This window comes from Chelonia mydas, chromosome 24 (genome assembly GCF_015237465.2).
Source record: "Chelonia mydas isolate rCheMyd1 chromosome 24, rCheMyd1.pri.v2, whole genome shotgun sequence".
NCBI lineage: Eukaryota > Metazoa > Chordata > Testudines > Cheloniidae > Chelonia > Chelonia mydas.
In genome coordinates this window covers 8197507-8319402 of record NC_051264.2, presented here as the reverse complement: position 1 = coordinate 8319402, position 121896 = coordinate 8197507, and the positions used below count along the sequence as shown (strand labels likewise).

General features: G+C 56.5%; 3 protein-coding genes across 9 annotated transcripts; all 3 read right to left on the bottom strand.

The window, feature by feature from the left end:
- Positions 1–3428: 3428 nt before the first annotated feature.
- Positions 3429–21701, bottom strand: LINGO4 (leucine rich repeat and Ig domain containing 4). The gene is made up of 3 exons (XM_007068111.4): positions 21507–21701; positions 8401–8533; positions 3429–6200 (listed from the first exon to the last, which is right to left on the bottom strand). The coding sequence occupies exon 3, from the start codon at positions 6186–6188 to the stop codon at positions 4377–4379; it is 1812 nt and encodes a 603-aa protein (XP_007068173.2). The 5' UTR covers positions 6189–6200; positions 8401–8533; positions 21507–21701; the 3' UTR covers positions 3429–4376.
- Positions 10637–97943, bottom strand: RORC (RAR related orphan receptor C). Of its 7 annotated transcripts, XR_006287364.1 has the most exons (12): positions 51397–51734; positions 43907–43992; positions 43287–43428; positions 40078–40602; positions 39409–39530; positions 36469–36601; positions 35531–35638; positions 34117–34227; positions 32439–32548; positions 29154–31631; positions 26345–26348; positions 10637–10650 (listed from the first exon to the last, which is right to left on the bottom strand). XR_006287364.1 is itself a non-coding variant. In XM_037883064.2 (11 exons), the coding sequence occupies exons 1-11, from the start codon at positions 97806–97808 to the stop codon at positions 31470–31472; spliced, it is 1575 nt and encodes a 524-aa protein (XP_037738992.1). In that variant the 5' UTR covers positions 97809–97943; the 3' UTR covers positions 27167–31469. The 7 variants fall into 7 exon arrangements, 6 of the variants coding, with proteins under 6 accessions (XP_037738992.1, XP_043391216.1, XP_043391218.1 ...); XM_037883064.2 differs by lacking the exons at positions 10637–10650; positions 26345–26348; positions 51397–51734 and adding exons at positions 74436–74465; positions 97763–97943 and having other exon boundaries at positions 27167–31631; XM_043535281.1 differs by lacking the exons at positions 10637–10650; positions 26345–26348; positions 51397–51734 and adding exons at positions 74436–74465; positions 80627–80799 and having other exon boundaries at positions 27167–31631.
- An 8860-nt stretch (positions 97944–106803) lies between these two features.
- On the bottom strand, positions 106804–113579 carry C2CD4D (C2 calcium dependent domain containing 4D). Its single transcript, XM_027830298.3, has 2 exons — positions 113247–113579; positions 106804–111623 (listed from the first exon to the last, which is right to left on the bottom strand). The coding sequence occupies exon 2, from the start codon at positions 111505–111507 to the stop codon at positions 110350–110352; it is 1158 nt and encodes a 385-aa protein (XP_027686099.2). The 5' UTR covers positions 111508–111623; positions 113247–113579; the 3' UTR covers positions 106804–110349.
- Positions 113580–121896: the final 8317 nt, after the last annotated feature.

Sequence of the window (121896 nt, the reverse complement as noted above, 5' to 3'; positions counted from 1 at the left end):
AATAACACGCGGACTGTATGGCGCTCTTCAATGCATTTTCAGCGAGCTAATTAAATATATCGGGGTTAAAACTGGCTTTCCGAGTCCTTGGCCTACTACGGCCCGTGGGCTGGATCCGGCCCGTCAGGGCTTTGGATCCGGCCTGCGGAATTGCCAGCCCTGTGGTGAAGTGGGGCTAATACAAGTTCCCTGTCTGCCCTGGCCCCGCGCCGCTCCCGGAAGCGGCCGGCACCACGTCCCTGTGGCCCCTGGGGGAGGGGGCCTGAGCCCCCTCTCGCACTCTGCACCCCAACCCCCTGCCCTGAGCCCCCAGCCCCCTCTCGCACTCTGCACCCCAGCCTGCCCCAGGGAAATGCTGGGAACAATGCAGGCCCTGAGGGAATCAGCCCAATTGTTCCTGGGCTGGGTATGGCTGCTACAGCATATTGGGGGGCAGAGGTGAGAGCAGGGAGGAGGAAGGCAAATCAAGATTCCCAGGTTCAATTCCCAGCTCTGGGAGGGGAGTTGGGCCTAGTGGTCAGAGCAGGGGGGACTGGGAGTCAGGACTCCTGGGTTCAATTCCCAGCTGTGGAAGAGGGGTAGAGATTAAAGCAGGGCCTGGGACTCGGGCATGTCCTGTGCTCTAGCCCAGTTTGAATGACTTACAGTATAACTTGGAAGCAAATCTCTGTGCCTCAGTTTTCCCCTCGCAGGGGGAGTGTGGAGAGGGTTAACACCTCTGACAAGCCTTGAGCTCCTGAGAGACGGCCAAGAACAGTCGTCACACTCCGCCTCTGAACACCCTGTCCCCAGTCCAAGGGCTTGTGGATTTGGGCCTGCTGAAGAGAGAGAATCCAGCTGGGGAGTTTCAAGCTGGAGGATGAGGGCTGTTTGCAGACATGTCCAGTGAGCCAAGCTGGCCTCCATCCCTGGTGCAGGGAGCATGTCAGAGGGGGAGCTGGAGTGCTCTGGGCTGTGGCTATTCTCTGTGTTGTATGCCCCCGCAGGGAAGCAGCGTATGTTAGAGCAGCCCTGAGGCTGCTCTAACTGACCCCAGGGATCGGGCAGGGCACAGCTCCAGGATACAGGGAGCAGAAAGATGGCTTAAAGTTCACAGCTACCGTCGTGCCTCCTCTCCCCACTCCCGGCCTTTCATCCCTGTCCCTGGTGTGGGAATGGAGCAACTGAGAATCATGGTCTGAGGGCTTCTGCTGTGTGCTGGCACCCAGGCCCGGGAGTCAATTTCCCCCTTAGACAATTAGCCTCCCACCCAAGCACACAAGTGACAGAATTCTCCTGGGATGCAATTAGGGCTAAATTCAAATCTCGGCCAAGCCGGTATAAAATGCAGGGGACAAAATCCCCCAGGGGGCCCCAGCCAGGCTCCAACTTCTCCAAGGAGGTAGCGGAAAACTGCAGTTGAGGAAAAATGACTCAGGAGATGCACGCGTTTCACAAGCCGGGCCGAGGGCCAGGAGCAGCGTGATGGACCAAGCCTGTGGCTTGTAGCTGGGCTACCAGGAGGAGAAAGGGACCGTGTGCATACAGCACCTAGCCCCGGGACCGGGGGGACTACGGGACTCCTTCAGGACCCACATTGCTCATGCAAAGCACTGGGCTAGTTGTAGGCAGGAGGGATCAAACCTGGGCTGTCTGCTAAAATAGACCCCTTTAGCGCAAGTCCAGGAGCTGACTCATCAACCTCGCTGTGTGACCAGTGCTGCCCCTCGAGGGACCCTGAACGCCACCCCTGAGCGAGCGTGGCTCCCAGCGTCGTGCCCGGTAACTTGCCACAAAAATATCGTCCATGCCCGAAATTCCTTTGCCCCCTGGATTCCTGGAGCGGTTTCGGTTTACTGCACCAAGGAGGGAAAGCGATTTGGAAGGGACAGACGGACCATAAACATCCCCGGCTCGGATTGTGCCAGGGGGCCTGGAGATCTGCCATTGCAACGCAGGTGCTGTTTGCCCAAGGAGGGATGCTCTTGACCTGGCTGCGCAGCCCTGCAGAGAACGCGGTCGTACGTGGGGCTCTAGGGCAAAGCGGCCATCGTGTAGCAGAGACGCCGGCGCTTTAGCTGCTACGAGCCAATATCTTTGGAAATGATTCCAACAAAACCCAGGGCAAAGGAATGAAAGTTCAATTCCTGCGTCTTTGTGTCAGCCCTGGTTCCCTAGGCTGTGAGGCCAGGTCTGGAGTTACAGGGAGGCCACCTGGTAAAGTTGGTGGGGAATATAAATTATTCCCTGGCCCATGTATCTTGGGGAGGGTTGTCTAGTGCAGGGGTTCTCAGGACAATTTTTTTGGTGGCCTCAGAGTGTGGCCACCAACTCTTGCTGGTGGCCGCCCCCACACTTTCCCCTAAAATACTTAATTAGCTTTAGCAAAAACAAATAAATATGCATATATACACGGCCAACTTGTCGTAATTTATTTGGTGCTATCTAGTAAGTCTGTTGTGAAAAGTGATATTAACTAACATACAAGTATCACTTTTCATAGCAGACTTACTCAGCCCTGGATGGGGGGTCAGGGGAGGCAGGAGCCCAAAGCCCTGCAGCTGGAGCCTGGACCCTGCCACTGCACAGCCAGAGCCCGAGGCCCCCGGGCAGAGTCTGCTGCCCCGCCACCCCATTGCTGTAGCCCAAAGCTTAAGCCCCAGTGCCCCGGGAAGGTGGGAAATTCACTGGCTGCCTTCTCCTCCAGCATTGTACCCCAGGTGTCTCCAGAGGAGGGCAGGGTCCAACCCCTGCTGGCGGCCCCAGCAGTCAACACCAAGGCAGTGCATCCGGGAGCAACAGGGAGTCGGAGGGGCTGCTAGATTCCTCCCCCAAGTCACAGCCCAGGAGGCCGTGGCCGCAAGACAAGACCCTGGTGGCCGCATGCAGCCACGGTGGCCACATTTGAGAAACAGACTCTAGTGTTTAGAGCAGAGATGCACGTCAGAATTCCTGGAGGCTGCATGGTCTAGTCTATTCCCAGCTCCACTGTGTGATCTCAAGGCAAATCATGTCCCCTCTCAGTGCCTCAGTTTCCCCAATTAGGTGTTAATACTATAGCTTGTGAGCCCTCTAGTGGCACTCACAGTGTACTATGTTCTGAGAAGCTTTCGGAAACCAGCCAGAGCCACCTGCTCTGTGTAACTAGGCCTGGCCCATTCCTGTATAGTGACTGAACGCGGTTATTTAGGCCCCAGCTCTGCCTGGGTAGCTTGTTCATAGTGTTGTAGCATAAAGAGCAAAGGACACAACGCCGCCCTGCTCCGTGCCTCGGTTTCCCCATCTGTAGCATGGGGATTGTGCTATTTACCTGCGTCAACGGGTTGTCATGAGGTGTAACCCCGTAATGACTGTGATGGGCTTTGAGCTCTTTGGCTCGCGGTTGCTATAGAAGTGCGGAGTGTTATGTATTGCTCTTGACGATCTGGTTAAGCATTAGACAAGACTTTCAACCACAGTGGTTTTAATAGATTGCATTTAGCAGCACGCTTGGTTTTTGCCTGACATGAATAATTCACTGCAGATTGAGAGGTTGTAAAAGGGTCGCGGGAAGAGGGGAAAGATGAACATTTTGTCTCCCCTCTGGGAGCCCATTAAGGATCTGGGTGATTTCAGGGACAAAGATGACTCCAGGCCTGGCAAAGACGCTTCCAATTATTAACCCTCCCCAGTTTACCCCCATCATTTTATAGCAGAACTGCCAAAACCCCTGATAAATTGCCCCGCTCGGACAGTTCTATTATTTTCTGCCATGTTGTGAGAGCTGTTCTACTCCAGGGGAAGGAGCCATGATTTTACAATGTCCCACAAGATCCTTCCTTCTTTACCTCGCTGCTTTAGGACACATCCTCTCTCCACAGCTCTGGGACATTTACATTTTCCCCCCATGCTTCCCAGCCAACACACCTCAAACCTGACCGCTTCCTGGAGTAAGGACCATGGCTCATCCAGTTATTGAGATGTGACAGCTGCCCCCTGGGAACTTCACCACGCCCCACTAACCTCATTCCCCAGAGGTCCCCACCTCTCCAGCCCCTGCCAACCTAGGCGGGGTTAGAACCAGGGACCTAGAGATGAAAGGCTTCATAGTCCAGGCCCAACTCCCCACGCCACCAAGTCCATAGTCTCTAGCTTCTGCCTTAACATGTTATCTTTACACCAAACCTGCACCAGGATCATTGCCAGGTCCCTGAGAGTCGGCCAAAAAGGTCAACTATAAACGATCTCTGCTTCATGCTGACCACAAGACTCCCCGGCCCCCCGCGCTGCTACACAGGTGGAGCGTGGTGCTGGCATCGGCAGCTCACAAAGATGAACCACTTTTGTAAGTTCTCTGCATTTTTCGTTTCCCGGTTTACAAAGCTATGGGGGCCTGAGGTGAGAAAATGGCCCCCCCATCACATGAGTTTCGTGGCAAACTTGCCACCGCCACTGCTGCGCGGCTTGTTCCAGGCCGCATGGGGATAATGAGGGATGAACTCGAAGGTGGCGTGATGCTTGACCTTCCCTTTGCTCTTGCTCCAGAAGAAGATGAAGATGAAGCAGACGGTGACCGAGCTGAGGAATGGCAGGATGCCCATGGCCAAGACTCCCACCAGCGTGCCCACGTCGATGAGGGACGTCTGGAAGGCCTCCGAGCGGTTGGAGAACAGGAAGGAGTCGTTGCCCAACTGGGCGGAGGGCTTGCTCACGAGAAGGTGCGCCAGCAAAGTGTCGTTCCCTGCTACGTTGCTGGCAACGCAGTGGTAGGTGCCGCTGTCCTGGGCTAGGGCATAGTCGACCTCCAAGGTGCCATCTGCAAAGACCCTCATCCGCCCCTTGTGGTTGGAGTCCAGGCGGATGTTATGAGGCGAGACCCAGTAGACGGTTGGATGTGGATCCCCTTCGCCCTTGCAGCTCAAGGTTGCTTTGCCCCCCTCTTCCACACTCACCTGCTGAGGGGTCTTGTCTGGGATCTTAGACTTCCTGCAGGTGAAGTGACTGGGCAGGAGGACGTCGGAGAAGTCCTTGAAGACTTTCCCTTTGACCGTTGTGGGGCTCGCGCAGGCGGGCTGCTGCCCTCCGAAGTTAAGCCTGCGTCGCCTTCGGATAATCCATAGGAGCCGGCAGTCACAGGCCAGGGGGTTCCTGTCTAACCGCAGGATTTCTAGGTTCCCCACCGAGTGGAAGACCCCTTCTTCCAAGGTCCTCAGGGCGTTACCAGAGACATTGAGCAGCCGGAAGTAGTTGAGTCCTTGGAAGGCACTGGTGGCGATGGTGGCCAGCTTGCCTCCGGAGAGGTGGAATTCCTGAAGGCGCGAAAGGTCGCTCAGCCTCTTCCCATGGATCACCGAGATGGGGTTGTGGGAGAGATCCAGGTACCGGAGATAAACCAAATGCCTGAACGCCTCGTAAGGAACGGCGCTGAGGTTGCACTTGGTGATGGACAAGGAGGTCAAGTTCAGTCCCGAGAGGCTGCGGGGCTCCAGCGTCGCCAGGAAAGGCCAGCGGTCGATCTCCAGCACGTTCAAACGGTGCAGCCTCCGGAAGGAGTAGTTGTGGAGGACACTGATGTTGAGCACCTTGAACCGGAGCTCCACCAGGTGGGGAAGCTGGGAGAGGGCGAGCTGGGGCACGCCCGTCAAGTTGCACTTCTCCAGGGTGAGCTGCTGCAGACGGAGGAGCCCGCTGAAGGCTTCCGGTGAGATGAAGACCAGGTGGTTGTCCCCGGCCTCCAGCTTCCTAAGGTTGAACAGGTCTTTGAAGGAGTGGTCCAGGAAGATGACGATCTTGTTCTCGCTGATGTCAAGGATGGTGAGGTTAGGGAGGCCGGTGAAGATTCCAGGCGGGACGATTTTCAGCTGGTTACTCTTCAGCCGCAGGGTCATCAGCTTCTGCAGGCTGTTAAAGGCTCCAGGCTCGATGTTGGAGATGATGTTCTCGCTCAGGTCCAGCTCCTTCAAGGGCTGCAGGCGGGAGAACATGCCCTGGTGCAAGGTCCTGATCCGGTTCTTGCTCAGGTCCAGGAGCTCAGACTCTGGGGGGATCCCGCCCGGCACGGTGGTCAGGCGCCGGCGGTTGCAGAAGACAGACCTGTCCTGGGAAGAGCAGTGGCACCTGGAAGGGCAGCTCCAGCTGGATCCTGTCAGGAGGGCCTCCAGGGCAAGGAAGAACAGGGGATGCCAACAAGCCCAAGAGAAGGGAGAGTCTAGGAAAGGCCCAGCCACCATCTTACCTGCTTCCTGCAAAACAAGAACATCCCATAGTTAGAGAACCAAAGCAGATCTACACCTAGACAGCAGCTGGCCACGGGTGCCTTGGGAGAGCCATGCAGCAGGCCCATCTATCTAAGAGCCAGACAGCACAGCGTCTTGAACCTAACACTGGTGCAGGGCTGGCTCTTTGTTTTTTCACCATCACCATGGCGTCTGGCCAGGGCAAGTCACTGTGCTATCTCCCAAGGACCAAATCTGGGCCCCAATTTGCCTCCTGACCTGGTAGCAGGAGAGGGTCGGCGTTTGACTCTCTCTCCCTGCAAGGATGCGCCTAAACTCACAATTCCTCCACAGCACCTGATACGCTTGCAATCCGTTGACCTCAGAAACACTTAAAGGAGGAGAGTCCCCCGTGGGCCCAGGAGGAGAAAGGGACTTGTCGAAGGTCACGCAGCACATCAGTAGCAGAAGCCAGGACTAGAACCCAGGTTCCTGAGTCTCTGTCCGGCCTTCCACCCGCTGGATCGCACCACCGCTGATAAAACCTTTGTCTTCTGGAGAATGTCAGCTAACCCACAGCAGAGCTGGCACTATCAATGTGATTTAAATGCCTCTCCGTGCTGACATGCACACCCAAGGCTGTATTTTATCCTCCCCCCCCCCCCCCCCCCCCCCCCCGCCATGTTGGAAGTCCCAGTTAGCATTGCAGGTGAAGGACAATGGATCTCGCTCAGCACTGAAATTCAGTGGCCCTGGGATATGATGTATTATTTTTAAAGCAGAGGTCGGTGCCGGGAACTTTTCCAGCCTCGAATGATTTATTAAAATGCAAGTTCCCCTCTAACGAATGCCCAAGGGGTAGAAAACCATGTTCTCCACAGCTGCCGTTCGACAAGTTTGGAAGGCTTCAGAGCATAAATTCCTGCAGCACTGATGGGGGAGGCTACGATTTAGTCCCAGAGGTCGCAGAAGTCAAAGAATCCGTGACTTCCAGGGACCTCCGTGACTTCATCCCGTGGCAGTCAGGAGCTGCAGGGTCCCCGCTGCCAGTGGTTTTTTTAAATGCAGCCAGGTACCCCCGCAGCTCCCAGCTTCTGCGGGCGGGGGGACCCTGCAGCTCCGAGCCAGGGCCCCCGCAGCTGCCCAGCCACCCTGGGGACCCCGCAGCTCCTCATGTTGTCATGCATATTTTTAGAAAAAGTCACAGACAGGTCACGGGCGTCCGTGAAATTTTCTTTATTGACCGTAACCTGTCCGTGACTTTTACTAAAAATATCTGTGACAAAATCTTAGCCTTACTGATGGGTTTTATCCACTGTCGGTGTCGTACCAAGCATCGTGAAAGGACCCGGTGTTGGCAAAGAGGCCGCCATCACCCATCCTCGTCACTTGCCGCAAGATGCCTTTCGATGGTGCGGAGCCGTATCTGTCTGATCCCAGGGAGGGAGCTGTCTCCAGGGACCGGTGATCCAGCTTCTTTCATTTTTGGCCAAGGCTACATGGGATCTTGTCGGGCAAGTGAGTGACCTGAGACTGAATCCCAGCTGGGAGGGCCGGGGAACTGGGCTGGAATGTCTGCCCAAGCTGGAAGTTACCCCTGCTGCTGCCGTGGAGATGCCCCCAGGGATTAGAGCTGTTGCTAGCCTGTGCCTGGATCTGGTGGGAATGAAAAACCGGGCACTCGCTTTTCCCAGATGGGCGAAAAACCCTGCCCCTCTCTCGGACGTGGCCCTCGACCAGGGGCACTGCTGCTCCTGGGGGAATGCAGAAATAGCCTCTCTTGGACCAGTGCCCCATCTAGTGTCTGCCACAGGGCGGTGCAACAAACCCTGTAGTGCCGGGATAATCTGCCCCCTCCCCTTCCCCAACAAAGGGTTGGCATTAAGCCCTGAACAAGGGGTTTCTATCCACAGCATTGAGAGGGATGCTCTGTCCCAGCGCACACACCCCATTCCCATGGCAGGGGGTTTGGCTGCTGGGCGTGGCAAAGGGTCTCCTCCAGCTGGTAGCTGGCTTTCTCCCAGCCCTTCACAGCAAGGTTAGGTGCCACCAGGCAGCTGTGCAAGAGTGCAGACTTGAACCCAGGTCTCTCCCATGCCAGCCCAGCGCGTCAGACACATGCCCCTGCCACGTTGCATGCCATTTCCCAGAGATGGGCAGCTTTTGTCATTTAATTCCAACCCGCCTTTCCAGCCACCATCCGGTGTGCTCCGGGAAGACACCTTACCTTTAATCATGACCCTGGCGGGGTGTCTGTGTGCACGGCCAGCTCAGATCGCAGCAAAGAGATTCCGGTTTGACTCCCCCGCTTCCCCAGGGCTCCCGCTGGCCACGCTGTCCTTCTCACAGGTCATGGCCCACTGGGGAGAGAGAATCAAAATGGTCGGTGACTTGTCACCCCACCGATGGAGACGCCCGTCAGTAAGAACTATCTGCAAGGGAACTGGCTGGTTCTGTAGGACGGGGGCAAAGATACGCTCAGGCCCCTGTGAGTGTTTGTCACCTGCGCCCCGGGAGGCTGAGCCCCTGGAAACAAAGCAGGCAGGGATCTGATGCTGCAGCCTTAAAAACCCCAGGCTTTAAGGGCTGCTACCATAGCCGCAAGCAGGAGGGTGCATTGCAGAAACACAGCTACTACAGAGGCAGCATGGCCCAGTGGTTAGAGCCCAAGCCTAGGCCTGTGGAGATGTGGGTTCATCTCCCTGCTCTGCCACCGACCGCCTGTGTGACCTTGCACAAGTCACTTAGCCTCCGTGCCCCCCTCTGTACATGGGGATAACAGTACGACCTAGCTCTTCCCCCCTAGATCGCCAAGTGTGTTACAAAGGAGGTCAGTATCATTATCCCCATTGTACTGATGGGGAAACTGAGGCACAGAGAGGTTAAGGGACTTGCCCACGGTCCCCCAGTGGCAGAGCTGAGACTCAAACACAGGTCTCCTGAGTCCCAGTCCAGTGCTCTATCCCCTGAAACATCCTGTCTTCCCCTGTGATCAGAGAACCCAACTGAGATCCAGACCCCATTGTGCTAGGCGCTGCACTGCCACAGGGAGGGACAGTCCCTGCCCCTGGCACTTGCTGTCCGAACAGACAAGACAGGCCAAGAGTGAAGGAAATGGGGGGACTGTAAGAAAACAAAAAGTTGAGGCTCAGAGAGACTAAATGACTTGTCCAAGGTCACACTTGGGATCTGTAGCGGAGCTGGGAAGGGAACTCAAATCTCTTGGCTGGTCGCTTGGCGGGTTAGACACAAGACCCTGATTTCGCTCTAATGCCAGGTCATGGTGCCTAGTGCCCATTCTCTGCCCCATGGTATATTCACCAGCTGTATCTACCACTGGCCCCCAGGGGATGATTGCCTCCCTAACCCATATCTTCATCTTCCTGGCTATTCAGCTTAAATTTACCTCTCCCTAACTTCATCCCGTTACTCTTCCTCCCCTGGGCCATCCCAAGCAACTGCCTCCCCTTCTGCCGATACTTCCCAGCCACTTTGCCCTCTGCTAGCACCTTCCACAAAGCACGTTAGAAGTGTACCTAGACCTGCTGACAAGCAGCCTCTTCTGGGGTGAGGTACGGCAGCCTATAACAGCACGCAGCAACAGCCTGACAGGCAGGAGAAGGAGACCGTCTATAGCAGTGGTCCCCAAACTTTTCAGGGTCACGCCCCGCCCCTTACCTCTATCCAGCCTCCCCTCACCTCCCAAAGCCAGGGCTGGGAGCAGGGCCCCAGCTCCGGGGGGAGGGGAATGCAGACAGGGGCAAGGGGGCCGAGGCTGGGGCCTCAACTGGGGGTGAGACTGGGAGCGGGAGCAGGGCCAGGGCCGAGAACGGAGCCGCAGCTGGGCCACAGTCGGGGGTGGGTATGGGCATGGGCCGGGAGCCGTGGCTTGTGAGCAGGGCCGGAGCAGAGCTGGGAGCAGAGCAGGGCTGGGTGGTGCTCCCTCCCCACCTCCCATGGGGCTGGGGCTGGCCTGGATCCTGCCATGCCCCCCCACCCCCCCCGCGAACATTCCTCCGCTCCGTGCCCCCCTAGGGGAGCGCGCCCCACATTTGGGAACCTCTGCTCTCTAGGCAGGGCACTATTATTCAGGCTGGAAGCTAGATTTTAGCGCTCCTTGTCTAACAGTGGCCAGGGCAATGCGGAGACGGTAGTTATGTGCTCACGCTTGTACGAGAGCTAAGAGATAGTCGCATCTCCAACCCAGAGGCCTGGCTGGCTTCCTCCTAGCCTGCCGGCTGGCAATTCTCTGTTTGCAAAGGCCGGGACGCTGTGGCTCTCAAGTCAGGCCAAGGAAAGCAATCTCCTTTGAGTGCCCCTGTGGCATCTTGCCAGCACATGCATTAAAACGCAGCCATCAAAGCAAGGGATGATTGAAAAGGGGGAGAACATTCATCATAGAGGTGGGGGGGAGGCTTGGAAGGGGTGGGAGGACAAGAATTCATTGGAATGGGAGCTGTTGCCTTTCCCTACTCGACTAGGATGTCATTGGTGAAATGAGGTCTGGCACGCATGGCGCTTCCTAATGTTGTCTTTCTTTACCGGCTAGAGGACAGAGACAGATCCTGACCTCCGTGACGCTGGTGTAAACTCAGAGTCACTCCAGCAGGGCTACTCCGGGTAGATCCTGGCACACCAGAGGAGCAGGACTGGGCTGTAGGCATAATTGAAAGGTGTCAGTTTTGTCCCCTATTTTCAGAGAGGAACAAGGACTGCAAATCCCCTGTACAGCTTGGCTGGAGTTTAGCATCTCTCCACAAGATGTTCTCAGAGAGCAGAGGCGGCCTCCCTTTAAAAAACACTATGTTCAGTTCTCTTAGATTCCCAGGGCTCAATAATCTTCTACCAATCCAATTTCCACGTACAGAATCCCCTTTGCAACGGGATCCGAGTTCCACTCAATGCTGGTGAAGTCTTCCAGCCATGGAGCAACGACAATGCCCTCGAACTGCAGCTGCTGGAAGAGAAAGGGCATCTCTCCTGATGTCGTGGCCAAATGCTTGCCCATTCTGTCTGCTGAGAACGCTGGCGGGGGCTTTATTCCGATCTAGTCTCAGTCTCTTTCCAATCCTCACTTGTTGTGGTGTCAAGTTGAGTTTAGATTGTACAGACGGTAGGAATGGGACAGTGTCTCTCCTTGGTTTTAGGATAAAGAAATATATATATGTGTGTGTGACAAATAAAATATGTTGCATTGTTGTGTGCTGCCGTGTTCCACCCCAGAACAGACTGCATTTTGGTGCCAGGCAAAGTGCATTTTTATTCTTGGACAAAACTTCCGGAGACTTGAATGGTAGAATTGCCTAAGTAAGGACTGCAGGATTTGGTCATCGTTTGCAAAGCTATTTTGGATCCTTCAGGGGGAAAGAAACCCTGGGGAATTATTATCCCTTACGGCAGCTAACTCAGTGGCGCAGAGGAAACTGGCGATGGAGCAACAGGAGGGGGTGAAGGCTAAGTGAGAGAGATCCTGCATCTTTTCTTAGCAATTAACTCCCAAGGTACGACAAACCCACCCAACCCTGGGGGAAGGACGCTTAAGCTACATCTGTCCTACGCAGCGCATGCCCACATAGCCTCCCAGTGTATAAATGCAGCGTGCACCGACAGAGGGAGTTTTTCTGCCGGCGTAGGAACACTACCTCCCTGAACGACATTAACTAGGCCGACCGAAGCCGTTTTGTGTGGGTATAGTTGTGTCTACACCGGCACAGGGTGTCACCGTAGCAGGTGACTATTTCACATCCCTGCCCGACACACCTGTGCTGCTGTAAATTCTAAGTGTAGACCAAGTGTACAGAACGGAAGAGATTTTCCAGTCGAAACCCCCCCAAGAGAAGCCGTCAATTTCTCGCCTACTCGTTTTGCCACAGGGAAGGCCAGTGCTGACGGGCTGAGAACAACCGCTGCAAACACGATCTGGCCCAGGGATCATTTTGTGCTGGCAACACAGGTTTAATTAGTGTTTTTTTAAAAGGCCTTTTTCAGTAAAAACACAGCCCGAGTGTCCAAGCTCAGAGCTGCCAACTCCTAAGTAGCCCCAGGAGGCAGATGGATGGTGATTAGATTCAGAGATCTGAGCAGAGGGAGCTTTAATCAGGCTAATGCAGGTGTGTTGGCCAAAGAGAAAAGCGGGTGAGGGGCGGACGGGGGCAGAAACTGCAGCGCAAAGGAAGAAATGAGAACTTGGTACTGGCTTAGACCCAGCGGGCCGACTCTGCCCGGGGATTCTGCAATGGGCCCGATTCTGCCCGGGGATTCCGCAACGGGCCTGATTCTGCCCTCCATTAGGCTTTGCACCCATGTCGCTGAGCTACCTCTTGGGTTGGGAACAGAGAGAATTTGCCCAGCAGTGGGTTTAAGCCGCACCGCCAGTATCGACGTGGGGCTGACCTGCCAGGCGGAGCCCATTTGCTGCTGGTGTTTAAAACCATAAATGAAGGATAGAGAGCTGCTCGCTCTCCATTGACTCAGCGGGGTGAGAGCCTGGCTGGTGAGGGGTGTGTGAGGCGTTCATGATACGTCTTCGCTGGAGGCTAAGTCGGGCGGTGCCCTTCCCCCCTCTCCTGTCCACACACAAAACCATCTCCCCCAAGTTTGGTGCTTCCAACCCCAGGCTAGCTGGCCTGGCCGGGGCTATAAATTAGAGCTCGGGTCCCCCTTTCACTTGGGCTGGGACCCTGCTCCCTTGGCAGTGAGGATGCAGGTTACAGCCCTCCTGTGCCTCCCCACAATTGCCCTCCGTGTGCCTAGAAGCACAGACAAGTTCTCCCCCAATTGACCAGGGAAGAATCACAGGGCAGCTCCACTCAGAGCAGCCCAAAGCACCATGGGATGCACCCCCAGAAGTCCACAGGGGAACGCAGCACCGGGGAGGACACAGTAACTTGGGCAGGGCTTTGCCGTGCGGCTGCTCATGCCTGGTCTGGGCTAATCCAGGTGCCCAGGATAACACTGCAGGGGTCTATGGTGAACCTCTGTTTGCCTTACCCAGGCAAGGAGCCTTCTTCAAGGGGAGGGTGGAATTCATCTCTGTGACGAAGGCCCTGCAATGCTGTGGTCCTATTTGTGGGCGTCAGCATGTCCGGAGTGGTGCTCCACCTTGGATTTCATCTTGAGTAACGAGAGCTCTGCAAAGACCTCCTGCGCTCTGAATCAATCCAGGTAACCTTTAGCTTTCACGGACCTTATCCAGCGCTCAGGAACGGCTGGCACGCACCCATTCACCCTCCCACCACCGCTCTGAGCCCACAGCCTTGTTCTCCAGAGTCTCCGCTTTCATTTTTTAAGAGGTCAGGCACGACTGGGAAGAAACGCTTTGTTCGCTTTTTTGGAGGTTCACCGATGGTCTGCGGGGAACTTGGGACAATCCCTCGGCGAGGTCTGAATTGCCCTGGTCACCTCGGGGAGGAGCAAACTGTGATGCCCAGTGATGAGAATTTAAACATCAGCCCAGTCAGCCCTTCCATTCCTGGCGTGAGAGCAGGGCGAGGGACATAGATCGGGACCATCTAGTGTGCGCGGCGTCTCGTTTTGTGCCCCAATTGGGTAAGGTGCAGGAGGGGCCACCACTTATTTCCCCCCCCCAACATGGGAGGAGCTGGGCCCAAGGAGACACTGTCAAGCCCCACCAAGCATGAGCCAAGCCCAGCCTGGTCGGTGGCAACACAACCATATTTTGAATATCTGCATAGACTCTGTTATGAGTGGGGTCTCATTTTGGTGACTTGTATGGGTGGAGCTTATTTAGTGGGTGGAGCCTGGAAAGAGTACCGCCCCCACCCACCTGATTTTACATAGCCGCTCCAGTCATCTAATACAACTCCTGATTGTCGCCTAGTAGAAAGATACCCCTTCCCTATCAAATAACTACTCCCTGTCTGATCTAGGCTGAGCAGATATCCCGATGTTATCAAAACTGTCCCGATTATTAGGGGCTTTGCCTTATATAGGACCCTATTACCCCCTCCCCCACTTTATTCCCTCCCCCGGTCCTGATCTTTCCGACTTGCTATCTGGTGACCCTAGTCTGATCCCATGTACACTGAGCTTTGCCTGGGGGCAGTCATGCCTTAGAAGTTCTGGGGATTTATGAATATGGCCCCAACCCATAATTCTCTGAATAACCCCATTAACCCCTTGATGAGCACTATACTACAATACCAGAGAAGCTGATAGATGGACATGTTGGGGTGTCACGGAGTCCCCGGGTGATGCTCTGGAACTGCTCCCTATGAAGCCAGTCAGGACTATGGGGAAGTCTCCTTTCTGTGAGCAGGCTGTCTTCAGGACACACAGCTCACACAACTTCCACCTTCCTGGGTCTGACCTCGGAGCATTCAGCATCCTCTGCCCCTCCGTGCGCTTCCCACAGCGAGTCCGCCCAGGCTGGGTCCTGGGGAAGCCAGAGGGTCCTGCCCCCCAGCTCCGCAGTCAGATGTGACTCTCAGCCAGCCAGTAAAACAGAAGGTTTATTAGACGACAGGAATATGCTCTAAAATAGAGCTTGTAGGTGCAGAGAACAGGACCCCTCAGCCGGGTCCATTTTGAGGGGCAGTGAGCCAGACAACCACATCTGCACTTCACTCCATGTCCCCAGCCAGCCCCAAACTGAAACTCTCTCCAGCCCCCCCCTCCTCTGGGCTTTGTCCCTTTCCGGGCCAGGAGGTCACCTGATTCCTTTGTTCTCTAACCCTTTAGCTCTCACCTGGCAGGGGGAAGGGCCCAGGCCATCAGTTGCCAGGAAACAGGGTGTTGGGCATTCTCTGTGTCCAGACCCCTGCACACACCTGCCCTCTAGGGCTCTGCAAGGATCATACACCCTTATCCCACCACCTAAATACTTAAGAACTGCATAGGGGAAACTGAGGCACCCCCACAATATTCAGAGGAAACATTAAGAACAGTCCCGCTTCGTCACATGGGGTCCCACTGAAAACCCCACTATTGCCACCCGCCGTATTCAGAAAGCATGAATCAGGCCCTTAAACAAAATCAAAAGAAAAGGAGGACTTGTGGCACCTTAGAGACAAACCAATTTATTTGAGCATAAGCTTTCGTGAGCTACAGCTCACTTCATCGGATGCATACTGTGGAAAGAGTGGCTCAAAAAGCACGAGTTGTTTTTGTTTTTTTTTTAATAAATGTCGAATGCTTTTGATTTGCGGTCTGCTTCGTGGGCCTTTTGGGGGCAGGTGTTCAAGCTTTTCTCCCTAGTCAGGGGGCTGGAAACTTGCTTTTAAAAAAAGTTTAAATAAAAGCTCCCAAAAATCACAGCTCCAGGAGCTGGGGCTATCAAACCTCAGAACATTGTGCAACTCATGGCATGTGCCACGTACACCCCCCCCTTGTGGCCAGATGAGGTACTGCACATTATTCCTGCCATCTGGGTCGTCAATAAGTAAAGGATCCAGGCAAGGGGAAGCCAAAACAAACTAACAAAATAAGAACAGGAGGACTTGTGGCACCTTAGAGACTAACCAATTTGAGCATAAGCTTTCGTGAGCTACAGCTCACTTCATCGGATGCATTTTCCACTGACTGCATCCGATGAAGTGAGCTGTAGCTCACGAAAGCTTATGCTCAAATAAATTGGTTAGTCTCTAAGGTGCCACAAGTCCTCCTTTTCTTTTCGCAAATACAGACTAACATGGCTGCTACTCTGAAACCTAACAAAGTAAGTACGTCCTCTTTACGATCTCAGGGCAGGGCCTTAGCTCAGGATTCTGGTGCAGAGCTCCCAAGCTTAAAGTCCACAAAGTCTTTGTGTCTGGTCTGAGCCAGAGCCCAGTCCCTGAAGTCAGCACGGGTTCCATAGTCCTCTCTCTTGTTCAGCTGCTTGTTCATATAGCCCAGTCCAGCCTGTTTTGGCTCCAAGCCACAGCCTGTATCTTAAAAGGGCAGATCATAGAATATCAGAGTTGGAAGGGACCTTAGGAGGTCATCTAGTCCAACCCCCTGCTCAAAGCAGGACCAATCCCCAATTTTTGCCCCAGATCCCTAAATGGCCCCCTCAAGGATTGAACTCACAACCCTGGGTTTAGCAGGCCAATGCTCAAACCACTGAGCTACCCCCCCCCCCTTCACATGGGGGTGTTTTCTGGAGGAGCCAGAAGGTACGGCCTACCCCAGTTAACTAGTTTTTTGTCACTAGGGGTATTTGAATGGGAAAATAAGCAAGAAGCTGGGGAAGGGTCAGTCCTGTCAGGTATCAATTCAGGGTGATTCCCACCAAGTCAGTGGCGTTCCTACAGCTTTACTCCTTCTCCACCGACAGTCCCACGCAACACATTCACTCAGAAACAGGAGTGACTGTTTAAGGATGGAATTAGTCAATTAATTAGATACGCTCAAATTAATTAGAATTAATAACGGAACGAGGCTAGAGTCAGGATCTGAACTCTGTATCCCAGACTCTCCCACTCCTCACCCAGTCACCTCGTTAACGTCCAAGGGTCTGATCTTACAGCTGGGGATCCTCAGACCCTCACAGATCCCCCTGCACAGGGGGTCTCATTCACCCCGTTTTACAGACAGGGCACATTTCAACCCATTAAGAACGACTCACCATTGTTTGAAGAGCAAAGCTGGGGAAAAGAACCCAGGAATCCTGACCCTACAACCTTGCCTCCCTCATTAAAATACCATAAGATACATTACGTCATTGGAAGACCGCTCAACAGCTCGCCTGTGTCGATATCACTTATAATTAGCACCTCTCGGCCAGTCACTGAGTTGCCAATAGTGACTTCACAAGTTCTGGAAGGTTATTAATGTTCTTTCATTTCCCAGAACTTCGGGAACACCCCTCAAATACCCGCCTCTGTCTCACACAAGAGGATCTGACGCACTGCGTCCATGCCAGCAGCTCCCCGGGGCTGTACGATCCTCCTGCCATAACACAACTGTTGTCTGAATGGTCGGTCCAGCCGCGGGGTTGGAAAGCCGCCCCCTGCCGGCTGGCCTTTTGAATCTGGCCAGTCGGCCACCCAGGGGTGGCCGGTGCGATGTGAATGAGGCTTTGTTATTTAGTATCGGCATCGCAGCCGTACCACCCCCTGAGCCAGCCCTCAGCAGCCACCGCCTCGTCCCAACCGATGGGAATTCTCAAACCGCGCCCGGCCTGGTGCCGCTAGAGCAAACTGCCTCCTCCGACTGACCCGGTCACTACAGTTCCAAGATGTTCGCTCATTAAGCAGGAGCAGTAAGTGTTTGATCCAATAATTCCCGCGGAGGCTAGTCGAAGGCCCTTATCTGGCCCCCCTCACTGTAGTATCCGAGTGCCTCGCCGTCTTTGTTGTATTTATCCTCATGCACCCCTGTGAGGTTGGGAGGTGCTGTTATCCCCATTGTACAGATGGGGAAACTGAGGCACAGAGCACAGGCGGGCCAGATACACAAAGGGATTTAGGCATCACCGACACGCTCCTCACTGTGGCTTAACTTCGTACGTGCCTGTAGACGATCTGACTTGTGCGCCCCCTCGTGGCTGGGCTTAGCATAGCAGCGCTGTCCTCTCGAGCACCCCCTGGCAATGGCTGCTCCAGCGCTGCAGAGGTCCCATCTGGTGACTCAGCCCACCGGCCAGGTCACGGTTTGGTGCCACCCCTTTTGGGGGTCCAGGAAGCCCAAGAGAAAGATGCAACAACCTGAGTTCTGCTCCTCGGTCCCACGGGCCTCACAGCCCTTCCCTCTGGGTTTTCCGCCGTCCTTATCCCCTGCTCACAGGCCTCACGCCACCTTCCCCAGCGGCTGGTGGGGGAAGCCCAGCCCAGGCTCTATACTGGGGTCCGGACCAGGGACTCTATAACCGGCAGCTGATGTCTGCCCCGTCAGACCCCCTGCTGCTGCCTCCCTGCCGTAGCCTGTCAGCTGGCCTCTCCCACAGCCTCTCTAGGTTCACCCTTCTCTCCGGGCCAGAACCCACAGGGCTCCCCTTGGGAACCCCCGAAGTACAAACTTAACGCAGCTACTGCCCTCCTGGGGCTTGACCTTCGGCCTGACCCTCAATGAAGCCCACTGGAAGCCCAGATCCTGGAGGGCCCGGCCAGCTCCCCGGCCAGCCTGTGCGCCCTCCAAGGCCGAGAAAGGGATTGTGGAATTCCTTCCCTGCAGCACCTCCTGGTCCCTGCTGCTTCTCCCCGGCTCAGCCCCTTCCCCAGCCTCCTGGTGCAGCCAGGGAGCAGAACCGGCCTCTCAGGCCCCCATTAACCCGTTCATTGCTAGAGCGGGGGTCCCCTCTCCCCAAGATTTCTTCAGTCAGGCCTGGGCCAAGCCGAGTCCTGACCCCGCCCCTCAACTAACGAACTGCTCAGCCCCCGGGGTGATTTTCAAATGAGGCGATTCCCCACCTGTCTGCCCTGCGGGGCGCGATCCAGTCGGCGAGCGCTGGGCACCCCTCGCCCGAACACAAACCACTGAGGGGGGCGATCAGACAATGAGACATGTCTCTCCCCCCGAGCTGGTGGAGGAATTCAGCTTCAGATCTCTGCTCCGTCTGATTTGGAGCAGGGGCTTGGACCCAGCGTCTCCTACATGCTAAAGGTGTACCCCTAACCACGGGGCTGTTGCGTATTCTCACAGCTCCTCCGCCCCCCATACCTCTGCTTTGCACTGCTTCCTAGCTTATGCAGTTCCCCAGTGCCTGGGGATGCCTTTCCTCGGCGCCTAACTCTCCCCATGCAATGCACGGAGACGGAAGTCCCCTGTGTGAATCTGGCCCGAAGTGACTTGCTCAAGGTCACCCCGGAAACCTGTAGCAGAGCTAGGAATTGTACCTGGTTCTCCGAAGACCTTAGCTAGCGCCCTAACCACTAATGCATCCTTTTCATCTCCGGGGGGGTCCCAGATCCCAGCAGAAGGAGCCAGCTGGGAAATGACCCCCTGGAACTGGCGACCTGCAGTTTATGACAGCGCACGAGAGGGACGCATTTCTCCCAGAAATCCAGGGACAGCACAGAGCCACCAAGGATTATTGACCGAGACAGGATTGCACATTAGCGACTGCTTTAAATAGCCAACCTTGGCACGACGCTGCATTTACATCATGAAGTTTGATCGGTGCTAATTATAGCCCAAGCGAAGCGAGTTTGCTGCTTTTTATGATGCCGCTCTCCATATGACAGTTCCTGGCTTTGCCTTGAAACCAGCTAACACCTTGTTATTTGCACTCAGCCCTCAACAAGCTGCGGCAGCGCCCAGAGAAACTGGCTGAACTCCTTTAAAGGGCCCCGTGGCCAAAGACTTGTAGCGCTCCCACAGATCTCTGCCCCGTTGAAGATTTCCGGACACTAGTTACCCTCCAGCTGCCCAGATTTTGGTCTCTCTGTGTCCCAATGCAGGGACAAGGGGATGCCTAATGAAATGAAAAGAAGGAAAGATCTTTTCACCCAATGTGTGACAAGCCTGTGGAACTCACCGCCACAGGAAGTGGCTGAAGCCAAGAACTTAGCAAGATACACAGAGGGACTGGACATTGATATGGATAACTAGAAGATCCAGGGTTAGTGTAGTTATTGCTAACAATCCCTTTGGCAGAGATATTACCCCTTGTGCTTCAGAGCTTAAGCCAATCTCTAAGGCACGGCTGATAGCAGCTGGTGCTGGCCAGCGTTAGAGACAGGGCACTGGACTCGATGGCCCTACCCATCCTTACTCACACCTTACTCCATGAATAGTCTGGTTCAAATCAATTGGATGAGGCTGTAGGAGATAACTGGGTTTATTTAACACATCAGAACCAAATATCTTAACTCAATGCACCCGCCTTTCCTTCTGCACAGCTGAATTTGTGGCTGATCAACATGTAAATGCCGGTTATTTTTAAAACCCGCCGAGCCAGCCCCTCAGCTGAGGTACACTGGCAAGTCAGACTAGTAGGTGAGTGGAGCCGTGCTGGTTTGCAAAGATTGAGGGTCTATCCCAATGTGTTAGGTTTATCATCCTCTGGATTAACACTAAAGACTTATATATTCTTCCAGCCGGCAATGACATTTAGCTCAGAAATGTGCATTAGAAATTAGGATATTCACACACGGTCTTAGCCTGTGCCCTTACAAAAAAGAAAAAGATTGATTAACAAGAGGCTAAAGAAAAATCACCCGGCTTCTCATCCGGAAAGGCATTTGATTAAAAGCAGTAGCACATGGAAGTGTTTGTGAAGTCTCTGTGCTATACTGTAGCAGGCAAAACAACCCATTCTTTGCAGAGTTGCTGCTAAGCATTTTAACTCAGGTCGAACTTGATAACATCCTTGCCCTGGATATTAAAAACGTATTGAAAAAGTGATCAGTCTGCAAAGCGCCAGACGAAAACATCGACCAAGCCTCCCGGGAGAATTTAGCCAGCATGCAGTTTGGCGACAGGCAACTGGAACCAGCGTCTGCTCTCTGTTTTAAGGTAAGCCCTTTTGTGTTGGAAAAGCTGGACCGGAAAGGGCAGAATTGAAAAATCGGGCTGCACGAGTGAAATGAACCAGCTGCATTGAAGGAACAAGATTGCATCGCTTTTCCTCATGGCAAGCTGCCCCATTTCAGGATCTCAATTTCTACAAAATATTGACCCGGCCGGCATCTCTCTCCTAAGCCATTGGAGTTCCACTCACTGATGTTTTTCAGAAGGGACGGCTGTGATCTCTGAGTCTGACATGCCGGTGACAGGTGGGTCCCAGGTCATGGAACAAGCTGGGTTCTGTGTTTTCTAACCCTCTCCATAATTTTCAGCGATGCTCTGACTGATACCAGTCTTTTTGGCTCTGCAAGGGATCTTGCAATGCAAGTATCCCCCCTTCCCCCGACCCCTCCGTGCCTCCACCTAGGAGCCGGAGAGACATGCCGGTTGCTTCTGGGAGCCGTGTGGTGCCGGGTAGGGAGCCTGCCATCTCTGCCCCAACCGGACTTTTAACAGTCCGGTCAGCGCTACTGACCGGAGCTGCCAGCGTCCCTTTTCGACTGGGCATTCCGGTCGAAAAACGGACACCTAGCAACCCTACTTAGTAGTCCCTTTACCAAGTCTTCCCTGAGATCTGCGGTACTCAGCATCTCGCAGGATCGGGCCATCCGCTCCAAGGACCAATCTCCCCAAAGTCTGGGCTTTTCCAGAGAGAAGGACACCCCCGAACCCACCCCCACGCCCTGCCACCGTAGGCTTCGCAGCGACATGCTGCTGCCCCCATTCCCAAGGCAAAACCCGACCAGGAGGCGAAAGAACCGTTTTGCAAATCAGTTGCCTTCCTCCCATTGCTAGCAGGGTCAGCTCGGGGCGGCTCAGAACGCAGCGCCTTCAAGCCTCTGTCCATCACGAACCGGTAGCAGAGGGCACCCGGCAGCCTCTTACCTGGAGCATCTGGTGCCTGCAGGAGCGAGGATGCTTCTGGGTTGCATGATGACAGTCGTCAGCGGGTGTCTTATCCCTGCTTTGCTCTGCTGCTGCCTTTCAACCACGTGGCTCTCACTTTTCCCAGGCAATGTGCCACGCCAGGCGAGCTCGCTTGTCTCATGGCTGCTGCCTGCAGGGAAGATTTCTTCATACAGAAACTCACTCAGACAGAGATCAGCCCCCGCCCCTGCCCCTATATCAATGGAAAGGGTGCCAAAAAACGGAAGGAGGGACAGGGAGGGAGGCTGCAACGGGCCTGCTGCTCTGGGGCTTGCCTGCAGCATGCACAGGGCAGAGAACCCACCACTCTCATTGACTTCTGTAGGTAAGGTCATCAAGGGTTCACTGGGTTACGCAGAGTATTATGGGTGGGAGGCATGCTCCACACACACCCACTTAGTTCCTGTTTGGTTAGTTGCATAAGGATTCCCCCAATCCCCTCTCCCCGCAACTCTCTGTTGTGGTGCAGTTAAATAAAGCAGCAAGTTCCCAGCCTGCAGTCCTGGGAGTAGACTTTCCCCCCGCCCCCTTTTTTTTGCCCTTATTGGTTGGGTTGCCAACTTTCTAATCGCACAAAACCGAACACCCTTGCCCAGCCCCCTGTCCTGCCTCTTCCCCGAGCCCCCACCCCTGCTCACTCCATTCCCCCCTCCCTCGGTTGTTCACTCTCCCCCACCCTCATTTACTCACTCATTTTCAGGGGGCTGGGGCAGAGTGCAGGGGGGGAGGTGAGGGCTCTGGCTGGGGGTGCTGGCTATGGAGTGGGGCTGGGGAGGAGGGGTTTGGGCTGCAGGAGGGGGCTCCGGGCTGGGGCCAAGGGGTTCGGAGTGTGGGAGGGGATTCTGAGCTGGGGCAGGGGTGCAGGAAGGAGTGTAGGGTCCGGGAGGGGACTTAGGGCTGGGGCAGGAGGTTGGGGTACAGGGTGCGGGCTCTGGGAGGGAGTTTGGGTATGGGAGGGAGCTCATGGCTGGGGCAGGGGGTTGGGCTGTGGGAGGGGGTGCAGGATCCAGGTGGCGCAGATCTCAGGCAGCTCCCAGAAGCAGCGATGTGTCCCTTCGACTCACGGAAGCATGACCAGGCAGCTCTGCGCACACTGCCCCCGTCCACAGGCACCACCCCTACAGCTCCCATTGGCCAATCGGAGATGCAGAGCCGGCGCTCAGGGTGGGGGCAGCGTGCGTGGAGCCCCCTGGCCGTGCCTCCACCTAGGAGCCGGAGAGACATGCCGGTTGCTTCTGGGAGCCATGTGGTGCCAGATAGGGAGCCTGCCATCTCCGCGCCAACCGGACTTTTAACAGTCCGGTCAGCGGTACTGACCGGAGCTGCTAGCATCCCTTTTCGACTGGGCATTCCGGTCGAAAAACGGACACCTAGCAGCCCTACTTAGTAGTCCCGTTACTAAGTCTTCTCTGAGATCTGTGGTACTCAGCATCTCACAGGATTGGGCCTCAGTGAGCCAGCAATTCTTTTTTAAACCCTAAGACGGCCGCTTGTCAGCCAGGGGGATTCCCTTGTAGCAAAAGAGAACGTGACTGTCACCTTTTCCTTGTTCCCACTGCAGCTCTGTTGTTGCTGGCCTGGCATGAAATATCAGCAGTGCCAGGGCTGAGCCCCGACACCTCTGGGCTTGGCAGTTCACAGCCCCGGCACCTCTGGGCTTGGCAGTTCGTAGCCCCAGCACCTCTGGGTTTGCTGCATCCATTCTGAATGTAAAAAAAATTGCTTGGGGCCTGGCACCTCTTTCATAGCAAATTAAGCACTGAATCTCAGCGCAGCTAAAGCCTATGAACACTGCATTGACTCATGTTGCAGTTGCCAGGGTATGAAGAGAGGGATTGGAAGGGTCAACATCTACCAGATTGGGAGTTGGTGCCCCATAGAAAGGGTGACGTTAAAAATACGTGACTAATACGATCATGATTCTGTAGGGCCTTTCAGCCTAGAGTGCTTTCTGCCCAAGAATCACTTCCACGGGAATGCAGCCACCTCGGGGGTGGAACGCAGCTGCTAACAGCACACAGCAACGCTGTGCCAAAGTTCAGGACAGAGCAAGACAAATGCCTTGGTGTGTATAGCAGCTTCATGCTAGGGACTGAAGCTCTGAATGAGAAGGGATCCCAACTGTAAACCTTTAAAACATGATAATCAAAAATACCCTCTAGGCTGTTCTCGCTCCAAAGTGGGGTTGTGTGGCAAATATTGATTTCTATTTGACTTCCTGGGCGCAGAGAGGGAAAAGATGGTTAAACCAGAGGAGTAGGGCGCAGAAAACCTGGCTTCAGCCCTTTGCTCTGCCATCGACTCACCGGATGGTGCTGGGGAAGTCGCTGCATCTCGGCGTGCCGCAATTCCCCATCTGTAAAATGGGGATAATGTATGTTTCTTCCACCGCTGATCGCAAGCTTTGGAAACAGTCTCCTATGGTATGTGTATGTATCGCACCTAGCGCAACAGCACCCTGATCTCGGTGGAAGCTAAGTGATGCCATAAGCTACTCCGGTACCTTGTGCTAGGCACTGTATAAGAACCCGAGGAGAATAGTAATAAAAATATAGGACTAAAATGGTGCTTTTCTCCCCATAAGACACTTCGGAACTGTTGTTTTCCTCCTTAATCTTTGATATCTCAGGGATGTATTTTCCTTGTAGAATATATCCCAGCCCTTTAGTCCTTAACGAGCACAAGGGCCTTGGACAGAGCTGAAGATGCTCAGTGCAGAGCTCACAAAACTGGTTTGAACCCCCCGGGCTACAATGTTTCCTACCACGAAGTCGGCAGTGTACTAAAGTGCAGAGCTGAGCGTGGCTGGACATGGGGTCTAAGGCTGCCACAATGACGCTGCTGTGGCAGGCGCCACCAGGTGGCGCTGGGATGCATGGTCTTCCAAGTTCATTGTTCTTGGCGCGCAAGCAAGGTTTTAGTCTTGGGATTTGAATTTTCCAAATGGCAGGTGTTTCAATTCTCAACCAGGATGGTGCATTAAGTTAGCTTTTGTTACTACTCCATTGCATTCACCTATGTTGCATACATACACACGGGGGGAGTTGGTAGTGCACCCTATATTTACATTGTCTAACGTTTACCATTATAATGACTTCTTGCTATGTTTTCTTTGAGAGGCTCGTACACCTCCATTGTTTGCAATACACCTTTGCTACTCAGCAGGGTGAATGCCCTCAGGCAGCCTGGCAAAATAACTAAATATTCTCATGCTGTACTGAGAACTCCTCGGAGGTGCAGCATGCCCTTCTCTGGGGGCACCACATGGGGCAGGAAGCAGGCCAGACTCCCCAGTAAATATTTTCCCCACATCTAGCATGTGACCCCAGCTTTCCCAAGTATGAGGCGAATGCTCTAACCACTGGACTATCCTTCCTCACCAGAAAAGCCACCCCAGCACACTGTGGCCACCCCAGCACACTGTGGCTTGTTTTAAGGCAGATTTGGGAGGAAAGATGCCCCCTTCCTCGGTAGGATGCCAACAATTTGAACTGGCCAAACCTTGCTTGGCTGGTGGGATCTGGCAATATCATGCCCCTAGGCAATGCTGTGAGGAACCCACACACTGCAGGGGCAGAGCCCCAAGCCTGGCAGGACAAAGACAGACCCACCATTAGTCGAGAGGCCTTGCTGCTCGGTGACGCTGCATTAGCTCTTAGCTCCTCCACTGGACTCCAGTGAGGGACTCTCCCGCCTATGCCATCTGCCTCCCCACCTGGGGGCTGCCCACAGATCACTGGCTGCCTCTCACCCTGGTGGGGTTCCCTGCCCTGGGCCTGTTTGACCCCCCCTATAGTGGCAAACCAGGAGGATCTGTAGCGAGGAATTTATGGGATTGCAGGTCGGGTCAGGGGGAAGCCTGTGGCCATCCCCATGATGGAACAGCCTGACACAAGGGGGGGCCCTACTGTAGCAGAGACTCTGGTTTTTGCAATGTGACTAGACAGTTCCCTAGAGTGCAGCCAGGACAATGGGACCAGCCTGACAGATGGGTCTGATGGGCCAGTGCTCCCCAGCCCCAGCCCTTCCGAGGCGTGAGCAGATTGTAACTCGCCTCTCTATTTTTTGTTAGCTCCTCGGTGTTTGGGCAGCGTCTGTGCGTGCAGTGCCTGGCGCAGCGGGGCACCAATCCAGGCCACCACGTGCTACAGCACCACAAATGTCACACAAAAGCCCGTGCCCTTTTGCCCCGGTCACTGAGTCCCCTCGCCGCGGGACACACCCTGCAGATGGCTGCTGAGGCTCTGTGCTGGTTTCCCACCCGGGGGCACAGTCCTCAGGCCATTTCTTTGGGAGTCACCAACTAAAAAGTCCCCAGAAATGTCTGAACACAAATGAGACCCTTCTGTCCTCTCTCTGGGGCTGTTGTCTTCGAGGGTCAGCCTGCAGCCCCCTTTGCTGGGGCTGGTAGGGAAACCCAGCTCCCCCCTCACAGCAGGGCTCTGTGGCCCTGCCCTGAACAGCTAGCTCCACTCCGCCCCTTTACCAGGGCTGCGGTTTTACCTGGGCTATTTCCCACCTTGTGGTTTCTTGTTGCCCCTCTGGGTCTCCCAGTCTCTCCCGTTTAGTCAGGGTCTCTCCTGTCCCAGGCCCCCTTGTCCCTGCTCTCAGCTTCCTTTCCTACCCTAGCTCACCATCCAGCTCTGTCCCCAGCTGCCCTGCGTCAGGGCTTTAGCCTGGCTCTTTATGGGCAATTCCCTGATTTCACTCAGATGCGGCTTGTTCTGTGATGAGGGTGGCTTAGCTCCAGCCATCCCAGCCTAAGGGGCAAACCACCGCGTTACCCTCCACCCCACCGCTCTAGTTCTGTCCAGCTGTCCCCCCTTGTCATTAACCCTGACTGGGAGCTCTCTGGGGCAGGGACTGTCCCCTTTTTATTACTGTATACGGCACCTAGTGCAAACAGGCCCCGAGCCCGCCTGGGGAGCCCCCACTATCGCCAGCCCCAAGCGTTTGGAAAATCACGGGCGCGGCTTAATAATCCCGAGAATTTTAAAAGTAATCATTGGGGGGAGGCTGTTCCTGAGCCTTCCAAACCTTCCTCTGCACACACAAGGGCGAGCAGCTTTGTTTAATGAAATCTCCGGTCATCCCATGACTCTAGAAGCTGGGGCTTTAATAAAACACTTTGATGATCAGCTCTTTGGGGCAGGGGGCTGGCCATGTCTGTACTGCGCCTAGCACAGTGGGGCTCTGATCTGCGGCCATGACTCCTAGGTCCTACCATAGTACAAGCAGATTTCATAAGAGTTTAAGGCCAGCCAGGACCATTAGCTTGGCTTCTTGTGTACCACAGGCCGATAAATGTTCCTTCAAACAGCCCTATATAAGCCCCAAAATTCTAGTTAGACTAAAGCATTTTGGTCCTCGGGAGACTGAAGCATTGTGCAGCACAGACAGAGACCAGGAAGGGACCGAAGTGTCATCCATGCCCAACACGCTTGCAGTTGCAGGGAACTGGCTTGGTGAGATATGCCCAGCAGGCAAACCAAGCTCCGTCCCCCAGAGGACGGTGAAATTTAGTAAATAACAAAAACAGCCCTAGACTCAGGATAAAACCACAAGAGTTTGCAACCCTATGAATAACCGCAGAGCCACAAATAAGCAGCCGGGCTCCATTTCTTGGCAACCTAGTTTATTGAAAATAGCAGAGAAAACTGGACACTTTTCAATAAATTTTTCATTACAATGTGCATTCTGAATAATATATTTTTTAAACCCTTGCAAGTAAACATATAACCCTGGGCGACAAACGAACGAACAAACAAACAAAAATGCACCATAAGTTTAATTAATTTAAACGAAAACTAAAACCCTTTTTTTTTTTGTTTAAAGAATGATTGCTCTATTAAAAAAAATTACAACTTTCACATATTTACAAACCTGTCATGACAAAATATTTAAATATTTTAAACAATTTTACAAAATGACACTATTGCAGGTTAGATGTATTGAATTATTATTATTATTTTACACTAAAAGAATGCAACCAAAAAGCAACAGTAAACTAGACATGAATGGAAAGAGGTTAACGGATCGGTGAAGCAGATCCCCTGGGTTGCAGGGTTAAGAGTTGGCTCTGGATCAAGCTAGCAGATGTTCAGAAAGGACCTCAGGCCAGAGAGGGTCTGATTGTCTTTTATTATGCTGAAAACAGGACTGTCCGAGTGACGCTCTTAAAGAGGCAGATGGTTTCGAGGGTCAATGAATTTAATTCCTCTGGAATCCAGACAGTGCAAGCTTCAAACGTGCTTAGGAAGTTGGGTGTTTGTTACAAATCTGGGGTGAACTGCCCTTAAAGACCCAGGTTCTGATCTCCCTTACACCAGTTTCGCATAGGGGTTTCTCCATGGCCTTCAACAGAATTGACTCCTGATTCACACCAGCGGGACAGAAGGATGTTTACCCAGTTCCCCAATGGTATTTAGGTGCCGAGCTCTCTTTGAGATGCTGGGCCTAAGTGCCCAAGTCCCTTTTGAAAATGGGACTTAGGCTCCTACGTCCCTGAGGCCCTGGTTTTTAAAGGTATTTAGGCACCTAACTCCTGTTGGTTTCAAAGGGAGTTAGGTGCCTACACACCTTTAAAAATCAAGCCCTTGGGCACTTGTGAAAGACAAAATATTCCCTGAGTGTCCCCATGTGTGTATACCGGTGTCCCAACAGATTTTCAGGGATGGTGGAGCCCTTTCTGCTCCCACTGACTTCCAGTGACTTCCGGAAATCAGGGCTTCTACAGCATGGCTACACCTCGGGTCCAATCCAGCACCAAAGAACCTGCCCGCCGCAACAGGGAACCGGCCAACCCACCCCTGCTTTGCTGCCGAGAGGCCGCCCAGCCATAGCAGACGGGCAGGCTCCACCCCAGCAGGTGTGCAATGACTGTGAGTGTGGTAGAGGCAGGATTCGAACCCAGGGCTCCTCAGTTCTGTGTTCTAGCCACTGCAGAAGACTTCCCCTGGCAGCGGACGGGGCTGTGTCTTCTAGGTTGTATTCGCTGTGTCAGCAGCGTGCGGCGAATGCTGAAATTATCAAATGAATCCAGGAGTCGACTCAAAACCAAACCCTCTTGGCAAAAAGGTCGTGTTAGATGGTAGCTCTGCAGCTGGCTGAGTCTGCACCCGGAGCTGGCTTCGCTTAGAACCAGGCCAATGGTTTTAATTAAAAAAATGGCTTTTGACCAAGATTTTGGTCAAAAAATTCTAGTGTTTTTGTCTAAAAAGTCAAAATTTCCCCTTTCCCTGTTGTTGATCATTTTGAACCAGAATATCTGTGTGGGTTTGTTTTTAAGTTGGGGTGGGGGCTGGTTTTTCTACAAAAAACTGGAAACATTTTGATCAGAAACTTCAGGAGAGGGGGGTGGGAAATGATTCCCTGCCACAGCCACAGATTTCCTACGATAAATAACTTGCACTTCGCAGGCGGCTCTAATTTGGCTATTACCGCATCGCTAGCTGGGCCGTCTCCTCCATGAATTCTGTACTTCTGACCCGTCCAAGCCCAGCACCCACCCGGCAAGACAAAAAGCCTGGAGTCCATGCACGTTTCCCATCATTAATTAGGCCTCTGTTAAACTCGCACCCTGTCTGGTGACAACCTACGTGCAACCTTCCTTTCTGTAAAGCTCTTGCTGAATAATCTTAAAAGTGTAAGTTGAGAGGAGACGGCTCATCAAGCCGATTGTTTTGGGACTGACGACCCGCAAAGAATTCTGCTCCCCTGCCAGCTATCGCTGTGTCCTCATCCCTGGATTTTCATACAAGCAAAGTGCTTCCAGCAGGACGAAGGATTCACATGGGCAGGACAGATGCTGAGGAGGCAAACAGGACACTAAGGTAGGCAAGTTAGAGGCAGGTATGCAGGGACTAACTGAGGGTAGTACCTTGGTCTGTGCTGATGCCTCTCCCCACAGCTGCCCTTTACCCCCCTAGCCACAGCTGGGCATCTGGAACTCAGACACTTTGGGTGTGTCTGCCCTGCAATCCCAGGGTGTGGAGGCGGGAGGGATAGCTCAGTGGTTTGAGCACTGGCCTGCTAAACCCAGGCTTGTGAGTTCAATCCTTGAGGGGGCCATTTAGGGGATCTGGGGCAAAAATTGGGGATCAGTCCTGCTTTGAGCAGGGGGTTGGACTAGATGACCTCCTGAGGTCCCTTCCAACCCTGAGATTGTATGTATGATATGTGATGGCAGCGTGTGCAGATACACCTTTGATCGAGCTCACTGGGGTACCGGAGCAGCAGAGGCAAAATGAGCCCGCCCAGAACTGTGGGTCACTGCTTTGCCTTGGCTGCTATGGGTGCGCAAGCTAGCTCAGGTATGTCCACACAAGCTGCAATCACCCCCCATCCTTGCAGCGTAGTCCGGCCCTGACGTCACCGTAGCCCTCTCAGTGAAATACCTCGGCTGCTGGGCTCTCCCTTGCAGCCCCTGGCGGTCGTGTCCCATCGTCAGACGCGTGTGCGAGCGTGGTGAGCATTAGCGGGCAGGACTTGGCTGGGAGGGGCCAAACACCAAGGTCCTTCCTTGCGCTTTGCTCCACGGTGCTCGTGCGCAAGGGAAGAGCCTAGACAAGGAACGTGGGGTTTGATTCTGCAAACCCTCCGCAGTGCTTAATTTTACCAAGCAGTCCCCTCACAGCGATGTCACGCAGCGTCTATGGGGCAGTGGCCCGTGAAATCAGCAGGACCGACTGTGGCCTTGAAGTTAAGATTGTGCCTTCATGATCTACTGGCTTGATCCAAAGCCGGCTGAGGTCCACGGACGGACTCCTGTAGCGGTGGCTGTCCTTCCGAATCCCAGCTGTACAAACCCCCAGCTATTTTCAATCCGAATCGTTTTACACACACTGGGTTACAAAAGCTCTTTTAGAAAAAGGCAATTTCGAAAATCATTCCCCTTGTAAACAACCATCAGCTCTCGCTCCGTGACAGCCCCATACTTAAGAAAATTAGAATTTGTTGCTTTTCAAAAATAGCCTTAACATTAAAAAACAGCCTTTTATTATATTAACTTTATACAGTATCTCTATATATTTTACGGTGAGTAAAAGCAAATTATTGGGTTTGAAACCCTGAGAATTTCATGGGGACAGGGATTCTGCCCAGCAGGGGGCAGCAGAGTGGCAGACACAGGCACCAAACTTTCTACCCGCTGCAATGTCTGGTCAATTGCGAGACATTAATAAGAAATACAAGAGCTTGGGCGGGTGGGGGCTGGTCCCCTGGTGCTGCAGAGTGGACGTAAAGGCAAACGGTTAAAAATAGATCTCTGTGTTATGTACAATTATTATTTTCAAACAGCTTGGTTAAAAATTCTCCTGCCACAAAACTGTAAGGAGACGAAAAAAAAAAAAAATTGTTTTCAATGAGGTATTTGAACTACCCGGGCCGGTCTCTAGATGCTAGTCACTGGAGTAATGGGGTGGGCAGTGTGTTTTCCTTGGCCCTGAATATGTTACAGCAAAAGCTGGTGATCTCCTTGATCTCCGTCCCACTGGGGTCTCGGCTCGGGGCGTCTCCCCAGTAATACTTTGCGCCTTGGTAGCACCTGCCAGCTGAGACCTCAAAGAGCGTCACACGGTTATTTAAGCATCACCCCCCGCCCCCATGGAGTGTGTGGGAAGGTGTCTCCCTCCCCGCTGCATTGTAGAGAGAGGAACGAGGCCCACAGAAAGGGGCAGTGACTTGCTCAGGTTGGTGGCAGAGGCAGGCATGGAACCCAGGAGTCCTGGCTCCCAGCTGTCTGCTCTGATCACTAGGCCGCACCCCCTCCTGCACCGCACCCCTGTTTGGGAGGGGATAGGAGGGAGCGGGTTCTAATGTGGTCCAACCCTCCCCCCACCAACCTCCCATCCCGGGGCAGCGGGGGGCCACAGACCGGTGCGAGATGGGAGTCGGTCTCTGGGCACCGGCCTCGCACGGGGATCATTCTGCTGCTGCTCCCTGGAGCTCGCACTCGGAGCTGAAGAGCTCTTTGTAGAGCGGGGGGAAGACAGCGTGGACGATGATGGGGTACATCTGCCGGAAGGACCGCAGCTTCTCCATGTGCTGGTAACACAGACTGCGCAGCTTCCCTTTGGGCGGCAGCTAAAGGGGAGAGAGGCACGTGGTATAAAGGCGGATCTCCAGGCACGGACCGGCCCCCGCCGCCCCAGCCCCTCTGCTGAGCCCTCGCAGACCAACCCGGCCATCCATTGCCACTCCACAGCCAGCCAGGGGCCTCGGCGGGTGAAACTAGGTCAGAAGGTCTCAGCTTGATGAGGGCAGTAACTGGTCTGGCAGCGCCTGGGGCTTCTGTGAGCTCTTGCGATGCTGCTGAACACGTCTGGGGTGTGGGGGGGGTGTGCGCGAGGGTGTGCATGTGAAAGTGTGTGTGCACGGGCATGCGTGCATGGTGCACATGTGCGTGTGAGAGTGTGTCCGTGTGTGTGCACGTGCTCTGCTGCTGGTCTGTGAGCGTGATCCCATTTTAAGAACCCTCCACCTCTACTGAACATTTGCATAATTACCCAGAATCCTCTACTGAGAGTCCCTAATGTCCAACCTGAGTGTATTGTCTGCTCAGTGCAGATATCTCCCCTCAGTGACCCAGCCCCCGATCCACACTGGACACGTGTATCCAGCTACAGGTCCAGCAGCCCAAGCCTCCCTCCCCCAACATTAACGAGAGCTGTGTGGTGAAAGCACCGCGCTCTGGCTCTGAGCCTCTCCTTCCAGCATGGGAGCACTGGGGGCCCAATAGCCCCAGAGACGGGGCACAGTAAAGGGACCCAAAAGCAGGCCCTCAAGTCCTGGGCTTCACAACACCAGCAGCATTCGAGAGGTGCCCTATGCCGGTCAGGCATGTGGCTTGCGACAGAGGAGGCAGGTAAGGCTGTGGGACCATGCACCTACCTTGGCCAGGATGCCTTCCCGGTGGGTTTTCCGTAACATGTGTTTAAAGGCCAGTTCCAGGTTATTCTGGAGCCTCTCCACCTTGCCCTTCTCCTGCAGCCACGGCCGATCTGCACCGAGACAGGAGAAGACACTGATGAGCATTTCTCAAGCTTGACTTGGGGGGGGAGGGGGGAGGAGTGTCTCGGCCCCCGCCCACCTCTCTTAATGGGCCAACGCTACCTGAACGAAGGAGGGAGAGCACTGGCTCCCTAGAGCCCATGGTTCTGCTGCATGACAGTTTAAGGTTCAGGACGGACGGATCTCAGCTGGCTGAGTGCTTGGGGTTGTCCACGCGACCTTACACTGAGGCTGAGGATTGCAGCAGTGTCTGGCCAGCCACGAACACCCCACAGTGGCAACACAGAGATTCCTGCAGAACTTTTCTGCAGTTTCAGCCCTGGTGTCCTGGCCGAATGCTAGTCTGTGGCCTCCCAATGGGATTGGAGTGACATCTCACCCTCCATAATAATCCTGTCTAGCTCCCTTTCAGGATCTGAGCCCTGGTCCCTGAGGACGGTGGCTCGGGGTGGCATGGCCTGCAGGATGCAGCAGGCTGAGAAGGGGTGACTCTAAAGCCCCGTCAGTCTCTCTCTGGTTCCATTCGCAATGACCAGAGGGGGAAGGACAGGGTGGCACTCTCAGCGCTGACTTGGAAACGGGCACCTCAGGGTGAAACCCAGCCACTTGCCCACCTGTGCTGGCAGGAGAGCAGAGGACACTGGATTCAGGAAGGAAAGGGTTTGGGGGCAGGGGCTGGTTGAAAATATTCCATCGGTTTTTGATGGAAAACGGGGGGTTTGATTGCAGGAATTTTGTCACTAAAATAGTGATATTTCATCGATCAAACTGACCGCTCGAAAACCAAACATTTTTTGGCCAAAAACAGAAATAATTCAATTTACAAGGGTGCCGCAATTCCTCATTGGAGCAGTGGTGTCGGTGCCTCCGCTGCCTCATTTCCTCTAGGGACCGTGTTCTCCAGCTGGACTACATTTCCCACGATGCCTCCCTTCACGAAGTGAGGAGAGTTTGGTGCATCATGGGAGTTGTAGTCCAGCCAGAGACCGTGGCCTATAGAGGAGAATGGGAGCATGAGGCACTTGAACTACAAATTCCAGGAGGCACCTCAGTGCTAGGGATGTAAAAGGTTAACGGGTAAGCATTAGGCTTACCGGTTAACCAACCTTAAGCATTAACTCCAGCAGCCCCACGCCAGCATGAGAGACCCCAGCCCCGGCCGTGCTAGACGGGCGGGACACCAGCCCTGGCCACACCACGCCGTCTGGGCCAGTAGGACTCCAGGGCCGAGTGAGCCCCAGCCCCAGCCCCCATAGTTCCAGGCCCACCGAGGCTACCTCAGTTAACGGTTAACTGGTTAAACAATATAATTTTAATCGTTTAACCGGTTAACTTTTTAAACTGATCTTTACATCCCTATTCGGTGTCATTATGAAGTGAAATATTTCTGGGGAGGGGGGTCATCAAAAAGTCAACATTTCCTAGGGAACGCGCCCCTATTTTCTGGCCAGCTCTACTTATGTGGCTGTTTGGCAATTAACATCCGGTATCCCCCCGCCCCCCACGATGGGGGCTGCAGCCCTAGGACGGAGGGGCAGCAGCAGCGGCAGACACTCACTTGAGTTGATGAGCACCAGGGCGGTGAAGAGGGCGATCTCGTTCTCCGAGAAACGCAGCAAGCACAGGCTGTGAGCGAAGTCGAAGATGGAGTTGATCAACTCGTTGCACCCTGGGAAACGGAGCAGAGCCGTCAGTCACCTGCGGCTTCCTCCTGGGCGGCCCCGCCCCCTCTCCCACGCCACCCAGAGGCGGGATTAGCCTTCCTTTCTAACCAGCCTCCAGCAGGGTCTACAGGCATCGCTGACTACGCATTGTCCCCCCTGGGATCCAAACCTTTTGGGGAACCTCACAGGACAAACCTCCTCCACCCGCTGGGGCTGGGAGGGAAGTCCAATCTCCAGGGCTCATATAACCCTCTGCGTCTCTTCTGAGATTGGCAACAACGGGGGTTTGCTGCGATGTGAACGCCTGGCCACCAGGAACTGGTCAGAGGCCACCGAAGATATTATTTAATATTCCCAGAGGCTTCAGCCCAGTCAGACCCCATGGCGCTAGGCGCTGCCCAGACACACAGTAACTGATGCCCGCTGGCCCAAGGAGCCTAAGCGGTCACTGGCTGGGCCTTAGCGCCGTGAGCTAGATTTGACCCAGGGGCCTAGAAAGGAAACGGCACCACAGCTTGTTGCCAACCAGCCCCTCGGATATCGGCCAGGCAAAAATCAAAGCCACCGCTGCGGACTGAACACAGCAGAGCATCATGCTGGACGCGAGCCAATGCAGGCATCTTCTTCAGGGCCTCAGCAGGCAGCACTGGCTGCTCTGGCTGGGAAGGACCCATCACCCTCCCCTCCTGAGATGATCTCTGCAGAGACGTTAGTATTGGCTGCTGTGTTTGCCAAGCAGGCACATGGACTTGTGGGGCGCTAGGCACGGCCTGCCACATTCAAATTGCAGTTACTCCTTAGGGCAGCCTCTTTTCCTGGACAGAAATTTCTCACCCAGGGTTCAAAGAGAAGCAGAACAGTGAAAATCCCTTTAAAATGGGGAGGAGGTTTCTCAACAACTGGGGTAATAGAGCCCGGGGGGGGAGGCCGGCCCATGAGCAAGAGATGGAGGGCGGCCTTGTGGCTCAGCCACTGGATGGGGACTCAGGGAATGCGGGTTCGAGTCCTGGCTCAGCTGCTGACACCGTGGGCAAGGTGTTTACAAATACGCTCAGCAACCCGGCATGGGAATAAAGGGAGGAGCCGGGCACTGCTGAAATCCTGGCTGCTTCATTCCACTACCTAAATGGGAGCTAAGTGCTGAAAATCTTGGTCTGTCTCTCTGGGCCTCAGTGACCCCATCTGTAAAAGGAGGACGACCATGTGTCTCGTTAGCCTGGGAGCTCTCTGGGGCAGAGACCGTCTCTCGCCCTGTGCCTGCGCAAAGTGGGGCCTCTGGGCTTTACCGTAATACCGCCGATATCATACCGAGCGATTTGAAGAGCTCTGGGCCTGCATATTTGCCCTCGAAGAAGACTGTCCTGTTCTCCGAATTAAAGGCACGGCACATTCGCACCAGAACCACTTCCATGGCGCCTGCAAAAACGGAGTGGGGGGAGTGAAGAAGTTGCAAATATAAGCAGTAAACAGACTCACTGGAGGTCCCAGCATCTCTGCCTTCACGCACGAGAGCAGGGAGGTCCAGGGAAGTAAACTAGTCCCCGGCACGGTATCTCCTGCCCATTTGGGGGGTAGGGGACAAGTGTCACAGCCTTTGAGGTTACGTCTACACTGCCATCAAATGGGTGCCCGCTGCCTGGGTGGGCATGGCTGAGCTAGCTTTACCCACGCTAGCATGGCTAAAAATAGCAGTGACACGATATGGTGGCATGGGTGTGGGCTGGCAATGCAAACACATACCCAGGGACCCCCCCACGCTGCCGCGGCTTCGCTGCTATTTAGCCCCGCTAGCTAGATTAAAGCTGGCGCAGGGATGCAGTCACCCCACCGTGCCCCTCCGACTGCAGCGCAGACGGGGCCTGAGTCACGCTGTCCCGTCCAGAGCGGCTGGGAAATTCACAGGGTACGGTCCACCCCGGAGGTGCAATCAGAGACGGCGGGCGTGCTGGACGTGGGCCGAGCCCACGGCTCCCACCCAAGGATGCTCGTGGTTTGGAGACAGGCATGGCAGCCCCAGTTGCACGACGGGGTCTTGCAGCAGGAGACGGGCTGAATGTCAAAGCATAGATCCAGGTGCAAACAGCCCCTGCAGGCTGGGGGCTGTGCCTCTGAATACAGAGCCTATGGGGTCTGCTTCCCAGGGAGGCTGTTCTCACTGAGAGCTCAAGGGATGGCCTCATTATTGACCCAGCTGTGGGAGGGGGCATCCCTGCCGGGGCCTGGCTGCAGCAGTTCCAGCCGCGTACCTGCTTTTAGAAGCACGATCTGGTCATTTTGGCACAGCTCCATGAAGCCGCCCATCCGCTTGGCAAACTCCACCACGTACTGGATGGCTTCCGTGATGCGGCAGGCGCAGCGTTCCCACATCTCCTCCATGGACTGCAAGAGAGAAGCCCGCGGTTGCACCACACTGTACGGCTGGCTGCCCCTCGGCCCATGGGCCATGTCCCATGACGCTTGGTTCCTCCACGCCCCATAGAGCACCGCTGCTCCTTACCCCACCCACCATGCCTGATGTGGCTGCCCCAAAACCCCATGTGCCCCATGCCACTTGGCGTGGCTGCCCCATAACTGTGTGCCACGCCTGGTGCAGCCACCCCGTGTGCCCTACCTCATGTGGAGCAACCGCCCCATAAGCCCACTAGTTGGCGAATAATTAAAAAAGTGAAATATTTCCATTTGGAAATACTACCGCTGTGCCTCATAGGCGTTGTAGTCTGGGTGCTGTGACAGGGTCAGGCCAGATGGCTACAGGAGAGTGACAGAAGGCAGATATATTAGCCCCAGGTTAAGTAGGTCCCTGAAGGTAAGGTAACAGGGAAGGTTCCAGAACAATCAGGAACTTTCTGGAAACAATTAAGGCAGACAGGCTGATTAGAACACCTGCAGCCAATCAAGAAGCTGCCAGAATCAATTAAGACAGGCAGGCTAATCAGGGCACCTGGGTTTAAAAAAGAAGCTCACTTCAGTTTGTGGTGTGTGTGCGAGGAGCTGAGAGCAAGAGGCGCAAGAAGCTGAGAGTGAGAAGGCGTATTGCTGGAAGACTGAGAAGTACACGCATTATCAGACACCAGGAGGAAGGTCCTGTGGTGAGAATAAAGAAGGTGTTGGGAGGAGGCCATGGGGAAGTAGCCCAGGGAGTTGTAGCTGTCACGCAGCTGTTACAGGAGCCACTGTAGACAGCTGCAATCCACAGGGCCCTGGGCTGGAGCCCGGACTAGAGGGCAGGCCCGGATTCCCCCATCCCTCCATCCCCCCAACTCCTTACTTGATACCGGAGGAGTTGACCTGGACTGTGGGTTCCACCAGAGGGGAAGGTCTCTTGCCTGTTCCCCGATCCACTAGGTGGATCACCAGAGACTGTGGGGATTGTTCTTCCTTTTCCCCATGCTGGCCAGTGATGAGGCTAACTGAGTGAACGGCAGATTTGAGCACTGAGGGCTGCCCTGAACCTCTGAGGTGAGCAAATCGGACAATAAGCACAGGACCCACCAAGGCAGAGGAGGAACTTTGCCACAGTGCCTCACGCTCCCGTTCTGCTGAAGAGGCTGGGCTCCCTGGTTAGACTACATCTCCCATGATGCACCATGGTCTCCCCTCTTGACGAGGGGAAGCAGTGCATCATGGGTGTCCCTGGCCCTGGTGGAATGTGGGGGATGAAGTCCGGCCGGAGATCCCAGACCAGAGAGGAGAACAGAGGCATGAGTCACCACAGGGGCATTTCTCAACCGAAATTTTCCATTTTGGGGGCATTCGGTTTTTTGATGAAAAACTGAAATTTCCCGTTAGAAGGGGGCATTTTCTGGGCAAAATTTCACTGAGCTGAAACCCCAAGTTTCTGCTCCAAATCATTTACCACAGAATATTTCGAGCAGCCCTCCCCAGTTCTTTCTGGGTTTTCATTGCCCCTTTTACTGCACTGTGCACCTGTACCCCAGGAGTCCTGCCGCGGCAGTTAACCCTTAGTCTCCTCCCCAGAGGACAGAAGCCCAGCGGTTGCTCATACATTAGCCATTTTCCTTTGCTCTCTCCACCGGGCCCAAAGCTGGAGTCTGTATTGATCCGAATGTTCCTATGCCAGGGCCATTATGAATTGCTCCAAAACAACTTGGCCTCATCTGGAAAGCTGATGAAGCATTTAGCAAACCAGACAGAAGTTCCCATTTAGTTAATGGATCTTAATTAGCTGCTGAATCAAACAAACTCATTTTCTTCCCTCTGTCCCATCCCTTGATTTTATTGCGAAGTCCTCATCTGAACCCAACTGAGCGAGCAGTGACTCACACAAAACCCTGTGCGCTGAATGAAGTCATGATAAACAATAAAGGGGCAGCATCTGTTCTATGCAGCCGATGTTAAACCCCCAAGTGCCACAAAAGGTCAGAGACACCGCGTGCTGGGTCACTCAGTCGAGTCCCCTCTTGCAGCCAGTGCTGAGCGGACCCTGACCACAAGCTTGCTAGGGCTTCGTGCCAGCTAAGAACTCTTTGCTATATTCTCTTCCACCGTGGTGCAAGAGGAAACACCAGAATTGGAACTGGTGTCATTTAGGAAGACAATTTACAGGCAGCCACTACGGAAAAGTCTTCCAAAATTTAATAAGGTCCCATAGACCTGAACAGAGATCATCCTCTGGAGAGAATTTTTAAGCCAACCTTATAGAATTTATATCCTTGCTAGAAAATCCTGGAGGCTGGTCTAGAATGTCTGCAGAAAAACCATCCCTCTCTTCTCTGTTTAAATCCCCCCGGGCTATTTCCAGGTGGACAGTCTGATTCTGCTCCTAGGAAAACTGATTCAGTCTGGAACAAGTTGGGCCCTAAGGGACTTGCCCAAAGGCCAGAGAATAAATCAGAACCAGGAGCAGAACATTGATCGTTTCTCTCGGCCAAGCCACTAGAGACGTGACCTCCTGCCCAGTTGCCGGTCCAGTCTTAACTGGGCCACGTAACAGAACTTGGGCTTTGGAAGCCTTCCCGCTGCTCTGCCCACATTCCCCACTGATCCCTTAGCTAGCCGGAAGGGAGGTGTTTATCCTAGCCTCATACCCCCGTGGGCTGGCTTCCCACGTTATCTGGCTACCAGATTATCTCGTGCCGGGCATCAGTCGAGTATAGAAGTCATTGCACCACCCTTGGCAGAAGGCTCCACCAGCTCCCAGCCATGTCCCCCGTCCCGCTTCTTACCTTCTTCTGGTAGCTCCTGACCTCCTCCCACGAGAACGTCTCCAGCCTCAGGAGCTGCAGGTCTTCCAGGCGCAGCTGGCAGGTCTCCCGGTAGGACTTGAGGACATTCTGGGTCAGGAGCTCTGTGGACGGCAGGCGGCGAGGCTCAGAGGGGGAGCGTGGGGAACGGTTGGGCCTGTCCCTGGGCCGCAGCCCTGATTCTCCCTTCGTTTTTTTTCTGTGGTTTCCTGAGTCTATCTCTCTGCGCTGCCAGCTTTGGCACGCAGGCCCCTGTGTGTGTAACGATCTGCCCCCTCCCCCCCAGCCTGGCACTTAGCAGGGTTTGACCCTGCAGTGTTAAAAGCATAGGCCTCTCTTGAATCAGTGGGGGAGTAACTCCACTAGCTGGTAGCTGCAGTAGGCTGTTATCCTCTGATATGGAGCAGGATGTTCCCATGGAATGATGGGAGCTGAGTGTAAGAACCATCATCTGAGCTGTCACCGGGGATCGAATCCAAGACCAACAGAACAAAGAGCAGCTCAAGCTAAGAGACTAAGCTCGCGGCTGACAGCTGGATGAGACCTCTGTGGATGGTGAACGCCGCCTGCAGCCCCCAGTAATACAGCCTGAGTGGGGGTCCTAGAAGGGTGAGGCTGCCCAGCCGGGCATTCCTGCCCCAAGAGACTCACCGATCTCAGTCACCGAGGAATTGGGCGACTCCAGGATGCTGGTGAAGTTGGGACTCGTGTAGAAGTCGACAGTCTCCCCGATGTCGCTCCCAGCCTGGCCCCGCTTGCCCCCGCCGATGTCCAGCCGGGAGAGGTCTGGTGACGCCTGCATCTCCAGGGCGTAGAAGACGCTGGCCCTGCTCTCCATCTTGATGCGCTCGGGGCTGTAGTCCCTGGCGAAGGGGCCGCGCAGGTTGTCGCTCAGCCGGCTGTGGCCCTTGGCCAGTCCGTTGGGGTAGGCCAGAGCCACCGTCTCGTCCGGAGACTGGCTCAGCCGCGCCTGTCCATTCAGGGGGGCCGTGGAGCAGGCCGAGGACTCCAGCAGGTCTGCGGGGGAGGCCAGCTTGAGTTGCCCGTTAGCCAGGCCCAGGGAGTAGGCCGGGGCCACCACCTCGCCGCCTTGCTGCTGCTGCTGCTGCAGCTGCTTCTGCACCTCGGCGTGGAGGCTGTCGCGCTGCTTCTTGGACATGCGGCCAAACTTGACGGCTGGAGAACAAAGGGGCAGGGACGCGTCGAGCTGGGGCTGAGGCTGGGATCGCGGCCGGAGCCGTTGTGAGGGGCCCTGGGCTCCCTCTGCTGGCCCCAGCCACTTCCCTGGAGTTCCGGAGCAGTGGCCTCCATCCCCTGGGAAATCCAGGTGACATAATGGGGCAGCAGGTCCCATAAGGAGCCTGCCGCGAGCTGCCAGGGATGGAAAGGGCAGAAGGAGCTGCCGAGTGACTGATGGAGCTGCCCCCCTCGACAGCGGTGGATCTGGCTCCTCGTGCCTATCAAGACCCACCAGGTTTGTCTTGGTGGTTAAGCGTGGGGCCCGGGCAGCAGTTGGATGGGACGGGGAGACACCAACCGTGGTGCAGCAGGGAGGTGAATACCTAACCGAGGTGCTTTCCCCCCAACAAGTCAATAACAAACCCCCATCACTCCCCTCCAGCAGCAAAGCACGCCAAGCGGACGGGACGCAACCTGGATCACTAGCGAGCCCTGGGCATTTTCCCTGGAGCAGGGCTGCTGGCCGTATCCCAATTCGGGTCATTTACACTCTGCCCCGCAGTTCCAATCCCTTTCACTTCTCGCCCTAGGACAACACTGCTCTGCGGCTGCTTGAACAGCTCCCACAGCCCACCCCAGAGGTGGCTGCATTTCAGAGGTAGCCGCTCACGGGGGCTATAAAATGCTTTGGGATCCTTGGGGATGAAAGGCCCCAGAGCCGCGATTCGCAGACTTTCTCCCCGCAGAAGCTCCCATCTTGCCAGCTGCTCCCTCCCCTCCAGCAATCTGGGAAAGGCAGGGGGCGTGACCCCCAGCCTGAGATCCCTCGCGCTAGGGAAGCGCCCAGGATCTGAATGTGGCCCTAGGGGTGGGGACGGCTATCTCAGGATCTCGGCGCACTCACTTGGGAGCGGGGACAACGGTGCGTGCTCTGCGTGTGGTCGTGTGGGTCTGTATGTGGTCGCATGTCTGAGCAGGAGCCTCATCTACCCAGCTGCAGAGAGGAACCGCGGTCGCAACGGGAGGCTGATCGCATGTGCCACGTGGTCGGGCTCTTTGGCTCTCTCGAGCGACCTACATACTCACCACTGAGAGACACCCAGCTAAAGGCTTGAGCTACTTTTTCCATCCTCTTTGGATTGGGTTGGTGGGGTGTGTGTGTGTGTGTGTGTGTTTGTTTGTGTAGTATTTTGTGACTTTCACTCTCCTCCTGGTTGGTTTAACCCCCCGCCCCGCCCGGCCTGGCTTAGGGCTGTGCGCTGACGGTGCTACCTAACCAGCCCTAAACCTCACTATTTGCACTTCCCTTTCACTTCCTCTGGCCTCCACTTGTAGCTTTTTTAGCGCCTTTAATAATCCCCAGCCCGAGGACTCCTCCTTAGCCGAGGAGTCTGGTGTCGTCTCGAGAACCGAACCTTTTTATGCCCAGGGGGGCAGAAGAGAATGAAGGTTCAACCCCTCTCTGGGCTGGAAAGGAGGGTGGTTCCCCCGCTCACGCCCCAGCTCCTGTACGCCGCTCTGCTGGCGTTCAGAGGCCTTTGCAGCCCGCAGCAAGGGGCTGAGGGGGAATTCTGCAGGCTCCGGCGCTGCGCTGGGCTGCCATTGGCTGCCTTCCGCAGACCCCGCCCCCACTTCAAGCCTTGGCGTAGGGGGCATGCTGGGGGCGAGGCCAGAGCACATGCCGCTCTGGCTAAGTTGCCCTGTGCCACAAGCCACAGGTAGCTCTGCAGAGGCTGCTCTAACTTAGAGATAGTTTGGCCCACTGGTTCAATTCCCTGCTTTGCTACAGACTGTGAGCAAGCTGTGCCTCAGTTTCCCCATCTGCACAATAGGGATACTAGTCCAGACATAGAGCACGCTAGACGGCTCCAAGTTACACTGGAGGTGCTTTCAACCCTTAGAGCAGCATAGAAGGAAGAGGGTGCGCACCTGGCTGCTGGTTCTCATCGGCACCCGCAGGGGGTGCAGCTTAGACTCTCTCCCACTGAGCCTCTTAAACTGGAGGACTTGGGAACCAGTGGGATGGTGACAGGGGCCGGCTGCTGTTTGTCCATCATCACTGATTTTTGGTGATAAATGGCTTGTGGTCAAATAGAAACGTTTCTATAGAAAAAAAATCTTTCCCGATGACATTTTTCAGGTTTTTTTTAAACCAAAACCTGAACTTTTTTTGGTCAAAAGCTGAACATTTTCGGTTAAAATGTTTTACTTTTAACAGAAACAATTTTTTTTAACTGAAAAGCACATTTAAACCCCCCCTCCCACAAAAACTGTTTTTAGTTGTTTTGTTGAATACCCCAAAAAGCAGCTGGTACCAGCCACTGTCAGAGATGAGAGACCGGGTTAGATGGAGTAAAGGGCAGAAGCAAAAGAAATGTCCATATTTTTACAGCCAGAGCCAGGTATTTTTAACTTCAGGGCATAAGAAATGGGTCAAATGCAGGGATCTCTGGGGTGGGAGGCAGCAGCTGTTTTAACAGAGATCATTCACCCAGCACTGAAATTCAGCCACTTCTGGGATGGGGCCTGGCAGCTGTTTAAACAGGGATCCTTCACCCAGTACTATTATACAGTTACCTTTGGGATGGGGTATGGCAGCTGTTTAAACGGGGATCTCTCACCCAGCAGTGAAATGCAGCCACCTCTGGGTTGGAGCGTGGCAGCTGTTTCAAACATCTTACCATCTCTGGACATCCCCAGGCTGAGGCATTTCTGCAGCCTGCAGTGCTGGCAGCGGTTGCGGCTGGTCCGGTCAATCTGGCAGTTCTGCTGGCGGGTGCAGGAGTACGTCACGTTGCCCTGCTGACTTCTGCGGAAAAACCCCTGAAACAACGGGTTGGGGAGAGAGAGGCACACAAACTGACCACGGCAGCTCAGCGGCTTGTATGTGAAGCGAACTGGGGGTGCCAACGCCTGGGGGAGGAGCATCTGCGGCATAAAATCAACACAGTGCCTGGTGCTGATTGGTCCCAGGGCTGAACAAGCCATGACGGGCCGATCTCCACTCTGGTGTGGCGGTAAGGGGCCAAGGGGCCAGGGCATGCTGATTAGCTGCTGGGCGGGTGCTAAGCAGGGCCGGAACGCCAATGGTCCCACAGCCCCGCTGGCAGACCCCGGGCAGCATCTGCTCCAGCACTGGCCCACGGCCCCCTCTGAGGGGCGCTGTCCCAGGGTTCTGTGTATTTGGGAGCGCCAAGGGAATTGGAAAGGAATCCCACATCCGGGGCGCTCCCGGTGGCAGAGATCAGGCAAGCGGGGGCAGGGGAGTGGAGTGGGAGTGGGGATTTGGGGTGTTGCTCACCTTGCAGCCTTCACAGGTGATGACCCCGTAGTGAATCCCTGACGATTTGTCCCCACAGATCTTACACGGGATCACTTCTATTTGTGCTAGGATTGAGAGCGAGAGAGAGAGAGATCATGAGCACGGGCCGGAGTGCGCTGGGCATGCCCTGCATGTGTTCGCTTGGCTCTTTGGCACTGTCGTCTAATGCTTCTGAGAGCGAGCAGGTGCTGAGAGTCAGGACTCCTGGGTTCCATTCCCAGCTTTGGGAGGGGAGTGGGGCCTAGTGGGTTAGAACGCGGGAGGGAGGCCGGGAGCCAGGACTCCTGGGTTCTATTACACAGACCATCTCGATGAACCCTGTGGGGTGACCCCATTTAAGAGAGAACAGAGTTGGGGTCCTTAAGTGGCTAAATCAGCCACCAGGATTGCGGGTGGAGCCTTTATGGGAGTAAACTAGCTTGGCGCCAACAGCGAGGAAGGATTTATTTTGCCAGCTCCCCAGGAAAGTGCTGAGTGTCACGCAGAGTTTGCCCACACAGGGGCACCCTCGTCTCACATTTCCTCCCATGCCCGGATGCCAGAGGCTGGCCAGGGCGCAGGGCGCTCGCCCCGCTGGATAGCAGTGTGCAGGGATCGCAGGCTGCGGTAACCCGGCCAGCAACTGGCTGCTGGGGCTGTCGCTCAGAGAGCGCACCTCTGCTGGTCCCGCCTCTGCCTTCCAGTCAGCTGCCAGGCTCAGCAGGGAGCGCGGGGCAGGACCCAGCCACGCTCCCAGCGGCCTCGGGAGGGAGAAGGAATGGGGTCGATGTCACAGATGGGGTCACCCTGTGGCCATGCTCCCCTGTGCCAGGCTGCCCCCTGGGCCTAAGCCACACCCCTGTGCCCCACTGCACAGCCCAGCAGCTCTTCTTTCCGGGGGTTATTTATCCAGCCAGAGTAAAGCTCTTCCGCACTGATAAGCACCCTACCCACCCCCCAGAGATTATTGTCACATGATGGCCGGTTACATAACCTGGAGATCATCTCATCATCGGCCAGCCAGGCCTGCAGGGGCCCCCTTAACCCCTTCGCAGGCAGCTCCTGCCTGGGCACTCTGCTCGCCAGGGGGGTTTCGTTAGGGAACTGGATTGGCAGCCCTGGGCTTGCATCTGCATGGGCACTCCCCTCTGAGTGCTGGGAACAGAACCCAGGAGTCCTGGCGCCCAACCGCCCTGCTCTAACCACTCGGCCACACTCCCCTCCCAGTGCTGGGAACAGAACCCAGGAATCCTGGCTCCCAGCCTCCCCGGCACACCCTGCTGTAACCACTGCTGAGAAATACCTGGGACAGAGACAAGTCGTCTCAGAAGACATTGAGACACCTAGGATCGTGCAGGTTTCAGAGTAACAGCCGTGTTAGTCTGTATTTGCAAAAAGAAAAGGAGGACTTGTGGCACCTTAGAGACTAACCAATTTATTTGAGCATGAGCTTTCGTGAGTTACAGCTCACTTCATCGGATGAAGTGAGCTGTAGCTCATGAAAGCTCATGCTCAAATAAATTGGTTAGTCTCTAAGGTGCCACAAGTCCTCCTTTTCTTTTTAGGATCGTGCAGTAATAAGCAGGGGTGTCCTGTGGGGATCAAGTCTGGATTAAGGCACAAGTACTATAGTCTGTCCTAATGCCCCAGCTGCTGGAGCTAGGGGATAAGCACAGAAATTCAGCTTTCATTTAAAAAAGAAAAGTTACTCCTCAAGGATGCACAGAAAAGCTTGAAAACAGGCCCCGAGCGTAACCAATGCCTGCCTGAATCTGCAGACAGCCTACACCAACAGCTCTGAGAGGTGTGAAAAGCCTCGTTCCTGGGGACTCCAACTTACTGCTGGCCCAAGGAGGGGCGGGGCTGCGGTTTGGGACGGGGGTATTGCCGTGCATGTGTCAGGCCCCAGACTGCAGTTCATGGAATCTGGTGCAGAGCAAACTTTTCCAAGAAGGGCAACAAAATCTACCACTGAAATAACTCCTGCAAAAACCCCAAGCCTGTCACTGCTAGGGGCTGGCATACAATTTTAAAGGAGGGTTGGGATTGTGAATAAACAGCAAACCAGGGAATTGTGCCCTGCTCATGCGTAAACACCTGGAATCCAACCAGTGTCACTGGGGCTTAGAGTTTGGCACCAAGTCCACATGTCTCCAAAGGTCGAGGCCCATGGGCCAAGCAGGGGGTTGGGGGCTCTACTGACAGCAAGGATTTTATGTGGACTGACACACTGAGTTCTCTGCTGCTTTGTAGTAGGAATGTGATGCCAAAATTAAGTTGGAAAGTGGGAGAGAGAGGGTATGTGAGGCAGAAGACTGGGAATCTGGTTCCTGGATTCCATCCTCAGCTCTGGGCAGGGAGTGGTATCTAGTGGTTAGAGCAGGAGGGCTGGGAACCAGGACTCCTGGATCTCCAACTCTGGGAGGGGAAGTGGGGCCTAGTGGTTAGAACGGGGCGATGGGGCATCAGGACTCCTGGGATCCATGCTGAGCTCTGGGAGGGGCAGATCCAACAGGGATGAGAAGCAGGACAGCAGCTTCTGCATCTTCCTGAACCCCCTGGGCCTCTGGCCACGGGGAGCCATGAGCATCAAAGAGCTCCGAGTCCCTCAGTTGAAAGCCCCTCACGAAGGGCCGCGCGTAACCACATCCTGCACCTTCCAGGCCCAACAGCTGCTTTCCCAAGCATCTCCTCCCCGCAGGCAGCCCCCTGGCACCGGCCCAGCTCCTGCGCTGGTTTGCTCTGTGATACGCCAGGCGCCCATTTGGTTTGCTCTTCCTCTCTAGAGCTTCCCTTATCGATGTCCCCTTCCTCCTCCCCCACCCCGCTGCGTAATGAACCCAGGCGATCAGCGCCCTAAATAAGGACCGAGAACTCGTCCCCCCATCGTCTTCGAAACCTCAGCAGGCAGCAGATCGCCTGACGCTAACCCACAACTGGGACGCACCTCCCACCGCGCAGGAAGGCAGAAACTTCTCCAGGGCAGAGAAATCTCACAGCCTCCCCTCCACTGCTCACCACACACCAACAGGTGAAAACCCCTACCTGCTGCTTGCAGGCAGGTACCAGTAAACAACTCCCCATCACCCCCTGGCAGGAGTGAGCTAATGGGGCCACGGGGCGGGGGAAGCACCAAAACTTTCCATCGGCACAAACACGCTGATACAGGGCTTTAAAGGCCCTGTGAGGCTAGCAAATCGCAGGCTCCAGGGCTATTGCACGGGCAGGGGTCAGGAAGGGAGGAGGCCCAACCTGTGGAATTCAAGAGTTGCTTCTCTCCTAGTCTCCTGCCAAAAGCAGGATATGGGACTAGATGGAATCGGCGGGGCTGCAAGCGGATCCAGGGTTAGATGGGTCACAATGTTTGATCTGCCCTGTCTAGTCCGCTCCCCTTGGCCTTTTGAGGTGTGATTCAGTCAGGGGGAGGGGGTCAGGGCAAGGTGGGCCCATGGTCTGATCTGGTGCGGTGGGGAGCTGGGAGAGCAGGCGGGACGGAGCACTGAGATGCCCTGGTGTGGCTGCGGCGAGATGGGCTGAACCTCGCTTGACCCAGGCCTTTCCCCTCGGCCTGGCACAAGGAGCAACACCGATGAAGAGCCAGAGCTCCTAGCCTGCTGCGACCACAGCTGTACAGACCTTTATGACCAGGCTCAGCCACTTGTGACTTGGAGGCACCTTTTGCACCCTGCAGCCCCCTCGTAGCCGCTCTATGAACCATACCCCCTGCTGGGCCGCAGCTCGTTAGAGAGACAACGGTATTCATAGGTTACCCCTTTCGGGATGGATTTATTAACTAAGTTAGCAAGGAGCGACCCAGACCGTGGCTGCAAGGAGACCAATGCAAAAAGGAGCACGTTTGAGAACATTTGCAGTTGGCCCTGACCCGAGACACTAAGGCCCTGATCCTTGAAGGGATTTAGGTGCCTAACTCCCATGGGTGGAGTCATAATGGAGACTGACTTCCCCTCACCAGGTGGGCAGGGGGTACCGTGTGTCTGACCCTCACCCTGCTGCTGCCTGTGGGATCTGTGGGCAAGCTGCGGGTGTCATTCATCAGGACCAAGTACACTCAGATGATCCACGGCACCCCAGAGAATACAACAGGGCTCTGCAGATCATTAAAAAGGAGCAGAGAACTAGCCCAAACCCAGGGACTTCTGCACAGTTACACCATGGGTTCCTTTGGTCCCAGGACTGCTGCTTTGTGCTTACATCGGTGCGTGCACACCTGCACACTCTCAACCCCCCTCGACCCACTTCTCCCCCCAGCACAGAATTAGCTTGCGGAACTCGCCAAGACAAGATCTCCCCGAAGCCAAGAGCTCCGCAGCATAGCAGAAGGGGCTGGACTCTTATGTGGCTCACGAAAATAGCCAGAGTTACAATAGTAAGCGCTGGAAGGGATGTCGACTCTCCTGCGTCAGGGCACCATATAAGCCTGGGGTCAGGAAGGGAATTCTTTCAGGTTGCCCTAACGCAGCCAGGGCTGGCTTTTGCGTGCTGATACATTCCTGTATTTCCTTAAACAACACGGGGGCTAGTAAGTTTGTCTGATAACAATCATCCTCTATCCTACGCATTCCATTTCCTCTCTGCAACCACCCACTGCTCAGACCCAACGAGAAGAAAAAACCACAAGCTTCAATTGATTCGCCCCTAACCTCACAACAGAATGATTGTAATTTTTTTTTTTTGTTTTTGGTCTTTTCTATCTATAGCAAATCAAATCGGTGGGAATGGGCTCAGGGTTTGACTCAGAAACAGGAACCCAGTGCCTGAATTAGTCAAAAAATTCAAAAGCCAGAGAGCAAGCTGCCAGTAACTCTCATTTTCAGGTGATGGCTGATGCCAGTAAATTCGACCTGAGAAAGGTCAGCGAGGTCTCAGGCGAATTCCCCCACAGCAGCCCCATGATTGACGTGTGATGCCCGCGGGTGGCTGAGTAAGAGGATGAAGCCAAGACTTCGGAGGGGAGGAAGCAACAACCCCAAAAAAAAAAATCCTTTGATACCAAAAAAGTGCACCGTAACGTGGCTGGGAACCGGCCCCGACCAACGTTCCTGACTTTAACCACTGAGGGGCGTCACCAGGCGGGTCCGTGTCACGCTTCCCGTGGCGTCACGGAAGTTCCACGCGTCCGCGCTGGGGGTGGGGTAGGGCACGTGGAACTTATGGGGGTCACATGGGAACGGGGCAGGGAAAACACGCTAAGTCATGAGATGCGGGTAACGGAGCCGGGAAGCGGATGCAGCGTGGGACACGAAAGCAGGGCTCCGGGAGGCCAATTCTCCCCTCCGCAGCCTTGTCCAGACACACGGGCGACAGCAGTTTAACGCGGAGTGTGACATTCAACCCGCTCCGCTAAACTAGTGCAACAGGCCGGGGGGAGGCTGCTCTCGGTCCCGTTTAAACCAGCCTAAGGTGCATCGATTAGGAGCAGGCTCAAGGCACCCATCGGCCGAAGTCAGAGCGTTAATTAACCCAGCACGTGTGCGGGTGACACGTGGCGGCTGCCCCCCCGTCAGCTCCAGGGGCCTCCAAAACCAAAGGCAAGAGTCACTGCAGCTCCAGCGAAAGAGCCAGGGCCGCTATGAGACACATCCCAAGGTGGCCATGTAACATGCACGGACCAGCGGCTCCCATGTAGACAAGGCTCAGTCCCAACTGGGGCTCCCAGCTTTAGCTTGGCTGGCTAGCCGAGCCTCCAAGGCCCACGTCCTCAAAGGGACGCAGGCTCCTGCCAGTGGATATGAGGAGCCCACAGACCGTTGAGAATCTGGGCCCACATCCCCCCATCTGCCATGATGCCATTTAACCCGCTCCTGCCCCCTCAGGCTCGGCTGGCCCATCGAGGACGGCACAGCCTACTTGAAGCCAAGCTGAGCCACCCCGTGCTTGCTGCTCCTTATGCTGACTTCGTCTGAGGGGCCTGCGCCGAGGGGCCTGCGCCAAGCCAGGGCCGGGAGAAGGATGGCCCAGTGGTTAGGGAACTAGGCCAGGTGTGGGCCTAGCTTGACCACACGCTCCCTGGGTGACCTCTGCGGGTCAGCTCCTGTCAGTGCGAGCCAATAGCCTGCTGCCCAGTGGTGCTGTGCAACGTGCCATGTTTACACTCGGGAGGGGAGGGAGCCCAAGCCCAGATGCTATGGGGATGGGCCCAGGTGGAGGGATTTCTCTGTATTCTTTGTCCCCGCTTATAAGCTAATTGGTTGGTCACGGCCCTCTCAGTCGCCTCTGCTCCACGGCCTGGAGAGCGACGCGACGCGCGAGGACACAGCCGGCCCCCAAGGGGCCCCAGTCTCACACTGGAGCCCCTGGGTGCTATCACAATACGTAGACTAAACTCTGAGGATCCCTTGCAAAACTCTCAGAGCCTACTCAGGTGTTCACACTCATTGGGGAGCGGGGGAAACTAGTGGTTAGAGCAGGGGACTCCAGGGTTCTTGTCCCAGCTCTGGGGGGCAGTGGGGTCTAGTGGTTAGATCAGGAGACTGGTAATCAGGACTCCGGGATTCTTTTCTCAGCTCTGGGAGGCAGCAGGATTGAGTAGCTAGAGCAGGGTGGGAGTCAGGACACCTGGGTTGCATTGGCCGATAAATTACTGAGCAAGCCGCTCCCCACTTCCCTGTGCTGCAGCTTCCACACCTGTAAAATGGGGCTCGTGAGACTCACGTAAGGGTTACAAAGTGCTTTGAGATCCCCAGCTGAAGGTCACTCCTGGCCTGTATAATGCTGAGCAGTCACTGGCTTCCTTGTCCCCAGTCAGCAGCTGAGGCTTTTAGATCAACCGCACAAGAACCTGGCGGATCCATACTTTAACTGGTGGTTTAACCCCCCCACCCCCAGCACGCGCTCCCCCTGCCCCACTTTTCAAAATCAGGTGGCCGTGGAGGGTTGCGTTTTGAGCTGTGGGGCGCACAGGGCTGTTTGGGGGTGATCCCCGCGCTGAGTTCCAAGAAAGATCAGCCTATTTACATATTAATAGAAAACAGAAAACCGTCCATGCAGCAGCCACCAGGAGGAGGGGCTGGTTAGATCACAGGTTGATTTGGAGCTAGATGTGCTTCCCTTCCCCACTCCTCCGGGCCGCACTTCAGGTCTTGGGCAGAACCTACGGGGCTTTCGGGACCTACCAGCAAAGCCATGGCCAGCAAAATAATCCTAGCCCTGCACACGCCCTTTTCGGCCCTTGGATCTCACTGCACTTTGCGTGAGGAGAGAGTGCTTCAGGTGGGGAAACTGAGGCACAAAGCATGCACGAGACTTGCCCAAGGTCACACATATTGACAAAACTGGATATAGAATCCATGAGTCCTGTCGCCCTGCCTCCCTCCTGCTCTAACCACTAGGCACCGCTCCCTTCGCAGAGCTGGGAAGAGAACCCAGGAGTCCTGTCTTCCAGCCGGCTGCTCTAGTAGACCCCTCTGTGTATTTAATGTCAGATAACCTGATGGTGTCAATAGCTTTAATTGCTGAAAACTAAGATTTACCTTCACACCCGAAGGCCAGAATTAAACTCCTTGATCTCAGATTTTGGTGCCCAACGTGACCTGCTTTGCTGAAGGTGATGAACAGCCGCAAACCACAACAGCTCAGCACCTTTGCAAACCGGGCCCCTTGCACAGCGGTGGCTCCGGATGAAATGCGGACGCTCAATGTGAGGGGTGGAAACGTCGCCCTCGACATCCGAGCAGAATCTGTCGGAAGGGGCAGGGCCAGGACTCCTGGGTTCCTTCCACAGGTCTGGGAGCGGAATCTAGTGATTAGAGCAGGGGACTGGGAGTCAGGATTCCTGGGTTCTACTGCCAGGGCTGGGAGAGAAGTCTCATGGGTCCAGGAGTCAGGACTCCAGGATCCCCTCCCTAGCGCTGCTGCTGACTTTGCCGTGTAACTTCGCACGAGTCACTGCGGCGGCCTGTGCCTCGGTTTCCCCATCTGAAACGGGTGACGGTAACCTTCAGCGGCACAGCCTTAGCCATGTTTGCAGGGAGGATGTCTGGCTGCCAGGGGATCATGGGCGTGGGGTGGTGGTATTACACGAGGCTCATTTAATACCAGGTGACTGATCTGTCCTAACAAAACGTTACAGAACCGGGGCCAAGGCAGACTTGTAAAACAAAACTGAGCAACTCCTCCGCCCTGGAGGAAAACCAGGGGCAGGGCAGGGCGGGGTGGAGGAGGGTTATCCCCTGTGCAAGCAGATGCCCCTCCCCTCACTTGGCACCAACAGGGGCTGGCTTCCCTGCCTGGCGGAGGAAACCAAGCTGAGCTGCAGGCTCCTCACAGGCAGGGCGATCGCTGCTGGTTTGTTGATAGAAAGCAGCCCTTGGCGGAGTCACGAATAGAACCCAGGAGTCCTGACCCTCTGCTGTCACCACCAGACTGGACCAAACTTCCTTCCAGAGCCCGGAACAGAACCCAGGACTCTTACCTCTCCCCCTCCCCTTCCCCCATCCCTTGCTCTACTCACTACACTCTCCTCTTTCCCAGCAACCCCCTGCATCCGCAACAGGCCTGTCCGGTCTCTGTCCCCCGCTCCCCAGCCAGCGCCAAAGAGCTGCCAATCTGAGGGCTGAGTGACTCCGACGGGGTTGGCTGCCTACTCGAATGCAGGGCCCGGCCCAGTTCAGAGAGGGCAGGTGCCCGTCTGCTGTGCCGGCCAGCTCCCTGCTTGCTGCCCGCGTGGCATGGAGCCAGGGCAGTCCGGTAGCCCCGTTTCCCCGCTGCCTCGCAAGAAGACAGGACAAAGCCAGCAGCTGCCGTAGGGCTGAGCCCTGCCCACATGCACCTTCCGCCACCCCATCTGCTCGCCATGGCGGGGCCCAAGTTGGAGCCCGGCAAAGAGAGGCCGCGGCCGGAGCTTAGCCGCAGTGCTGGTGCCGGCTGCGAGGCAGGAGGAGACGGCATGCCTGGAGCCAGGCGACACCGGGCGGGTCAGGCCTGGGACTCCCTCCTGCCACGGGGAACTTGCAGCCTGACACGCGCAGCCTTCCTGGCCTCCCGACAGACCCCTCGGGGGAATTTAACTCTCAGAGGCCAGGGGCAGAGAATGCTAACGAAGCTAAAGTGGGGTAGCTTGAGTCCATTATGTAGGGTGGGCGCAGAAGCTGTAGCAGGAAGGCAGCATGGCCTAAGGGACAGAGTCCTGGAGCGAGGATCCACCTACATCGCACACACAGCTGTGACCGCAGCATGCGGAGAAAACCCCTGGGTTAGCTTTGATCTCGCCAGCATGAAGCCCTGGACGCCGCCCGAGGATGTCCCCAGGATCCCCAGTGTCCTTGTACAACCCCCCCCCGCGGCAGCGTCCCTGCTGTTGGCACTGGAGCCGGCTAGATCAAAGCCAGCAGGGGTATGCCTACATGTGATGCAGTCACGCCTCTGACTGCAGCGTAGGCAGATTCTCAGACTCAAGAGATCTGGGGTCTATTCACAGCTCTACTGCTGGGTGACCTCAGGCGAGCTATTTCCCTGCCCCGTGCCTCAGTTTCCCCATATGTAAAATGGGGTTAATGATCCTGACCTCCTTTGGAAAGGGCTTTGAGATGTACTGGTGAAAAGCTCTCCTCAGGAGCTCTCTTATCTAGTTAAGAGCATGGGGAGGGATCATTACTGTTTTCTCCTTGAAATCAGCAAAGATGTCAGGCCGTGACCTAACAAGGGACCGTTTGCAACTCTGCCACCTGGACTGGCTTTAGAAAGCAGCCTGCAATACCCTCCGGCACATCTCTCCAGTGCCGTAGCCACCCCGCCATGACACCCATGGGCTCTCAGTGTCACCAGGCTGGAGAGAAAGGCAAAATTGCTCTTCCTCGCACACCTCGATGGGGATGCCCGTGAGGAAGCATCAAGAGGTGTGTTTTTTTACTTCTCTTCCTTGGCAAACTAACTCAGTGCGTGGCCCAGGCTGGGCTGTTTGAGTAAAAGTGACTTATTGGAATGGGTTTGAGTGTCCACAAGGGCGGGGTGACTTGTTAACACTTTCCCCACATTAATCAAACTGAAAACACCCGATTATGAACTCGCGGCGATGTCAAGGCACATTCCACGCCCCCAACTAGTTACTCAGCTTTCTGGGTGTCTGCAGAACAAAGCAGATCCTGAGATCTGGGGGCCCTGTGAGTCCCACAGCTTCAAAAACAGGCCCACAGGGTCTAGACGTGGAGGCGGTGTCTCGGGCTGGGTTTCCCCCCCTACCCCCCCCCAGCTTAAAAAGATTGGGGTTTTTTTTAGTTTAGGTTTGGAGATTGAGACAGCGCCTCAGACAGGTGTTGTTCTGGGGGTGCCAAACTGGTCAGGGCAGACAAGATGGGCTACAGAAAAAAGGCAAATAGCATTGTCCCCCCCCCACCCCAACTTTTGAGGGTAAAGAACCTCCCACGGGTCGGCTGTGCAAAAAAATCACAAGTTTAGGGCCAGTGTTTATTGATAGCCCTGACTGTAGGCAGCCTCTTTCGCTGTCATATCCAGGGGCCAGGTCCTCCAAAAAGCAAAGCTCTGAAGTCCCCAGCTCCCACTGCCCCGCTTACAGCCAGGTTTTGCAAGCAGCTGGTTTTCCAAACCCAATATACTGAGCACTCCTGAAAATCCAGCCTGTTATTTTGGTCTCTAAGTGGGCCCTGAGCTGGTTTTAAATATCTGGCCCCTAGGTGGGTCACTCATCCCCACTATTATTTCTTGAAAGTCTTTGTTACTGACAGGTTTGAAAAAAAATTGCAGCAAAGCTAAAAGTTGAAATAATAAAAAAAAAACAACCAGCCCCCAAAACCCAGCCACAAGCAGGATGTTGACGACGAAAAATGGAGAAAGCCCACTGAGACCCAGCTATCTGCTATTGATGTTATGTGAAAGGCACCCGGCTATCATGGCAGTGGGGGGTACGAAGATAAAACAGGTTAGACCAGCAGACAGGCAGATCGACAGATAGATGAAGTAGATAAGCTAGATTAGACAGACAGAGTTTAAAATAAAAATTAAAGGTATGTTGAATCCAGATAAATTATGAATAATGGGGAGATTGGGCAGCACATTACAGTTGAAAAATGACTCCCCAGTGAATATTAATGGTGTGTCAATTGCCTACCTCTACAAACTGGGCTAGTGCTGAAAAAAATCCGGTCATCTGTTAGCAAAAATAATCCTCATTCATCGACTAAATACTGTCTACAGGTCTTTTGTTGTCTGTCTCAGTTTTGTCCCTGCTTAGGCAATGCAAGATTTCGCTATATATTATCTATAAAATTAACAAACCAATCGAAAGCTTTTTTAAATTCACAACAGAAAACAGCTGAAAGATTCTTCCAAGAGAATTTTGCACACAAAAAATGACGACACTTTACAGGTTTGTCAGCACTAAAAAGTTGTACCAATTTGGGGAAGAAGCTATCCCAGTGTTAAGGTACCTTTATACTGTACCAGCATAACTGCACCCACACTACGGGTTATATTGATATAACTATATCTGCAAGCAAGCAAATCAGTCAATCACACTCCAAACCAACATAAATTATACTGGGACAATTTTGAAGTGTAGACCTGGGCTAAGAGGGAAGCAGCATGCTAATTAGATAGCAGAAGCTTAAGAAACGTGCAATTAACATAGGCAGCAAGATGCTGCACTCAGCAGTGTCTACTTTCCATTGTGTATTTTCCAAAAGTTTTGACACAGAGGGGTTTTTATTTATTTATTTATTTAGGACGTGAGTCTGATCAATCCAGCATCTTGCTCTAAAGTTTAACCATTCCTTTCTGTTCCTTTTACATGCAAAGGGAACAGCACAGTTATCACCCTTTGACAAAAGTCTCGGTTGTGCCTTTGCATCTGAAGATGTTTTGCTGATTTAAAATAAAAACATTGTAGAATGATGCTGTTTCTCTTACTAAATTCAAGTTTCAACGCTGCAGGATCATGCATTTAGTTTGGGGCAGATTCTCAAGTGGTCTGCACCTGCAATAGGGGAGAGATTTCCCCAAAAGACCTCAGCTTTTATTTAGGCACCAAAATAAAGACCCGATTTTCCAGAATTCAGCACCTACAGGAGCTCAACTGTATTGAAAATCTGGCTCTAAATTCCATACAAATTAGAAATTAAGAGCCAGATCCCAGAGCCAATAAAGCGAGGCGGACATCACATCAGCTGAGGATTTGGCCTGAAGAATTTTTAAACACCCACTATACACAAGAAAGATGTACATAGCTCATAATAATTGATAGATCGTGTTGTTTTTCCATAGCCGTTGCTCAGAGGGTCTAAGAGTCGTTTGGTTTGACTATGAAACTTCATTATCAAACAGTTCATAATCTCGTATCATCAAAAAGCAACTGATGTTAAGCAAACCGATGTTTGAACACAATGGAGGAGTGAAGAGCTGACAAAGATGTGTATCTTGCTAAACCACCATAATGTGGTGTTTAATTAACACACAATAATTATTCTATAAAGTCAAACTCATTTATGCGAAAACGAAAGCAATTGCATAACTGTGCGCAAGATATGGATCTGCTTAATTCTTAAATAAAGTTTTAATAATCAGCATATTCTAATGAATACAACACTGCTTCACTACTGTTAAATTGACTGCATATTTAGGAGTCTCATTTTCCCTCTGAGTATTTATTTTTATTTTGCATCTCAAACATTTTTTAAAAATTTACATTAAGCACTACACTAATTAGAAAAATGTTTAGCATTGATACCAGCTGGATTTGAGTAGGACTTAATTAGTCTTTATAATTGAACTAAAAGGACCGCTAGGATCTCTCTCCCCACTAACAGATCCTCAAATATTCTGTGAAAATGAAATTTATTCACAACACAGCAAGTGGCTTTTATTAACAAAGTCAACTTTTTGCATTCTGCTGTGTTATTAAACAGCAACAGGCTGAGATATACATTCAGGATATTTTTGTACTGTCCAAAACCTAATTGTGTTGTCCCATTGTCCCTAATTGTGTTGTTTTCCGATCGATCCAGATTTGAAATACTTCTTGGAAAGAAGTGAAAAGATTTTAAGTCTTACTTGTTCCATCTTATTAATTTGGGGATTTTGAACACATATAAACACCTTCAGTCAGTTAAGGCAAGAGATGAATTGACCGAGATCAGAGGTTTATTTCAGTAACAGATTGAATCAGACACTAAAAAAAGAAACCCAAAAAGTTATGACACACAAAACCAGATTTTCATGGGCTCAGCACCCGACGCTGTGACCTTGTCTGAAGATCTAGCCACTTAGTTTGCTGTCTAAATATTTTTGGTGCCCAAAGTTTGTTTTATTTTGCTTCTGGGTAGTAATCATTTGTGGCTGTGACTCTAATTAATTTTAGAGCCATTTTGCACGGGCATTTTTTAAAATTGTGGTTTAAACTGAAATAAATAATAATAATTAAACTGGTGCTGGGGTCTTTTGGAAAATTCTGACCTTAGTCAATTTCAAAATAGACCCAGCAAGACACACACACACTAGGTCCTCTACAGAGAGAATTCATATTGAGAATGCAGCAATCTCTAGGACCCATCTCTAAGAAAGTTAATTTGTCTCTTTTATTACTGACTGATTTGCTTCGCTCTTTCTCTCTAGTGACTTGGAGTGATCAATCACTAGAGTATCTGAGCCCCTATCATTCTGAGATCAGGAAGCTCAGCCCTTCACAGGATCAGGTCCCTTATTTGCTGAAAAGAATTCAGAACCATGCCGAAGCATCAACAATCAATCTATGCTCAAACCCCATACTGCAAACGCATTTCCCCTCTGCCCCCCACAGCCTCCACACTCACAGAAAACTATAATTGTTCCACAGATCCTGGCCAGGCTGACTCCCCCAGTCACAAGATTGGGCTGTGGTAGACAAAGAGTTCATGTCAGAAAGTTTATGTCAGAAAGGACCATTATGATCCTCTATTCTGGTCTGATCTTTTGCATCACTTCTGATTGAGCAGGACCTTATCTTTTAGAATCAATGAGGAGTCCGGTGGCACTTTAAAGACTCAACCTTATCTTTTAGAAAGGCATTCAGTCTTGATTTGAGAATTTCCACAAGATGGAGAAGCCACCACAGCCCTGGGCAAACTGATCCAATGGTTAGTTACCCTCCCTGCTAAAAATGAGCACTTATTTCTAGTCTGAATTTGTCTAGCTTCAGATTGCAGACACTGGATTTAATTCTGCTTTTTTTCTGCTAGATTAACCAACTACCTACAATCATAAATCCCTTCCCCAGGTTGGTCGTAATCAAGATACCTCTTAACTTTCTTGTGGATAAATGAATAGATTGAGCTTCTTCAGTTTCTCTCTCTCTCAGGCAAGTTTTCCAGAGCTCAACCCATTCTTGTAGTTCTACTCCTTACTCTTACACTATAACCCTGCGTATACTCTTACACTATAACTATCCCCCTTCTCAATCACCAGATCTAATCAATCCTCTAAATCATTTGGTCACCAGACCTTAAATCATTTCACTAGATCGCAGGGGACTCTGATTCTAGAAGTCACATCATCACATCCTCTGTGTGTAATATGAAGAAATAAAAATAACCCCTAGATCTTACCTAGCACTTTTCATCCATAGATCCCAAAGCATTTTATATCGGAGGGGAGAATATAATTATTTCCTCTTTGCAGAGATAAAATCGTGCATCAAAAATAAATTTGTCTGCAAGCACATTTGGATTCTGGTGGGGCTGGAGGTCTAGTCCGGTCTAGCCAGGAGGCAGAATCTGGCCCCAAATCGCTACCATTTCTAAAAAAGAACGAACAAACTGCTAGTGGAAGTATTCCTTGTAAATCTTTTGCAAATCTTTTATAGCCCATATTCATCCAATTCATACCGCATCTGATTTGAACATGGCTTCTACTGTAAGAGCTTTAGCCCTGTATCTTACTGGAAATATACACATAGTTGGAGATGAAATTTGACAAAATATGCGCTCAGATTAAGAGACAACAGTGGCATTTCACTTACTGCTACGAACTCCACTCCTCTCTGTCCCACCCTGACAACTGACGGGCTTTGGAAAAAAACATTGAGTATTTCTCTGACTATGGCATCACTAATTGAAATGTGGGAAAGGAAGAGAGATGTATTTTAAAAGCAGTTTCGGGTTTAAGAACCCAACGCATCAATATAGTCTCTGAAACCTCAGCTCTTGCTACCACCCTTTATTCTTCTCTCTGTATATATCTGTTTATCGCCTCCCTTCAAAGCAAAACTCTCCCAATGAATACACTTTCATTATATTCTCAGTGGCTCAGATAAGAGGCTTGAATATCACTGACAAGGAAACTATATTTTGTCCAAGAGTTAAATATATTTGCGTTAACTGATCACAGGAGATGAAATCACTTTCGCAAATCAGTTCAAACTATGTTATTACAATTGCTTTCACTATAGAACAACATTTCAAATACCCTGATTCGGGGCACGGCTAGCTAGTTTAGTCACTTCTATATATTGCCTTTAGGAAACTGCAATGGTTATTGGGATTCACAACACTGAGAGAAAACCACACAACAAAGAAGATGCAGTCTGGGAACCGGTTATCCTAAGAGCTTTGAATTCTTAGATCAGTGGAAATTCTACCAGAGCTAAGACAGAATTCAGCTGTATCTACTTCTTGGGTTACACACGCGCTAAACCACACCACAAACGCTACAATCCCCAGGCAGAAAACGTGTAGCAAAACTCATATAATCTTTGTGTTCTGCCTCGGTACCACACCTAGTACCACGGTGACTGGGGCTCCTGGGTGCAACCACAATACACATAATTATAAAGACTGCAAAACGTCTTCAATGGAAGTTAAAGGCACTCAGCGCTATGCAGAATCAGGCCCTAACATCAGATTTCCAGTTCTACATGCCTCCCAGGCTGGATAAAAATCAATGACTTAAAAAAAACCTTTAAAAAATTGTATTTTTAAATTTAAATTAAAGACAGGTACATTTTTTCTTAAAGTGAACTATTTAAAAATAAATTTGCACCTATGTTAAGACCTACACTCATTATAATCTATTAAAATCATTTCAATGAAATGCAGAAAATAATATTAAGCAGTACGCAACTGCCAAATTTTAAAGAAAGTCAAACCACTGAACTCGTGTAAGTCACCAGCTAAGCGCCTGCAACCAGAGTTTGAAGTCGTTCTAAATCAGCTTTTGACAGCAGCAACCTCTTGAGCACAGGCAGAAAGAACACTTTCGTCATTTCTGTTTATTCAATGGCTAGTTCATTCAAAGTTAAGAAACCAACTGGGAGCTGACAAAGCAGGAAAGCTTGTTTTCCCTTTTCCAATCTATGAATAAAAGCTAAGGTGTGAGAGGACAAACTCTATTAGTTCTAAAATCTTCCAGGAAAATCAGTTAGTTTGAAATACAAAACATGTTTTGATTCACGTATTTTTGTTTCTTATGAATACAGCACATTGAAAGATATTTTTATTCAACTAACTTTAAAAAAATGGAAAACCCTGCTTTTCTGCATTTTTGTTTGAATTGCAATTTCCATCCATATACAACTTGACACAAATCATGAATAAAAAATTAATCACATACAGTAAATGAGAAATGCATCACTCACCATTTTCTAACATCATAAAAAATTTAAAATCTGAATAAAAGTAAGTTAAGTGCTATAAATGAATTGCTTAAATAAATGCGTGTAGATATAGTGTAGCCTCCTGGCTCAAACAGCACCAAATTTTGAGTGAAGGCTATATTTAGTTGCAAAGCAAAATGTTTTAATGGTTACTAACCAATGAGAATCAATTTTTCTTTAGGAAGATAACTGAAAGGGACAAACACAAAGCACAATTAAACTTGATTATTTAAATTAAGGTTTCCTATTTGCTGATTTAAACCATGATTGAAAGTGGTGATTTTAATCACTTCTATTTAAATCAATCCACCTGATGTCTCCCCATTTTCTACACACGCAACAAGCAAAACCTCAAAGCAATTCTACTGAAACTACACAAATACCCGGGACACACTTAGAAACAGTATTACGAGTTGCAATCTTTTTTTTTTTTTTCTGGTAACACAAAATATTAATTGAAAAAAACCCTCAACACATCTTGAAGCAAAAGATTTGGGTCAGATCCTCAGAGTGTATAAAGCAGGTTGTTACCTTGATTTCAATGGAATGACACTGATCTACACCTGCTAAGGATTTGGCCCGTTGTTTCTCAAAAGGCTCTTGGAAAGAAAAAAGGATCTGAAATTTCCTATCGCAAATTTACAGAGATCCTGTAAGTCACTGCATCTAGGGAAAGCCGAGGTCAGGTCTGTATCTCGGGGAGTGGGGTTTGAGGTTTATCATTTTTAAATTCACCAATTCTGAAAACACACAAATTACTGGAACAGCCAATTATTAATTGGAACATTTTTTAAGAGAAGAATGAAGTGGGCTGGGAGCCCAGCAGAGGTATCGGATAAGTAATAGGGGATAGTAAATGTAAAGAAGCGGAAACTGATAAGCTAATTTTTCCCATATACTATCTGTACTCAGGAGCCCCAGTTATAGAGCAGGACCCAGTTGTGCTGGGCGCTGCACATTATTATTTATTAGGTGTACTACGGTAGCACTAGAAGCCCCAGCCACAGACTGCAACCCTGCCGCGCAGGGCGCGGTACAGACACAGAATAAACATTTGAATCCCTTTGCTTGGTGGGTTGATTTTATGTCTGGGGTTCCGACAGTAGCGTATTCGCTCTGCCCAGGTGTATACAACACACACCAGAAGATTAGAGGGAAGAAAACAACAACAAACCACTAAAACAGATTTTCTGAGGCACCCCCTCTCCGCAGCGCAGCGCGGCTTCTGTTATTCTCCAGGGATACTGCTGGGGGCTGAGTGCTTGGAAGTCGCTGGGAAGGTCTAACAGCCTGGGAGCCTGATGGAAGGACTGGCCAAAGTCCTGGAGAGAGTGGACTGCAGGAGGCTCGATGGGGTCTCCCTGCCTTTGGCCTCTAGGAGTCTCTAGCTTCGGGCCGCTCATTGCCCTTGGAGCACACCCGACAGGTGGCTGCTCAGGGGAGAGGTGTGTGAGGGCCCAGGAATAGAACCCAGGTCTCCTGGTCCCAGGACAGCAGGGGGAGCAGGGTCTGAAAAGCAGCCCACAGTTGTTATTAGGGCCCTCTCTGCTTGGGGTTGCTGCTCCCACGCCCTCAGATGGCTTCAGGAAACCATCTCCTGCCACCCACAGACACACGCGGTGGAATGGGGCAAGTTATGTCATCAAAGGAGCAGCAACGGGCGAGGGTGGGCCTGGAACCGGTTTTGACCGCAAGTGGCAGAGGGACGCAGGAGAGTCCCACAACAGCCGGGCAGGCAGACAGGCGGGGAGGAAGACTGCGTTGGTGAATAGGGCTCCGATCCTGCACTAGCTAAACCAGCCCAGGCCAGATCCTCAGCCAGCGTAAACTGGGGCAGTTAAAACGAAATTAACCCAGCTATGGAGATTGGGGATCTGGCTGTAGTTTTGCGACTGTTTTCAGGGGGAGGAGGTTCAAATCCACCAGGCTCCACTGCCTTAGAAGAAACTGCACCTCCCTGCAAAGGGGAATCTGGCTACTGACTGCCGAGCATCACTAGCCACAAACCAAGGAAGGAAGGAGCCCATTGGGCTGATAATCAGAGATTTCTGCAGCTCTTGCTTTGCCTTTCCTGGCCAGAGTAGTTAAAGGCACTGACACATCTGACCGCCCCAGCCTGGGAGCAGCACATGAACTGAGCGAAAGGGAGGTGAACAGAGAGCCAGACCACAGAGTCCCTCAGCAGATCAAAAAAACCTTAATCAGCAACTTTCCCTCCACCTCTTCAGCACTAACCTGTACGCGTGGCATCGAATGCAGAAAACCCACAACCCTCCCTTCCCGCCCCGAGGTTCCGTTTCGCCTGCTGCCAGGGCCCTCCGCAGGCAGTGGCTGCAAGGGGGTGAGGGGCAAAGGGTCTCCAGCTCAGGTGGGCTGAGCCGAGTCAGAGCTGTGGTGGCTGGTTGAATCTGGAACCGAGAGAAAGCCCAGCCCCACCTAGACTTCTACAAGGGGCCGGGAGGCTGTTTGTGGCTGGCTGGGGTGAGCTCTTTTGAAAGGAACTGTTCAGAAAGTTGTTTAAACAAAATTCCCCTTGAGCTAGTCTGAGCTGAAGGCACGAGCTAACACAAGCTCTAAACCCAGCTGAATTTCCGTGCTGGGAGCGAGCGCTGACCCAAGGAGGCAGCCGGCGGGGGGGGATGAGGTTTCATGATCCGGGCACAACATTGGGAGCCAGGATTCCTGGGGTCCATTCCTGCCTCTGAGCAACAGTGTGGCCTAGGAGTTAGAAGGGGAGAAAGGGAGCCAGGACTTGTGGGGTTTATTCCAGGCTCTGAGAGGCAGCCTGGCCTTTGTTCTTAGAGCAAGACTGGAAGCCAGGACTCCTGGGTTCTATTCCCTGCTTTGCCCTCGACTTGCTATGCAATCTTGGGGAGTCACTTCCCTGATCAGTGCCTCAGTTTCCCCTTCCACGCTTTGCCTGTTTTGTCTATTTAAAGACTGTGAGCTCTTGGGGCAGGGTCTGTCTCTCTCTCAGTGTTCATGGAGCATCTACCACAATGGGGCGGAGATCTCGGCTGGGGCCGTGAGATGCTATTGAAATATAAATAAATAATCATCATAGGTGGGGAAGTGGGACAAGGTTACAGGTTTCCCACGATCAATGAGCGCTCTACAGAGTATTTGCAGCCTGAAGAGAGGTCAGCGCTGTGTACGTGGGGCAAAAAGGAACAAAGATATCCACCCTCCCCAAAGGAGCTCAATTGTTCCAAACCCCTAAATTCATCCGCTGTTTTTTTTTTTTTTTTTTTTTTTAAAACATTAGAAACACAAACCATCAGATTTCCCTTCATCATGGGCAAGAAACAGTTTTCAGGGCCAGGGAATGGATGTGACAAATTGCCAGGCTAGCAAGATCACAAACATTGGCCAGACCCACATGGGTGCAGGGGTCCCCCAGCACAGATCGTACTGGATTGGGACTTTAAGTACCTGTGGGCTGGACTCCTGCTCAAGGTCGCTGCCAGGGGAGTTGCAGTGTCGGGGTGTTTTTGAGCTCAGACTATGGCTGAAGGAATATGATTGCATTCTCAGTGGTGTCTACACTATATCTACATGGGCCATTCCTTTATCTATTTTAGCTTCGTTAATTTCTTTTTTGTATATTTTTATTTTGCCCTGTCGATTTTAGGGTCTGCTAAAAGCCTGTGAGAGGGGTGTGACATCGGACATTCAACACAATTTCACTGGGGTTTTAAATTAGACCATTTGTTCCACTCGCACAGGGGAGAAAATGGAACAACGTGCTGGGCCAGAACCCCAACTGGCGTAAATGGACGTAGTTTCTTTGATGTCAGTGGGCCACATCCCCAGCTGATTCCACTGACGTCAATGGAACAGATCCTCAGCGTGAGTAAAATAGCACAGCTCCATTGACGTCAATGGGCCAGCCCCCTAACCGGTGTCAATCCGCATCGCCCCATTGACACCAACGGGGCAGATCCCAGCCAATTGTGGATCAACGTCGCGCTGCTGACTTAGACGGAAAGACAGCGATTCACATCAGCCAAGCACCTGGCCTAGTGAGTCTAAAACGTCCCTGAAGAGTTGGTGACGTAAGACCAGGCTGGGAGCCTGGGTGGGAATTCAAAGGTTCTATAGGTGAGGAGATATTTGTTCCCCTGGGGCCAAACGCCTAATCCTTCAGGGCGGGGGGGAGCGGGATCTCCAATCCTGGGCCTAGACTCAGCATCAAGGCATGAAGCAGGGAGTGCCCATCTGAGCTATGGGGGGCGGCGGGTCCCAGTTCAAACAGGGTGGCGTGCCGAACCACAGAACAAAGGGAAGAGAAGCAGGATCCCCTGTAGCTGGGCGCCAGCATGCACAGCAGGGAAATGGATTCAGTGCCCTGACAGGTGCTCACCATGTCTCTGTTATCTATGGGTTACTTCCTTCCGGGGTGAAGTCACTGGAGTTACGCCGGGTTTGCATCAGGATGAGTGGGAATTATCTGGCTCGAGGATCCTAAGCTAGGGATTTGCAAAAGGAGCTGCCAAAATCAGCTGCCTAAATCCTCGGGCAATTCAACGGAGAGGCAGGACAGCCCGGTGGTTAGGGTGCGGCTCTGGGACTTGGGGGAGCTGGGCTCAATTCCTGGCTCTGCCAGAGTCTCCCTGGGCGACCATGTGGACAAGGTTTACAAAGCTGGCTCCTGGTTTTCTGGGCCCCGGTTGGGACACCGTAAAGGGGGCTGATTTTCAGAAAGTGATGAGCCCCCGCCCCCCCTGGAAATCAGCGCCCTTTGAGGCCTGCAAAGTCAGGCACCCACATGCTGAAAACGTTGGCCTCAGTCTCGCCCCTGCCTCCCAGGCTTTCCACCTCCCCCACACCATGTCCTTGTGTCTGTGCGCGCCCTCCCCCGGCCCCCCGAACCAGGTCCTCACATCTGCATCCCCTCCGCTTCCCACACGTCCCCACCACACCATGTCCTTGCGTCTGTGCCCCCCCCCCCCGCTTCCCACACACACACACACACACCCACACCAGGTCCTCACATCTGCGCCCCCTGCAGCTTTCAACATGGCCCCCCGCACACCAGGTCCTTAGGTCTGCGCCCACCCCAGCTTCCCACATGTCCCCACCACACCATGTCCTTGCGTCTGTGTGCCCCCCCCGTGCCAGGTCCTCGCATCTGCACCCCCCCCCAGCTTCCCACACTTCCCCACACCAGGTCCTCGTATCTGCATCCCACCCCGCTTCCCACACATCCTCCCCCCCAGCCAGGTCCTGACGTCTGCACACCCCCTCCAGCTTCCCACACGTCCCCCCCACACCATGTCCTCACGTCTGTGCCTCCCCCCCGGCCAGGTCCTCACATCTGCACCCCCCACAGCTTCCCACACATCCCCACCACACCAAGTCCTTGTATCTGCGCCCTCCTCAAATTCCCACACATCCCCCCACACCAGGTCCTCGCGTCTGTGTCCCCTCCAGCTTCCCACACATCCCCCCACACCAGGTCCTCGCGTCTGTGTCCCCCTCAGCTTCCCACACATCCCCCCACACCAGGGCCTCGCATCTGCACACACTCCCAGCTTCCCATACAGCCTCCCCCACGCCGGGTCCTCGTGTCTACGCATCCCCCCCCCCAAGCTTCCTACACTGCCTCCTCCATGCCAGGTCCTCGCATTTGTGCCCCCCCCCAGCTTCCTACACGTTCCCCCCCACACACCGGGTCCCCGTGTCTGTGCCCCCCCCAACTTCTCACATGCCTTACTGAGACACTGGTTCCTCGCACCTGCCCCCCCCCACAGGCTTTCCACCTCCCCAATGCCAGGTGCTCCCCCTCCGACGCTGGCTCCTCACACCCCTCCCTCAAGTTTCCCACCTCCCCAGGTGCCTGTGGCCACCCCCTCCAGCTTCCCACAGCCTTCCTCCAGACCTGGCTCCTCACCTCCCCAGTCTCTGATCCCCCTGACACTGGGTCCTCACATCTTTGTGTCCCCGCCCCAGGCTACCCACCCCCCTTGCCAGGTCCTCATGCCCTCATGCCTGTAAGCCCTCTGCTTCCCACAAGCCCCCCCCCCATCTCCTCACTCCCCCTCCAGATCCTCCCTCTGACACCAGGTCCCTGTGCCTGCACCACCCCGCGGCTTCCCATGTGCCCCCCACCCGTTGGACACTGGGTCCTCATGCCTGACCCCCCACAGCTCCCTGCATGGCTCACCCCAGCCACACCAGCTCCTTGTGCCCCTTCACCCACCCCAGTCTCTCTAAAATCTAGCCCTGCTCCCAGCCGTGGGTTGCCGGCTCAGCTCTGCTGAGCCCCGGGCATCGGCCAGAGACACAAGTGCAGCGGCCCCAGTGTATGATGCTGCGCTCCCGCCAGGGTGGCAATCACGCTATTTCTGTCCTTGTCCACTTTCTCCGGGCCTTTCGGCCTGTTCGTTCGCTAACAAGGAGCTCTGCCAGAGCGCACGGGGCTGTGGGTGTCCGGGGATTCGTCCGTCACCGCTCGGAGCCGGGCAAAAGCTGCGAGGCCTGCAGAAGCCGGCTTAGCACCGGGCTCCCCACCTCACCCTCGATACTTCTCCAGGCTGATCTACACCCTGGCACGTCCCTGCTCCACAGCTGGGGGTGACATGCATGTAATTGACACGTATCCCTTCCGGGGGCGGGGGGGGGAACGGGGCTGGAAGCCCGTCCGTGTTGAAAAGAAAAAGGGAAAGGAGGGGTGTATCAACGCAATAGGAACTCCGCAGTATGGGGCAGCTTTCGATGGCTTCAGCTGCTGCCATGTGCCCTCACACACAAACATACACACACACACACAAATACACACACGATTAATACACGCACACACCCAAAGACATTATCTATTGAAACCTAGACACACACATATACACAATAGCAAAGATGTCTAAATAAACACACTCACAAAGACACACACTTTCTGTATCCGGACACACACACACACACAGACAAGGTCCCTGCACATATTTAAAAAAGACACAGACAGGCAGACAGACCCACACAGGCATGTTATATATCAAAACACAGACACGTACACAGAAAAGCAAAGACACACACACACACACGATTAATCCAGAGACACGCACACAAAATACACACATTGTTAATTTAGACACACACACACAAAGACACACACATCAAAACACAAACACACACTCATATAAAAAAGACAAAGAAAGACACACACAAGACACATTATCTCACACACACACACCCCCAAAAAGCAGGCTCCCCTTGCCAACGTGCAGCTCCAACCTCGCAGACCAGCTGTTCCAACCCGCTGCAAACCCCAGGAAGGCTCCATAGCTCCCTGCCGTGGGATTTCCTCCGGAACCCGCGCGGGCTGTGATGCTGGCATGGCTCTTTCGGAACTGGGAGGCGAGGACGTCCCAGTTTGGGAACCCGTTTACATTCCGCCTTCCAAACCTCAGCTTCAGAACTTGACGGGCCGGATCCTGTTCTCTGCAACCATGCGGTGTGACCCCACTGATGGCCAGAACATTTACAGCTGGGGGGTGACCGTGAGGTTTGCAGGGGGCGGCGGGGAAAACAGGCCGTGAGGGACGTGGTTGCAATGACTGGGGGCTTGTCAAACAGCCAGCGGGGCAGTGCGGAAAGGCATAGAATTGGTAGCCTCCAAGACTCGCGTCCGTGCACGTAACAAGCAGGAGCTGAGAAAATCTCCTCCAACGTGCCTCAGCTCTAGAGAGAGCGGGGAGCCCGATCTCCGTGGTCCATTTGGACCTTGACCCCTTCTGGGATGCTAGTGACCCAGAGGCCCCTCGACATCTGGCCAGAGCCCTGCCACCCAGTCAGCGGCACCATTCCCTAGCATGCACATCAGCACACAGACCCATCACCCGCACGCACCCAACACCGTGAGCTGCTCTGAAAAGCTGCATTCGGACGGGTCGTGGCTGGTAGAAGCTGGACTTCAGCCCCCACTTCACCCCCGAGCCAGGCCTTCCCCACCTGAAGGAAGATTTTGGATGTACTTAGCGCCTTCTGTCCGAGAGGCAGGAAACGGCCTGCCAATGTAAATCGACTTAGCCTCGCAACAACCCCCCAGCAAGCTGGTCAGACTTTTATCACTGTTTTACAGATGGGGAAACTGAGGCATGGATGGGGGGTGCTTTGTTCAAGGTCCCACAGTGAGCGAGCAGCAGAACCAGGGACAGAACCCAGGTGTCCTGAATCCCAGCCTCCATTGTCTAACTCACTAACTGCTAGACCCTACTTCCCTCCCAGAGCAAGGAACAAGGGGCCAAGATTTCCCAAAGCAATTACTGATTCAGGGAGCCCTTTAAAGGAGCCTGATCTACATGGGGCAGCTGTCCTGAACAGTCTGAGTCTGGCCCCGTCACAGTGTCTCAAGTCAGGCTCCCAAAATCACTAGCCTCCTTTGACAATCTTGGCTCCGGAGACTTGACTGCCACCTGTCTGCTACATACCAGACCCCACACCTTCCTAGAGAGGGGCAAGAGAAACCCGGAGTCATGACTGCCACATCCCAGATATAAGTACTAGACCCTGCTCCCTGACTGCCGATCTCCCCTGCTCTAACCACTAAACCCGACTCCCTGCTAGAGCAGGGCACGAGAAGCTAGGAGTCCTGCTCTCCGATCTCCCCTGCTCTAACCACTAGACCCTGCTCCCCGCTAGACCAGAGCGCGAGAACCCAGACGTCTCGCCTGCCAGCCCTGAGCCGTAACCCCCCCTCGCCGCCACAGGCAGGCAGACAGGGCTGCGTCTGTGCCACGCACCAGGGCCATTCAGCTCGGAGCCCTCCAGCTCGCTGCTCCAGGTGGCCCTTTATCTCCCATCTCCCCCCAAAACCACCCACCTCTCATGGTGCCGGCGGTGTGAGCGGCTTTGTGGGGCGGCTTCGGCTGGGGAAGGCACCGGCAGCACCTGCCTCTGGCTGCCAGCTGGGGAGCTCAGCGCGGGGCCCGGGGTGCCATGCTTTGCCCAGGGCTGCTTGCATTTGAAAGCAGCCTCGCCAGCACAGGTGGCTTTGCAAGACCGGTTGACAGGCGTCCCCCCCGGCCAATCAGGGCTCCCGCCATGCACTGGGGCTAACCAATGACAGCTGACTGGAAAGTTCCAAAGCCACAAGCCACAAGAGGCCGAGTTTCCATTGCTGAGTGAGATGGGCTGGGGGAGAGGGGGGCGGCACGGCCGGGGGTTCAAGCCCTGGGCCCGGCCAGCCTGTGCTTCTCTGGCGACAGCCCGTGACTCTCTCCTGCATTAAAACCTGCGCCCCCCTCTCCGGCACAGGGCTCTTTGCCGACACACTCCCAGCCCCCCGGGTAGTGGGTCAGCACCAGCAGTGCTTGATTTGTAACGAAAGAGGAGCCGGGGCTCCCACCTGCCCGGCCCAGAGAAGCCGGGGCTCAGCCCTGGCAAACCCTGGCACAAATTAAGCACTGGGCACCAGGCTCCCAATTTCACAACCAGGGAACCTGAGGCGCTGCACAAAGTGTGTGTGTGTGTGGGGGGGGCGGCACGGGGGGGGACGGGGGGGGTGACTTGCCCTGCACCACGTGAGGCCAGGTGTTCCTGTCTTCTTCCAGTCTTCCCCACTCAAGCCTCTCTAGACTCCATCCCTTGGACAGAGCGGGGGAGAGGGTGCCGGAGTCCTGACTCCACGCCCCTGGCACTACCCACTAGCTCCCGACTCTCCTCCCAGAGCTGGCAAGAGACAAATCCAGGAGTTCTGGTTCCCAGCCGCCCTATCTGAACCACTTCCCTTCCAGGGCTGAGGAGAGAACCCAAGAGTTCTGGCTCCTGGCAGCGTGTTCTAACCACTAGGCTGCACTACCCTCCCAGAGTCAGAAGCAGAACCCAGGTGTCTCAATCCCTCACTGAATTTAACCAAGTCTTTTTTATATCATCGAATCATAGAATATTAGGGTTGGAAGAGAGCTCAGGAGGTCATCTAGTCCAACCCCCTGCTCAAAGCAGGACCAACACCAACTAAATCATGTGTGTATATAGATACACGCATCTCCCCCCCCAACACCCAACTTCTGGTGTCATTTAGTGACCTGCTTTCCCTCCAGCCACAGCCCAGAGGGCAGAATCATCAACTTTGCTCCCAGGGCCCCGGCTTGGCCATGTGGTGAGTTGTTAGCTGCGTCAGGCTTGAAGCGGCTACACTGATGGGCAGTGCGGCAGGGTAGGAGGACGTGGAGGCCGGCGGGGCCACGGTGAGCAGCCGTGCGGTTTGTGTGGCGTCTTTCCTCCACCAGTAGAGGAAAAGGTAACCCACGTGCAGATCAAGCCCCAGGCGCGAGACACACCAGCACCTCAGCTCTGCATCCCGGAGCTGTGCAAGCCTCAGTGACACAGGGAAAGCCACCCGCCCCGACATGAATGGCAGCACTGCATCCGCCCTGTCCACAGCACCCTGCAGCCCAGCACACTTCAGGAACGTGGGGCGTGTGACGGCGCTGGAATGCGGCCACCTCTGGTGTGGAACGTGGGAGCTGTTCAACACAACAGGGTGGGACACAGGAAACGAGAAGAATTTTGTATGCAAGGGAATATTAGCGGGGCCGAATGGAACGAACCAGGGTTTTATAGACGAGGAGGTTAATGTGGATTTTACTGGGTGCCAGGCAAATCTACACCGCTATTGGTCCAAATGGGGCAACTGAAAAAATACTAAATACAATCCCAGTCCTTTAAAATCCCTCCAATTCTCTCCTAGTGAATTACACTGAGCTCCTGGGCCACAGGCTCTTTATATACCAATCCTCTCTGTGCTTCTCAAGCTTCCCCAGCATCGCCGCCTGGCATACACAGCGCACGGATCCTGGCTGGGCCGTGGCATGGTGCAGGTATCAACTCAGCACGTCTAACCCTGGAGTGCCTGCGACACGGGAAACGCCAAGCACTCCCATCAACAGAACCAAGCACAGTGCTTTCCACTCGCCCTGAGCTTGCTGGCGGACTCCGCAAGGCACCAGAGCCGCCATCAGCATGTCCCAGACAGGGCTGGGAATAGAACCCAGGAGTCCTGACTCATAGTACCCTCTGCTATAACCACTAGACTGCACTCCTTTCCTACAACCAGGACTAGAACCCAGGAGTCCTGCCGCCCAGCCCTCTTCAGCTGACCGCTAGGCAACGCTGCCTCCCTGATGGTGTGCATTCGAAAGCGTGGCGAAGCTCAGCGCACACTCACTCTGCGCTGGCTGCAGAGGAAGGGCTGGGCAGAGGGAGGGCGCTGGCACACCTGCCGTGGAAACCCTTGCGGTTTGCCCTGCACCTGCACAGAAAGATTTCCGGACGGTTCACAACCCCGGCGCCAGGGGCCCGATGCATCGGCAGGGGGTGCAGCTCCGGGGGGCACAGGCGCCTGCTGTCTCTGAAGAGCAGCAAAGCAGGCCCCGGCCGAGGGGCACCCCACGGCAATACAGGCCTCCTGAAATGCCTAGGCCCTGCAAGAGGTGAGATGGGTGCCCATGGCTCACCGAGTCCTTTGGTCTCTCAGCTCAGTGTCCTCGTCCTGGAGGAGGTGCAGGGAGGGGTCCCCTAGGAGCCAGATGGGAATTGGCCCCCCCTCAGTTCATGAAAGCGGGCTCGAACCAGAGAGGCGGCAGGATCTCCAGCCCCACGACAACCCCCTGCGCCAGCCAGGGCCCTGCTAACGCCCGCCCACCCCCACCCCCTCCCAGGCACGACGCAGACACCCACGGAGCCGCGCGGCCCGCTGGGAAGGGCTCAGCTGATACAACCCCCACTGCCTTGGCATGGTCCCCCGGCCCCCAGCCAGATCCCCCACCCCTCCCTGGGACCCTCCTGAGGAAGTGGCCTGCGGGGCCCCCCGCCACCAGCTCAGCCCCGGGGCAGCTGTGCTTTGGTTCTCTCCCTGTGGTGAGGTGGGGGGAGGGGGACCAGCCTCTGCAGCAGGTGGGCTGGGGAGAGAACACCCCCCCTCCGGGCTTCCTTCTCCCCCCTCCCCTCCCCCCCAGGAGCGTTCACACCTCGGGACAAGTTAACCACAGCACTGTGAAAACCAAACCTGCCGCTCACCGCAGCGCCTACCTCTACCTCGCCCCCCCCCCACCGTGCACGGCAGGGGCTCTGGCTGAGAAGGAGCCCCCAGGCAGGGCCAGGGAGAAACAGGCCCCCCTCCCCTCCCGCTGGCAGGCGCAGCTAGGCCCAGCCAGCCCCAGCAGCAGGGGGTTAAACAGGGCAGCCCGCCGAGAAAAGGAAAGGCAGGGGCTGTGCATCTCCAGGACGCCCTGCTGCAGACAGGCGGGCCCCCAGACCTGGGGCTTGCCAAGGCAGGGCAGGCTACCCACCAAACCCACAGCTCCCTCGTTCCGAATGCATGAGCCTCAGCTGCAGCTCGTCTGTTAGCCCAAAAACATCAGCCAACTCGACCTCTTTGCATAATCCAGCCACCAGAGGGAGACAGAGCACACCAGACGATACTTTAACAATGGCAACTCCCATGCTTCAGGCCTTCGGGGTCAGGAAGGAATCACAGGGCGGCATCACAGGGCTGGACCCGGGGCCTTTCTGTGCGGCACCAAGCTCTGGCTGCTCCTGCGGGGGTTGGCAGGCACAGATGCCAGAGAAATCTGGCATGCAAGAGGCTTGCAGAGCCGATATTGCAAGGATGTTGTTTACCCAGCCCTGTTTGGAAATATCCCCAGCGTCCCCGTTTCCATCGGCCCAGCTGAAGAGACAGGGAGCTGCACTGGAACAGCAAATACAGGAGGAGCTGGGTGTAATATATGCAGGATCCGTCTGCTCCTCTCCTGAGAGCAAGCTGGGGGTGGTGGGGGTGGTGGTGGTGGTGTCAGGGTTCTTGGCCTCCATCCTGCTTCTCCCAGCAGCGCCTGCCCGTGCCCCAACACACCGGCTGGTCAAAGCTGGGACAAGGCTGTTCCACCACCTGCTGAAGATCTCACCCCTCCCGGGGTAGGACGGGACAGTCCCTAAAGACGCACGCTCAGTGCTGGCACCCCCTGCGTGGGGAGGAACTCGGGGTGCTCTGGACCAATGTCCCACGTCGGCTTTGAGTAGCTTGCGTCGGCCGAGCTCATTGCACCTCTCCATTCTCACCACCCGTTCCCAGGGCGCCACCCTCCCCTCCCCTCCATGTCAACCCTCACCCTCCCCTTCTCCTGCACCCCATCTTCCCCTCCTCCCTCATGCCAGGAGCTCTGGGTGCCCTCTTCCCCCCATGCCAAGGGCTCTTTATCCCCCCTCACCCCCTTCCCCTTAAAACCCCTAACATTTGGCTGTCATGTGACTTTTCAGGGGGGCTGTATCTCGGGAACCCCTGGATCAAATAACGCCCACTTTGGACCAGCAGTCCTGCCCCCCTACCCTGGCGAGGCCCGACAGCAATCCAAGCCAGCCGGTGGGTTTTAGAGCCCTGAGACAAAGCCAGCTGCTAAGTGGTAAGCGAGTTTCAATGGTAACTCTACCCTGCTGTAACAAAGGGTGAACAGACGCCATGAGCCTGTTCCAGATGTGAGCTGGCTGCATCTACATTGTGAGAAGGGACCACAGACTAATATCAACCTGCTATTGAGCTCCTGGGTATTACAAGACTCTATAATTAATTAACCAACCTCTCCCTTGCTTATTAGCCCTTTATAAACAGAACCATAGTCAGGCGCAAAGAACTGCCCAACTCCTGAGAGTCAGCCAGGTATCCCTGTTCGCACTGTACAGGAGGGAAACTGAGGCACGGTGCAGGTGCCTGGCTTGATTTCAGCAGTATCAGGCGTCCTAGTCCCCTTGCTCAGCCCACTAGACCATGCTGCCTCTGCTACAGCACATCCCCACGTGAGCGGAGAGGGTCTAAGCTGTGCTGGGCTTTGCAGATCTCCCTTGTGCCCCCTGGACAATTAGGGGCAGGGCCCGCGATCCGCACTGGGGCAGGATGTCTGGCGCAGTGCAAAGTGGGAGAGGCCCGTTGGCAGGAACTGTACTTACAGGTGTGCGTCTTCTTCATGGCGATCGGGCCTGCAATCAAAAGAGAGACGGGGTGAGACGGCAGCTGCAGCAGGACCCCTGCAGGCATCCCCCCCAAGAGCCTGCCACCCCTCCCAAATGCCCACTGGAGCTTCGTGGGGAAACTGAGGCACCAAGCGGGGCTCCCAGCCCCTCAGAATAGAACCCAGGGGACTGATTACCAGTCCTCCCAGCCCCCAATTCCCCTCAACTAGCCCACTAGCCCCCACTCCCCTCCCATAGCTGGGAACAGAACCCAGGAGTCCTGGCTCTCAGCCCCCCTGCTCTAATCACTAGACCCTCCAGGAGAAACGCTCTACAACCCATTCCCCACCCCAATTTATCCAGCACCTCCCCCTTTCAGTGAAAGTGACCCCTGGGCAAATGCCCCTGGGCCATGCCCCATTGCAGACCTTACAGCAGAGACCAATCAGAGCATCTGGGAATGACACACATGCAGCGCTTGGTATGTCAAAACAATATTATTATCGCTGTTTGCACTGGGGTAGCACCGAGGCACCTCATGCGTGAGCCAGGTCCCCACGGTGCTAGGCGCTGTACATTATTGATTAGGTATATTACGGTAGCACAACCTAGGCGCCCCAGTCACAAACCGGGTCCCCCTGGCGCCAGGCGCTGTACAAACCCAGAACAAAGACAGCCCCCGCCCCAACGTGCTGACAATCTAAACGCAAGACCAGCCGGACCCAGGCAGCTGGGGGAGCCGGGCTCGCAGCATGGTGGCAGGCCAGCCCCGGCAGAGGAGTTCTGAAGGTGTAAGGAGGGCCGTGCGGGAGGAGATGAGCTCATTGGGCGGACGTTCGCAGTGAGCTCCTCCCGAGAACAGGAGAGAGCGCCAAGGGGCTGGTGAGAGAACAGACCAGGTGGGCGCTGGAGGCTGGGACCGTGGGCTGAGTGGAGGGGGGAGCGAATGCGGGACGGCAGGGAGGGAGGGGACAGGATGCCAAGGGGGGGGTGAGATGGCAAAGCCCCAGGCTCGGAGTACTGGCTTGCAGCGGCCTGCATGCGCCAAGGCCAGAGCGGAGGGGCGGCAGGGGGGTGCTGCAAGACGCCGAGGCGAGCCGAGAGGAAAGACCGGAGCTTTTCATTATTCAGTGGGAGCCATCGCTTATTGATTGATCTCTCCCCATAAGCACATGCCCAATATCCTGATTAATAACTCAGTGACTGGGTAGGGTTATCAGACGGATTAATAAGTGACTCAGTAATAAACGATGCCGCACTGTTCCAGCGGATCTCAGGAACCCCCTGCATTCACACAGTCGGGAGGGGGCAAGCTTGGGAATCGGGAGACCCGGGTTCATGTCCCTGCTCTTCCACAGACTTCCTGAGTGACCTCGGGCAACTCACTTAGCTTCTCTGTGCCTCAGTTTCCCCAGTACAGTGAGACTAACCACACTGTACTTGCCTCTCGGGGGGCTGTGAGGATGAAACCATTATAGATTGAGAAGCATTTGGTTGCTAAGATAAGGGGGGGGCCAGGTAAGTACCTTAGACAGATGGGGGTGCATAGGAGTGGATGGACAGACAGATGGTGGTGTATGAAGATGGATGGACAGATAGATGAGGTTATAGGTATAGATGGGTAGACAGATGGGGTGTGTGGGGATGGATGGACAGAGAGGTGGGGCTGTATGCGGTTGGGCAGATAGACGCTCTCTGTGCCCCATAGCAGAGACCGCTGCCCCATGGTGGGAATGGGCAGTAACACAGCCATTCTCTGAGCTGATGGACAATCAGCACCAGGTCCCGTTGAGAGGTTTCTGCAAAATTCCCTTTAAGGCCCTTTTTTATTGAAAGGGTCAGCGTTGGCTCAGCCCTTTGGGCTCGTTTTCTCTCAGGGCAGGGCAGAGGAGGACGTAACGAGCGGGGCAGAAATCCTGCTGCCTGCCTGCCCATGTGGGACCGGATGGATTCTGGGGGCGCCTATGAGATGTGGCACCCTCAGGTCTCACACATCTCGCTGGAGGGGCTCCGGGCGCGCTACAGAACATGGGGCAGGATCAGCCCCCCGACATGCCCAAGGTCACAACGAGTCTGTGGCAAAGTTGGGAATGGAACCCAGGAGTCCTGATTCCCAGGCCCATTGCTCTAACCACTGGACCCCACTCCCTCCCTTTGCGGGACTTGCAGTGGGCACTCCCTGGGGCTCCTGGCAGGGGCTTTGCTCTAGGACCCTGCGGGGTCAGTTCTACTTGGAATCACGTGGGCCAGAGCACAACCCCACCCAGCCTGCCTGCACCCTACAGCACCTGGATCCGAGCAGCACGAAACCTCGTGCCCCCTGGGACTGAGCCAGGGAGACACAGCATCCTCCCCCTCAGGCTCCCCCAGCACCCACCCCCCGCCCCTCCTCTGCGCTTTGTAAGTTCCTTAGAGAGTTTCCACTTCCCCTCCCACTCCAGGAACCAAGGTACATCCCAGAGCTGGGTGTGTGGCGGTGGGGAGGTGGTGACTGCGATAGAGGGTGGGGGGGCTGGGATTGAGGGGGCATCGGCAGATCTAGGGAGCCCACAGCTGGGATATTGGGAGAAACATCTCAATCCCAACCTGCAGCCCCTGCTATCCCAGCCCTGCCCCCCCAGCTCTGCCACTGCCCCTCAATCCCGACCCACAGCCCCTGCTAGCCCAGCCCTGCCCCCCCGCTCTGCCACTGCCCCTCAATCCCGACCCACAGCCCCTGCTAGCCCAGCCCTGCCCCCCCGCTCTGCCGCTGCCCCTCAATCCCGACCCACAGCCCCTGCTATCCCAGCCCTGCCCCCCTGCTCTGGCACTGCCCCTCAATCCCGACCCACAGCCCCCTGCTATCCCAGCCCTGCCCCCCGGCTCTGCTGCTGCCGCTCAATCCCGACCCACAGCCCCTGCTTGCCCAGCCCTGCCCTCCGCTCTGCCACTGCCCCTCAATCCTGACCCACAGCCCCTGCTAGCCCAGCCCTGCCCTCCGCTCTGCCGCTGCCCCTCAATCCCGACCCACAGCCCCTGCTAGCCCAGCCCTGTCCTCCGCTCTGCCGCTGCCCCTCAATCCCGACCCACAACCCCTGCTAGCCCAGCCCTGCCCCCCGCTCTGCCGCTGCCCCTCAATCCTGACCCGCAGCCCCTGCTAGCCCAGCCCTGCCCCCCGCTCTGCCGCTGCCCCTCAATCCCGACCCGCAGCCCCTGCTAGCCCAGCCCTGCCCCCCCGCTCTGCCGCTGCCCCTCAATCCCGACCCACAGCCCCTGCTAGCCCAGCCCTGCCCCCCGCTCTGCCGCTGCCCCTCAATCCCGACCCACAGCCCCCTGCTAGCCCAGCCCTGCCCCCCGCTCTGCCGCTGCCCCTCAATCCCGACCCACAGCCCCTGCTATCCCAGCCCTGCCCCTTCCAGCTCAGTCAGTGCCCCTCAATCCCGACCCACAGGCTACAACAAAGGGTTAATTGCGCCTCCCCTCCACCCCCCCCCCGAAAGGGAAAATCAATCTGATTAGCTTGCTGAGCGTCCCTGAGTACTGAGCCTGGAGAAAGCCGCACGTTCGCCATGCCACCCTCCTAAGCAGCTTTGCTATTTTCGCTCCTTGCCTTAACCCCCGTGGCTCCGGGGCCATCTCTGCGCAGGGCTGGAGCCGGCACCCCAGGATGGGGCTGGCCGAGTGGAGAGAGCTCCCCCAGGAGGGACTCACCCAGGGCGGGCAGTTGGGGCTGCAAGGTGCATTCAGGGTCTCGTGTGTCCCCTGCTGCAGCCGGGAGAGTCCAGCCCTGTCTGCAGGGGAAGTGGGTCTGGCCTTGGGCCTGGCCCTTTCTCCCCCAAACAGCTGGTGGTTTTGGGGGCCGGAGGGAGCCCTGCCCTACTAGAAGCTGAGACCGTCCCAGCTCGCTGTGCTGAAGCTTGAAGTGGGGACCTCCCTCCCGCCCCCCGATTCACGGCCCTCTCCCCACCTGGGCCATGCTCCCCACTCAAGGGCAGAGACACTTTGCAGCAGCCAGTGCTGTGGCCCATGGGCCTGGGGGAGCAGGGGGCTCTGAGACGGGGCCCACCATAAACCCTTGTTCCTGGGAACTATCGAGGGGTCTGATCCCCCTCGGGGGAGTAACAGGGGGACCGATCCCCCTCAGGGCGGGTCAGCCATGGCACCGGGCACCTGATGGGCAGAGAATCCCAGAGTCTACTCCTGCAGCTTTTAGTTTATTTCCCTTTTCCAAGCCTCCCACCCCCACAGGCCCAAGCAGAGCTGGCCCAGTTTAAGCCAGCACCCATGGGCTCTTTGCAGTGTGGGTGTGGCGGGCGGGGAGGGGGGGCAGGTTTTGAATTTGTGGCAGGAACCATGGTGCTCTCGTCCCATCTGGCAGCCCAGCCAGCCTCCAATCAGAAGGGCTCAAGCACCGGCCGCATGTGGGGCCGAGAGTTAGTGGCACAAGATAGCGAAGAATTGGAGAAAAAATCTCAGGCCGAAAGAGACGAGATTCTCCCCGGCCTTGTACCCCCCTGGGCTGTGGGCTCTGTGGGACAGCGACTGTCTCACTCTGGAGCGTGGGGGGCCTGATCTCAGTCCTGGGGCCTGTAAGGCCCAGTGCTGGGTCCCATCCCCGTGGGGCCCCTGATCTCAGAACTGGAGCCTGTACAATCCCTGGGTTCCTGTGGCGAGCCTGATCTTGGTCTGGGTTTGGGCAGCGCCTGGCACAAAGGGGGACCCCGATCTCGGGGTGAGCAGGTGTGGTGGGTGGGATCTATGCAGCACCTGACACAACTGGGACCCCACTCTAGGTCAGGGCGCAGAACTCAGCACACCGATCCTGGTCGGGGCCCCTAGGCACCCCTGTACTGTCAGCCCCACCCAGGGTCTGGCCCTCTACGCCACCCCGTGCCCACTCAGCTGCCTGCTGCCCCCTGCTGGGTGGGGTTCGAATAAGGGGAAGCAGGGCAGGGAGGGGGAGCGTGGCCCAACCCCCACGCTGGCCTTGCCTGAACTCCCTGCTTACATAACCCAGCTCCTGGGCCTTGGCCGCTTGCCAGCCACACGTGTCTGAGTCACAGCGCAGGGAGGCACCTGAGCAGACATGGGGCCTGGGACCCCTAGCAGCCATCGCCTGCACACCCAGCAGCCACGCTGCCTCCTGATAGCTTTTTATCCCAGTCTGGAGCACACGCTGAGATGCGGCCACCTCTGGGGTGGGGCGCTGGGGCTGTTCATACAGGGATCCCCTGCCCAGCACTGAGATGCAGCCACCTCTGGGGTGAGGAAAAGGGGCTTTACAACAGTCTCACAGCAACGCTACACGAAGCTCAGGGGGGAAGGGGCAGCACTAGGCCCCCCCTCCGGCTGAGTGACGGGGATGCCAACCCAACCTGCACTGCAGGAGCCCAGAGGGCGACGCTCTAAGGAGGCTGCCAGGCCCAGACATCTCCCACGGTGCCCCTTGGCTCGCCAGCTCTCAGCCTGCCCCCGCCGGGTAGTCACAGCCATTGATTGGGGCTGATGCGTGGCTGGTGCCCCGTTTGCTTGCCGAGTGGCCCTGCCATGCAGCCACCCTCTGGGAGCTGACTGGCAGCGCCAGCTCTTCCAGGGGAGCGCCAGAGGGTTTGCTCCTGACACAAGCGGCCTCGCGTCGGCCAGCAGCGCTGCCGGGAGCTCGTGGGCCTGGGCCGGAGCTGCCTGTGGTCGCTGGAACCACGCCTGGACTGCTGAGGGGAACTGGCCTGGGGGAAATTCCTGCTCCACAGCCCTCTGCAGCCCCCTACCTGGCCTGGCTTTTTACATGCTGGACTGACAGTTCTGCAGACAACAGGCAAACTTCGAACCGCTCCCTTGCCAACCTGGAGGGACCCCCCCCCCAACCTGGGGTGCTCACTCCCGACGGCCGCTCCAGTCCTTGAGTCACTTCGTGCCTACAAGGTGGGGCGGGGGTGAACTCGCAATCTAGGGATTAAAGGATCTGGCATCTCCCCTCTCCCTCAGTCCCAAGAACCAACACAGGACAGATGCCCCTACTCAAACTGTCAGCTCTTTGGGGCAGGGACCAACTCTGGTCTGGGTTTGTACAGCGCCTAGCACCCTGGGTTCTGGTCCATGCCTGGGGCTCAGCGCAGACAGTAATAATAACGCCTCGCTAGGGGAGCGTAGGTTCTGTCCCCCCTCTAGTAGCTGGTCTGTCTAAGAGGATAAGAGTCTACTATAGCTACCAGCTAATGGTGTTGCTCCTTTGGCTCCAGGGGTAGAAGATGGTGTTTGTAGCACAGAAGGTTCCAGGTTCATACCCAGCCAGGCTCAGCTGGGATACTGCCAGTAGCCCACACAAAGCCCTGCCCACATGGTGGAGGGGAAAAAAACAGCAGAAATCCATGATCCGAGGCCCCTGCAAAAGCCCACAGAGAACCACATCCCAGGTCACTATAATTTATATTACAGCAGCGCTTAGAAGAGTTGTATCAGGCACTGCAGAAACACACAGCAAGAGACAGTCCCTGTTCCACCTGAGAACAGGGCCCCGCCACGCCAGGCGCTGCACAGACACACGGCGAGAGACAGTCCCTGTTCCACCTGAGATCAGGGCCCTGCCGCGCCAGGCGCTGCACAGACACACGGCGAGAGACAGTCCCTGTTCCACCTGAGATCAGGGCCCCGTTGTGCCAGGCGCTGCAGACACCCAGCGAGAGACAGTCCCGGCCCCACAGAGCTCACAATCTACTACGCAAAGGCAGGCTGATTTCTCCCCATTTTACAGATGGAGGAACTATGCCTGTGAGAGGAAGGGACCTGCCAGGTCTCGTACAAGAAGTCAGCAGCAGAGCCAGGATTCAAACCCATCTCTCTAGAACCCCAGGCCAGGGGCCGGCTACCCTCTCCCCGCCCAGGAGAGCTGCTCCCATGGCGTAATGGTCGGCACTCAGGACTCTGGCTCCTGTGATCTGCACAGGGAGTATCCAGAACCCACAGCTCTTGTATAATCTCACACCTAGGCAAACAACACGCCCTCAGTAGGCAGCTATTACATAACGACCGACACGCACACCCTCCTGGCTCTCGGTGCTTCGCTGGCACAGGGATCAGAGCTCTCCCCGGGTAGGAGCGGGGAAGTCGGGGATGGGCCAACTGTTGCTGTGCAAGGTGCTGCAGCAGCAGATGGCCGGAAGGGGGGGTGGGATGCAGACCCCAGAGCTGCTTTGCTGGTCCCTCAGCCAAGAGCAGCTCGTTGGACAGCAGCCAAGACACTCCTCGGTTCAGATCCAGATGGGCTGTTTCAGCATCTGGATTATTCCTGGTACTGCCTGGTTGTTCGATGGAGGCACAGAAACGCCCCTGCCAAGATCAGGGCCGGGGCCGGGCCGGAAAACGAGAATTCAATTTCGTCAAAACCTCAAAATGAGTCGCATTCAGTTGGGGGGGCCCACAGAGAGCTCTGGGAATCTTCTACAGAACCCCAGGGGGAGACCTCAGAATATCCCATGCCCTAGTGGTTATGGGGCGCAGAAGGCCCAGGTTCAAGTCCCTGCTCTGAATCAGGCAGAGAAGGGATTTGAATCTGTGTCTTGTACGCCCCAGGGGAGGGCTCTAACCACTAGGCCATTGGATCTGCTGGGGTCTCCCCCTCCAGCAATTCCACCCCGAACTTGAGAAACCTGCCTAGCAAAAGTTTCATCAAACCCGGTACGTTTCAGCCAACTTCACTTTCAAAAAAATTAGCGTTTTTCGGCCAAAAAACATTTTGTCGAAAAAATTCCCAGACAGCTCCCATCAGTGCACCGTGGTGCCGGGCACTGCAGAGACACACAGCGAGAGACAGTCCCTGCCCAGCTGAGATCAGGGCCCCGCCGCGCCGGGTGCTGTACAGACACACAGCGAGAGACAGTCCCTGCCCAGCTGAGATCAGGGCCCCGCCGCGCCGGGTGCTGTACAGACACACAGCGAGAGACAGTCCCTGCCCAGCTGAGATCAGGGCCCCGCCGCGCCGGGTGCTGTACAGACACACAGCGAGAGACAGTCCCTGCCCCAGCTGAGATCAGGGCCCCGCCGCGCCGGGTGCTGTACAGACACACAGCGAGAGACAGTCCCTGCCCAGCTGAGATCAGGGCCCCGCCGCGCCGGGTGCTGTACAGACACACAGCGAGAGACAGTCCCTGCCCAGCTGAGATCAGGGCCCCGCCGCGCCGGGTGCTGTACAGACACACAGCGAGAGACAGTCCCTGCCCCAGCTGAGATCAGGGCCCCGCCGCGCCGGGTGCTGTACAGACACACAGCGAGAGACAGTCCCTGCCCAGCTGAGATCAGGGCCCCGCCGCGCCGGGTGCTGCAGAGACACACAGAGAGACAGTCCCTGCCCCAGCTGAGATCAGGGCCCTGCCGCGCCGGGTGCTGCAGAGACACACAGCGAGAGACAGTCCCTGCCCCAGCTGAGATCAGGGCCCTGCCGCGCCGGGTGCTGCAGAGACACACAGAGAGAGACAGTCCCTGCCCAGCTGAGATCAGGGCCCCGCCGCGCCGGGTGCTGTACAGACACACAGCGAGAGACAGTCCCTGCCCCAGCTGAGATCAGGGCCCCGCCGTGCCGGGTGCTGTACAGACACACAGCCAGAGACAGTCCCTGCCCCAGATGAGATCAGGGCCCCGCCGTGCCGGGTGCTGTACAGACACACAGCCAGAGACAGTCCCTGCCCCAGCTGAGATCAGGGCCCCGCCGCGCCGGGTGCTGCAGAGACACACAGCGAGAGACAGTCCCTGCCCAGCTGAGATCAGGGCCCCGCCGCGCCGGGTGCTGCAGAGACACACAGCGAGAGACAGTCCCTGCCCCAGCTGAGATCAGGGCCCCGCCGCGCCGGGCACTGCAGACACACAGCGAGAGACAGTCCCTGCCCCAGCTGAGATCAGGGCCCCGCCGCGCCGGGTGCTGCAGAGACACACAGCGAGAGACAGTCCCTGCCCCAGCTGAGATCAGGGCCCCGCCGCGCCGGGTGCTGTACAGACACACAGCGAGAGACAGTCCCTGCCCAGCTGAGATCAGGGCCCCGCCGCGCCGGGTGCTGTACAGACACACAGCGAGAGACAGTCCCTGCCCCAGCTGAGATCAGGGCCCCGCCGTGCCGGGTGCTGTACAGACACACAGCCAGAGACAGTCCCTGCCCCAGATGAGATCAGGGCCCCGCCGTGCCGGGTGCTGTACAGACACACAGCCAGAGACAGTCCCTGCCCCAGATGAGATCAGGGCCCCGCCGCGCCGGGTGCTGTACAGACACACAGCGAGAGACAGTCCCTGCCCCAGCTGAGATCAGGGCCCCGCCGTGCCGGGTGCTGCAGAGACACACAGCGAGAGACAGTCCGTGCCCCAGCTGAGATCGGGGCCCCGCCGCGCCGGGTGCTGTACAGACACACAGCGAGAGACAGTCCCTGCCCCAGCTGAGATCAGGGCCCCGCCGTGCCGGGTGCTGTACAGACACACAGCCAGAGACAGTCCCTGCCCCAGATGAGATCAGGGCCCCGCCGTGCCGGGTGCTGTACAGACACACAGCCAGAGACAGTCCCTGCCCCAGATGAGATCAGGGCCCCGCCGTGCCGGGTGCTGCACAGACACACAGCCAGAGACAGTCCCTGCCCCAGATGAGATCAGGGCCCCGCCGTGCCGGGTGCTGCACAGACACACAGCGAGAGACAGTCCCTGCCCCAGATGAGATCGGGGCCCCGTTCTGCCAGGCACTGCACAGACACACAGCAAGAGACAGTCCCTGCCCCAGATGAGATCGGGGCCCTGCCGCGCCGGGTGCTGTACAGACACACAGCGAGAGACAGTCCCTGCCCCAGCTGAGATCGGGGCCCCGCCGCGCCGGGCGCTGCACAGACACAGCCAGAGACAGTCCCTGCCCAGATGAGATCAGGGCCCCGCCGCGCCGGGTGCTGCACAGACACACAGCGAGAGACAGTCCCTGCCCAGCTGAGATCAGGGTCCTGTTGTGCCAGGAGCTGCACAGACGCACAATGAGAGACAGTCTCTGCCTCACAGCCTAAACAGACAAGACAGACAACGGAAAGATTGCAGATTTCAACCTTGGAGACCTAAACCCAGATGTAGCATTAGCTGCAATGCAGGAGGGTAAATTGGGATGGATGGCGGGGATTTCACACTGCCAAGAAGTGCATGTCCACATCATAGACACCATCCAGCGAACAGTCGTCATTTGCGCCAGGGCAACCGCCAGTGAGCTGAGAAACCAGCCTGGAAGAATAACGGGGAGCTTTTCAAATGTGAACTGCACCCCACATCACAGCTGGGCAGAAAGAGGGCGTGACTTGCCCAGTATCTTATATTTGTATAGAGTCAGTGGTGGAGTGGGAACCCAGGAGTCCTGCCTCCAACCCCTCTCTGCTCTACCCACTAGCGGCTGCTTCCCTCCAAGTATAACACAGCAGGAGCTGAATTGAGATTAGGGCAGGAACAGCAGAGGAGAATGTGGGTCAGATTGGGGTGCACGGGCAGGTCTGGAAAACAGGGGGCTGTGGGTCATGATTGGGGGGCACTGGCAGAGCAGGGGGGTGGGGAGCAGGATTGAGGGACACCGGCAGAGCTGTGGGGGGAACCTTGGGCTGGGATAGCGGGCCGAGGGTCTTCAGGCTGAAGCCTGCCGTTCACCATGTGCAGTGGGGTGTAAACCTGACCCCCGACTGAGCCCACTGCATGGCACCGCCAGGCCAGATGCAGCCTCCTCCAGCCCAACCCTTCCCCGGGCTCTGCTGCGAATTCCTGCCGACATCAAGGAGGACAAAAAACGAACTAAAAACCCTGTAGAGAAATTACTGGGGAGCCGCTAACACCACGCGCCAGTCAGCATGACAACACTCTGCCCCCACACATACCCTCTCCACCCCACTGCCACAGGCTGGATTCTGGCATCCTAGGGCTGGCTGCTGCCTCTGGGCCACCCAGGGAGGGGTGGGGCGGTCCCACGGCCCAGATGTTTGCAATGACACAGCCCAGCTGTGCAGCAGTTGCCTTGCTAAGGGCTCCTGGGAAGGCCAAGCGACGCTGCTGGTCAATACAAGGTCCCGGTCACCAGCTCTGCGCCCCGGAGCTCAGGGCTATTAGGAGCAGGACTCGGCTGCAGATGGTGAAATTAAAAGCCAGGGACAAATGACCCGCCCCAGGCCCCACTGGTTTGAGGAGGGGATGCTGGGACGGAGGGCCAGGCATATTGCTGGCAGAAAGGGACGCGGGGTGTTGGGGTCACAGCTCTGGGGTGATTCGGCTTCGATTCCTGGCTCTGCTGCGCACTCCCTTTGGCCAATCGCTTCGTCCCCCCCCCCAGCCTCAGTTTCCCCGCCTGTAACACGGGGATCGTGACCCTTCTGCTTGGATGGTGAGCTCTGCGAGGCAGGGCTGTCCATCTAGGCACGACCGCATCCCCTCCACCCCGAGGAGCAGCGTGGGGCCCCTCCGCAAGGGGCAGTGTCTCAAGCGACGGCGCTCTCCCAGGGAGATGACCCCACCAGACGCTCTCGGCATTAGCCTAAAGTCTCATCCTTCGGCCGCCAGTTCTGCCGCCTCCAAGGAAGTGAGCATGGCTCCGACGCTCTTCGATCGGGGCTCCGGAGAGTGACAGGCGACCTGGGAAAGGATACTGCTTAGCCATCACTAACCTCCTGCCTCCCTTACGTCAATGCAATAATCTCCCACCTGCAGGAGCAGATGTGGGAGGGAGTGGAGAACACTTATCTGCCCAGTAAACTCCTTTCCTTTCTCTGAGCTAATTCCCTGCTGCCAAGCGAGAGGGCCGAAAGTAGAAAGGTTTTCGCCAGGCGTCACAAAGCAGCTCGCGGCAAAAATCCCTTTACAAATAGCTCCCCTTTCTCCCCAAGCCGGGAGGCTCAGGGCCGCGCAAGCCGGAGAGAGGGAAGGGGGTAAAGGCAACAGATCCTGGAGGCCTGGCTGCAAAAGGGGCAGAGAGAGAGGTCTGGTTTGATTTACAATGCAAAGGAAGCGCAGGTTCCCAGCACACCCAGCCAGGGCAGGAGACACTCCCCGCTGAGGGCAAAGGGCTGGTCTACGCAGGGAAACCGACAGGAATAATAATGCAGAGAGCAGCTTTGCAGAGGGGATCCTCTGTTCCGATCCCCCACGCAGGTGAGCCCCCACTGTGAAATGCTCAAGCAACACGTGATGCCTTGAACCCCTGCACGGGATTGCACTCAGCACTGATCCCTTCCTGGGGTGAAATCTTGCACCCACAATGTCCCCTCTTGGAACCCATCCCACCGACTCACCCGCGATGGGACACATCTGACTACAGCATTCTGCCCTCCTACCCCACCATTGGATGGAGGATGAACCAGAATTTGGCAGACAGGAACTCTGCAAATCTCACAATCCCCCCCCAGGAATTTGGTCACAGATGGGGAAACTGAGGCACAGAACAATAGCGCGACTTGAGCAGCAGAGGCAGAACTAGAGCACATGCGCCTTGACTCCTGGCCCCTGTGCCCGTGACCTAGGCATGCTCCATCCCTGGACTGCAGACTTCTCTTCTCAGATCTGGGTGCAGAGTGAGGCCTAGTGGTTACAGCAGGGGACTGGGAGCCAGGACTCCTTGGTTCTATTCTCAGCCCCACCCCTCAGTTTCCTTTTCTGTGAAATGGGCATTAAAGAATGGACCTCCTTTCTCAGGGGCCGTGAGGCTGCAATCTCTAACATTATCCAGTGCTGTAAATTCCTAAGGGGGCAGGTGCCCGGGGAGGGTGGAGTGGGACAGACACGGGGGGGCTGCCCTTTCCCCAAACCGCCCCTGCTTTGCTTGCCACCGCCAGTAGCTCCTGGAGGCGCTATTCCAGAGGTGCTGCCGTGGCCCGCCGGGGCTTTTACAGCCAACATTTCCATGGCAGCCTTCCCTGCATTCCATGGCGCTGACTCAGCTGCTCCTGGTTTGGAACATCACAGCCTCCCTGTTCCCCAAACGGCCGGCACCCCGCCGGGACACCGCGCTGGGCGACTCTCCAAAGCCAGCACACCCTCATTCCCCAAGCCGCCCCTGCTGGTCTGACTGGATCTTTGCTTCCCGGGCCTGTCGCTGTGGGCTGGTAAAGAGAGACCGGGTCCCACCCCAGAGCTGGCTGTTATTTCAGCTGGACGAAGCGACAGCCCCCTGGCACAAGGAGCCTCTCAGTGCAAAGCAAACAGAGCTGGAACGGCCCCGCACGGAGGGTTACGAGTTGGCAAGCAGAGGCCCCTCTCCCTGCATGCTCGCAGACACATTGATCTGCTCCCCAGGGGGAAATGCCCAATAGCTATGCAGCCAAGGGTTTAACAAGTCCTTTACAAAGAGAAATTAACCCGCTTAGATCAAAACTGGCTGCTTTTCTAAAAGCTCTGTTCTAGTTCAAAGAGGAATTAATTCAGGGCAGTTCTCGGGCTGGTTATCATTCAGGAGGTCAGACGAGATGGTCACTGCTCCAGGTCCCTGCTGGCCTTGGAATTTATGAATCTAAGCTAAGCGCTGCTCTGTTCTACAGAAGGGGAAACTGAGGCACGGAGAGACATGACTTCCCTTGTATTACACTGCAAATCAGTGGCACAGCTGGGAATAGGACCCAGGCGTCCCGGCTCCCATTCCCTCTGCTCCAAGCCCTAGACCAGGGGTGGCCAGCCTGAGCCTGAGAAGGAGCCAGAATTTACCAATGTTCATTGCCAAAGAGCCACAGTAATACGTCAGCAGCCCCCCATCAGATCCCCTGGCTCCAAGCACCTCCTGCCCACCTGCAGCCTATCAGTGCCTCTCCCTCCCTCCTGATCAGCTGTTTCCTGGCATGCAGGAGGCTCTGGGGGGGGAGGAGTGTGGGCACGGCTGGCTCAGGGGAGGGGGCAAGAAGGGGTGGAGTGGGTGCAGGGCCTGGGGCAGAGCCAGGGGTTGAGCAGTGAGCACCCCCTCCCCACTGGAAAGTTGGAGCCTGTAGCTCCAGCCCCGGAGTCGGTGCCGAGACAAGGAGCCAAATGTTAACTTCTGAAGAGCCGAATGGGGCTCCGGAACCACAGGTTGGCCACGCCACCCCTGCCCAGACCATATATTCTCCGAGAGGTCAGAAAGGGACCCAGGAGTTCTAACCCTCCAGCCCTCCTTCCTTTAACTCATTAGTCCCCTCCGAGTGCTGAGAACAGGACCCAGGAGTCCTGACTCCCAGAACCCCCACCCCCCTCCAACCACTAGACCCCACTCCCCTGCTTGGACTCCATGCCAAACCCGACTCTGAGGCAAGGCAACTGAAATCCCCAGGGAGGCGTTTGGCCCAGCACAGCTGGATCTGAGAGGGGGACCCATGGAAGGTGGCTCACGGGTGGCAAAGGGCATTGTGGGAGCAGGCGAGGGTGGGATGGGGGAAGCGGGGCAGAGCTGAGTGGCGGGGTGGGGGCTTCTGGAGTGCTAATCCCCAGCTGGCAGGTGCATTCCGCCCCGCTCCCCAGCAGCCTCCTGGCGACATAACCTGGCCGGGCCAGCTTGGGCACCGGGCTCCTCCGGTGGGCCAGTGGCAATGGAGACGTGATCCCAGCCGGCAGCAGGAAGACCCTGACCCCAGCGGATCTCTGCGGGTTCCCTGGTGCCGCGCGAGCCCCTCTGCTTGCCAGGCCCACGCCCGTCACCACTCCCTGCCCATCGGCCTGCACCGCGCCCCGCGCAGCGTTTGCCTTCCACGCAGCGCCCGCCTGCACCCGCGCAGCAAGCGAACCCACGCGGCGCCCGCCTGCCAGCCCATCCCTGCCACAGCGTGGCACCAAGACAGAAATACCAGAATGCCACTATTCAAAGGCATTGTCCGCCCACACCTGCAATGCTGCGGGCCGGTCTGGTCACGCATTGGCCATGGTCAGAAGACAGGACATGGGCTAGATGGACCATTGCTCTGACCCAGTGTGGCCGTTCTTATGTTCCCCAGCCCGCACCCCGTACAGCAACTGTCCGCCAGGCCCCCACATAGCACTCGCCTGCCAGCCTGCACCCCACACAGCAGCAAGCCATGCAGCACCCATGCCATGCACAGCACCCACCGGCAGCCCCACCTGCCAGTTCACATTCCTGCCAGCGCCTGTGCCCGCATGGCGCCTGCCCATGCCCAGCGCCGCTCCGCACCTACCTGCTGGCCTATGCCCCACATGGCATTCACCATGCCCTTATGCGGAGCCCACGCCATGCCCAGCATGTACCCAGAAGCCCTCAAAAAGGACAGCACCCGCCAACCACTTCACGCTCCTGTGCCAAGCACAGCACCCAACCACCCGCTGCCCCACCCCAGCATTGTGGGATCCAAGCACCCTGCCAGTCTCTCCTCCACACCTCCCACCCCAACACCGGCCACTTTTTGCCAGCCCATCGCTGTGGGGCGTAAGAGCCTTCTCCTCCGCATCCAGCTCCCCTCTCCAAAACCCCACGTCGCTCTGAGAATCGGCTGAAGGCACCCCTGCCCTTATTGGCCTGTGACTTGTGAATTCTCCCCCTTGGCTGCTATTCACTAGCCCTATGGGCAAGGGGCCAGGGGGCAGGTGTGGGGAGGAGACTGTACCAGCAGGACAGGGACTAGCCAGCACTGGAGGGGGCACAAATCCATCTAAGCCAGCCGCAGCAAGAGCGACTCCCATGGGAATGGATGGGAGGGCTCCCACTGGCTCGCATGGGGGCTTAGATCTGATGGAGGGACCTTTCATTCCTTGGGGCAGGGACCAGCGTTTTGTCCCGGGCTTGTACAGCCCGTAGCGCGAGCCGAGTCCCAGATAACTGAGCGAGACAAGGCTAAAGGGAGTGAGAAACAAAGCATCGGCATCCCATACTAGGAGCAGCCAAAGCAGCATCTGCATAGAGGGTCAGATTGCGGCCTGTCGTACCGGCACGGTGAGATCTCTAGGGATGACGCCAACAGGTGCTTGACCTCCTTCCACACTGGGGTCCCCATTGCCATACTGGGACCCCAGGCCAGGTGGTCCCTTGCCACCTTTAGCAACCCCCTCCCCATGTGAAGAACCTCTTTGATTACACCAGATTCTTTATTTTAACTTGCTCCGACAGTTTATGAGCCACTATCCCACTACTGCCACCACTCCTAAACACCCCTTGGAGTTCTCCACTGTGAACTGCACCCACTCATGCCAGGAGATGCCATCTCTCCATCTCAGCCCCCAGGGGTGCCAGGGTACTTGCGGATCCCCTCTCTGTGGGACGAAGGCACAAGGGGGTTCTTGGGCCTGAAAGACGGAAGGAGCTGGTCTCTGCCCTTTCCAGATGTCCTGAGTCTGATGCCGGGGCCCAGCCTGTGTGCTGGGCTAATGCAGAAGCCCCTTGCCCCTGCAGCTGGGGGGCTGGAAAGGCCGGGGGAGGATGTCCCCCTCGTACGAAGGAAAACGAAGAGCTCCGTCTGCCAGAGGCGCCCACACGCTGACTGCTACAGGCCGCCCGGTGGGCGTGGGCTGCTCTGGCCCAGATTCACACCAATTAAAGGCGGCGCGAAGCCTAGAACGGTGGAAGAGGAGCACCGAAGGCGGCAAGGGCCGCGCTGCAGTAGCAGCCGGGGGACACAGCTCCCCCCACATTCGCTAGCCCGGGGTGCCTCGGACAAGGCACCTGGCTGAGCTGGGCCAGCGTAGCCCCGGTGGGGCTGGTCATCGCTAGCGGCGCTGGCCAAATCTGGATTGACGAGCAGGGGCGGAGAGAGGGGTGCAGACACTCAGCAGCTGCAGGCTGAAGTAGGCCTGGCAAGGCTGGAGCAGAGCAGGGGCCCATCTCGCCCAGTGGGCGGCTCTCCCCTGGCAAAGAGGGAGCGTGCAGATGGGCCCGATCCTGCCAAATGCCCTCCATGGACTGGGGGAGCGCCGCACTTGGCAGGATCGGGTCCCTGGGGCTGCCTGCGTCTTCTCCCACCTCAGCCAGGCCCTAGCTGCGGAAACGGGGGTGACCCCCGGGTGGGGATTACCAAGGGATTATGCAGCAGGCAGCGTCGAGCGCCATGAGCCGGCTTTGCCCCGCGCCATAGCCGGCGCATTAACATAATTAGCTTACATCCCTCCGGTTAAAAATAAAAGCGGGTGGGGGGTGCATGAGTACGTGCGGTTTGCAAGGGACGGTGCCACTCTCACCGGCCCAGTCTGTGAAGCAAGCCATCAAAATCAGCCTCAAGGGGCCTGGGGGTACCCCTCCGTTTCCACCGGGGCATTATTAGGTGCATTACAGTAGCACCAGCGCGGCCCACCGCGCCAGGCGCTGTACAGACACAGAGCAAGAGACCGTCCCGGGCATTATTAGGTGCATTACAGTAGCACCAGTGCGGCCCACTGCGCCAGGCCCTGTACAGACACAGAGCAAGAGACAGTCCTGGGCATTATTAGGTGCATTACAGTAGCACCAGCGCGGCCCACCGTGCCAGGCGCTGTACAGACACAGAGCAAGAGACCGTCCCGGGCATTATTAGGTGCATTACAGTAGCACCAGTGCGGCCCACTGCGCCAGGCCCTGTACAGACACAGAGCAAGAGACAGTCCTGGGCATTATTAGGTGCATTACAGTAGCACCAGCACGGCCCACCGTGCCAGGCGCTGTACAGACACAGAGCAAGAGACAGTCCCGGGCATTATTAGGTGCATTACAGTAGCACCAGTGCGGCCCACTGCGCCAGGCCCTGTACAGACACAGAGCAAGAGACAGTCCCGAAGAGCTGACAGTCTAAACGGACAGAGGGTGGGAGGGGAAACTGAGGCACAGAGGGAAGTAATTTGCCTGTGCAGGGAACAGAACCCAGGTCCCGCACATCAGTGTCTGAGCCACTCAGTCGTGCTGGCATCAACCACGTTGGCTCTTTCCTGGCTGCAAATTTTGCGGCATGGCCCAAAGCCGGGTCCTCTGTCCCTCCCAGGGCGACACTGGGAGCCGAGCTACAGAGATGAGGGATAGGGGCATGGATCAGTCACCGAGGTTTATGCCGGGGATCCCTGCTGAAACAAAGCCATGGGAAAATGGTGATCCCATGGGAGGGCGATGCCCAGGCTTCTGTGCTGGGCTGACCCCACCCTGAGTATTGCATGGGATGAGAAACAGAGGCACCTCCCTAGCAAATTCCCTAGTGGTATGTGCCACTGTGTATCCCAGAGGTGGCTACAGACGCCCTCGCTAGTAATCGCACCTGACACATGCTCTCGGCCAGCTGACCGGTCCTCGCTGCTACTCACAACATCAATTAGCTCTTATATAACACGGCGTTATTAATACGATGCTGCAGCGCCTTTCATCCAGGCTGCATTATGCTGCTTGTAAAGTTTGCTTGGCCAGTATTGTTATGCCCTTCCTACAGATGGGGAAACTGAGACACAGTCCCAGCGTCTCTTGGCAAGCCAATAGTAGAGCTGAGATTAGAACCCAGGACTCTGGACTCCCAAACCCCGCCCTGCTCTAACCACTAGACCACACTCCGCTCCCCGAGCGGAGAATATGACCTGACTCCCAATCCTCCCTGCTCTAACCACTTTACCTCCTTCTGTGTAAATGTAACCAGCCTAGGATCCAAGGGCAGCTAACCTTAGTCCACAGGTGTCTGCTGGGCTCCCCAAGGGCTCAGGGCGTTCATACACCAAAGCCTCTGCCCTGAGGAGATCTGTGCGCCCTGGATGCTCTGTTCTCCCAATGGGAAAGGGGCTTCATCCCTCTGATGCTTTTATAATAATCGCCCCGACACCCCACCCCACCCCACCCTGGCCTGAACCCAGAGTCTCCAACACAGCCACCCAGGCCCCTCTGTCATTGGGACTGCAGGAGGAACTCCATCCCCCGGCAGCAGTAGGCTATTATGCATTAGCAGACCAGTCACCAGAGGGGGATGCGAGGCAGGCTTTTCCACTTCCCCCAGGAGAGGTCCGGGCCCTGCGGAGGGAGAGGACAAGGGAGGTGTTAGGCTCCAGGGTTTCATGGTTACTTGAATCTCACATCGGCCGGGAGCTATCTTTGGTCACGTGCCTGGCCCCCATGACATAGTATTTGAGCACCACACACACTGTCAACATATTTATCCTCAGTGCCCCCATGTGAGGCCAGAGTATCAACCTCATTGGGGAAACTGAGGCACAGAGCGACTAAGTGACGAGTCCCAGGTCACACAGGGAGCCTGTGGAATCAAACCAAGTCCTAGGCTAGTGTGCTAACCACTGGACCATCCTGCCCCTCCAGTAACATGTTCACATCCCAGCTGGGGCTTGGTCCCCCGGCTGGGTACCGAACAGCTATGGCAATATCCCTCCACCACAGCCCCCACCAGCGTGCGGGCACCTAATCTGCCAGCGCTGGCCCTTTCCAAGGAGACACACACACCCAAAGGGAAACCAAGAGCCTCGTCTGCATGACAGCAACTCACCCGGCGTTAGGCAACAGCAGCCTCTGCCAGTAACCCCGGCACCTCCCAGCGCATCCACCACTGTCCACCTGCTGCTCCTGCATGGCGGCTTTAGCCGGGGCCCTGGGGGCTAGCACATGTACCAGAACACTTGGACGTCTGCTAACGCTGCCTTCCGAGAGCCCCGGGCACTTCACCAGCCTTCACTTAGCCTCACAACACATGCCTCTACCCTCCCGGACAGCGACAAAGGGAAGTAGTAAACTGAGGCACAGAGAAATCACTTGCTCCAGCCCCACAGAGAGTGGAAGAGTTGGGGAAAAGAACCCAGGAGTCCTGACCCCCCAGCTCCCCCTTTGCTCTATCATAAGGTCATCCTTTCTCCCAGGGCCAGGGATAGAACCCAGGAGTCCTGCCTTCCAGTCTCTGCCCCATTCTGTCCACTGGAGCTTCCTCCCTCCCTCCCTCCCATAACCAGCACAGAACCTAGAAGCCCTAACACACAATCACCAGAACACACTCCCCATGCCAGTGGTCAGAACAGAACCAAGGATTCCTAAAACCCAGTCCACTGCTCCAACCGCTAGACCCCGCTCCCTTCCCAGCGCCCAGAGGTCCCAACGCTCAGCCCTTTGACCACACTCCCCCTTCTCAGCTCCCGGAAGGGGTCCCACAGCTATGGTGCCGTGTCCCTAGATCTAGCCACTAGACAACACTGCTGCCTGCACTTAAAGCAGGTCTATAACGGGATGCAGGAGGGTAAAGAAGCACTGACTTTAGCTCTGGTAGCACTGACTCAGTGGGGAAACTGAGGCACAGAGCCTAAGTGACTTGCCCGGTTGCACAGCAGGGAAGTGAACCCAGGTCTCCCAAATGGCCAGGGCCGTAACCACTAAGCCATCCTGCCTCTCCAGGATTTCACTCAGAGCCCAGCCAGGGTTTGGTCCCCCGCCACCCCGGGCCTAGCAATATCCCTCCACCCCAGTTTTCTGGGATCGGGGTGGCGATGCCTGTAAACCTGCCTGGGACCTATGGTCCCTCCTCACAGCTCGGAGTCAAGCAATAGGCCACCAAGGAAAACGCCCCGCAGGGCCCTTGCCTATCCCAGCTCCTCATTCTGTCCTCTGCACAGGGGAAGCATCTGTTGTCACAGGTGCCTGCAGCAGGGAGTTTGCAAGCATCAGGCAAAATTCTGCAAGCCGTTCCCCCCGCCCGGCGTCCCTGGCCCCCCAGCGTGCTGGGCTCTGCGCCCCCCGAGGACAGCAGGTGGTGCGGCCAGTCATGCGGAAGGCGATTAAGAAGCCTCCCTCCAAAAGGCAGAGGAGCCAGGAACCGTAACTCGGAAACTGGACAGGCCGCCACAAGATCTATATTCATGGCGCAGAAACGAGCTTATGGTCAGATGCTCCCTGGTCTAGCACCACGCCGCAGCTACTGTGCAAATCACTTGCTGAAGGCTCTGGACAGAAGCAGCTGATGTTGTTTACAACTCGGGGAGAAAAGAAGAGGGAGGGAACAGCACAACCTGGAGAGACCTGAACTGTTAAAAAAAATATCCGCAGTGACTTTACACCTCTCGGAACCTCACGGCAAAAGGAAACCTGATTAGATGGATTATGGCAGCACCTAGGAGGGTCCCAGCTGGGATCAGGTCCCCTTTGAGAAACCATCCCTGTCCCACAGAGATCACATGTAAACAGGCCAGACAAAGGAAGAGTCATTGTCCCCACTGTGCAGATGGGGAAACTGAGGCCCAGAGAGGGGAAGGAATGGAACTAATCTCTCCTGCTGTAGGAGAGTGTCTTATCCACCAGGCCATCCTCCCTCCCTAAGCAAGAGAGTAGGACACAGAGCCCCGCTACCACCCGACTAGAGGACACACTCCCTTCTCGCTGAGCAGTATAGGGCACTTGACACACAATGGCACAGTTCTGATCTCTGCTGGCAGAGGGCAATGTTGCATTAGAACACGTACACTGCAGCACCCAGGGAAGGGTCCTGGCTAGCCCAGCTCCACTGCTGATGCACCAGGCGGGCAGAGGGGCACGGGAATAAAGCAAATCCAAGGCACGGCACACAGAATAAACAATACTAGGCCAGAGACCAGGTTGCCAAGTCAGCAAAATGGGACAGGACAAAGTGGAGCAAGAGGGAAAAAACTTCCCCCACCCATCTAGGTACCCCTGGCAGAGGGATCAGCCTGTCCCCGGGTCCTTGGCCAGGCTGGGAAGCGCATGCAGGGTGATCCCTTCAAGCCATCCATCGTGGCCAGATGTGGTCCCACTTTCCTTCCAGCGCCCCCCCCACTCCCATGCATCTACCAGCATGACGCCTGCAGCGCTGCTCGGCCCACCTCCCCTGGCAGCTGCCACCGATGCCCACAGTGCCCTGCTGACACCCGCTGGGTGCCATGACGCCCGTGGGCCTCTACCCTGCCCCTTCCAGGGATGCCCCCTGCTGCCACTGCTCTCCAGCTTCCCCTGCTGCTCTGCCAGCCACCATGACGTCCACTGGTCCCCGCTGCTCCCCCTTGCTAACTGCCCCTCTCCACTCACTGCCCTCACCAGTCACACCCCCTTACCACCCCCCTGTCCTCCCTGACAGCTGCCCCCGATACACACCGTTCCCTCCTGACAGCTGCCCCCGATACACACCGCTCCCTCCTGACAGCTGCCCCAATACCCCCCACTCCCTCCTGACAGCTGCCCCTGATACCCCCCCACTCCACCCTTGCCAGCTGCCCCAATACCCCCCGCTCCCTCCTGACAGCTGCCCCCGATACCTCCCGCTCTCTCCTGGCAGCTGCCCCCGATACCTCCCGCTCCACCCTCGCCAGCTGCCCCAATACCCCCGCTCCCTCCTGACACCCCCCGATCCCCTTCCTAACTGCCCCTCACCAGTCATACCCCCTTACCAACCCCACATTCCCTGCTGGCTGCTGCCCCCAATACCCCCCGCTCCCTCCCGACAGCTGCCCCAATACCCCCCCTGCTCTCTCCTAACAGGTGGCCCCGATACCCCCCCATTCCACTTCACCAACTACCCCGACACCTCCCACTCCCCTTCCTAACTGCCCCTCACTCCCCACTGCCCTCACCAGCCATTCCCCCTTCCCACCCCCTGTCCCCCCATGACAGCTGCCCCGATACCCCCCTGCTCCACCCTCACCAGCTGCCGCGATACTCCCCCCCGCTTCCTCCTGACAGCTGCCCCGATACCCCCCCGTTCCCCTTCACCAACTGCCCCAATACCCCCGCTCCCCCATGACAGCTGCCCCGATACCCCCCCCCGGCTCCTGCTGACAACTGCCCCAATACCCCCCGGGGGATCCCTCCTGACAGCTGCCCCGATACCCCCCCCCGGCTCCTGCTGACAACTGCCCCAATACCCCCCCGGGGGATCCCTCCTGACAGCTGCCCCGATACCCCCCCCCCCGGCTCCTGCTGACAACTGCCCCAATACCCCCCGGGGGATCCCTCCTGACAGCTGCCCCGATACCCCCCCCCGGCTCCTGCTGACAACTGCCCCAATACCCCCCGGGGGATCCCTCCTGACAGCTGCCCCGATACCCCCCCCCCGGCTCCTGCTGACAACTGCCCCAATACCCCCCGAGGGATCCCTCCTGACAGCTGCCCCGATACCCCCCCCCCGGCTCCTGCTGACAACTGCCCCAATACCCCCGGCGGTTCCCTCCTGACAGCTGCCCCGATACCCCCCCCCCGTTCCCCTTCACCAACTGCCCCAATACCCCCGCTCCCCCACCGCTCCCCCACGACAGCTGCCCCGATACCCCCCCCCCCGGCTCCTGCTGACAACTGCCCCAATACCCCCCGGGGGATCCCTCCTGACAGCTGCCCCAATACCCCCGGCGGTTCCCTCCTGACAGCTGCCCCGATACCCGCCCCCGGCTCCGCTCTCGCCAGCTGCCCCGATGCCCCCTTCCCCGGACGCTCCCGGCCCGCCGTGCCGCGCTCCCCGAGCCCCACCTCTGCCGGCTCCGTCCCGCGGCCGCTTGCCGCCGCCGGGCTCCATGGGCTCCGCTGCGCGCTGCGGCCGGACCCTCGGCGCCTCTGCCCGGGCAGGCGGGTGCAGCAGCCGCTGGGGAGGGAGGGACGCGCCGGGCAGGGGAGAGGAGTCGCTCCCCGAGGAGCGGCGGCTGCAATCGCCCCGCCCCGCCCCGCCCCCGGCACCCCGGCTCCCCAGCCCCGCCCCCCTGCACCCCCAGCATCGCCCCACTGCATCCCTGCGCTGCCCAGGTCCCTCCCACCCCAGCCTCTCCAGCTGCATCCTGCACCCCCAGCACCCCCCCATCCGCGTCCCCAGCCCCGCCCTGTCCCCCCAGCCCTGCACCCCGACCCCAACATCTCCCCGCTGGATCCTTGCCCCCGCCCCGCCCCATACTCCCCAGCTCCCCCAGCCCAGCGTCTGCCCCAGCCCAGTTCCGCACCCCCAAACCCAGCATCTCCTTAGCCCAGCCCCGCAGCTCAGCCTTGCCCTACTCCCACCCCAGCATCTCCCCCACTGCATCCTGCACCCCCAGCATTCCCCTGCATCCTCCCATCCCTGTCCCTCCCCGACCCCCCCTCCCAGCATTCCCCCCAGCTCCGCATCCTCCACCCCAGCATCTCTTCGCTGCATCCCTTCCCCCCCATCGCAGCATCCCCAGCCCTGCGCCCACCACCCCAGCATCCCCCTGCACCCCCAACCCAGCGTCTCCCCACTGCATCCCCAGCCTCCTCCCAGCCCAGCATCTCCCCAGCCCTGCATGACCCTCGCAACCTCCTATCCCTCCTCTTGCCCCCTGCACCCCACAGCCTCCTTCCTTCTAGCCCAGCCCTGCACCCTCCCATCGCATCCCCTGCAGAACCTGGGGCTGAGCAGGAGTGTGGCCCAAGAACCCCTCAGAGAAAGGCTCCTGCCTGCCTCCCCAGCTCAGATTTTTTGTAGGGGAAGTCCACTCCCCCCCCCCCCCCAGGCAATTCTCTGTTCCCTGGGTATAAAGCTGCAGGCGCTGCCCATGCTGGGAACGTTGTTTGCGTGAGCTTCCTAGGGAAGCTGGGGTTTCGTGGTCACCGAAGGGGGTGGGGAGGTCAGGACTTCTGGGTTTTAGTCCAATCTCTGGAAAGAGAAAAAAGTCTAATGGTTAAAGCGGGGGGGAGGGGGGGGGGCTGGCAGTCAGGACTCCTGGGTTCTATTTCTTGCTCTCCATGTGACCTTGGGAGAAAGCCTGGCTCTGTGCCTCAGTTTCCCCTCCCTCCCCACCATGGAGACATTGCTGCTTACAGCCTCTTGCGGAGGGGCTGGGGAATGGCAAAGCACTGACAGACTTTGCTGTCTTCCCTAGTGCCAGTCACCCCCAGCTTCCAGGCCTGGGCACTCATGCTGTGCAGAGCCCTGACTCATGGCCCTGAGAGGTGGGACAAAACTCATGAAGAGCCCCCACCCCCCAGCCCAACCTGCCCCTCCCTGCAGAAGGGACAGGAGCGAAACTGCCGGAGTCTTGTGATTGCCTGGCAGCAATGGGGGCTACGACTCATTGGTTCCCACATTGCTGCCCCTGCCCTCTGCAATCACCTCTCCAGGGCATTGAAGGACCCACGTGTAAATGCCCCGAGTGGCAGGGCTTCACCCCGACTCCATTTCCCTCTTGCCCCCCTGCCGCTTTCCCTCCATAGCTCTCCCCTAGGGACATCCTCCCACCCTCTCCCCACGGTGCTGGAGGGTGGGGTTCAGAGGTCACCCCCATCCTGTGCACGGCAGCACGCAGCTCTGAACGTGGCGGGGAGGGAGTCCAGGCCCGCTCCAGAAGGGGATGCTCCTGGGACAAAACAGCAAAAGCCCCCCTAACTAGGGGGAAAGGGGTGGCAGTTCATCAGGGCCTTGACTGACACCATCGCACAGAGATGCGGGGAGGGGGCACAGAAACTCCCCCCCAGTGGCAGTGCAGGGCACTGCAACCTAGTAGGGGGCAGAGTTAAGGGAAGAGGCATAGGGGCCTACATCCTCAAGGGAATCCCCCTCCCCGCCCCATGGCCTTGATGGGCTCCCACTCATGGCCTGTCCACTGCAAACTCCCCACACCACTAGGAGAGAGGGGCGCTGGAAGGGCTGCATGGCAGGACATTTGGGTTCCCTTCCCAGCCTCATGGCCTGGGGCAAGTCACTTTGCCTTGACCGTGCCTCAGTTTCCCAGATGTGAAGGTGGGGGGACAGTAACACCCTGCATGGGGGAGGGGAAGCTCGTGGGTGTTTTAAAAGTGCTTTGAGATGCTTGGCTAGAGGAGGGCCTGGGGGGCGTTAATGTCTCTGGTCGCCCCATCTCCTTTCCAGCCCCCCTGACCCGTGGCGCCGGCAGCACCCTTGATTTCCAGAGGGGCTGAGCACCCACAGCCTCCCCTGCCCCCGCACCCGGGATCCTCCCCAGGGACCAGGCCCCTTGACTGTTTTCCACGCGTGGCTCCCGGGAGCAGGGCTCGATTAGCCGGGCCTGGGCGCCCCTGTTACACAACCAGCGCCGGTGCAGGAGGCTGGACCGGCCCGCGAGCCGCCCGCTCCTCCCCCCGCGCGCCACGCCGCCGCCGCGTGTCGGGCCCTGCCCAGCCGGGACCCGCCCCCGGGCGGCACGTGCGGGCAGCGTGGGCAAGGGCTACTCCGGATTTACACCGCCTCCGCCATTGCCTGCCATGGACAACTCCAGATTTACACCACGTCCCCCATTGCCTGCCATGGGCAACTCCAGATTTACACCACGTCCCCCATTGCCTGCCATGGGCAACTCCGGATTTACACCACGTCCCCCATTGCCTGCCATGGGCAACTCCAGATTTACACCACATCCCCCACTGCCTGCCATGGGCAACTCCGGATTTACACCACGTCCCCCATTGCCTGCCATGGGCAACTCCGGATTTACACCACATCCCCCATTGCCTGCCATGGACAACTCTGGATTTACACTGCCTCCCGCATTGCCTGTCAGGGGCAACTCCGGATTTACACCACGTCCCCCATTGCCTGCCATGGGCTACTCCGGATTTACACCACGTCCCCCATTGCCTGCCATGGACAACTCCGGATTTACACCACGTCCCCCATTGCCTGCCAGGGACAACTCCGGATTTACACCACATCCCCAATTGCCTGCCATGGGCTACTCCGGATTTACACTACATCCCCCATTGCCTGCCATGGGCAACTCTGGATTTACACTGCCTCCCCCATTGTCTGCCATGGGCAACTCCGGATTTACACCACGTCCCTCATTGCCTGCCATGGGCTACTCTGGATTTACACCACATCCCTCCATTGGCTTCCATGAAGCTACCCATTCATTTTCAGGGAGCTACTCCTGATTTACACCGTGTCCCTCCCTTCACTTCCAGCAAGTTACACCCTGTTTACACTAGGGTAACTGAGAACAGGATTTGGACCCTAGGAAGTGACACAAAAGGCCACAGAAGTTACCTCACGTTAGCGCTACTGTTTTGGTTTCAATTGTCTTTTCCTTGGGGTAAAATTTGCATTGAAATGGCCGGGGAAAGGCCCTTGGATCCACCCTCCCAAACAGACATGTAACTTTAGACATTTGCCCCAGGTTGTGCAGGGCTGGGAATAGTCCTGCACTGCCCCACCCCTTCACAGACAGCGTGGCACCCAGTCCCAGGGAATTAGGTGTCCCAGTAAAGCTGACATGGTCCTTTGCCCTGTCTCAGCCCCAAAGAGCAACCAGTGTAACATGGGGCAGCAGGTGTGGACTGGGGTAGGGTGGGGGGCAGGCCCCACTCCACCAGGCTGCTTGGAATAATGAGGATCACCTGTCTGTTCAGGAGACTCAATCCGCCACCCCCTATCCTGTTATCCTAGCCACCTGCAGCCTCCTGCTATCCCAGCCCTGATCTCTCTCCCACCCAGCCCCAGCCCACAGCTCTGCCAGTGTCCCCCAGTCCCAACCTGCAGCACTCGCTCCCCCACTATTCCTGTGCTTGGCTTCTCTACCGCTCTGTGATGCTCCTCAATCCCGATTTGCCTCCCTCATGTCATTGACCAGCCAGGGCTGGGCTGGATCCGAAGGGGGATTCTGGACTGAGGCTGCTGGACACGGGCAGACCCTGTGGTTCTCTCTGGCTCCCTGCTGCGGACGGTCTCTGAGTCCAGGCTCGCACAAAGCACTGCTGTTTCCTTCGGGAGTGGGAAAGGGGGGTCTCCCAGGAACGTCCCTAAGGACGATGCCCTTTGCCCAGTCCCACGCCCCTGCATGCCCCCACGGTTTGGCTAAGCAGAATCTGACTTGGACCTCTCCATGCATCCCTCCCCCGGGCCAAGTCAGCCAGGGACAGGCCGGGCCAGCCAGGTGGCGTCGGGGCAAGTCTCCCGGTTCTCGTCAGGTGAGTCGCTTGCTGGAGCTACGCCCACCGAGAGACGCAGCTGGCACCCAGCCGGGCGGTGCTGCGGGCTCCTGGCCCTGAACCACCCAGCCAGGGAGAGAGGGCAGGGCTGCGCAGAGCAGGAGGGAAAGGGCCTGGGCTGTGTGGGGGGTCTCTCAGTGGGACCTAGGGGGTGTCTGTGGGGGGGCCACAAGCACCAGGTTGCAAGACGTGGGTTGGCGGTGTTTGGGGCACTAGGGGGTATGGAGGTGTGTCAGAGGGGCTGTGTCTGGGCCTCAGGTGTGTTTGTGTGTCCCCTTGTGGTGAGCTGTGTTGCACTGGGGTGTGTGGTTTGGCAGTGTCACCTACACCCACTTGTGCTTGACGGGTCCCTTTCTGGGCCTTGGCTCTTCGTCTCAAGCTGTACCAGCCCCAGCTACAAGCTATTCCCCAGGCATCACCATGTGGATGTGTGTGGCTGGGTGGGTTTGTGCAGGATGTGATTGGTGGGTATTGCTGTGGGGCAGGGTGTGGCATGGGGTGCGGGTGTGATTGGCAGGTGCGGCCGAAGGTGGGTTTCTGAGGGATGTGATTGGTGGGTGTGGCTGCGGTGGGTTTGTGGAGGGGTGATTGATGGGTGTGTAGGGATGGGTTTGTGGGGTGGAATAGGCAGGTGTGGTTGGGGTGAGTTTTTGAGGGATGTGATTGGTAGGTGTGGTCGGGGTGTGTGTTTGGGGAGGGGTGTGATTAGTGGGTGTGGCCGGGGTGGGTTTGTGGGGGTGTGATTAGCAAGTGTGGCCAGCAGTGGTTTATAGGGGTGTGATTGGTAGGCGTGGCTGGGGGTGGGTTTGTGAGGGCTGTGACTGGTGGGTGTGATTGGTGAGTGTGACCAGGTGTGGGTTTGTGAGGGCTGTAATTGGTGGGTGTGGTTGGGAGTGGGTTTGTGGGGGTGTGATTAGCAAGTGTGGCCAGGATTGGTTCGTGGGGCTGTGATTGGTGGGTGTGGGCAGGGGTGGGTTTGTGAGGGCTGTGATTGGTGGGTGTGGGCGGGGGTGGGTTTGTGGGTGCTGTAATTGGTGGGTGTGGCTGGGGGGGTGGGTTTGTGAGGGCTGTGATTGGTGGGTGTGGCTGGGGGGGTGGGTTTGTGAGAGCTGTGATTGGTGGATGTGGGTGGGGGTGGGTTTGTGAGGGCTGTGATTGGTGGGTGTGGCTGGGGGCGTGGGTTTGTGAGGGCTGTGATTGGTGGGTGTGGCTGGGTGTGGGTTTGTGAGGGCTGTGATTGATGGGTGTGGCTGGGGGGTGGGTTTGTGAGGGCTGTGATTGGTGGGTGTGGGCGGGGGGGTGTTTGTGATTGGTGGGTGTGGCCGGGGGGGGGGAGTTGTGAGGGCTGTGACTGGTGGGTGTGGGCGGGGGTGGGTTTGTGGTATATCCCTGTGGGGAGCCGCGTGGAGGTTCACGTCTCTGGTAACGTGCCATCAGAGCTCTGGGCGAACTGCTTTGGCTCCTGGCACGGAACAGGCCCAGGAGGTCGGGCACTGGGCGTGCCACAGAGGGGGTGGCAGACAGGGCTGGCTCTGCGAGGGCAGTGGGGTATATCAGAGAAAAGACATCACCCTCTGCAGGGCCTTGGGGCCTCTGCTCAGCTCCAGCGCCCCATCCTCCGTTACCCAGAATCCCCCGGGATCCCACAACCGGCACCCTGCTCCTTGTTACTGGGGTGCTCTTGCAGGGCCCCTGTCTCCACCCCTTGCCAGTGGCCCTGCCCTCAGCAGAGAACTTGAGGGCTCAGCTCCTGCCCTGCCCCTGCCTCCTTCCAGCTCTGGCCGCTGTATCACAGGGGAGTTACCTGGCTGAGTGCAGCGATGGGCCTGTGGCCGGGGATCCTAGCAGCTCGCAAGCCCCTGGCCCTGGACAGCTGGCATCTGGGCCCAGCCCCTGCCGCTCTCTTACTCTCCCGTGCTGCAGTGCAGTGTGGGTTTGAACCAGCTGCCAGGCTCCCCCTGAGAAGTGGCTGCAATTCAGCACTGGGGCAGCTGTCCCTGTGCAGCGTTATGGGGCTGCTAACACTGGCAGTGATTGTCCCTGGCTGGTGCTGCCCGCAGAGAGCCTAAGGGCAGCATGACCCCCAGAGCCTGGCCTAGAAGGGGCAGGGAATGAGATGTGTCGGTGGGGTTGTCGGTCCTTGATTTACTATTTACTCCCTTGCCAGCCCCAGGGGCGTTGCAGCTGCCAGGCTGGCTCGGGCATGGGGCTGAGTTTGGGGGCAGGCTGAGGGCAGCTTGCAAACAAGGCGGCCTGGGGCTGATCGGTGGGGTGGGGGGCGGGGGCTGTGGAGGAAGTTGCGTGTTGACGGTTACGCTCCCGAGAGGGGCTGAGAACCTGTGGTCGGACGTGAATCAGAGATTCCAGCCTGTGGGGGCAGGGATGTGCTAACCCCCTCCTCCTCCCTAGCTACGCTTCAGTAACACGCAAACCAGCTCTGCTCTGGGGGACATATACAGAGGGGTGTGTCCCTCAATCCCGACCCACAGCCCCCAGCTATCCCAGCCCCTCCCCTCTCCCCACACTCTCACAGATCTCCTGACACCCCTCGATCCTGACCCACAGCTCCCCACTTTCAGGGCTGGAATAGCAGGGGGGGTGGGGATTGAGGGGCATCTCCACACCCCAGGGTCCAGAGTGGAGCCATGCAGCAATCTCACGTGCATGCTTTGCACCAGACTCCGGCACGTCACGGGAGGGCTGCGAGAAGGGTTGACGGTAAGTGCTGCCCACATGGTGTTAGGCACGCACAGGGTTACAGGAACAGCCCTGGACCTTTATCTGCCCCTGGCATCTTGGGCCGGCCACTCGGCAAAGCTCCTGTCTGGCTCATGTGCCCTGCTTGTGGGAAACCACAACCACCACTTGAAGTCAGACACTGCCAAACGCCCCTTTCCCAACTCCCTGCGGGGCTGGGTCCCCTGCTCCCTCTCCCCAGCTAAATGCAGTGGCTCTGGGGGGAGTGGGAGCTGAACTTCCCCCTCCTCCCTGGGAGGAAGGGTGGGTTTGTGAGTCAGGCCCTGGGCTGGGCTCCAGGAGCTCTGGCTTCTGTGCCCAGTGTGGCCATAGGCTCCTGGTGTGACCCTGCGGGCGTCACCGAATGTCCCAGCTCCTGCCTGGCCCGGGGCAGCTCCTGCAGCCAGTCTCAAGGCCTCTCTCCTTCTCTGTGGCAACAGGATTCCCTGCTCACCCACCCAGGTGAGCCCTGGCCAGGCTACAGGCTCCACCCCCTCTGCCAGATGTGGCACAGGCATCCCAGCTGTGCCCAGAGGCCAGCAGTGTGTAGCCATGTGCGTACCAGCTGGGGCCAGCATTCTAGAAGTGGAGAGGCATGTGCGAGCCAGATGTGCACAGCTGTACTTGCTCAGCAGATCTCTTCTGTTACCTCTGGGAGGGTCAGTGCCGGGTAGCAGTGAGCTGGGCAGACCCTCCTTTAGAAACCAGCTCCTATTTGTGTTTAAAGGCAATTAAATCCAGCAACCTGGTTTCCAGCCCTGCCAGAATTCCCACTCCCCTCCATGCCCTGCACTGGCCCTCCTCACTGACAGAAGATCTTAGGGGCCAGTGGCTAACCAGGTGCTTGCATGGGTTCTGGGATCCCTCCCCCTGCCTGGGCAGCTTACCTGGCCCCAGAGCCCCTACAGCTGCCAGCCTAGTACCAGATGTTAAAAGGCCAGTTGTAGTCGGACAACAGCGATCCATGGGGCAACTAAACAAGAGAAGGTGAAATGGGTGGGCCAGATTTACAAGTCTGCATGGAATTGCATGAGCGGCCCTGGGGTCAGGGCAGCACTGGGCACCATGGGGAGCCCTGATCTCAGCCAGGTACTGCCCGCTACACATAATAGCAATCTCTCTGGTCTTCTCCTGGGTTCAGCAGGCTGCAGCCTTCCTGTCCCGGAGCGCAGGCTCGGTGTTAATGCGTCGCACTGGAGGTCGGCGTCTCTTGGAATCCGTCTCCTGACTTGGTGCAACCTTTGGTGCTTGTGTCCTCCAGGCTCTGCCATAGCGATGGGGAGATAGCAGGGCTCCCTGGGGCCATCCGGCAGGGAGGAGCCTTCCCAATCCCTGCCTTGATTTGGCCTGTCAGGGCAGCCCTGTTTCCTTCCCATCACCCCCTTGGGTGTCTTCCCGATCCGTGTCTCGTGGGAACTCCCAAGAGCCTGGAGCCTCACCCAGAATAGGTGGCAGAGCCGGGCGCTGCTCATGCTGTGGGGCTGGGTGGATCCATATCCCCTTCCCACCCCTCTGAGCCAGTGGTAGGGGCAGAGTGTATGTCTCCTGGGCACCGCTGAAAGCAAGCAAGCACTTTCCAGCCAACTCTCCATTGTTATTCCTTTGTATTACAGTAGCGCTGAGATGCCCCAACTGAGATCAGGGACCCCCTTCTGACGGGCACTGCACAGTCACAGAGTAACCGAGATCGGGGCCCCATCGCACCGGGTGCTGCCCAGACACACAGTAACCAAGATCGGGGCCCCGTTGTGCCAGTCATTGCCCCGTCACACAGTAACCGAGATCGGGGCCCCGTTGTGCTGGGCACTGCCCAGACACACAGTAACCAAGATCAGGGCCCCATCGCACCGGGTGCTGCCCAGACACACAGTAACCGAGATCGGGGCCCCGTTGTGTCAGGCGCTGCCCAAACACAGAGTAACCGAGAGTGGGTCCCCATTGTGCCAGGCGCTGCCCAGACACAGAGTAACCAAGATCAGGACCCCATCGCACCAGGCGCTGCCCAGATGCAGAGTAACCAAGATCGGGGCCCTGTCATGCCGGGTGCTGCCCAGACAGACTGAGAGAGAGTCCCTGCCCCAAAGAAGCCACAGACAAGCTAAGACAAGATGCAACAAGTGGGTATTAAAAATTATTTCCCTTGATTTCTTCTTCTCTAATTGCACAATAGATCTAGCTCCATTGTTAAAGAACATTCCCCCAGCTTTACCTGTGTTTATTCCAAGAATTCCTGGGGCCCAGTTCCTTCCAGTTCAACAGGTTTCAAAAGAGAATCAAACAATCAAGTGTTCTTTGACTTTGCTAGTATCTTCCACTGGAGGGTTTCATTCATTAATTCAGCCTCATCACCCCAATACGAGGATGCCTTTCTACAGATGGGGAAACCGAGGCACAGAGAAGGGAAGCAATTTGTCCAAGGTCACAGTGAGTCAGTGGGAATGGGAGTCCTGATTCCATGTCACCTCCACTAACCACTAGACCCCTCCCCCCTCCCAGAACAAGGAATAGAAACCTGTCCTGGCTCCTAAACGCCTACGAGGGGAAACTGAGGCACAGAGAGTCTTTCCCCCGCCCTCCCCAGTACTACACAGAAAACTGGTGGCAGAGCTGTGAATGGAACCCAGGAGTCCTGACTCCCAGTGCCCCACTCTGCCCCCCGCAGATTAAGGAAGAGCCCCCACACCTGATTCCCCTTGGCTGGGCCGAGGCAGACTGTGGCGAACGGAGCTGCAGCCAGGCCGATCCTTTGCCCAGCAGTGCCCTCTGCTGGGCATCCCACTGAAGGCCGTTTTTGCTGTTGTTCCACCGGGGCTTGGCACACCAGACCCCCGCCTAGGCCAGCAGCTATCCTGCAGCCAGGCCAGACCAGGCCCGGCCTGTGGGCCAGCTGCTTGTAGTCTGGGGTTTTGAGCCACTCCATCCTTCCCAGCCAGCTGGCATCTTGCCCATTCAACGCCCTGCCCCTCCTCCAGGGGTGGATTTAGGGGCCTCGCTTGCCCCTATAGATCCACCCGTACGTCGCAGTCGCTCCGTGCTTGGGGGCAGCACAAGGATCTCGCGCCGGAAAGGATGGGACAAAACCGGCCACGCCTCCCCACGCCCTGGTTCTGATCCCCTCCAGCCCAGCGCCAATCTGAGCCCCACACGCCCTCCCCCACAGCCCCACTGATGGGAATAAAGGAGGGGGTGGCTCTTGGGGAGGGGGGGGGGAGAGCAGCGGTGCCATCCTGCTGTTTGCAGAGCGGGGCCTTGGCAAACAAACCTTCCCCTGACCTGCTGCAAAGATCAACAGAGCTGAATGGCTGGGAGGGGAATCCATTGGGGCTGGGGAGCACAAGGGACTGGGGGCGGGGGGGCTGGGCCAGAGTGGGGAAGAGCCATGGGGCACTGCAGCGAGACTGGTGGGTGTGAGACACGGAGGGGTCTGTTAGCTGGGCTCCCTCCCTCCATGAGGCCTGAGTGCCTGCCATGAACTAAATCCTCCCCGCCCCCCACAGCCTGGATGTGCCAGGGCTTGCCCCTGCTCTCTGCTGGCACGGCAGCCCCCCAGATCTGTGCCAATCCCCCTTCCGCACCCCAGTGCACTGCAGGGTAGGGGTGGGGGCTGTCAGGTTCAAGGTGCTATGAGATGCTCAGGTCCAATGGCAGTGGGGCTCTGTGCCAGCTCCCCCAAGGTCTTGTTCCGACCACTGGGGGAGACTTCTCCAGAAATTTTCGCTCTTCCCCCTGTCCCGAGGAGCAGAGGCGCAGGCTGGCCTCTGGTTGCTGCAGGGCCGGGTGCCGCACACTCTCCTGAGAACAACACCCCAAAGCCGCTCGCGGTGCCCACCCTGGGGTGGCAGAGGCGTGGAATGTCCCGTTACCGTCCGCCCCGCCTCTGGGGGGCATTACGGCTGCCCTGTTGCAAGCCCTTCTGTCTCCCTCTGCGGGTCTGCACCCCGACTTCAGGGCCCAGAGCCCACCCCATGCTGCCATCCCCCCTCCCCTGTGAGGAATTGGCCACGGGGCAGGGACTGTTGTGGGGCGCCCCCAGAATGGCCACCCGTGGGTTTCCCATCTGTGCCCCCAAGGGCTGGCAAAAGGCTGCTCAGCGCAGGGGACGCGGGGCAACTCATGATGCTGCGTGGTGCCCATGCCAGCTCCCTAGGGAGCCCTGAGCCAGTGAGAGGTGGGGCGTCCCTGGCCTGCCCCAGGCCCCTTGGTGCCTGAGCCAAAGCCTGCTGGAGCCCTTCCATTTACCTTGCTCAGGCCCCATGGGAGGGCGAGGGGGGCTGGCCCTTTCATGCCTGCCAGGCCCATTGGGGTGCACATGTGCCCCCCAGGCACAGCGTTCCCTTTGGGCCCAGCGAGCAGGAGTGGGGCACACTGACATCCCATGGGGGGGGGGTCATAGACGTCACATCGTCCTGCGCCTGCCTCTCCCCCCGCAGCCTGAGGGCCCTTTTCTTCCCTTGTCCCGCTCAGCCACCCCAGGGGGGTGGGGGGGGGAGGAGGCTGTTGCTTTCTACCCTTGTGGCACCTGCAGCGTGAGTCAGGTCGCCCTCTAGTGGCCGATCCACAGAAGAGGGTAAGAACCTACTATGGGGAGCTGTTGCTAGAGTTTCACCTGCAGCGCGGGCAGTCGGGCCTCCTGCGTGTAGTACTGGAGGCTCCAGGTTCAGACCCCGGCCAGGAGGGGCTATGCTCTCCCCCAGCTCAGAGACCCGGGGCAGGAGGGGGCTGCCAGCTGTCAGCTTTCTCTTCTATTTGCAAACTCGGCTGTCATGTCTCTTCTCCCCATCCCCCCCCACCCCTCCCTGCAGCAGGAACCGGATCCAGAGGTGGGGCATGTTGCGGGCAGAGCGAGACACCTCCCCGCATTGCCAGGTGGAGAGAAACTGCTGGAGTCAGAGCAGGGGAGGGGACCGGGCGGGGGTGGGCAATGGGAGGGGAATGGGAAGGAGGCAGGCAATTGAAAGGGAGAGGATGGGAGGGGAGGGGCTGGGGGGCTGGGCAAGGGGTGGCTTGCAACACACTCTCTCCATGAAGCCCTGGCCCTCGCTCTGCTGCAGCCAGCCCCCCCTCCCCGCCCCACATGCAGGCACGGCTGGGATCCCATGCAGTGCAGGCTCCTTTTCATTATCAAAAAATAAACAATCAGTTCGCTGTGCGCCCTGCACAGGGAGCCTGGGGTCCGGCGTGCAGCCCCGCCGAGCGCCCGCACGCCTGGTGGGCCAGGGGCACAGGGGCACCGAGCCCTTGTCCATCTGGGGCTGGGGCTGGGGCTGGGGCAGAGGCAGAGGGGAGGGACGGGTGGGCTGCTGGGCCGTAGCCATAGCTCCTCCAGCCCCCCGAAACCTTGGCTCTCTCATTCTCCCTCCTCCCAGGCCCCTGCTGGGAGCCAGGGCCAGCGTGCCAGGCCTTGGGCTGCGGCCGTGTGGCCCCGCCGGGCCCTAGGGGGGCAGCAGGGCAGGCAGCGGCACCTCGGCCTCGCCCAGGACGGCGTCCCGCCTCACGCCGCAGCCCGCGTTGAGCGCCTTGAGCCTGAGGTGGCGGCCGGGCAGCTCGTGGGGCGCCAGGCCCTCGAAGAAGAAGTCCTCGTTGAAGATGGGGCTCCGGCTCCTCTTGACCACGGCGCTGCGCTGCTTCTGCGCCTTGCCCGGTCGCAGCTGCAGGGCCACGCAGCAGCCGACGTGCCGGGGGTCGCAGGGCCGCGGGTAGAGGCCTTCGGCGCTGACCAGCCGGACGCGCAGGCGCCTGCTGGCCGGGACGTACTCGGAGGAGAGATGCAGGCGCCCACCTCGGCTCAGCGCCACCGTGTTCTCCTGGGCCACTGGCGTGGGGCGGCAGATGAAGTACAAGGGGAAGAAGGGTGGCGGGGCCAACCTGGCCGCTGCCCCCCAGCTGGGCTCGGCCTGTCGGCGTGGGAAGCTGGGGCTGTCATCCGTAGAGCTGGCTTCCTCGGCAGACAGCGAGCTGGCCCGGCCCATCACCTGGGCATCCGGGGTGCGGCTGCAGAGGGGCCGGCCCCAGTGGGCCTGGCAGGCGAGCGAGTGCCCCAGCACCGGGGAGCCGAAGGGCGAGGAACCTGCAGAGGAGGTCGTGTCACTGTCCAAGGTGCCAGGCTGGGAGACGGGCCGCCAGGGCCGCAGCTCCGGGGGCGAGAGCCTGGCGTCGGGCTCTGGGGAGAGGTCGAGGGAGATGCGGTGGGGTGGACACACGGTGTGAAAGATGGACTCCCTTCGGCGCGTGTGGGGGCTCTCGGGCAGGAGGGGGAAGTCCCCCGGGCTGAGGAGGTGGGGCATGGAGCAGGCAGGGGGGAGCTGCTGGCCAGCCTCACCCTCTGCCCTGGCCGCAGAGTCCTGGTGCCGGCCCTGTGTGTGGATGACATGCTGATTGGCGGCTCTGATCAGAGCGATGTGTGTCTCTGGGCTCCCGGGCCCTTGGGGGCTCTGCTGGGAACCGGGGCTCCCGCCCGGGGCTCTGCCATACAAGGTGGAGAGTTTGGGGGGGATGAAAAACTTGGGGATCCGGTCGGGGGTGAGGACGTTGGGACAGGTGGGCAGCAGACCTGGCTTCTTGCTCGTGGCCCTCTGTCTGGAGAGAAACATCTCGGTGGAGTCAGGGGCTGAGGGAGCGGGGGCAGAGAGTCAGCCACCGGGGAACAGGTCACTGGGCAGCTCCCCCCCAGAGGAAACCTGATCCTGGGCCTGGAGTCAAAAGCTTCCTAGGGAGAACCAGAAGTAGCATGTTAAAGCCTTGGAGGGTGGCAAGGGGCTGGATCGCCAGCCCTGGAGGGCCCTGTCCCCTCCTCACCCTAGAGAGCTGCTTCTGAAGTGGGGCTGGGGGTGGGGAAGGGATTCAGAGCTGTTGCGGGCAGTGGCTGGGCTCGATTGCGCCTTACAGGCCTGGAGCCTTTGCCGAGGCAAACGCTAGCATGAATGCTCATGCCGTGCAGACCCCTACAACACTCATCTCACGGCGGCTACCCCCCAGCCAGCAGCCCCCTCAAGGCAAATGACTCCTGGGACCCACTACCGACGGAGCACGGCTCACGCCCAGGGGCAGCTGGGCGCTCCTGCCCTGCGTGCAAGGAGCTGGGGGGAAGGGGGCAGATGATGCCCTGGCCCGAAGGGTGGCACTCAGGCAGCACAGCTGGAGAAAGGAGCCAGGCGCCGTCTCATGGCAGAGCAGTGACGTCCTTGGGCCCAGCAAACATCTCCCGTGGCCCCTCGCGAACGGGTGTTTTCCTCTGCTAGAAACCCATCCAGCTGCTTAGATTCCAGAGTCCCTGGGCTGGCAGTAATCTCTCGGGGCAGGGCGGAGCCGTGCTAGGGGCCTGGGCCACGGACCAAAGGGCTAGGGCCCTGATACGGTGGCCTCGTGTTTTAATAGCCAGAGAGGCTCATAGTAGTTCAGGTGGGATGGAAGAATCTGCCCCGTCGCTCAAGTGGCAAAGAAGGACCAGCCGACTCGTGGCACCTGTCTAGCCCTTGGCTGGAGGGTCTCAAACGTGGATTAATCCTCACATATCATTGTGCCCATTTCACAGATGGGGTAACTGTGGCAGAGAGGAGCAGGGATTCCCGGAACGTTACCCAGTGGGACTAGAACCTAGGTTTGCAGGACTGTAGGTACTAGACAGCACTGCCTCCGCATCTCAGGAGCCTTGGCTCCCTGCTCCACCTCACTGTACTCCACTCTTGTCTGAGAGCTGGGGATAGAACCCAGGAGTCCTGACTCCGAGCATCACCAGCTCCAATCTGCTAGCCCCATTCTTCTCCCAGAGCTACGACTAGAAGCCAGGAGTCCTAACTCCCGGCCCCCATCTGCTTTAATCAGCAGTGCTGATATTTCAAAATACTGGAGTTGTTTTTGCCAATAGCAATGAGAGATTTTTAAAAGCTCTTAAACCACACATCCTGCCCCCCCCCCCCCCAAACACACATCTGCAAAGCCAGCAGGCCCCGATTTCCGTTTCCCAACCCAAACCCACAGGGAGAGCCCTCCGTCCTCTGCACTGCTGAGCCCTGGGGTGGCACTGCTCTGAAAGGCCGTGTGTCCCCCCCAGACGCCTTGGCCGGGGGAGCGGCCAGCGCTGCCTTGCCAAAGGGTAATCAGTCATGTCACTAAGATAAAAAAAAAAAATGCTTAGAAACTGCACCCGCCATCCCCATCTCTCCTGCCACCCCAGGCCTGAATTACCTGCCATCAAAGCCCCTCACTGCATCCTGGCCGGTTTTCTCTCCCACCCCTGTACAAGCCAAGCTGGAAAAGTTCTCTGGTGTAAACAGCTCCCTCTTCAAAGCGGGATCAAAGCTTGGCCCAGAACTACATCCCCCGTCCTTACCTGCTCTCCTCAGCAGGGAGCTCAGCTTCACGCTCGCCAGAGCAGCTGGGAACCACCAGCCTTTGCCACTGGGTTTATAGCGCTTGGCTCCCAGCGTCACTCTCGTAGTTAGCCAGCTGCTGGGAAGGAAGACAAGGAGCCCAGTGCTTGCAGATTCACTCCCCAGCAGGGGGCTCCTTTATAAAGAGTAAGTGCTGGATATTTATGATGACGCATGGATTGAGGAAGGAAGGAAGCAGCCCCTTGGCCGCAGCCTGGCTCAGCACAGACACCACTTGCGGCAGGCAAGATGCCTTTATTTCCAGTTCGTGGCTGGGCACTTTATCAAGTTTGTTTCTCCTGTGTTACCAGGGAAGGGTGCCTCAGGCAACATGGCTGGGAGGAGCGGTACAAAGGGTATTTTCCTCCCCCTGCTGGAGTCGCTTGCTGCGCTTGCCAGGGCGCTGGGTTCAAATCTCCCGACTCCAATCCCGATGCCCTGAAATGCCGCTTCTTCTGCAAGGTGGAGGGCACCGGAGAAGGTGGCGTTCCTGACCCTCCCTGCAGGGCTCCACGGCCCTGATGAATGGAGCGCATGGCTCAGTTACGTCACACTCACATAGAGAATAAGAGCCTACTATAGCCGCATGCTGACATTAGCCGCATGCTAACATCACTTGTCCCAGCTTTTGAAGTTAGTGGTGAATATCTCCCCCTTCCCCCCAAACATAATGGCCTAAATCCCTGTAATCTCTACATAGCTTATTTTGGCTGAGGAGGCCCAGGGTTGAATCCCGGCTGGCAGTGGTTAGTTGCACTAATAGGATAATCCTCTGGGGAAGGAGCAAAGAGCAGGTTCCCCGTTTACCTGAGGCTGATCCCCTGGCCCTGCTCCTTCCGGCTTCACACCAAAGGGAGCTGCATCCTGCCTCGCTGAGGGCGGTGCTGGCCAAACAGTAGCGCGCTGCAGGGCAGTGCGGTTCCTTGGCAGAATTTGTTGGATTCGTAACGAGACACCGCGCCGAGCCGTTGGCAGCTGGATTTGAATCCAGCACCGGCTGGCAGCGACGAGAAGGCTCTGCTGGCCGGTGGCTGCTCAGGGAAAGAAGTTGCCGGGTCTCAGCCCCCACGCCATGGGCAGGCGGCCACGTTGGAAAACCTCTGTTGCGATTTTGTCCGTTGGCAGCCGAATGGGCCGTGACGACTGACCTCTCCTAAGAGCTGTCCCCGCTGATCAACGTGGGGACAGTTTGCCCTTCCAGTGCCCGTGCTAGCCCTTTCCTGGTCCAGGCCCATCTCACTAGCCCCTGCAGCGCCAGGAGACCCCATGTTTGCATCTTTCCTCCCTCCCCTTATCGAACGCTCGACAGACTTTGACTAATTTGATGCCACTTCTTCTTAGGGCTTTGTTCCCCTCGCGCTGCCCAAGGTTGCACTGGGTCACATCCAGTAACACAGGACAAAGAGGCTTTTGTGGCTGGATTTCGCTGCTGCGTTTGGGACATGCACAGAACCTTTGTGCCTCTTGGTAGATCATAGCAGCACCTTCCCTGAGATTCTTGGCTGAGCTAGCTGGGTATGGGAAAGCTAACAGGGCTTAGGGTGCTCATCTGCCTTGTGGGAAACCTGGGCTCAATTCCCTGCTCTGCCACAGACTCCCAGCATGACCCAAGGCAAATCCCAGAGTTGCACTGTGCCTCAGTTTCCCCATGTGTCCCATGAGGCTAAGAGCACTGCCCTGCTTTACAGTGGAGGCTATGAAAATAACTACATTAAAGACCAGGAGGTGCTTCAAGACGAGGGTGATGGGGGCTGTATAAAAACCATAGACAGACCTGCTTAGGGTGCGCCTGAAGTTGGCCCAGTGTTGCAAAAGGGTGACAAAGAAAGGAGATTTTCAGGCAGTCCAGCATTGACAGAGGGAGGGGCACTAACTGATAGTCAGGGAGGATTCACCATCTTTGGGAGCCGGTAGAGCAAGACGGGATGGCTTCTGAAAGATCGGCTTCTGGCTCAACCAGAAGTCCCAGATTTGGAGCAGGAATCTTGGGCCTAGGCCAGGCAGGAGGTGAGAGCAGCTGATCATGATGGTCCGGGCTGGCCTTAGATGAACACGTTAAGCATCTCATATGGATTGTCACTTTCAGAATCTTCCCCTGGGGTTTGACTGGTAAGGACTGGGTGCAGGGGGAGGAAGTTCGCCTTCCCTGCCAGCATGTGGCACGGGTCACAGGGCATATCTCACCTCATCAGCCCCTGCCATGGCAGGGACCTCAGGCTCTGCCTCCCGTGGCCCACATGAGCTTAGTCTCTGAAGGGCTGTGAGACTTGCATCTAATCCAGGTGGCTGGGATCCATACGAGGGTGATGTGGGTGGGGTTTGGTGGCCTGTGATGCCCGGGTCAGACGCAGTGTTGTGGGGGGTCCCTGCTGATTTTAGACTCTGACTCTAACTTGCTTTGCAGACGCTCGCTGAGAATCTGGACCCAGAAATGGAGGCCTCCCCGAAAGCCTCCTTGTCAAAATTTTGGCCTGGGGTGGAAGGGAGTGATTATGGGAGGGGGATGATGCTGGATCATGCAAGTGACACTTTCTGCCATTTCTGCTCCGCTAGGAGACACCATCCCACCCTGATGGATGATGACCTGGCCTCACTTAGTCCTGCTTTGGTCACCCTCGGCTCTGCTGCAGCATCGGGCAGACCTGGGCACGAAGACTTCAGCACCCCGGAGCATTGAGCATCTCCTCAGCAACACAGGCTGTCGCAAGCTCATCGCACCCATCCTCCGCTCGCGGTGCCGGCTCCCCACTGACTAGCAAATCCCAGTCAAGGTCTCGCTCCTCCTCTTCAAGGCGCTCCATGACCTGGGCCCGGGGAGGCTGACAGAGCCTGACTCCGCAGGATGAAGACTGTGGGCGATAACTTCGCTCCCCTGACACACGGGGTGCCGTACAGATGGTGTACGCGTCTGAGCAGGAGCAGAACTTTCTCCGGGGGCCAATCCCAGATTGTGGAACGACTCCCTCAGGAACTAAGGCCCATCCAAGAGCAAGGGACATTTCTCTGACCTGCCTTCTCTACCACAGAGCCACGTGTGTGCTACCAAAACCAGACACTCCACTGCACACACATCTCCCCTGGGGGACAGGATGAGCAACCAAGCCACACGAGACAGATATTAGTCATGCTGCTCGCTCAGATACTGCGGTGATGAGTGCGGTATAAGAACGTCCACAGAAATAGAAACAAAATAGTTCATCTCTCATCTCCCTCCCCTCCAAGCCCCCAGTGTTCTCCAGAATCATAGAATGGAATATCAGGGTTGGAAGGGACCTCAGGAGGTCATATAGTCCAACCCCCTGCTCAAAGCAGGACCAATCCCCAACTAAATCATCCAACTATATCAGACATCACTGAGACGGTGAATGTTGGGCATCATTCAGAAAGGGAGAGATAAGAAGACAGAAAATATCATATTGCCTCTCTATAAATCCATGGTATGCCCACATCTTGAATACAGCGTGCAGATGTGGTCATCCCATCACAAAAAAGATCTAGAAAGGTTCAGAAAAGGCCAACAAAAATTATTAGGGGTGTGGAACAGCTTTCATATGAGGAGAGATTAATAAGACTGGGACTTTTCAGCTTGGAAAAGATGGGGGATATGATAGAGGTCTATAAAATCATGACTGGTGTGGAGAAAGTAAATAAGGAAGTGTTATTTACTCCTTCTCAGAACACAAGAACAAGGGGGCCACCAAATGAAATTAATAGGCAGCAGGTTTAAAACGAACAAAAGGAAGTATTTCTTCACACAACACACAGTCAACCTGTGGAACTCCTTGCCAGAGGATGTTGTGAAGGCCAAGACTATAACAGGGTTCAAAAAAGAACTAGATAAATTCATGGAGGACAGGTCCACCAGTGGATATTAGCCAAGATGGGTAGGGATGGTGTCCCTTGCCTCTGTTTGCCAGAAGCTGGGAATGGGCGACAGGGGATGGATCACTTGATGATTTCCTGTTCTGTTCGTTCCCTCTGGGGCACCTGGCATTGGCCACTGTCGGAAGACAGGGTACTGGGCTAGATGGACCATTGGTCTGACCCAGTGGGGCCATTCTTAGGCTACGTCCTACCAGTGCAGACCAGAGGAAAAAGTCTTCTTCCAGCAGGCCCTGGAGTTTTCCTGGTAGCAGCCAAGGTCCTTGGCAGAGCTGGGATGGAAGAGGCACGTTCTGTGCTTTAAGGTGCTCTGTAGGCTGATGTCTGTGTCATTTCCATAGACACACACGCGAGGCGCTGGGGCTTGGTGGGCATCGAAGTGAAGCCGAGGAGCTGCTCAGCGCAGATATTGCGTGGGCACTTCTGTCCACTGTGAGAGATGGCAGCAGCTTCAAGCAGCATCGTACCGGCTCCGTACAATGGAGGTCTGTTCGGGACGATATTCGGACACAATGCCAACTGGGACACGCTAATGTGTTCCTGCCGATGAACGCAGCAGGTGAAACCCAACACACCAAGCGCTCGGGGGACACAACCAGACCAGGTCCGCCGCCGGTGTGATGCCATTGCGGGAAGGAAAGATTGGGCTTGGCTTCTCTGCTCTCTTTGCCAAGCGATTGGCATCTGCTTTCTGGCTGCCAACCAGCTCACGGGCTCACCTGGAGGTGACATCCTCTGAGCCTTTAATGGCAGCAGGGAACGTCATAGGCGTCTCTTTGCAGCCGCTGAACTTCATAGGAACGATGTGCTTTGACCTGGCTTCACTGTCTTAACAGTGGCCCTTTCAACACCCACCCAGGCAGGTAGTCTGGATCTCGGCCTATGGCAGGGAGAGGAGATTGCCTGAAGAGCCTGATATATTAGGAGACCCCTAAACTCCCTCGCCAAGGGAGGACCGGCTCTAGAGATCAGCCGGGTACCACAGGCACAGTATCTGGAGATACCAGCGTAGGCTCCCATCTGGCCTAGCCTGAGCCAGATCGGCACACACTTACTCCTTTGACCGCATGAGTTTCTGAGCAAAGTTACTGCTAGGCTCTACCCTCCCGCGCCGCTGTGCGGTGACTCAGTTTCATGCCTCCCATTCAGGAGGCAGGACCCCGGCCCCGGCTGGGGGGGAAGATGCTTTTGAAACAGGAGGGAGGTTAAGACGAGGCCAGACAAGCGGCCTTTCGTCCGAGACTTCAACCTTGTCAATGAACAAGGCTAAATGAGCCATCCCTGTGTCCCCTTTCAGTCCTGAAGCAAGGATTGCAGCACCACGTGGCGGGCAGGGGCTCAGAAAATCATGACCTTTAAGAGGAGGAACGCCTAGATCACGGTGTCAAAGTCCCAGCCCACAGGCCATCTGCGGCCCGAGAACCTCCCCACTGCAGCCCGTGGAGGAGAGACGCAGGCAGACACGCTGCTGGCTCTGTCTGCTGCAGGCACCGCCCCCCCCCCCCGCAGGCACAGCTCCCATTGGCTGGGGGAGAGGGACAGCGATACCATCACTAGTCGCCAGGCAGAGTCAGCCATGGCGCCAGCATCAAAATCCCGAACACAACTATCTGATGCCCACCTTGCTGCAATCCTGCAGGTTTCAACTGCTCCGTCTCTGAGCCCAAACATCAACAAACTGACAGAACGGAAGCGTTGCCGGGTGTCTGGCAAACACTAAAAACCTCTCTGGCAGGGGAAGAATTGTATCAAGTTGTATGACAGTTTTATTAGTTCTAAGAAATTCGAAATAAAAAAATACAATATAACCGTTTTCTTGTCTGAACACCATCTTCAGTGACCTTACTGGCCCGCTGGGAAGATTTGAGGACTGGCCCTGGCCCTAAGGGAAATTGAGTTTGAGACCCCTGGCCTAGACTGTGGCTTCGGGCCATTTTTAAGTCACCACCTCACTGATAGAGGTCAAATTCTTCCCAACATCGCTGACGCTGTGTGTGTTGGGAACAGGCTGGCAGCAGGGAACGGAGGAGGTCTGGTTAAATAAACCCTGGAAATGCTGCCCCACTGAACTCCCCTTCTCCTATTGCGCAGACAGTGCACCGGGCAAACAAGGGCCCAGATCAGCGGGAACTGGAGTGCTAATATCCCTTGGAAACTCCCAGCCCCAGAAGTTCTTCTCTAAGCTGCACTGTTCTGAGCAGCAGCAGCTGGTTTTGTTGTTAACGCAGCCCTTAATCCCTTCTCCGAGGGACGTGTTTGCTCTACGTGTAACAGGAAAGGCGCACAAGCCAAACAGCACACGCAACAAGGAAGACAGGGGGAGGGGAGGGCGCTGAGCTCAGTTTGAGAACTGAGACCCAAACGAATGTCTTCAAGGAATCTCCGCGGCACCTGCTGGGCCGAACGCTCCAGCGATCATTCAGCACAGGCCTCTCAGCAAGGAGGGCTTGCCTCGTTAAGACTGTGCACTAGCCGGGTAACTCCATAGCAAATGCACCAGGGATGTAGACGGCACAGCGCCGCTGATCTCAATGGAGCGACACTGATTTCCCATAGCGAAGTGCTGGAGTGAGAGCATTCGAGCTTGCCCTGTTCATCTCCAAGCGGGAGCAGGGCAAGCTGACCCCGTGCTCCCCAAATCGAGCCCCCGCTGCGGCACACTGAGTGGGCGGGGGGGTTAACTCATGCAGTCCAAGGCATCTCTGCTGCAGCAACCAACGAAGGGATCGGTCACTGGGGGAAGTTTTGGGAGGGTGACGCCCATCTGATGAGCTCCAGCTTAAGAGAACAGGCTCATTTCACCTCTGAACAGCTGCCCGCAGTCGGGGTCGACAACGAGTCAACAATGTGATGCAGGTGTAAAAAAGACTAATATCATCCTGGGGTGTACCAACAGGAGTGTCGCACGTAAGACATGGGAGGTCATTTCCCCAGTCTACTCAGCACTGGTGAGGTCTCAACCGGAGACCTGTGTCCAGGTCTGGGTGCCACCCTTTCGGAAGGATGTGGGAAAACTGGAGAGAGTCCAGAAGAGAGAAACAAAAATGATCAAAGGTTTAGAAACCCTGACTTGTGAGGGAAGGTTATAAAAAAAACAAACGGGCAGGTTTAGTGTTGAGATGAGAAGACAGATTGGGGGGACCTGATAACAGTCTTCAAATATGTGAAGAGGACAACCATCCGTTGTTCTCCAGGTCCACTGGAGGTAGGACAAGAAGCAACGGGCTTACTTTGCAGCCAGGGAAATTTAGGTTAGACTGAGATTATGAAAACGTTTCTAACTCTCAGGGTAGTTCAGCTCTGGAACACGCGTCCAAGGGAAGTTGTGGATCCCCATCACTGGAGGTTTTTAAGAACAGGTTGGACAAACGCCCGTCAGGGATGCTCTAGGTTTACTTGGCCCTGGCTCAGTTCAGGGGGTTTGACTAGCTGGCCTCCCGAGGTCCCTTCCAGCCGGATATTGCTATGCTTCTAATCTTCAATTGCTATTATTTGTATCACAGCTGCGCCCCAAGGCCAGGTTACAAAGGTATTTATGTGCCTAAAGATGCAGAGAGGCACCTAATGGGATTTCCCAAAGCACCGAACCTCTGTCCTCATCCAAAACACTCCCAGGATAAGCGCGAACCTCCTCAGCTTTGGCTTCACATGCCCTGTCCATTGGCCCAAGCATTTAGGCTGCTGCCAGGTACACAGGAAAGGTGCCCCGGTGAAACAGGTCATCTGTGTACAAAGCCTTTGGGCTGTTTTCCATGGGAGTTAGGCACCCTTTGAAAACCCACCAGGCACTTCTCTCTAAACATGCGGTTCCCCTCAATGGTAGACCAGAGTGGCCCGTTGCTAGGTGCCGTACAAGCCCAGAACAGAGCCAGCCCCTGCTCCAAAAGGCTTACACTCGATGTGTAGGACAGCAGGTGAATAAAGTCCGGCAGATGGGGAAGCCTGCCCCACTCCTCTTGGAAATTAGACAACGAGACAATATCAGCCTGCATAGAAAGCCGCACTCACAGCACGGCAGCTGCCTAGCCACTGGTGAGGGTTTTTTTAAAATAGGCAGCATGGTAGAAGGGAGTTTAATGAGAGTCCATATGCACCCGAGCCGGGTTTGAACCTGCCATCTACAGCCAATAGCCTCTAACTCCCAACCTCCGGCTTCCGACGCGATCATCGTCACGCCCATCCAGCTTCCCATCCGCTGGCCTGCTCCAGAAAGGGATCCGCTGTTCCCAGCAGCCCCTTGGCTCAAGCCCCAGAGGTTTAAAGGCAAACCCAATCCCTGCTTTCCAACTTCCTTTCCCCAGTTTGGTCAAAACAAGTCCACTGCTCCCCTGGGAGACCATGGAGCAGTACCAGAAAGCACCTGACAAGGAGAGAACATCTTTTCCAAGCTGAGCACCATCTGACCCCTGTTTACCAGCCACCACCCTCTCCCGCTTCAGCTCTGGCCTAAAAAACACGCTGTCGCAGCTTAATATATTAAAATAAAATCCTCCCAGCGTCCTGTCTTCCTCCCTCCTGCTTCCCCATTGCATCCTCCGTTCTCTGGCTCTGGTGCAGGAAGTGTCTTTAGTTGGGTGTATTGCACAGCACCAAGAACGCTGCTGACATCAACAACAGTACGTCTTCACTGCGGGGTTATCGCCGGCGATTGGTACCTGGCTTGGCCTAGCCTGGGCGGGAACAGCCACACGGCAAAGCCCTGCCTAGGTTACTGCGTTCTCAATGGAG

Coding starts and splice junctions, on each gene's coding strand:
- LINGO4 (XM_007068111.4), bottom strand. CDS start 6,188: ATGGTGGCTGGGCCTTTCCTAGACTCTCCCTTCTCTTGGGCTTGTTGG.
- RORC (XM_043535280.1), bottom strand. CDS start 51,592: ATGTCGAGGGCGACGTTTCCACCCCTCACATTGAGCGTCCGCATTTCA. Junction 43,429..43,906: donor TCACCTGTGAAGGCTGCAAG/GTGAGCAACACC, acceptor CCGTTGTTTCAG/GGGTTTTTCCGCAGAAGTCA. Junction 36,602..39,408: donor TCAGGAGCTACCAGAAGAAG/GTAAGAAGCGGG, acceptor TCTCTCTTGCAG/TCCATGGAGGAGATGTGGGA.
- C2CD4D (XM_027830298.3), bottom strand. CDS start 111,507: ATGTTTCTCTCCAGACAGAGGGCCACGAGCAAGAAGCCAGGTCTGCTG.